This window comes from Telopea speciosissima, chromosome 1 (assembly GCF_018873765.1).
Source record: "Telopea speciosissima isolate NSW1024214 ecotype Mountain lineage chromosome 1, Tspe_v1, whole genome shotgun sequence".
NCBI classification, from domain to species: Eukaryota; Viridiplantae; Streptophyta; class Magnoliopsida; order Proteales; family Proteaceae; genus Telopea; species Telopea speciosissima.
The window spans coordinates 37389635-37531633 of record NC_057916.1 but is presented as its reverse complement, the minus strand read 5'-3'; the positions used below and the strand labels follow the sequence as shown (position 1 = coordinate 37531633).

The 141999-nt window shown below is 40.5% G+C and overlaps 10 protein-coding genes, 1 long non-coding RNA gene and 1 pseudogene across 18 annotated transcripts; 10 read left to right on the top strand and 2 right to left on the bottom strand.

Annotated features, from left to right (window-relative positions):
- Positions 1 to 8218: 8218 nt before the first annotated feature.
- On the top strand, positions 8219 to 16829 carry LOC122640998 (ARM REPEAT PROTEIN INTERACTING WITH ABF2-like). Its single transcript, XM_043834311.1, has 19 exons — positions 8219 to 8502; positions 8684 to 8844; positions 9719 to 9891; positions 10099 to 10219; positions 10312 to 10386; positions 10493 to 10587; positions 10748 to 10823; positions 12755 to 12862; positions 13386 to 13514; positions 13638 to 13706; positions 13852 to 13911; positions 14006 to 14129; positions 14252 to 14391; positions 14730 to 14793; positions 14957 to 15036; positions 15190 to 15254; positions 15337 to 15454; positions 15896 to 16020; positions 16355 to 16829. Exons 1-19 carry the CDS (start codon positions 8244 to 8246, stop codon positions 16446 to 16448), a joined length of 2136 nt encoding a protein of 711 aa, XP_043690246.1. The 5' UTR covers positions 8219 to 8243; the 3' UTR covers positions 16449 to 16829.
- Positions 16830 to 29562: 12733 nt separating this feature from the next.
- On the top strand, positions 29563 to 30391 carry LOC122648978 (annotated as a pseudogene).
- Positions 30392 to 46513: 16122 nt separating this feature from the next.
- Positions 46514 to 49323, top strand: LOC122641957. Of its 2 annotated transcripts, none has more exons than XM_043835322.1 (3): positions 46514 to 46651; positions 47900 to 48011; positions 49106 to 49323. In XM_043835322.1, the coding sequence occupies exons 1-3, from the start codon at positions 46525 to 46527 to the stop codon at positions 49128 to 49130; spliced, it is 264 nt and encodes an 87-aa protein (XP_043691257.1). In that variant the 5' UTR covers positions 46514 to 46524; the 3' UTR covers positions 49131 to 49323. The 2 variants fall into 2 exon arrangements, with proteins under 2 accessions (XP_043691257.1, XP_043691250.1); XM_043835315.1 differs by having other exon boundaries at positions 46520 to 46651; positions 47900 to 48023; positions 49108 to 49323.
- Positions 49324 to 54233: 4910 nt separating this feature from the next.
- LOC122668554 (protein PATRONUS 2-like) lies at positions 54234 to 65152 on the top strand. The gene is made up of 9 exons (XM_043865104.1): positions 54234 to 54351; positions 57098 to 57205; positions 57387 to 57413; positions 57508 to 57591; positions 64427 to 64603; positions 64705 to 64744; positions 64867 to 64899; positions 65014 to 65048; positions 65084 to 65152. Exons 2-8 carry the CDS (start codon positions 57139 to 57141, stop codon positions 65015 to 65017), a joined length of 432 nt encoding a protein of 143 aa, XP_043721039.1. The 5' UTR covers positions 54234 to 54351; positions 57098 to 57138; the 3' UTR covers positions 65018 to 65048; positions 65084 to 65152.
- Positions 65153 to 68965: 3813 nt separating this feature from the next.
- On the bottom strand, positions 68966 to 72237 carry LOC122668547 (50S ribosomal protein L18-like). Its single transcript, XM_043865097.1, has 2 exons — positions 72037 to 72237; positions 68966 to 69452 (listed from the first exon to the last, which is right to left on the bottom strand). Exons 1-2 carry the CDS (start codon positions 72145 to 72147, stop codon positions 69000 to 69002), a joined length of 564 nt encoding a protein of 187 aa, XP_043721032.1. The 5' UTR covers positions 72148 to 72237; the 3' UTR covers positions 68966 to 68999.
- A 696-nt stretch (positions 72238 to 72933) lies between these two features.
- LOC122668562 lies at positions 72934 to 92884 on the top strand. The gene is made up of 3 exons (XR_006333913.1): positions 72934 to 73119; positions 83614 to 83615; positions 92870 to 92884. It is a non-coding gene; the product is annotated as an uncharacterized LOC122668562 (long non-coding RNA).
- LOC122668524 (kinesin-like protein KIN-14S) lies at positions 76641 to 81456 on the top strand. Of its 3 annotated transcripts, none has more exons than XM_043865083.1 (12): positions 76641 to 76747; positions 76868 to 76918; positions 77104 to 77234; positions 77327 to 77426; positions 77534 to 77797; positions 77978 to 78257; positions 78355 to 78391; positions 78434 to 78516; positions 78915 to 79168; positions 79764 to 79927; positions 80027 to 80140; positions 80435 to 81456. In XM_043865083.1, the coding sequence occupies exons 1-12, from the start codon at positions 76741 to 76743 to the stop codon at positions 81218 to 81220; spliced, it is 2271 nt and encodes a 756-aa protein (XP_043721018.1). In that variant the 5' UTR covers positions 76641 to 76740; the 3' UTR covers positions 81221 to 81456. The 3 variants fall into 3 exon arrangements, with proteins under 3 accessions (XP_043721018.1, XP_043721021.1, XP_043721012.1); XM_043865086.1 differs by having other exon boundaries at positions 78355 to 78516; positions 80435 to 80633; positions 80682 to 81456; XM_043865077.1 differs by having other exon boundaries at positions 78355 to 78516.
- On the bottom strand, positions 82731 to 89363 carry LOC122668540 (cyclin-P3-1-like). Its single transcript, XM_043865092.1, has 3 exons — positions 88980 to 89363; positions 87835 to 88247; positions 82731 to 83192 (listed from the first exon to the last, which is right to left on the bottom strand). Exons 2-3 carry the CDS (start codon positions 88233 to 88235, stop codon positions 82928 to 82930), a joined length of 666 nt encoding a protein of 221 aa, XP_043721027.1. The 5' UTR covers positions 88236 to 88247; positions 88980 to 89363; the 3' UTR covers positions 82731 to 82927.
- A 6823-nt stretch (positions 92885 to 99707) lies between the features above and the next one.
- On the top strand, positions 99708 to 101768 carry LOC122662215 (putative UDP-glucuronate:xylan alpha-glucuronosyltransferase 5). Its single transcript, XM_043857796.1, has 2 exons — positions 99708 to 100530; positions 100837 to 101768. Exons 1-2 carry the CDS (start codon positions 99741 to 99743, stop codon positions 101760 to 101762), a joined length of 1716 nt encoding a protein of 571 aa, XP_043713731.1. The 5' UTR covers positions 99708 to 99740; the 3' UTR covers positions 101763 to 101768.
- A 4254-nt stretch (positions 101769 to 106022) lies between these two features.
- LOC122670967 (putative UDP-glucuronate:xylan alpha-glucuronosyltransferase 5) lies at positions 106023 to 110950 on the top strand. Its single transcript, XM_043868028.1, has 2 exons — positions 106023 to 106874; positions 109861 to 110950. Exons 1-2 carry the CDS (start codon positions 106028 to 106030, stop codon positions 110772 to 110774), a joined length of 1761 nt encoding a protein of 586 aa, XP_043723963.1. The 5' UTR covers positions 106023 to 106027; the 3' UTR covers positions 110775 to 110950.
- A 1886-nt stretch (positions 110951 to 112836) lies between these two features.
- Positions 112837 to 117358, top strand: LOC122670975 (RAN GTPase-activating protein 2-like). Of its 5 annotated transcripts, none has more exons than XM_043868048.1 (2): positions 112837 to 112885; positions 115481 to 117173. In XM_043868048.1, the coding sequence occupies exon 2, from the start codon at positions 115487 to 115489 to the stop codon at positions 117113 to 117115; it is 1629 nt and encodes a 542-aa protein (XP_043723983.1). In that variant the 5' UTR covers positions 112837 to 112885; positions 115481 to 115486; the 3' UTR covers positions 117116 to 117173. The 5 variants fall into 5 exon arrangements, with proteins under 5 accessions (XP_043723983.1, XP_043723976.1, XP_043723999.1 ...); XM_043868041.1 differs by having other exon boundaries at positions 112840 to 112889; XM_043868064.1 differs by having other exon boundaries at positions 112862 to 112889; positions 115486 to 117173.
- A 15818-nt stretch (positions 117359 to 133176) lies between these two features.
- Positions 133177 to 134501, top strand: LOC122661497 (probable aspartic proteinase GIP2). The gene has a single exon (XM_043856907.1). The coding sequence runs from the start codon at positions 133177 to 133179 to the stop codon at positions 134485 to 134487; it is 1311 nt and encodes a 436-aa protein (XP_043712842.1). The 3' UTR covers positions 134488 to 134501.
- The last annotated feature ends 7498 nt before the right edge of the window (positions 134502 to 141999 follow it).

Genomic DNA, 141999 nt, shown 5'->3' with positions numbered 1-141999 from the left:
GGATTTAGATTTTTATTGTTTAATTTTAGCCGTAGGATTTAGTAGTCTCAAATATTAGAATTGGGTTTTTGATTTCTTGTAAATGTAAGAGTTTTGTTCGTTGAGAATAGTAAAGAATTAACTAATGAAAGTGTACTCAGTTGAGTATTTTGGAACCTCGAAGTATTCTACCCCGTAACCTTGGAAAGTTACCTTGCATTCTTGAAGAATTGCAATTTTTTCCTATGTCCTTGAAGAATCACGTTAAACCCCTTGATACTGCAAAGAGTTTCATTATAAACTTGAAGAGCTGTAGCTTTCTCCCCTCTACATTTTCTTTCTCTTTTGTGTCATCTTACTCAGTTACATACCTAGTACAGTGTGTGTTTTACTCTCCCAATCCGTAGTTTCCAACAAGGTTGCATTATTTGGTGTCAGAGCTTTGGTGGAGTGCGAGAAATTATGGTTGCGCCTTGGCAGAGAGGTGATTGTACAACTCCCATGGTGCAACTTCGGCGACAACTTGTTAAACTCACTCTTGAGAAAGAGAGATTGCAACTTTGACAACAAGTTGTTGAATTGACTCTGAAGCTTGTACGATTGAGGAACGGTTCACAACGTTCAAGTCCAACTGAGGAACGTCTGATGCTTACTCTTCGTCTTCAAGGAGTCAAAAATTTGTTCGAATGAGGAGTACTCATCGACACAGATCCCCCCAAATGAAATCTGTCAGTATGTGATATGAGCATTAATGGTGTCAAGCTAGGATTGTCATAATCAAATTAAAACGACGACGAGATTGTTGAATGGTTTACCTGCTGATTCTGAGTTGTGTTCTTTGATGTCATCGAATGAAGTTCATACCACGATGAATAATGTTACATAGAAAATCATTGTTTAGGTTGATTTTAGTAAACTTCCAATTTTCAATGAGTACCAAGATGAGTACAGTGACTAACGCGGTAGTTTCGCAAGTCTTGAACCAAATTACTTTTCAAAAGCTCAACAGGATTTCTACCCACTTCACAATGAGGTAGCAATACCAAACTTGGATATATTCTACCACCTTTGCAGATTGAGACTAATATATTCTATTGCTCCAATACATGTAAGTTCACAACTCATGATCCCCTCTTGTTCCAGTGGTTCGACATTGCTAATATGTTGGATGATTCGTATTTGGCATTTATCACTTTCACGTCTCTATTTCAATTTGTTCGAGGTATGAGCATCATCAACAAGCCATATGTGAATGTCTCATTTATTCAAGATGTGAACGCATCAATTGTTATCACCATCAAATCTAAAGTGGTAATACAAATTCTATTATATTCAATTGGAGACACCAACAATGAATTTGCTTAGTTTCATTTGACCCTGATAGACAACGAGCATTATTGATCAGAACAAGAGTTTGAGGATGAACTCTTTTTCAATCTGGAGGGTATGATGCAGGCCGGGTTATCACGATTTAGCAAAAAATAAATAAATGAAAAGTATCTTAGCCAATTTGAGATTTTTTTTGTCAATCTTGGATGAAGCTCACTTTCCTGTTCTGCAATTGGAAAGCCCATAAAAATTTATTCATATCTTTGATCTTTGGAAATAACAATATTTTCACTTTTTTACATTTAGAAGGTAATTTTAATTTTGAACAGCCAAGATGGAATGCTTGCAACAAAGATCATTCCCCATTCTTATTTTTGGGAGGAGTTTGACTTGTTGGAGATCGCAATCAAAGGAGCATCTAACCTAGATGAATTATGGAGTCTCCTTCCTCTTTAATTTTTTTTTTTTAATTTAGTACATATTTTGTGTCAAGAAAATTATCTTAGTAACGGTTACCTTGGTTAGGTTTATTTTCTCTACGAATTCTCAACTGTAGGATTTATGTTTTTATTGTTTAATATTAATCGTAGGATTTAGTAGTCTTAGAAATTAGAATTAAGTTTTTGATTTCTTATAAATGTAAATGCTTGCTCATTGAGAATAGCGAAGTATTGATTAATAAGAGTTTACTCGGTTGAGTATTTTGGAACCTTGAAGTGTTCTACCTCGTAACCCTAAAAAATTACATTCCATCCTTGAAAAGTTATAATTTTCCCGTGTCCTTTAAAAGTCACATTAAGCCCCTTGAAACCACAGAGAGTTTTACTTCAACCTCGAAGAGTTGTAGTTTTCCCTTTACATTTTCTTTCGTTTTTGTGTTTGTGTTACTCAGTTACATATATAGTAGAGTGTATTCTTGATTCTCCTATTCCATAGATTCCAACGAGGTTGCATTAATGCGGAAACTGGTGTTCTTCATGGCAGCAGTCTAATGGAGGATGGAAATGGAGCAACTCTAAAATCTCAACCATTATCTTTAGAAGGAAATGCTCCAATGATATACATGAATCGCCTAATTGAGGGGGGTGGAATTTAGGGTGTAATGACTTCTTTTTCCAAACTTCATTTCTACCGATGCACAATACAAGCTTGGGTGGATATTTACTTCCTATTTTATCGTAGCAATAGCTCTTTTTTAGCATGCAATCTCCTCTGACAGCTTCTTTGCCTCCACAAGTGATAAGGCAAAATGGTTACACGTCCTTACTTCTCTCTCTGTTACCTAATGTTATTATTCCTGGCCAACCCGTTCTCACAACACTATACATAAACTATACTTGAATCTACTTTCTCTCTCCCTACACTTCCTCCATTATCGTCCAACCAAATGAATTCTATCCACCCAATAACTCCAACCCAACCAATAGCGCCTATCCAACCAACCTTACATAACCACAAGTATCCCCATCTTCTAAATCCATAAACAGCCCCATTCCACTAAACCACGTGTAGCCCCATTCCTCTAAACTACGTGCAAACCCTTTCCACAAGTAGCCATATTCCTCTAGACTACATGCAAACCACACCTCATACCTCTCCACTACAATGCCATTCATTTCATGACCAAGCATTGATTAATCCTCCAATGCAACCCTTACCTGATCTTTCACTTTCTACCCTATCATTTACTGCAAATAGAAAGACTTCTTTAAGTAATCAAGAGAGCAATATCAATAGTAAGTCTCCTCAACAATGAAAGGCCAATGAGTCAACTAGTACAAATCCTAAATCTAGGAGCCCAAGGAAGGTGATGAAAAGTTCCAATTCTGATATGATAATGGATACAACACATTTTTTATTTCAGGATCTCGTAGTGGTTGGGATTTCATCCCCATTGGAAGCCATAAAAATCTTGAGTTTGAACTACCAAGGCATGGGGAGTCCCCTGATAGTTCGCATTCTAGGTCATCTCTCCCAGGTTAAGCAACCAGATTTTTTTTTCTTATGGAAACAAAGTGTGGAGAGACAAAGATGAAACAAGTTCAGAAACAATTAAAAATGGCTAGTTTTTTTTCAATTGATGTTATTGGTTCAACGGTGAGTTTGTTGTTACTATGGAAGGAGACAGTTTCGGTGGAGATTTTGTGGGCTAATTCCAAGTTGTTTGATTGTAAGATTTGTGTGGGTTCCTCATCCCCTTTTTTCATGACATGTGTGTATCGAGACCTAATTCAAGCCTTGATACAACAAGTACTGTATGACATGATTATTCAGTCGAGTAATGGACAGTTGAACTAGTTGTACCTAGGATATTTTAATCCATTTTTATCATGTCATAAGAAGGATGGGGAATAGGAATGGAATGAGGGATGTCATTTAGTTTCGAGGGATGGTGGATACTTGCAATCTTATGGTTTCAGGAAGTTAGGGGCCTGAGCATACATGGAGTGATAAGAGATTTGGTGCAACTAAAATATTAAAATAAGACTGGATAAAGCACTTTCAAACCTGAGTTGGAGAACTACATTCAATGAAGCTATTGTATTTATCCAATCAACTGTGGGTTCAGATCACTCTCCAATTATTGTTGATGTTGAAGGCCGAATTGTGAAAGGTCACCATCCCTTTAGGGTTCAAGCTATGTGGTTGCGTCATCAGGATTGCCCTCGTATAGTATTGTCTGCCTGGAAGGTTGGAACACAAGTCAAAATGGTACTCCCCCTATTGAAAGACTTGGAAGAAGTCCTTCCTAGGGAAGAGGAGTTCTTGAACTAGATGTCATGTATCTCTTGGTTGCAGTGTGAGAATCGTAATATAAGATTTTTTTCATGCGAGCATTGTTCAGTGGTGACAACAAAAAGTGTGTTTGTGTGAGTCCCACGAATCATTATGTGAGGGCATGGGATGGAATATGCGCTCTAGATGCCGTGGGGATCTTTTTTCCCCAAAATGAGAGCGGGTTCCTTGAACAAAATTCATATGGATGGTTTCATCAGGAAAAAAAAAAACATTTCCATGGGATATATTTTGAAGATAGTGTTATAGTCAAAATAAGTGTTGCGTATATACTTTAGATCATGAGTGTCAAACGGGATGATTTTGGGTAATTGGGACGGTTCCTTATCGGTTTCGGTCCCAAGAGGGCACAAAATTAGGATTTGATCATGTTTACTAATGGGACAGTCTTGGTTCCGGTTCCTTAATGGTTGTGAATACATAGATGTATTGCGAGGTCCATACAATTTACTTCTCAATATAATTTCTTTCAAATTCATTAAAATTTCATGTACAAAGTCTCAACTAATATGTTCAAAATTCCTAAGTATAGAAAAAAAAAAGGACTTGGAAGATTAACTCAAACTTAAATACATAAATTTTGTTTTAAACTCAATGAGAATATTATTTGTTTGATGCTCTCACATGTGCATTAAATCCGAACATCTATGGCCCGAGTAGATGTTGACAATATAAGATGCTATCTTCCCAACATATTGAGGATACTGACGAACTAATAATAATAGTAGAGCATAGTTAAATAATATAAGAAGAATCACATAAATAAATATGGATCATCATGTAGAACCACCTATTGCATTCAACTCTTTATGCTTCGAATCACTATAATCAATCCCTTAAAAAGGAAAAGAAAATTTGTAGTTTCGGTTCTAGTTGGTTCCTTATTGGGCTTTCGGTTATTGACCTGTTGGGAAACTTTTTCTAGAACCATCCCATCCCATTTACTAATCGATCCTAAAACTAGCTACCAAAACCATCCCCTTTAGTAATGGGACAAGTAGATTATGGGTTTTAGCGAGACGCTTTCCGATCCCAAACCCAAATAGACACACTTACTCTAGATGACTCTTTACCTTTATGGCTTTCTAGGGTTTTAAGGATGAAGTTCTGAGTTTTCAGTAGGTCAAACTTGATGTACCTTTGTCAATATCTCTCTTCTTTTTTCCTCTTAATAAACAATACGGAGACAACTGTTTTCACAAACGGTGAAGAGAATTAAGTGTCACAAGTCTCCCATTGATTGTACAAAAACTTGTACAACCCTTAGAGTCCCATCCAACCACAATAAAAAGGCTGAATAACTAAGTCCAAACAATATCATTGAAATGAATAGTTTTGATTTATTTATAGGGAGAGATCTACATGGTGCTTGCTTATATTGATATCTTACACACCAAGCCAATAGTAGGTAGCAAAGTGATATATTTAATGAGGAGAGAGAGAATAGAAACCCATATATTTGTGTGTGTAGTACCTTTGGATTTGCAGCTTAGGCAGAGGTTGACTCGTGAGGTTGGCAAACCTGCAGACCTCGGCTATTAGTTGACTGTTTGTAACACCACTTTTTTTTTAAATCAGTGACTTGTAACGCAGGTTACAAAACTCTTCATGGCCACGACCACTAGCCTTGTTGCTACAGGAGTTTTGACAACGGTTGTGGCTGTGCTTGCGGCTCCAGTTGCTAGAAAAATGCCATAAGAATTTAACGGAATGGACAGGAAGCAGAGACCTCTCGCTTTAATTCTAACTAACCGATCGATATATTGTAAGGAAAGATAACGGGATTACCTCCAATAAGAGCGAAAGCTTGCCTGATGTCCAATTCCAGCTTCTTATTTCTCCGACGACGATGATGGATGAAAGTATTTCTAGTTTTTTATTTTTCACTTAATGGCTGCTCGCTCTCTAATGGACGGATTATGCCTCATAAAACTAAAACCAAGGACCCACCTCCTATTTGTGCTATCCCATTGAATATCGTACTTAGGACTATTGTCGCGTTGTTCAAGTAAATGGAATTGGCAATCGAAATTGGTCTCCATGGATTTTGATTCAGTCCATAAAAATCAAGTACAAATAAGCCAATTAATTCTAAGGCTATGTTTGTTTCGTAGAATAAAAGGGGCGAGACCCTTTTGTAATGGGTGAGTTAATAGGAAATGGAAGCAAATGAGAGGATGGGAATGGTGGGCACCACATTATTATAAGAATCAATCTTCGTCTTCTTTTCTTCTTCTTCTTCTTCTTCTTAGAGATTTACAGAAACTAAAACTGCTGCAATACGAACGAAACAGAGCATCAGACTCGAGAGGAATACCAGAAGCACAGATGGAATTGCTGATAAGATATGAATCCTTCGAACTGGCCCTTGATCGATTCTAATCTAATAGTTGGGTACTCAATAGCATATAATTAGCCTTTGAAAAATACACATTTTGTCAAGTGGATCCATCTAAGTAATGTAGGTCCCCAACCCTTTTTATATACTAGACAATGTCATGATTTGCACAGGACCACTAGGGGATTGAGATCTCGGTATTGATATCGGTCTTGGTTAGTGTCATTATCATTCTGGATCGACCAGTATTGACCTAGGTCGATCAATTTTATCTTTATTTTGCATTTAAAATCAAGATTTATTACGAGTTTATTCTTGATTTGATACCAATATCGATATCTAGGGGTGCAAGTTTGGCCCTAACAACCCGAGCCCAAACATGGCTTGGGTTGAGATATTGAGGGTGGGTCAGGGTTGGTAATTTTCGGCTTTGAGTCAGGGCCGGGCTGGATCAGGGTTGAGACCTCGAGCTGAGCCCGACCTTGCCTCATCCAGTCCAACCCGACTCTTTCTTGTTCTTTCCTCTTTTTCTTCCCAACTTGGCCAGCCCATGCATCTTCCTTTCTCTACCATGGTTAGGGCCAATCAGTGTCAGCCCATCCCGACCCTAAGGGTGGGTCAGGATTGGATTTTTCTTCGTCCCAGCTTGGTCAACCCATGCATCTTCCTTCCCCCACCATGGGTAGGGCCAATCAAGGTCAGCCCGACCCGACCCTGAGGGCGGGTTAAGGGTTGGATTTTTTTGGCTTTGAGTTCGGGCCAGAGCCTGGGTTGGAGTTTTAAAAGGCCCGGCCCAACCCGACCCTGTTGCAGCCCTGACAATCCCTGATCTAGATCAACTAGGTATCAATATCAGTCTTGACTGATACAATCCGACCGATCCAATACTGATACCTCAATCCATGAACCATACTTAATAGGCTGGTCCAATGGACTGATTTAACCTTGATGTATACATTAGAATCGTTATCCCCTCCAATTCGCTGTCCGCTCCAATTCTGTGGGGTAGGATGGTCATTTTCGCTCCTATGTGAGGAATTAGAGGAGATTGGAGCAGGCAGGAATCGTTATCGTCTATAGTTCTCTGATCGTTGCGGTTCCCTAGTTCCTCTCACAAGAGGGGGTGGGACCCACCCAAGGCACCTGACCAAAAACTCTATCCGGGTGGGGTCCACCATCCTCTTGTGAGAGGCACTAGGGAACCGCATAGGAAAAAAATTCAGCACGCAGCGCCTAGAGGTGACAATTATTTGTATACATTATTTACTTTAAGGGAATGAATGGACGGGAGAGATCTAATTATTTGGTGTAACGATGGAACAAAACGTTGCCTGTTCCGGAGGTGGGATCCACCGTAAAGTGTAATCCTATCGTGTGGTTGCTTTAGGCGCACGATGCCGAAGGGGTGCAAGATGGGCCCCCTTCATACCGTAGGTAGACCAATTTTGCTGTGTACCAACCAACACAACCCTTTCATTTTTCTGATTATTTTATATTCGGCGGGAGTGCACCAAAAAAAGAGGCGGGGAGTTTTAATCCTTAACCGGGAATTATTTGGCCGCTACAATTACCGACAGGCACGTTTGAAATATTTTTTAAAAAAAATTTAAATTATTAAATTCAAAATAATTAGTTAAAAAAAAGTGAAAATTTCACACTTTTTATTTCCCTCTCCCCAAATTACCCATCAGTCTAATCTCTCTCTCCTCTCTGGAATACACAGTTACTCACGCCATCCCTGTTCTCTCCTCCCTCTCTCCCTTCATCTCTTCTCCTCTGTCTCTCTCTTTCTCTCTCTCTAATGGCGATTGAGCAACAGCAGCAGCAGAGGCGCCAGGAACAACGATCCTGCCCAGAGAGGAAAGGTCAGAAACGTAAACTAGAGGAAGAATTCGACGAAGAACGAGAGATCTCGTTCACTTCTCCTGAGGCTCGGAAAGGCTTAGCGTCGGAGGTGAGTGGCCAAGTTCAAATTCTTAACTCCACTTTCACTTGGAAAGAAGCGGATCGAGCCGCTGCCAAGCGCGCCACTCATGTTCTCGCCGAAGTTGCCAAAAATGGTAGATTAACCACTTTCGATCTCGTCTTATCATTCAAAAGTTTGCTTTAATGTCCTTGTAATATTTACTTTGCTTTCTCTGCAACTTGTTATTTTGACAAATTGAACGGTTGTGATGGTCTTTTTGTTTTTTTTGCTGATCTACTTGTTTATTGTTCTCTTTGGTTTTGGATTGTCTGCAGAAGAAGTGGTGAATGTCATCGTGGACGGTGGTGCAGTCCCTGCTTTAGTGAGGCATCTTCAGGCGCCGCCACCTTTGAGAGACGGAGACTGTGGCCAGAAGCCGTTCGAGCATGAGGTCGAGAAAGGGAGTGCTTTTGCTCTTGGACTTCTTGCAGTAAAGGTATTCAATTTTCCATGCTCGCCTTAATATAATTGTTCTCAACTTTTTCTTCTCTTGTCTTTTCGGTTATTATTTTATGGTTTCTGTTGGATCTGCGTACTCCGTTTCTCTAATTTTAAATTTTTATTTTGGGGGGGTGGGCGAGATCCATCGAGTAGACTTTGTTTTGTTTCCGGGAAGAAATTTTTGGGTTAAGTAGTCTACTCTACAAATGTCAACATGTTTGCTGAAAACCAATCGTACTGTCCGGTCACCGAATGTCTTCTCTGAATGCATCTAAGTGTACAAACGACTCCGCAAAATTGTGCTCTCTGTACTTCATAATAAAGTTCAGCGTACACCAGCAGGTGTGTTATTGCTTGCAATAGCACTCGCAGGAAGTGATTTTAGAATTTGAATATACTTGAAACAATTTTTACATAGTTATCAGGGAGAAAGCAAAGTGAGAAGCAATAAGTGGCTACTTACCCTCCTTGTACTAAGTTTCCTGCAATTATGAGTTTCCCCCTGTGTGTGTGTGTTGTGGGGGGGGGGGGGGGGAGAGAAAATCATAAGGCTTTTTCTCCTTGTACTATGCTTTCTTCCGTTCTCTGTAAGATTGATCTTGTTAAAAGTAAAGAGAATTTATTTATCTTTTTTTGACCCATCAGATGGAACCATGTTTCCTCCATGCTGGTATTACCAATGATTAGAAATGACTATTTGATTCTTCCGATATAGTTATTATTTCCTAATTATAATTTCCGTTTTCCCTATATTTGTCTATGACCTCCTGTACTTGTGTCAAGTGAATCAAGTGGTTTCAATAAGTGGAGCAAATGACCATGTATGAAATTCATTTCCAGCTACTGACACTTTATATATGTGTTTACAGCCTGAGCATCAACAACTCATAGTTGATGCTGGTGCTTTGTCTCATCTTGTGGCCCTGTTAAAAAGGCATAGAGATGGGTCTAACTCTCGGGCTGTCAATAGTGTTATTCGGAGAGCGGCTGATGCAATCACTAACCTTGCTCATGAGAATAGCAGCATTAAAACTCGTGTCAGGTCTGCTGTGTTTCATCATTTTTTGTTTTCATATTTTGTATTATATATATATATATATATATATATATATATATATATATATATATATATATATATATATTAATGGACCCAACACTTGAATGGGCATCAGCGTCATATATATATATAATATATCATGTTATGATGTTTGGTATGTATCATGTTATGATGTTTGGAATGGATTTCCAGGATTGAAGGGGGAATTCCTCCCCTTGTTGGGTTGCTTGAAGTCACTGACACAAAGGTGCAGAGAGCAGCTGCAGGGGCCTTGCGAACCCTGGCATTCAAAAATGATGAAAACAAAAACCAGGTTATTTGGTTTCTCCGTGCAACATAAAATTTTTCGAAGGAATATCTGATTTGCAAATACTTTTATTTATTAAATGTTCCATGATTTTGCAGATTGTAGAATGCAATGCACTTCCTACCTTGATTCTAATGCTGCGGTCTGAGGATGCTGCCATACATTATGAGGCGGTATAACTTTTATCCAAAATTTTAAGCATACAGCCTGCATCATTGTTGGACTCAGGCTTTTACAGCACTTTACCTGTAATGAGGTAAATTTTTGTGCTTTTTCCAGGTTGGTGTCATTGGTAATCTGGTACACTCATCCCCCAACATTAAGAAAGAAGTTCTCCTTGCTGGGGCTTTACAGCCTGTCATTGGATTACTCGGGTATTTCTAACTCTGGATTCTTTGTCATTTTTATGTGTTCTTAAATTGGTTTGGCTAGACATGGCCCTACTACTTGTGCCTGTATAGCTGTTATTACCATAAGTTGCTGTGATAAATGATTGCCTTCTTCACTAATTTTTTTTTTAATCTTTGATGGCAGCTCCTGCTGTACAGAGAGCCAAAGGGAGGCAGCTTTATTACTTGGGCAATTTGCTGCTACAGATTCAGATTGCAAGGTGCATAGCCATTATTGTTTCCTTCTTTCCCTGCCTTCTTCCTGAATTAGCTAGGAGGCTTTTACCATTTTAGTATTTCTCTGCTGACAGTCAGTTTATGTGCCCAATCTCTTGCTCTTGGCCTCTTAAATGTTTGTTTATATTAATTTATATCCCTCCACTTTTTCCTTTTACATGGTTGTTTCTATTAAGAGTAAACTACTTGTACACTCCCTGAGGTTTGTCCCGTTTACTTGTACACCCCCTGGGACTGATGGTGTTGGTTAGGTTTAGTTTTACAATGTAAAAGACCAAAATAGCCTTTGTCAATTTTGTAAACAAGCATCTTTTGTTTTTCCCTGCAACTGGTTCTGTAGGCGATGACTGTGTGATAGAGCCCTAAAGCCAGAGAGCAAATGAACCCCAAGGGGCAGCGTAGTTGGCAAGGGACGAGGCCTAAGGAAGCTGAAGGTCCTGAGTTCGACTCCGCCTCCCCCCTTGGGGCCACCTGCCTGAGAGGAAACTCCCTGGTGAACATGGGGGCCCCAGTATCTCCCGGTTTGTGTGTGTTGCGCGGTCATGCATGAGCCCTGGGGGATTTTGTCAGCCAAAAGCCGGATACCTCCTGTGCCAAAAAAAGAAGGCCAGATAGCAAATGAACAGCGCCATTTCCATTACTGTGTGATAACTTTCTCCATCACTTCCACTGTTGCTTGAATCATCAAAGACGTAAGAAGCCTTAAACGAAACAAAAACCAGAGACATCAACGAAGACAGAGCTGTAACCCCCAAAGGCAGTCCAGTAGATCGTGCCACAATGAGGAGCCTAATAGTCAGTCTCTTTACGATGGACTGGTCACCAGGATATTGGAGAGGAGTAGAGCAGAAACGGGGCAAATAAGAAACACTGCAATCGCCATGAAAACTGAAGAATTGTACCGGAGTATTCTAACAGATTCTCTCAAGATCTCCAGTGAATTCATGGAATGCAACTGGTGGCCCGAAGCAAGGCTCCTACGGAGACTAGAATCCGGTGATTCCACCACATTGTTCTGCAGATGTGACTCTTGAGAGCCTCCATTGTTCAAGCAATCCAACTCGATTCCACATCGATCTACAGCAGAAACTTCCATCTCTCTCGACATCTTCAGAATTTCGGCAATTCAAGGAAATCGTACGATCAAATCCATTGCAAGCCCTAATATAAACTCATCCAGCCTTAGAAGAACAATTTCATTTCAAATTATTTTAGTTCAGACATCGATTTCTGGCACACAAGAAGAAAAGAGAGAGAAGCAGGGTTTCCATTCCCAGTTCACCGCACAGAAAAACCACAAAAAACACAATTTTGAAGCTTTTCAGAATGGATTAAGTGTGTCAATGCCCAATTTCCGCGTTTTCCTCCGTAAATTAAGTAAAAATAGAACGCTCGATCTGAATAAAATGCACAGCTCAAGGATATCAAGATCTGATGAAGTGAAAGAAAAACCTGATCTTTTTCTAGAATTCAAAATGCTCAGCACTCGTACAAGCGAGAAATTGAACAATTCTTTCCTGGTTCTTCCCCACGGCAATGGCTACCTTCGACTGAAGAGGCAATGGCTACCTTCGATTGACGTGGCAATGGCTACTGTAGCAGTAGAACAAAAGAGGAAAGAGGAAAGAAGAGTACTCTCAAACACGATTTAGGACAACTAATTCATAAGGGTATTTTGGCCATTTACTAATTTATGGCCTGCTGACATCATCACTTAACATGTTCACCCTAATGGAATGGGTATTCCATCAGTCCCAGGGGGTTTGTAAGTAAGGTTTTAAAAACAAGGGGGTGTACAAGTAAACGGGACAAACCTCAGGGGGTGTACAAGTAGTTTACTCTTCTATTAATTTATATCCTTACACTGGTTCTTCCCCCCAAAAAAAAGTGTTTCTGAATGATCAGGTTCTTGCAGGTCCACATTGTACAGAGAGGTGCTGTCCGACCTTTGATTGACATGCTTCAATCTCCAGATGTACAGCTTAGGGAGATGTCGGCCTTCGCTTTGGGGAGATTGGCCCAGGTTAATGTTTCTTCTTTTCTCAACTTATTTATAATATTTATAATTTTCTAGAAGCCTTCTTGTTAGAAGTGTAATGAACTTTTGCACTGCAATCATTTTTGGGGCTGCTGGCGGTGAGGGTGATGCTACTAGTTCTCTAATGGTCATCAGCTATTTGCATGTTCATACATTCACTCATGTTTTAGCTTATAGATCATCCAATTTCATTGTTTATGATCATTTTTTATGTGCTCCTTCCTTGGGTTAAGCTTTTGGAGCATCTTCTCTTTGTTTTTTTCCTTTTCTGGCAACTGGACTTGAACTCAATCCACTAAGCTTTATCCCAGCTACTTGGGATTTGCTACATGAATCTCGTGTTAATATCCTCTTTGATCTGGTTTTGTCCATGGATCTAAATATGGCCTCACATTGGCCCATTTATATAGTAGTGAATCATACCCCCTGCTTTCAACCAAAAAAAAAAAATAAAAAAAAAATAAAATAAAATCATACCCCCGGCTTTAAAAGAAATTCTCGTTTTCAGGATGCACACAACCAAGCTGGCATCGCTTATAATGGTGGTCTAATGCCACTGTTGAAACTTCTCGACTCCAAAAATGGGTCTCTGCAACACAATGCTGCTTTTGCGCTTTATGGTCTTGCTGACAATGAGGTATAATTCTTTAGATCATGAGCCCACTGAAAATGAAGTTTGGTGTTACTTGGCTTAACCCCCTAAAGTGGATTATTCGTTTAATTATTGATCAGTAAAACTTGTTCCTTTTAATGCTTTCAGGACAATGTATCCGATTTTATCAAGGTAGGAGGTGTTCAAAAGCTGCAAGATGGAGAATTTATTGTCCAGGTACACTCTTGTACCTTTATTGTCAAATAGCTTTTTGAACTCTGGGTGGGTTCCCGAGTGTTTAGGATCTTAGTGCCAATATTGTATGATTTATAATAATTAAAATTGATGATCAATTACTATAGCTTTTCACTTGATACATCAGGCAACTAAAGACTGTGTGGCCAAAACCCTGAAAAGACTAGAGGAGAAGATCCAAGGAAGAGTGAGTTTTCTGCTGTTCTTCACTTACTACTCTCCTATGAATTTTGAGTAATAAACTGGCAACAAAATCCAGTAACTAGTTTTTTCCCTGACAGGTATTGAACCATTTATTATATTTAATGCGCGTAGCAGATAAGATTGTCCAAAGACGAATTGCTTTGGCTCTTGCTCATCTTTGTTTACCTGATGACCAAAGAACAATATTTATTGATAACAATGGTATGACTTCTTTCATTGTGATAACCTTTTAATATTTCCAACATCAGGGCTTCTTTGTTGGATGAGTTCTCCTTAACACATGACTCTATTTAGTTAAAGGCTTTAGCTACATCGTCGTGCAGGATTGGAGTTGCTTTTGGGGCTTCTTGGGTCTACTAGCCTAAGGCAGCAACTAGATGGTTCTGTAGCCTTGTACAAGTTGGCTAACAAAGCCACTGCACTCTCTCCTATGGATGCAGCTCCTCCATCTCCGACACCACAGGCGAGATTCCTGTTCAAAGAATTATATGGCATCATGGGGTCATTCAAAGAACTGAATGAGTTTATTTTATTTATTTGTGTTAAACCATTCTTGATATGTGCTGGCATGGGGTTTTGCCTATGCCTTCCAAATTTGGATACATCATACATGTTTCTGGCCATAATTGTTGAATGCTTTCAAATGCTGTGATATCTATGCAGTACTATTGTCTTGATTATAAACAGAAATCATGACTGGTTCTCTTTTTCTTTAAATAGTTGTTTTTTTTTTCCCCAATCAGAAAATCTTGCTTTTGGTTTGAGTTTTCACTTTGTATGACAAGACGATTCTTGCTGCAGGTCTATCTGGGTGAGCAATATGTAAATAATTTGACGCTATCCGATGTTACCTTTTTAGTTGAAGGTGCTGACTTGTTCTTGGCCTGTATAGGTTCAGCTATTATGTATTCTGCATGCTTTATGTATTCACATTTTATATTGCGAGAATTTTCAGTGTATCACTGTTTTTGTTGGATAAGAGGCAGGTATGGAAGCTAACTTATGATTCCCCCCCGCCCCCTCTCCAGGTAGACGGTTCTATGCTCACAGAATTGCACTTCTTGCTTCTTCTGATGCATTCCGTGCAATGTTTGATGGTGGCTACAGGGTAAGCGGACAGTATTTTGAACTTCACTTTGACATCCTCTCCTATGAAGCTAGCTTTTGTGTGTGCATGTGTCTCAATTTCTCTTCAAATTCCGAACATGACTGCATGTTATGATTCTTTTTCTATTTTAATGTCTCTCACAATGTGTTGCAGGAAAAGGATGCAAGAGACATAGAGATTCCAAATATAAAGTGGGAGGTCTTTGAGTTGATGATGAGGTTAGTCGTTTGTTTTTCTAGTTTTGTTTTACTGAAATGTTTACCTTTTTTCATAATATACTGATATTCTTTGAGGAAGCAGGTTCATATACACAGGGTCGGTAGATGTTACATTAGATATTGCACAGGATCTGCTTAGAGCTGCAGATCAGTATCTTTTAGAGGGACTGAAGCGGCTTTGTGAATATGCCATTGCACAGGTCAGCAAAGAACTTTGATGTTTGTTTGTTTTTCTTCCTTTTTTTTGGAGGGGGGGGGGGGTGTGTTAGGTTCCCTTTGGTGTGATTTCATGAACTAAATTGAAATTAGGGTGCACCATCTGAAATAGCTCTTCAGCTATTTCACAAATTTCACCGAAATTCTTTCAACCTATTTCGTGCTAAGTTGTTTAAAAAGCACGTGTTTGCAACTGGGGCAAACAGGTCATTTACCTCATAAACATTACACACCCACACCCACACACTCCATGGCATTAAAGAACTTCAGATCCTCCTGCTTGGATTCCATAAACTCCACACCAAACTCTTGCTTCTCAGTTTGATTCCACTGTTCAGGACTTGGTGTTCAATACTTTCTGCAATATGCCACTTCACCTCAACTTTATTAATGCTTAATATATTTGCTTTTCTCTTTTGATTCAGGATATATCTTTGGATAATGTTTCAAACATGTATGAACTTTCTGAGGCCTTCCATGCTATCTCATTAAGACACACTTGCATCTTGTTTATTTTGGAGCAGTTTGATAAATTGAGTGCCAGTCCTGGGTATGTGCTCTCTTCCACAGTAAAGAATGATGTTATTGTAGTCCATTTATTATGTTAACCCTGCATTTATAGTCCAATTTAAAAAGCATTTTGTCCCAAATGGAAGGACAATTCTGGAAAACAAAGGGCCTTTAATTGCTTCAAACACTTTTCCTTATCATGGAAAGATGCTTTAAGGACAAGCTTCTAACGTTACTTGTTTTATCTGCTGCCTTGTGTTTCTTGCAAAATATGGGTTCAGTATTTTCCATTTAAATATCCATTGCAATGAAATGACTTCTGCCATAATTGATTTTTTATATTATCTTAATTTCTATTGCCAAATTATGTGCAGGTTTTCTCATCTGATACAGCGGATAATACCAGAGATCCGTGACTACTTCTCTAGAGCTCTTACTAAACCAAACCTACATAGCACTCGGTTATAGATTCTTCCCATTCTTGACCTGTTATTGCCAACTAACCAGAGACGGGTGATAGAGACTGTACAGTGAAGGATAATGTCATTGGTGGTGGTGCTGCTGGTTATGTGGAGATAATTTTTGTGATGCGCCTCGTCTGATATCAAAGTCCTTTGTCCTATTTACTCTCTGTAGAATCACATGTAATCCTTTTCCCCTTCTAGGTAGAAAGGAGGAAAAAAGGGGTATAGCCTGGGTGAGGGGTATCCTGTCCTCTAGTAAGTGCCATTGTTTTGTTAGTGACCATTATCTTTAAAATTTTCATTCATAGGGGGACTAAACATGGTTAGGTTGTCACTCTTGTCACAAAGTACCAATAGATGTGCCAATGCCCAAATTCAGTCCCTGCAATCTGTGTTATGTGATAAATTGAGGTTGTGAATTTATGCTCAATTTCATCTGTGCCATGCTTGGACAATGACGGACGAAACTCCCTGGTTAATTTCAATGGGTAACCAGGGAGGTATTTGCCCCAACTTGAGATCTTGGGGAAGGATGGACTCGCTTGGACAATGGAGTAGAACCAGCTTTCAACTCTCCCTGGTTAATTTCAATGGGTAACCAGGGAGGTATTGGCCCCAACTTGAGAGGATTGTATCTATAACCTCTTTGGTTCTTTTGTAAGTTTCTGTAATAAGAAGTTACTAGAAGCTCACTCTCCTGGTTACCCATTGAATGTAAAAAACTAAGAAATGTGTTCTATAACGGTAACTATCTGTGAGATGCATTGTTGGAGAAGAGGGGAGCCCTTCCATCCAAAGTATCCTGCAGATTTCCTATTTAGGACAGGGTAAAGTGATAATTACTGTAGCGTTGGCATTCTGGTTGGTCCTTGAGCAGTTTCTGTAAATCTAAGTGATTGGGTGATTCGCTCTCCCTCATGGTGCTGAGAGATATCGGCATCCATTGTACTCCTACCATCATTTCTGCACTGCTGCCCTAGTCATCCCATCACCGATTTGTCTTTGTTCCCATTTCGTCACTGTTCTCACCTCCGCCAGTCTTCATTCTTCCATAACCCTCTTCACCGCCACCACCACATCCACTTGTCTTCTCACCTCCACCCTCCACCATTGAGCTTGTCACCCCCTGCTACCCTTGGTTTTCTCTGTAAATAGTGATTATATATTGGCAGCGGAAACAGAAAAGATGGTCACCTATCTCAAGTCCAAAAGTTGCATCTCTAGACATTGCTGTTCAACTTTGGTGATGTTCTTGTTGATCCGATAATGATCATTCTAGAGATATCTGTTTTTTGTACGTGTCGTATTTGAAACAGATGTAAGGTTCTTGAAAAAGATGGAAAATTTAGGCATCTCTCCAAGTTCAGTGCATAACTGCCTCAATTTGAGATTGCATTTGGTTACCGAAGTAGATGCATTATTCACTTTCTTTTGGTGGCATTGTCTGTAGTTAATCATGCATCATATTGGCAATGTGGATTGTAGAACCAGAATTAATCCACCAATTACTATGATGTGTGTTATCTATCTTCAACCGCAGTCTCTCTTCTTAGATACACATGGTCAGCAGATCGTTTATTGAACATCATTTCTGTTGTAATGTGTTGTAGGAGACTTTGAAAGATCCAAGTTTCTTAGGGAGAGATTTGAGGGTACAATAGACTTTTACCCTCATCATGTGTTTACACACAATTTCTATTATTTTATTTAAGGGAACTAAATTTCTCTATTAGGGTGTTGGCAAAAGACCTGTTAGAGCTCATAAATTGATCGTCGGTTGTCTCCATATAATCTTGACTTAAGTACCTTGAGGTATCGACCTATTGATGCTCTTGAAAATATTAACCTTGAGGAGCATCAAATTAAGGCGGTTAGTCTGCTCCCACTCATTCAAGTAAGCTCTCTCAGCTGGCGTATTGAAAGTCGTGAGTACAATGAGCTCATCCTCACGGAGTGCCAGGTCTATAACCTTTTGGGCCTAGACAGTAACTTGTAAGGTTTGCACCTTAAACAATAAGACTATCATACCCAAAACAAGAGGTTACCCGTACCTTTGGGCCTTAAGAATCCCCCTCATCTGGATATACAACTTCCCTTTGTGTCTCAGAGTTAATTTTCATGCATTTGTTGCAATATAGATGATGCCTTAGTTAATTTTCAAAAGTCCTCAGTGACATTGGTAAATCATTCACATCAATGAACCTTGAATTATAAATTCTGTGTCATCAGAGACCTTTATGTGACACATGGGTTCCATATCAAATATATCATAAATAAGCATAATGTAAAGATTCATGACATTTTATACCATCAAGGGGTACCCAAAAGGGCCAAGATTGTGCTACAAGTAGTGCACCGTGACAAAACTAGAGGTCACAGACTGTATGTCGCTGAAGAGCACGTCCAAAAACCCTAATGTAGAGGAAGTATTGGCCTAGTCCCTGGATTCTCTGGATAGACAGAAAGTGACCCGATTTGGCTGAAGATACTAAAACTCCTAGGTCCAACTTTCGGATAAAATGTCTTGTTCAACCAAGGCATCCGCTCGGAAAAACCCTTTGTTTTCTAGGTTGTTCGGGGCTTCAAATTTGGATGCATTAGGTGCATTTTTTTGAATTTCAAATTATACTTTGACCTACTATATTAAGGTTTCTTTAGGGTTTGTAATCTTCATCTCAGAATCTATTGAATTTGAGCGCAATTTTATTATTTATGAATTTAGGCACATTTTTTTGAATTTTGAATTGTACTTTGACTTATCATATAAAGTCTTTTTAGTGTTTGTAATCTTCAGCTCAGATCCATTGAAATTTGCCAGTTTCGCCATTATCTTCTATTTTGTGGATTCAAGGGTCATTTGAGCTAGAACGATATCTATCCCACCCATCTTATTTCTAATGCGTTAAACCCTGGGTTGGCTTCAAGAATCACATAAATCGCATATATATAGCACAAAATATGAAGAAAACAAACATATATAATTCTGTCACCCACAATAGAATCCTACAAAGCTTAATAGGAATGTACTCCCTAGTAGGATAAAAAACTGTCCTCCCACTAAAACAATAGAGGGGGTGGAGACAAAAGAGAACCACTAAAAGAGAACTAGAAACCGGTTCAACATTGAACCAAAACCCCACTGGTTCATAGTTGATCCAAACCAAAGGGACCAAACTAGTTAACATGCAACATTGGGCTTTGGTCTGGTCTACACTTCGACTTACTGGGTAAGACAACGAGTTAACCCAAGAGAGTTAAAATATCGAGTTATCGAGTTAAGTTGTCGGGTCGAATCGTTTTGCGGCTCATGTTATCATGTAAGGCCCGCTCACTTTAGCAGAACCCCCATGCACATTTTAGCTTTAGTGGTGCATGTTACTTAATGGGATCCGATGCACTTAAGCAATTTCTTAAGTTCACATCAGTACATATCCTTGGCTCTCTTTAACATGGATCAATTAACAATTTAGAAAATTACTTGGACACCCTCTGTACTATGGCCATTTTGCTTACGATTACCAATGTTTGAAAGAATTACTTGACACCCCCGAAACTTGACAGTGTTAGTCTTCTGTTAGTGTTTAAATGGAAATATCCATTTTACCCTTATCACCTATTCAATAGAAAATAATGAAATTTGACAGATTTACCCCCTTCTCCTCCTCCTCGTCCTTCCTCATGCAACCCCACCACCCCTAACCCCTATTGATTTCAAACCCTAATAGATTTCAAACCCAAATCGATTTCAGAAAAGACCTGGAAATAATGGCAGGAATCTCACAACATTTAGCCTTGAAAATCCAACACAAACCTCCGCCATGGATCTCAACAGATCTGAACTCGTTCCGCCATGGAAATAATGAGTATTGCGCAGCTAGGCTTGGGGCTTTCTGGCTCTCTACTTCCACCATGGATCTCGACAGATCTGAACTCGTTCTTGTCTTCACTATTTCTGATTATCTTCTTGAAAACATTACGATTTTTCCAGAGTAGTAAGTTAGACAAGAGATTGAGGAGGCGAAAATCCGTCTCGATTTTCTTCTTCTATTTATTTCACCATTCAGGTTTGAATCTTTGAGAACAAAACTCAAAAATTCAAAAGAAAGAACAGAGAATCCAAACCCAGATTTTCCCTTTTTCTTCTTTGATTTTTTTCACCACCTCAAATAGGAACCCAAGACAGAGCATTAACCAAAACTTGGAATCCAAGCTGCTGCTACAAGATTGAAACCCTTTCTTCAATATTTCATCAGACCTCGTTTGTTGCAGTTCTTTAAGAATCCTTGTTCAAGAAGAATTATTCAAGAAGTCCGCTTCCACTTGACATAAACCTTGAAATTTTGCAGGTATATTCTCCTCATAAAGATACTCAACCAAAAATTCAGGCCAATCAGACAACTCTTGCCCCATGCAATTTCACAGCCTTACTTCTTTGCGATTTGGGTATTTTCGGCTTCAATCTATGATTTGTGTGGTTTGTTCTTCTACTCTGCAGCTTCTGGTTATGGCTTGTGTTTGACTCTAAGTTGATTTTCAATATTGCTGCTACCTCTGGCTGGTTATTGTTGCTGTTTATGGTCAGAGATATGGTCATGTCTGTTTACAATCTGTGATTGGGATCTGTCTACTATTTTCTTGGTCTGCCTTGTGGTTTGACCTTATTCTGATCTATTCTTGGTGCTGAACCTACTCTGCTTTGCTATAATGGGTGATTCCAAACCCCCTATAGAGTTTATTAATGTCTGAATTACTGCTATCAAGCTAAATGGTGTATCTAGTTATTTATTTATTGTAGACACAAGCTGTGAAAGTTTATATTAATGCCAAAGGCAAATTGAAGCATTCAACTTCAGCGTCCTTTCCCTCACTCTTACCCGATTCTGCTCTATCTCCCTTGCTTTCTCTCTTTTTCTTTCTCTCTTCCTTTCTTTCCCTTTTTCCTCTCCCTTCATTGTTTTGCTTCCCATTATTTACCGGTTTTTTTTGGTTGCAGAAGGAAGAAGAAGAAGAAGGGGTAGATCTGTCACTTCAGTACCCTTTAAGGGTAGTTTAGGCATTATAAAAAATGTAACTGATGACATCATCACTAAACTAAAGGACTTGACCTACTTGAAAGAAATGGTAAACTGCAGGGGGTGTTCCAGTAATTGTTTCAAACATTGGGGAGAGTAAGTAATTAGGCCATAGTATAGGGGGTGTCCAAGTAATTATCTCTTAACAAATATACATCTTTTCCGATGCATGTTAGCGCATGGAACAAGTTGCACAACCATACAAAACAAAATGTATAAAATAGTTTTACAATAATTCAAAAATTAAAACCGAAATAAGTTGACGTGCTAAGGCACGCATAAAATGCACAACGCAAAATCGTATATTAGCGGTTTAAAATAATGTAATAGCTAAAATTTATCTACAATCTACAACACATCACTTGAATTCCTTTTTTATTTTATTTGCCATTGAAACTAGAAAGTGAACTTCATTTTTTCGATAAATGAAAAGAAAAAATCAGAAAATTTCATAATGGAGTGAGCAGAACATCACGAGGGTGCTTTGATACCACATGTAAACAACGATCATATAATGCCAATGGGAACATAAAAGATGATCACCCACCTCAGGTCCAAAAGTCGCATCTTTAGACACTGCTGTCCAACTTCGGTGATGTTCTAGATGATCCGACAATGGTCATTCAAGAGAGTTATCTTCTAGTCTCTATCAGTCTCCCAAAGTTCACACAATAGATGGTTTCTGTGTGTAATTTTCAATGAGATTAGAACCTCCTATTATTGGTATTACCCATAACCTCCCCTACCATCAAGGGGAGTTATTTTGAAGTTGGATGCCACCAACATTAACCACAATGTAGCAACTCCTAAATGATGCGGCATATTGGGCTACATCAGCCAACATTCTCACCACCACCACTATTCTACTTTCCATCACCTTCCAAACCTCTATTCCTTCGTTGCCACTATTTTTCACCATCTTCATCACCTTGTTACCCACTACCCCCACCACCCTCTTTGCTATTGCCACTGCAGTTCTTCCGTGTCATCTCATTGCTTCATCTTCCCAGCTCACATTTCTTGCCATTCAATCATGTCCCATCACCTCAAACACTCTTGTACACCAATGAGGTGTGGCAAAATCGTATCATACATTGGAAGACAGTGATATCATTTCATAGGTGGAGGAGAGAGATAGACATAGAAGTGCTAATGTATCTTACCCAACGGCTTAAAGAACCTTTCACTAAAGAAATAATACTTATCATATGTCTTTTATTAAGTCTTTTGAGGGCAAGAGATCACTGCATGATCATGTGACCCTTGCACTAGCATGGGGGCCAGTGAGAGTGCATACAAGGGTATCAACATGAATGAAAAATTTTATTTCAGGGGATAAATTTACGTGCTCGTGTCTGGGTGTAGGAGCCACGTGACCAAGCAACATTTTTTTTTTCTTTTGAGGAGGGAGAAAATAGATTTAAAATTTATTGTGCGGGGCGTAGGCTACTCCGCCTTTTCAGATAAACCTCTCCATTTTTTTCTTGGTACTTAATATATATATATATATATATTATTTTGTTTTTGTCACTTGGTAATTTCCTCTCGTTTTTTATCAAAGTTATATTGTACAATAAATGTATCAATTACTAAAAAATAAGCAAAAGGAAAATAAAAAAGTGAACTGCAAAGAGGTAATTTTTAAGAGAAATGTGTAAGATTTCCTCTTAGGTGTTTCTAAAATCAGTTTAGAGGTATTGATTAAGGGTGAAGTGAGCTAGATCTAATACTTATAAGTGATCATTAGTGTACTATTGGATTCTATTAAGTACACCTTAATAGTTTGAAATTCAACTTTATGTATGGACCTAAGACATAATTCCTTTAATGGGTAAGAAAACCCTAATTTTATTGTAGGGTTGGTCCCTATCCTCACTCTGCCCCATTAAGTGTTGAGTATAAGAAACCTAAGGGTGTGATGAGAAGATGGTAGACAAGGCTAGCAATGGAGGTGCTGTGAAGTGAGCCAATAAGAGGGAAGCTACTCTATTTCATCAATGGATTCATGTATAACTTTTGACCCTCATTGTTCCTGTTGATTGCATGCCCATTGATTTCCATGAGATTCGATTTCCACATTAGGTATTTCTATCAATGGTATCAGAGCTATGAATTTGTCTGATTTTGTTCAATTCAGGCTATGAGTAGTATTGGACATATTAAACACACTTTAATGGTAAGAAATTCAGTTTTATGAGTAGACCTAAGACACAATTCCTTTAATGGGTAAGAAAATCTAAATTTTATTGTAAGGTTGGTCTCTACCCTTACTCATATAAATAATTCACTCAGACCCATTAAGTATTGAGCATAAGGAACCTTAGGGTGTGATGAGAAGAGGGTAGACAGAGCCAACAATAGAGGTCCTGTGAAGTGAACCAACAATGCACATTATATTCCATGAGATTCGGTTTCAATTTTCCATTCAATGTCGGTTAATGTTCTTTTCTTATGTTCCTCATTTTCTAAATTGAAGTGAGAATTATGTGAGATAGTGAATGCGGTATTGGATATCATTGCAGAATCGACAATTTACCATGTACCTATCCTATCCTCCTCAGCCTTATCCCAACTAAATGGTGTTGGCTAGATGGATCCTCTTTTGTTAATCGATCATATCTTTTTAAATCCATACTTGTTAACAGTCTTAAGCTATGCATGTCTTTCCTCTCCAGTATCTGTAATGCACCAAGATATTCTAAAAAATTATCTGTTGCATCTTTTGTAGGCTACAAGGAGATTCAAGATTGACAAGTGATTGGAGAACCATTATCGAATTTTCAAAATTGAATTTATTATTGCCATTGTGATTGTTTTGTTTTCAATTGTGAGTTAGCATTGCGGGATGTATTTAAAACCTCAGGGTGATTTTGTGAACTGGGAATTTGGAAGAGAATAAATGGAAACTGTCTTTTGTTTTATGGTGGAGAAGAAAATCAAAATTTTTGATGTAATCTTTAGGTACCACTTGACTTGCTGTTTAACAAAATTCTCATTTTTTTTTCCGTATTCATGTAATAAACTACATTGCATTAGGGGTGTCAATAGCTGGCCTGCACCGGTAAGCCCGACTGAAATTGACTGGTTAAAGCCCAAAACTGGATCAACCAATTACTAAACGTGTTGGATTCATGCATCGATCAATTATTATTTGGTCAGTCCTGGTGCAAGGTAGTCGCTCGACCATGACTGATCGAAACATATGACCGACTGTTAGGCCTGACCAAGACTGACTTGACCTTGTTTGTTTTCTCATATTGCTAGTTTATTATTAAATGTCATGCTCTATGTCGGTGATATTATTTTGGTGGATGAGACAAAAGAAGGGATTAACTCTAAGTTAGAGCTTTGTTTTTTAGGTCAACCTTGGAAACAAGAGGATTTAAGATTAGTAGAATGAAGACGGAGTATATGATGTGTAATTTTAGTCACACTTTGATGGATACTGATATGGTGCGCATTGAGGAAAGAGAGATAGCACAAAGTGACTATTTTAAATATTTGGGGTCAATCATAAATAAAGAAGGTGACATCGAGAATGATGTGTCACAGAGCATTAAAGTAGGATGGATGAAGTGGAGAGGTGCGTCCGGAGTGTAATGAGACCGACACATTCCTTTAAAGGTTAAAGGAAAGTTCTATAGGACTGTTGTAAGACCGGCCATGATGTATGAAATAGAATGCTGGGTAGTTAAGAAGTGTCATATTGATAAGCTCTGTGTAGCAAAGATGAAGATGTTAAGATGGATGTGTGAAAAAACAAGGAAGGATAAAGTTCGGAATGAACGTATAAGAGCGGACTTGGGAGTTTCTCCAATCAACGATAAGCTCCGCGAGAGTCGTTTGAGGTGGTATGGCCATATTCAACGAAGACCTAGGGATGCCCCAATAAGGAGCAATGATATGATTTCGATTGAAAGAGCTAAAAGAGCTAAGGGTAGACCTAAAATGACCATAGGGGAAGTGGTGAGGAAGGACATGAATGACCTACGTCTTGTACCAAGTATGACCTCGGACAGAGCCTATTGGAGAGTAATGATTCATGTTGTAGACCCCATTTAGCTGAGTTTCTCTTGACGTGCTAGGCTATGTCTACTCTTTGTTACTATCTTTTCTTTTTTTAATAACTTTGTTTTCCCTACTTTGTTCTGTTTGGATCCATGTAGCCGACCTCATTAAGTTGGGAAAAGGCTGAGTTTGTTGTTGTTGGTACTTTGAATTACCATAAACCTGGACGACATCTTTGTTCAACAATCACATTACATTGTTCAAACGTTACACAGTAAACAAATCCAAGTTTGCACCAAATCTCTTACTATTTTAGAATATGTTTTGTATATTTGTAGGTTAAGCCAATTCACTCAACAAATCTTTCTCATTCTCAGAGAAACCAACTCCCATTTTTTAAACGGATTGAGCTCGTCTGTGGCCTGGGGTTGAGCGGCCATTATGCTATGCTCAACTCCCAGGCCTTGTAGATTTCATGTCGATCCAATGGTTGGTAGACGAGCTCTTTGGCGGCCTGGCGTTTTTGAATTTTGAATTGAGCTCGTCTATCGACCATTGGATAGGCATGGAATCCACGTGGCAGTCTGGGAGTTGAATGCAACACGGTGGCCACTCAACCCCAAGCCACAGACAAGCTCAATCCCTATTTGAACACATTACATTCAACTCCGAATAAGATTCTTAATATGGAGAAACTAGTCAGACAAAATCATTGCTAAAACCAAAAGTGTGTGAAGAAAGACCAAATATCTCATGTCATTGTATATGAACTCAGTAACCTAATAGACAAAAAAGGTCCTTAAAAAATGATGAAATGAAGCAACAATTGATTAGCCCGTTTATGGGCACTTTGGTATGAGCTAGTCTAGAGACTAATTAACCCGATTAGCATGAGCTTGATCATGGATTGGTAATTGATCGACCGAATATAATTATATCCATGCCTAGCCTATGAGGCCCGATTAGCTAAATATGTTGGTCATGGTCTGGAGTATTAAATTGGTGGGGAGTGATTAGGCCTGACCGAGATCGACCGATTGACACCCCCTACATTATATATCAACCATCCACAGATCCATTATTCTCTCTATTAGAGAAAGAAATCAACCCCCTATTACAGTCTCTATGTAAGTATTATCAATCATGTTGTCGCGATCATGGATTTAAATCACGGTATTAGGATCAACAACCAATACAAATCGTTTAATATGGGCTGTATTGGACGATTTTCTCCACATTTTTGGACCAGTACAGAACTATAGATCGATACACCGCTATCGTATCGGTCAGGTATCCTTATTGAATACCAGCAATACCGATAAGTATTGACCGATACGTACTCCATCATAGTTTGAGGAATCAAAATAAGAATTGGATTGGATGAATCATCTGATTCAATTTTTTTCTTTTAAATTGGTTATGAATTATGTTGGATCTTTATTATTTTTTGTCATTGTTTCCTTCTTTTAATAAAGAGTAAATATCTTGTACACCCCCTGAGTTTTGTTCACCTATCATGTAACCCCTAAGATTTTTAAAATTTTATTTACAGACCCTGAGATTGATGGAATACCCATTCCGTTAGAGTGAACAGGTTAAGTGATGATGTCAATAGCCCATAAATCTATAAATGGCCAAAAGACCCTTATCTCCTAAATCGATCCTTGGGCAGAAACACAGAGAGAAAGAAAGAGTATGTAAAATTTCCTTCATCAATAGAGAAAAGATAGTGGAGGAAGGTGAGTGGGAGAAGGAGAGATAGGGAAACCGATCGAAATTCAGAAATACGAGTCGTTGCTTCGTCCCCTGCATCTGCCTATCTTTAAAGGATTCAAAGCATCGATTTTATCATATCATCGAGAGAGAGAGAGAGAGAGAGAGAGAGAGGGTGGAGGTTGTGAGAGAAAATAGGGGGTGGAGAGAGAGAGTCATGGTAATGGAGGTGGGTCTGTGAGAGAAAATAGGGTTGGGAAATGGAAACCGTGAGAGACAAAGGTCGTGGGTGGGGCCTGTGAGAGAAAATAGGGATGGAGAGAGAGAAAGTCATGGTAATGGGGGTGGGCTTGTGAGAGAAAATCGGGGTCGGAGATGGAAACCGTAAGAGAAAATAGGGGTGAGGAGATGGGGGAGGAGAGAAAGAGAGAGGAGGCGATTCTAAGGCAAAGTCTGTTCTAGAATCTCAATCGACCACCATTAAGACAAGTAACACACATGTGGAAGTAGAGTTCGCCAAATGCGAATGCTGCGGATTAACAGAGGAATGCATCCTCACCATGAGCGATCAATACTCTCTGGGAATTACTAGTTCGCAAAGACATGGGTTCAAAATTTTCTGCTTGGTTCTAAATTAATAGGTCATAGAATTCCCCTCTTAAACTTCGATGGATCTGCTGTCTTTGTGCCGAAGCTGTCGAGGATGAGATTGTTAGATCGGATAGGTTCATCAGCGCCGAAGAAGCCTTGCATCGTTACATGAACTTCTGCAAGAATTTCAGATCTTTCAGTCCTCAGCATTTTTTTAGAAGATAAGGGTATTTCAAGGTTGGAGATGCAATAAGGGTACAAATGTAATTTCTATTTTGACTATTTTATAAAAGATGTACAAAGGGTATTTTGGTCTTTTACATTATTAAACTAACACCTAACTATCACCGTGAGATTTATGGTTCTGTAAGTAAGGTTTTAAAATTCTTGGGAGCTACATGATAGGTGAACAAACCTCAGGGGATGTACAAGATGTTTACTGTTTAAAAAATAAAACAGCAGAACATCAACGAAACTTACCTCTTATAGTCAAACTTAAAAAAAATATAAAAATAGATTTCAAAAAATATTTGCTTCTTCTCCCTTATTCCATTTTTTAGGGTTTCAAAAGATTCAGATCAACCTGGAATCGAAGTCAGAGGAACGATGTTGTCCTTGTTTTTGTACTCTTCAACCTTGTATTAACTCAAACCCGGTCCAGTGGTCTGGTCCATTGGGTGTAACTACAACGATTCCAATCGGCCAACCCGCCAACTAGGTTCCACTTCCACCCCTTCCCTCCTCAACATTTATACGAGTCGTCAGTCCTTTCTATATCCATTCTCCACATGAGCCAACTCTCTCTCTCTCTCCTCTTAGGTGCTTCGTCTTCTATGCAAGGAAGGCCATTCGTCGACCACTACTAGGGAAGGGTGTCAGTTTAGAATTGAAATCGAAAATCGAAACCAAAACCAGCTGTTTAAAATCGAACTTTAATAAATCGGTTTGGTTTTGGTTTCCAAAGCTGAAATCTTTTTTAAATTTGGTTCGGTTTGGTTTGGTTTGGTTTTAGGCCTAAAATCGTTAAGCCGAATCGAATTACTTATTTTCATAATGCATAAGGAACCGTATAAAAGTATATTATTTTGTAATCAAATTTGAATGATAAATTCTTTTTCATTTTAATGTTTTGGAAAAGTTTGGTGAATTATGATCCTAACAAATAAGGGTTTTTTATTGGTGAAGATATAAAAAAGTTGGCCCAAACTAAAATAGGACTTAAACCGAATATGAAACCAAATTAAACCCAATAAGAAGTTGAATACAAAATCTAATAAAAACCAAAACTGAATCGACTATGTTTTAATTTGAAAAAATTACATTGTCACCCCCTGAGGTCTGTACTAAATACAGTGCGACACCCTGAGTTTAAGGTAATTGTTACACTCAGCCCCACTCCGTTAGAGCATTCCCGTTAGTTGCTGACGTGTTGGCCATTAATGCTTTAAAATGGCAAATATAACCTTAATGGGGTGTGAGTTTACCATTTTGCCCATAGGGCAGCCCAAACTTCACACCCCCTTCCCCTGCTACTCGAATCCAACGTGGGTTTAAGGTTCATCTGCCTCAGGCCATCTTCAAGCCCATCACCGACGACTTGCCTCAGGTTCTTGCTGTGACGATCTGCTGAATTGTTCATCGGTCTACTACTACTACCAAGTCTACAACTTCCAGTACTAGAATCCCAAATTATAAGGCGACCAGTCTCAATTAATCTCTTCTTTGTAAACCTCCATGGAATCAAATGCTCATCCATTACAAAACCCAAAAATCAATTTCGTGAAATCATCGAAAGAGAGATATTTCCTGAATCATCTCGAAGCCTACCTCGCCAAGAGAGATGGCGTCGACAAGCTGCTCAAGATCTTCTGATTCGCATCCAAGATCATCCTCGTTTCCTTGGTGCTCCCCGAAAGCCTCCCTCTAAACCGTGGTCTCAAGAGCTTCGAATCGAGTGTCGGCGTTACCCGTAAAGCCTTTCGATTAGGTAAATTCGTTCAGGATTTGAACGCTCTGAGGAACTTGAATTTGGATTCTAATGAAGAGTTAATCCTTTCCGTCCTCGCTTACGGGGGTGAGACTCTGTATTACTTCATCGAGCAGTTCAATTGGTTGGCCAAAGTGGATCTGATCGACAGTAAGCACTCGTCGAGGCTATAGAAAATTAGCGCTTGGGCGGAGTTCATTAGGTATTTCGGTAGTATTACTTTGAAAAATAGGGATTTGAAGAAGATTGATGAGGAAGAAGGTCGACTAAAATATAGGATCGAGATTGCAGCATTGAGAGGTGAAGGGTACAGCAAGGAAGCGGCGGAGATGCAAAAACTGGAACTCAAGAGATTGATGAAGAAGCTCTTGATTGTTCAAGATTTCGCGGATGGATTGATGGCATTCTTAGATATGCGGCACAGAAAGGGGTTTCTTTCGAGTCCACTTCTGTTAGCTTTTGCAGGGCTTCTTTCAGCTTTCATTAGTACTCACAAGAATTGGTTGTTGTGTTAAACTGGTTGGCCATTCGCTGCTTCAAGCACGACTGCACTGGAAATACCTAATTCGTTGTTTTCATTTTTCTTATTTTTGAATCAACATATAATCTCTTAGTGAGAAGGAAGAGGAATTTTCAGAATTTATAGAAGCGAAGCGTTTGAGCTTTGAGATAAAGAGAGGGAGCTCTTCAACTGTTTGCGTAGAAGAAGAAATCGAGAACTGTAAATTGGATTCTCTTGCCTTTGAGTCTCTTTTTTCTTATGAATAAAAAGCCTCAATTGGATACAGGTTTTCTTATTGGTTCACTGAGCTCTTGAATGTGACATATTATTATCTATGGAACAATGGAATTCGATTGAAGCAATTATAAAAAAAAAAATTCGATTGAAGCTCTATATTATCGTAGTTAGTATTCCTTTTAATACTTCTTCACCTTCTACTCGATCTTTGTTTCTTCCTCTGTGCTAGCCTTCATCCTCTGTGATGCTTTGATTGTAAGGAGTGGGATGAAGGTTGCAGTGGTGGTGGGGCAATGGTTGAAGAAGAAGAAAGAAGAGGAAGAAATAGTGGTGGGTCCCATTTTTGTTAAAAGAATAAAAAATTAGAATAAGATTATTTTAATTGAAGGGTAAAATTGTCATTTTAGTTTTATACTTATCATGGTCCAATGCTGGGTGTATATTTTGAAAACACAGGGGGTCGCACTGTATTTAGTATAAACCTCAGGGAGTGGCAATGTAATTTTTCCTTTTAGTTTTAAAAATGTATTTCTATTCTCGATTCGGTTCGATTTTGATTTCTACATTTTATTTCATAAACCGAACCGATTGGCACCAGTACCAGTTTCTCTCTCTAGTCTTTGTTTAACGAAGCAAAAACCCAAAAACCCAAAAACCTCGATTCAGTTGCCCTTCCTTCATCTTACGTTAAAAACCCCAAAACTAACCCTTTCTTAGATTCCCGATCTGCCGGTCCCTTCCTCTTCTCCGTCTCCGATTTTGATTGCAGAGGCCCAAAGTTGAAGAGGAATCAACTCCAGCATTGCAGCGACCCCAGTCGAGGAATCGACTTCGATAGCCTTGCAGTGGTCCCTTCATCTGCTCCGTTTCTCCGGTAATTGGTGGGTCCCTTCTCAATCCCTGATTTCTTAGTCTATTTGGCTGCCGAATATGTCATTGATCATTGCGATTCCATCATCTTCCTCCCCCCGTTTTAATCCAAAACCATTGCTCACTGAATCCTCCTAGTATTTGAAGAACCATCCACGAGATAACAAGAGCAGCTGTCTCGCTAGAGTTTGTCTCCTTCAAGCCACTTCCTTGTGTCCATTTCCCTTTCTCATCATTTGTCCTCTTTAATTTGCTCCAGAAACCACAACCGGCCTTGTAGGAACTTCTTGGTGTTAAAATCAGACAAGCTTCCCTGAATGTTGGGGATTTGTTTTTTCTAAGGTGAAGGCATAATTTGTTTCACTTCGAATATGCTTTTAAAATTCAGTGTTTTGATTTTCTGTGTGAGTATGAAATCAAATGGATAAGTTCCAAGTTCATTGTCTACAATATCGTATCAAATGGTTGTTCTTTAAAATTCAGTGTTTTGATTTCCCACTCACTGAAGTTGTTCCCCCATCATGTTTAATTTCTTTGACAGGCCCAAGCACAACCTCTCTCTCTCTCTCTCTCTCTCTCTGCTAAACCTTTTTTTTTTTTCTGTTTTTCTTCTCAGGCATCTGGGGTAGTTCAGGTATAGAGGGCTCTCCACTAACACGCGGCTACGTGATTCGGTTCATGTCAGTGACTCTCTTTCTTGTTCTCTGAAATCTATCTATGTTGCTATTTTGTTTCCCCCCTCCCCCCCTTCTCAAAACAAACGTGTCTGGAATTATCGTTGTACTCTGAAAATGTTCTATGTTTCTATTCAGTTGTGAGGCTTCCTTTGATAAAATAATTGTTTACATGCTGTTATTTTATTGATTAGGTGGTGTACATGTCTGTTACATAGTGAATTTATGCCCGTATTTTGGCTTATAGAATGGCCGTATGAAACATGTATTGTATCATTGCCGTACATGTTTTATTGTGCCAGATTTTTGAAGATTATTATTGCCGTCTGATCCGTTTAATTGCCCTACGTATCCGTACCCGTTTTATTGCCGTTCCCAAACTTACTAACTATGGTAGTAAAACCATGTATTATACGCGTGCAATACACGGATCTAAACGTTTAATTGAAAAAATCGGTTTTTCCCGTATAAAACGTCAGCTACGGATTTATACGCGCATTTTATGACTTGAAGTATTATAGGCGTTTAAAACGCATATAATATGTTTTATACGCGTTTAAAATGTGTATAATATGTTTTATATGCGTTTAAAACGCTTATAATACGTTAAACGCGTATAATATATTTTATACATTTATTTTAAAAAAAAGGGTAAATTACACGTCATCCCCTGATTTTCAAACGAAACTGAAAATACTCATCCGTCTCCCTCTACAGTAACGGTGTTAGTCTGCTGTTAATTATTGGTGTGAAAGGACTATTTTACCCTTGTACTAAAACATTAGAATTAAATTTACAATATTACCCTTCCTTCATCTTCAACCTAAAATACCCCACCCCGTTGCCGCTGCTGCTTCGCCCTAGCCCTTTGGTCCATTCGTATCACGCCCATGCTCTCTAGATCTCTCTCTGTCGTCTTCTTCCTCGCAATCCAAACCTGGTTTTTTAATGGAGTGAACAATAAGGATCAATGGACCGCAAATGGATGTGTTACTGTAATTCTATGGTCAAGGGATCAATGAAGATGTTTCTGCAAGGATAATCAGACTTTTGGAATTTTTAGCACAAATTCTCAGATTCCCCCGCTAAAAATATCCCTCCGATTTCAAAGAAATTAATCATCCAAACCCTTTCAAAACCCATCTCGTCCATCTTCATTAATTTTTATTCTTTGGTAGCCCTCAATTCTCAGTTCAATCTGTGAACTCTAGATTGAATTCTGGGAACTTGTTTTCAGCCATTAAAATTGATGGTAACAGGGTAAAGGACAATATAACAGAGAACACAAGAAGTAATAATGAAAGTCGAGAACTCCGGGTACTGCGCCAAGATCTTTGTGAGGTTGTGCGCGTCAAATTTTCTGTTTGTTTCTCTCCGATTTTATGTCTGAGTTTTTAGGGTTTTCAGGGCGAAAAATCCAGAAGAAGAGTGGCATAAAGAGAGAGATCTGAAAGGGAGATTACTTCACATGTCCTTCCCTGAGTAGTTTAGCTTAAGATCTTTACAGTAGAACATTGTTCTCTTGTATGCCTTTGTTTTGTATGTTTCTTTCTTCCTTCTCCTGTTCTGCTCCCCATGATATCAATATTATTTTCTATCATCACTATTACAATTGATGGGATATTCTGAAGTTTGGTTTTGTTTTGTGATTTTCAAAAATGCCTAATAATCCTCAAATCTGAACTTTCTTCTCTTCGGTGAACATCTGCTTGAGATTGAGTTGCAGGTGTGAGGAAGAGGATGAATTTGGGGTTTTTAGTTACAAGGGTAAAATCGTAAATCTATTTAACTGGCTGACATCATCACTTAACAGCATAAAACTAACGGTAGGGACTAATTTTTCATATTGGGGTCTAATACAGGGGGTGATTTGAGTTTCGTTTGAAAACCAGGGGTGACGTGTAATTTACCAAAAAAAAAACTAAAACTAAAAGTCTATCGAATTGTTATCGTCTACGGGGAACCGCATACGATAAAAATTCAAGTCTAAAACCCCTTCCCGAACGACCAAGTCAGTGAACCAAAAGAAAAAAAAAAATCCCCAAACCTCTCGTTCCTCTCTCATAGTCGGGAAAACCAAACCCTAGCCCCCTTATTCTCTGTCGCCATTCGCGGTGATTTCAAACGAGCGAGTCGGCGTCGGCGACTGAGGTTATCTGCGATTGCAGCGACCTACGAACTCAAAATAATGGAATATCCCCCTGTGATAGTCGGTTCCTCTTCTCAATATCTTTTCCCATCGATTGCAGAAGCTCCATAGGCGGTTGCAGCGGCAGATTCACCTTCACCATCTTCGTTTGTCCAGCTAGAATATTTCTTCTCTGTATGTTTCGGATGCATCTATCTCTCTTTTCAATCAATTTTGAAATGCCACGTGTTATACCCGCACCCTAGGAGTATAATTAATTATTAATTCTTCCCCGTGACGTGTAGTTATCACTGCCACGTATGCCGGTGAGTTGTTCTCACGGTGGTCAAACCAGCTATATTGACATAGTACGAGGTTGCCATGGAAACTAGTCGGGACCATGGTTGCCCCTGACGTGTCGGGGTAAGTAGTTGACCAAATTTTATTGTGTGCTTCTTGCCCTCTCAAAGCCCTCGAAGTGTGGTCCAAAGGCCACGACCTCTTATGGTGGGAACCACCTTCCTACTCGCATCGGAGGCAGAGTTATTGGCTGCCTCCGACCACGCATCCAATGCGCTAATAAGGACCCTTGTGGGTGAGACCACTGTGGCTAAGGTACTATTGGCGCCCGCCATGTTTGACCCTACCCCGAATAGACCTAGGAGTACACTATCGGCCTTATCCAAACAGGCCATTAATAGTGGTTTTCTATAAGAGAGAGGGGTAAGACTATTCCTTAGTCTTTCTTTTTTCTTTCTCTTTCCTAACCTAATCGTGAAAGGAGAGGAGAGCTTTGAAGAGAGGAGGCGGCAAGGAGGAGAAGGAGGAGAAGGAAGGGAAGAAGAAGAAGGAAACGGCTGCTGGGTTTGGAGCTTTAAAGAGGGCACCTCGTGTATACCTCAAACCAGGTAAGCCAAGTGCCCTTTTCCCCCATTTTTCTCTCTTCCCCTTGCTCGTTTGAGCTTGGGTGGTTCGTTGGTTGCAGCCCAAGATGGGGATTTCTTTTGGAAACCCAAAGGGTTAGCTCGAGCCATGTGTAGTTTCCCCTGTAGGATGCTATCCCATTTTCATTACAATCCTATAAAGACCTCTATTTTGACCTCTTGCTGAATCTATTTGATTCTAAAGCTTCAACCACCAAAGAAAACCCCAAATCTGGATTTTTGAGCTTTTGATCCTTTAAACCCCCTTAAATCTTTGAATGTTGGGTGTTTAAGACCCAAATAGACTCCAGACACCCCTCCCTAGTCCTCGAGGCTTAGAGAACCAAATGGGACAACCACAGGCTTTAAAGACCTTGAAATCACACTTGGGTTGCATCGGAGGCGAGACTGCGTGAGTCCGATGTTTGCCTCCCGATGTGTCCCGAGCTGCAGGGAAGGTCGGAGGCGAGGTCGGGGCGGGCTGCAGTCCGCGTTGCCTCCGATGCAGTTTTTAAGGCTTATAACTTATGTAAATGGTGGGGTTTCTCTGTGAGGCCTCCCTACACTCTCTCGCTCTTATTCACTTCCATAGGGTGCCCGACATATGTGCGATGGGGTGATTTTAAGCGGGAATCGTTGCGCTTATACAAATCCCATTTGAAGTAATTGGTGAGTGGGTTTGGGTATTGTTTTGAGCTTGTTTACTATTGCTTATTCAATGCATTTATGAATTATATTGTGACATTATCATTTAAGCGTGATTGCATATTTGCATTTATTCTTATTCGATGATGATGATTTGGATGATATGGATTTGTGTTGGGTTACGGTCTTGGAAATCTGCGCCGGAACCCCAGTACGTGGAATTGTATATTGCATCTCATTCTTGTGCTGTATGCGCCGTGTTGTCTTGGTACCGGGTGTTAGATGGAATGGGGCGTTGACCGCCGGATGTACCTCTCGACCACGATAGGATTAAATGTAGTATATACGTGGTTAGGCTCGATTCCTATGCTACGACCACTTACCAGCGGGGTTTAGGTGTTGGGTAGCGCAGGCGCTTTCTTTTGTGGAGAGTTAGAGAGGCCGAGGCCAGGGGTAGTAATGGTTATCGGGTGCGCCTCTGCGGGTGGTGATGACTACGACCGGCGCGGGCTCCATAGTAATAATTGAGGTTGCATTGTGGTGAGAATGGAAGGATCCACGATGTCTTCCCGGAGATTATTGCGATGCGCGTATACCCGTTGACTTAGCATTATGTGTTAGGTGGTAAATGGCTCGAGTTCCACTGTCTCGACCACTTACAGCGGGTTTAGGTGTTGGGTAGCGGGCTTTGCTTTGTGGAGAGTTAGAGAGGCCGGGCCAGGGTAGTAATGGTTATCGGGGGTGCGCCTGCGGGTGGTGGCGACTACGACCGGCGCGGGCTCCATAGTAATAATTGAGGTTGCATTGTGGTGAGAATGGAAGGATCCACAATGTCTTCCCGAGTTATTGCGATGGCATATACCCGTTGACTTAGCATTGTGTGTTAGGTGGTAAATGAATTAATAATAGCATGCACGCATGGACTATTTGTGATTGTGTGATTGTGCGTCCCCTTTTCTCTCTCTTGCTACTCGGTGGAGCTAACCCCGTGTACACATTCTTTTTAGATTTGGATGCGAGATGATTCTTTGTGGAGCTAGAGACGGTGACTAAGGATCGTGGCGATGGTTGCCCGTGATGATTGTGCCTACGGCTATCTTGTTACTTGGGATCGTTCCGTTTTATTATTTTTGAGCATTGTGTTTTGTCTGAAAACTTTTATGTTTTACCTTTTTGGTAGCTACTTGATGGTCATAGGAATTTTGTAACTATGTTACTTATTATCATTAATGAACATCTTATAGTTATTTCTTTTACGCTTAGTAAACTCGACCTATCTCGGAATGTAATATTCCTTTGTCTTTCGCACTCTAATATTATTGTATTGTAATATTGGTTTATGGTATGAGTTGGCAGCGCATCGAGATCTGGCGGTGAGGTGGGATGACGCGTGTCGCCCCAATCATACCACGATATTGTATTCTATCCCTTGTCGGGATAGGGGTGTGGTGCGCCTGCAGGTGGTGATGACTACGACCGTAGCGCGGCTCCGTAGTAATAATTGAGGTTGCGTTGTGGTGAGAATGGAAGGATCACAATGTCTTCCCGAGTTATTGCGATGGCATATACCCATTGACTTAGCATTGTGTGTTAGGTGGTAAATGAATTAATAATAGCATGCATATGGACTATTTGTGATTGTGTGATTGTGCATCCCCTTTTCTCTCTCACTAGCTCATGGAGCTAACCCCGTGTACACATTCTTTTTAGATTTGGATGCGGATGATTCTTGTGGAGCTAGAGACAGTGACTAAGGATCGTGGCGATGGTTGCCACGTGATGATTGTGCTACGGGCTATCTTTTACTTGGGATCGTTCCGTTTTATTATTTTTGAGCATTGTGTTTTGTACAAACTTTTATGTTTTACCTTTTTGGTAGCTACTTGATGGTCATAGGAATTTTGTAACTATGTTACTTATTATCATTAACTGATGAACATCTTATAGTTATTTCCTTTACGCTTAGTAAACTCGACCTATCTCGGAATGTAATATTCCTTTGTCTTTCGCTCTAATATTATTGTATTGTAATATTGGTTTATGAGCGAGTTGGCGGCTGCATCGAGATCCGGCGGTGAGGTGGGATGACGCGTGTCGCCCATCATACCACTGATATTGTATTCTATCCTTGTCGGGATAGGGGTGTGACAACATGGTATCGGAAGCGATGATGCTGCGCCGACCGCTTGATCTTGCGGACTCTTGATTTACTCTCCACAATTAGGTTCTAAACTAAAAATCTTGAAGAACATAAATGATTGTGTGCGGACATAGGAGAAGGCGATTGTGGTGAAACAAGGACTTAGATGATAATAGGTAACATGGAACTTAGGACTTGAACCTTAGTCATTAAGCTACAACTATGTAATTGCTTGGTTGAGTCTTAAGTAGGTCTAGATGGAAAGTTATATGCTATAATTCATAAACAATAATGAATCAATTATAATCACCCACAATTATCAACAATGAATTAAGCAAGAAAGAATTAATCAAATACATCGAGATACATATAAGATTAATTACAAATATCCAATTGTTCTAAATCTTCTTGGGAGGCAATCTTATTCTTCCTATTTCAACATTCATGATTTCATCTGTTCCAACAAAAACATATGATTCCATCCCGCTCAATCAAGAGATACCAATCTAAACACCATAATTGTTCCGTTCTCTGTTTGGACATAACTGTGCCTTTCCCAACTCGGAATACGAAGACCCCATTTGTTCCAATTCGAAACATTTGATTACGGTTATCTCGATTAAATATACAAGTCTACCCTTTCTAAAAGTTCCCAGTTGTTCATCCTAAGACAAGAACTAGAAGAACCGATCCAGGATAACTTCAATTTGTTGAGAGAAAGTTGGGATAGTCATTTGCACCACCACCACCATCGTGACCAAGAAAGGTGTTGATGTCATCTACCCTCTCTCGATACCCTCTGGCGCCGAGTGCAGTCGAAGAGTTGCTTCGTGACCTCATCAAGCATCCACCACTCGCGAGTTCGATGCTTTGATGGTCGTCGAATGTCAATACCTCCCCCGATGAAGGTATAGGGATTCCTTCAGGTGAACAATAGGTCTTTGCTCCTCCAATGGACATGTTGATAACGCCGACCAAGCGTGCTACATGAAGGCTATAGAACCCCCTTGACATATGAAACAACCCGATAGTTTTGTGTGCCGGGTTCTCGGTGTTGGTTTGCATAGAAATGGCGAATGAGTTTAGTAGTATGGTTCGGGAAGATTGAGAATGTTGGTCCACCCATGCCTCGAATCTACGCCCCACCTTGTAAGCTTGAGATCATCCAACACTACATCCCGCCCTTCCATTATATTTACGAAGCGGAAGTAGTCTCCGTAAAGCTCTTGGTCCTCTATCTTTTGGAACCATAGTGGATTTAGGGCGGTTGGTGCAATTTGTTCAACGCACGTTGTGTTCTTGGAGCCATTGATTGTTTTAACTGCAACCAAAAGCCAAGTAGATAGCAAAGTAATACCTTGAATGTTAAGGCCTAAGTAGATGATCAATGTAAGGTTATGGGGTTTAAAACCTAGCCTTTGATTCTTTTTTTCAAGGCAATTAAATTACAGCAGGATTATTAGGCTAGAAATTTCTGATTTTTTTATCAAATTGTGATCTAAGAAGTTGGGGAAAAGGGAATGCATGGCGTATGTGAATGCAATCATACATGATAGAGGTTAATGGCCATATTATGCCTAGAAAGTAATATTTTATACAAAACAGTGGGTTCGAAGCAAGAAATAGGTTTATTCATCATGGAGCATGCCTGGACTTGAAAAGAAAATTTTTAGATTTTGTGGTTGGAAGTTTGAATCTTAGGAAACAAGTAAATATGGTTTGTGACAACTCGAGAGAATGTAAGCTAAGCCCTATCTAGTAAGACCGAATCAAATATGGCAAAAGAGAAGAGGAAAGATTTTAAGGATTTTATCAACAATCATGTATACGAGAAAATATGTTTGAAGATAAAGACAATGTGATAATTTTCTATGAGATTTTATGACATGTAAAAGAATTAGATTTGAACTTGGAGAGTTTTCCCGAATATTGTGAATTGATAACTTTACCACAATCAAAACCGAACATAATCCTAGTAAAATTCAACTAGACTTGACAAACATAGCAACAGATCTCTAAAATGCTTGCAAAGACTTGAAAATTTATAAAAGATGCGATAATCAAACAAAGATCCAACAACTTAGTGTCATCGATCAAATAGGACTTGATTTACACCTAAAGACCCTAGTTTCGCTGATCGGTTTGGTATGAATTTGGTGTACGGCATGGGATTATGAAGCAAAATCAAGACATGATCACAACTTGAGATGATTCATCCCAAATCCAAGAAAGAGAAAGTAGGAATGGGAAGAAAGCCATATCTTGAACAAGCTGAGAGTTGAACCTTGAGGCTTAGGATTACAAGAAAACCACCTAAGGGGAGCTTGAACGGAAGTCCTGTAGAGATTTTTCTCCCTGCGGTTATGTCCTTTTCTTTGGAGCCAAAAATGAGTTTTAAAACTCGTGGCTCTGTTTTGTTAAAATTCTACGAACAAAGCGAGCGAACGGATCCACTTTCGTGAATCCGCTCTGCACAAAACTCGAAATTATCATTTTAAAACCATGCGGATCAACGAACAGATCCACACTCATGCATCCATTCGTAGATCCGTTTGACGTCAACTCTCTCTGCTTTGAGACTTCGAGACCGGACGAATGAATGGATTTGCATTCTACATCCGCCCGTTAATCCGCTCTACCTATTTTCACGGAGGAGCCACGAACGCACCCGGAGAGCGGCGTCGCTGTGTGAGTCCACCCGATTTTCTTTTAAGATTTTGAGCCTATTTTGGAGACCTTTTGACACCTATATGTGATGATCTTGTGCCATACCCTGGATCGGACACCCTGTTGTGTGACCCATTTGTGGGGACCACATGAGTCTAGTTAATACCTAAAAATTGAAAGAGGTTAGGACTTGTACCCATGGGCCAGCTAATAAGAACTAGCGAGGCATTGGTAATCGCTGTGACTCCTCTCTTACCTAAAAGGAGAAGAGTTACCCTTGAGGATGAAGATCCTTAGACCACTTATGAATGTAAGGATTCAAACCTTATGGATAGGGAAACCTAAATCTATGCGGGTAGAGACCCTTAAGGGGGTGCGTAGAATCTAAACCTGTGGGTAGGTACTAGGAAAGGAAAGTAATAGAGCTGGTTTGGGCTATTTATTTGAGTAAGCCATGAAGGTCACGTGTATTTGGAAGTCACTCATAACACCTCAAGCTAGTGATGACTCTATTTGGACTTTACTTGGTCCATCCAAACCTTGTTTAGACTCATAGAGAAAGTCCTACACCGTGATTCGACTTTCCAAAGAAAGGACTTAGCGAACCGTACCCGAGAACTTCTTGTTACGGTGGATTGACCTAGATGACGAGATATGTCCATAGGAATTTGAATGTAATTATTGAATCTATGCCTACATATGGTGTGATATATATATATAGTTATCCCTTAGAACCTTGGACTTGTGTGACTAGAGTGATTCTCTGGTACTATAAGTATGACTTACCTCGACCTTCTTTGTGAAACTAGTTGGAGCCACGACCTTGTTGACCAAACCTTAGGGTAATGAATAATGAATTTAATGACCGAGTAGGTTAATTTATTGAGACCTCAGAAGAGTTGACTTGGACCAAAACTATTAAAGGGTTATTGGTTCTCGAAAGAGGACTGATGTGGACTCTTCCTTGTGGGATAACCGTGTAGTAGGTTTAAAGGTTGTGAAAGTTAAACGAAGGATGTAACAAGACCTTCTCCAACGACGATATGAATGGGGTAATGGATCACCAAATGCGTTCCTCCGTCTTGGGAGTGAACAATAGGAGATTCCATCAATATTCCAAATCATTCTAAAGTTGGGTTAGGTAATGAGACAACCAGATGTGAAAGCCTTCGAATGTAAACCCTATGTTGGGTCATGGACGAGGTTAAATCCTGTAACCCAAGAATGACCAGAATCACTGAAGGCTGAGAGTGGTATCACCCGATCGGGAAGATCTAGGGAACCTTTGTTCCTTGAGACTTAACTTAGTAGTTGGAACCCCGTTTTCCTAGGGTTATTGTGAACCACACCCGTGGTAATGTGACCACTGTAAGAAAAAGAGAGTTGTGGAACCTGACTTGCTGTGACATGTAGGCACTGCCTCATCTTGACCCGACCTTTGACTTAGTTTAAGATGTGGGTGACTTGGGATGTTGTTATCCAACAACCCTTATCACTGAGACCCTAGCGCCTCAAATTTCGGGGACGAAATTTCTTGTAAGGTGGGGAGAATGTTATACCCGCACCTTAGGAGTATAATTAATTATTAATTCTTCCCCAGTGACGTGTAGTTATCACTGCCACGTATGCCGGTGAGTTGTTCTCACGGTGGTCAAACCCAAGCTATATTGACCGTAGTAAGAGGTTGCTATGGAAACTAGTCGGGACCATGGAGGTTGCCCCTTGACGTGTCGGGGTAAGTAGTTGACCAAATTTTATTGTGTGCTTACGCCCTCTCAAAGCCCTCGAAGTGTGGTCCAAAGGCCCTGACCTCTTATGGTGGGAACCACCTTCCTACTCGCATCGGAGGCGAGGTTATTGGTGCCTCCGACCCTGCATCCAATGCTCTAATAAGGACCTTGTGGGTGAGACCTGTGGCTAAGGTACTATTGGCGCTCTGCCATGTTTGACCCTACCCAAATAGACCCTAGGGTTACGCATGAGGCCTTATCCAAACAGGCCATTAATAGTGGTTTTCTATAAGAGAGAGGGGTAAGACTATTCCTTAGTCTTTCTTTTTTTCTTTCTCTTTCCTAACCTAATCGTGAAAGGAGAGGAGAGCTAAGAGAGGAGGCGCGAGGAGGAGAAGGAGGAGAAGGAAGGGAAGAAGAAGAAGGAAAGCGAGGCTGCTGGGTTTGGAGCTTTAAAGAGGGCACCTCGTGTATACCTCAAACCAGGTAAGCCAGTGCCCTTTTCCCCCATTTTTCTCTCTTCCCCCTTGCTCGTTTGAGCTTGGGTGGTTCGTTGGTTGCAGCCCCAAGATGGGGATTTCTTTTTGGAAACCCAAAGGGTTAGCTCGAGCCTGTGTAGTTTCCCCAGGGATGCTATCCCATTTTCATTACAATCCTATAAAGACCTCTATTTTGACCTCTTCTTGAATCTATTTGATTCTAAAGCTTCAACCACCAAAGAAAACCCCAAATCTGGATTTTGAGCTTTTGATCCTTTAAACCCCCTTAAATCTTTGAATGTTGGGTGTTTAAGACCCAATAGACTCCAAGACACCCCTCCCTAGTCCCTTGAGGCTTAGAGAACCAAATGGGACAACCCAGGCTTTTAAAGACCTTGAAATCACACTTGGGTTGCATCGGAGGCAAGACTGCGTGAGTCCGATGTTTGCCTCCGATGTGTCCCGAGCCGCAGGGAAGGTCGGAGAGGCAAGGTCGGAGGCGAGCCTGCGAGTCCGACGTTGCCTCCGATGTAGTTTTTAAGGCTTATAACTTATGTAAATGGTGGGGTTTCTCTAGAGGCCTCCCTACACTCTCTCACACTCTTATTCACTTCCATAGGTGCCAACATATGTGCAATGGGGTGATTTTAAGCGGGAATCGTTGCGCTTATACAAATCCCATTTGAAGTAATTGGTGAGTGGGTTTGGGACTTGTTTGAGCTTGTTTACTATTGCTTATTCATGCATTTATGAATTATATTGTGACATTATCATTTAAGCATGATTGCATATTTGCATTTATTCTTATTCGATGATGATGATTTGGATGATATGGATTTGTGTTGGGTTACGGTGCGGGAAATCTTGGCACCGAACCCCCAATTACGTGGAATTGTATATTGCATCTCATTCTTGCTCAGTATGCGCCGTGTTGTCTTGGTACCGGTGTTAGATGGAATGGGGCGTTGACACACCGGATGTACCTCTCAACACGATAGGATTCATGTAGTATATCTCGTGGTTAGGCTCGGTTCCTATGCTACGACCCTTACCAACAGGGGTTTAGGTGTTGGGTAGCGAGGCACTGCTGCTGTGGAGAGTTAGAGAGGCCAGGCCAGGGGTAGTAATGGTTATCGGGGTCTGCCCTGCGGGTGGTGATGACTACGACCGTGGCGGGCTCCATAGTAATAATTGAGGTTGCATTGTGGTGAGAATGGAAGGATCCACAATGTCTTCCCGAGTTATTGCGATAGCATATACCCATTGACTTAGCATTATGTGTTAGGTGGTAAATGGCTCGATTCCCTATGCTACGACCCTTACCAACGGGGTTTAGGTGTTGGGTGCGCAGCACTCGCTGTGGAGAGTTAGAGAGGCCGGGCCAGGGGGTAGTAATGGTTATCGGGGAGTGCGCCTGCGGGTGGTGACGACTACGACCGGCGCGGCTCCATAGTAATAATTGAGGTTGCATTGTGGTGAGAATGGAAGGATCCACAATGTCTTCCCGAGTTATTGCGTAGCATATACCCATTGACTTAGCATTGTGTGTTAGGTGGTAAATGAATTAATAATAGCATGCACCATGGACTATTTGTGATTGTGTGATTGTGCATCCCCTTTTCTCTCTCACTAGCTCGGTGGAGCTAACCCCGTGTACACATTCTTTTTAGATTTGGATGCGATGATTCTTGTGGAGCTAGAGACAGTGACTAAGGATCATGGCGATGGTTGCCCATGATGATTGTGCCTACGGGCTATTTTTGTTACTTGGGATCGTTCCGTTTTATTATTTTTGAGCATTGTGTTTTGTACAAACTTTTTATGTTTTACCTTTTTGGTAGCTACTTGATGGTCATAGGAATTTTGTAACTATGTTACTTATTATCATTAGCCAATGAACATCTTATAGTTATTTCTTTTACGCTTCCGTAAACTCTGACCTATCTCGGAATGTAATATTCCTTTGTCTTTCGCACTCTAATATTATTGTATTGTAATATTGGTTTATGACTGTGAGTTGGCCACTGCATCGAGATCCTGGCGGTGAGGTGGGATGACGCGTGTCACCCCAATCATACCCTGATATTGTATTCTATCCCTTGTCGGGATAGGGGTGTGACACCACGGCTCATGACGGTTCCACTTTCCAATGGCCTGATTCTGGAACTCTATTTTGGGTTAATGCATCCACTAATCAATGGTCCATTTAGTGATTTGTATTTGTAATCTTTCTTCTTTTCACCTTTTTTATTCTTCCTAGTTTAACGATTTGATGTGGAAATGTTAACTAATCAGTGGTTCATGATAGAACTCTATTTTGAAATGTTTTTAACCATTAGTGTAGTGGCCATTGTGGGAATCCCATTGAAAGCCATTGTAGATTTATAATTACGAAGATCCATCCACACTTAAGGCTGTTGTCCATCTCTTTATGGCACTTCATTTCTAATATTGTTTGAATTACTAGGAACAAAAAAACCTACTTGTGTGCTCCAAAATAACTACGATGGATTCTGATTTCTATTTTGAGGACATCCTCTATAAGTGAATTATGAATCCATGGGTCCATCCGATGACACAGATCTAATTTGGATGTCTGTATTAGATAGACCACTGCCAATTTTCTTTTATGAGTTTCTTTCTTATATCCTCCCGTGCTCTAATATTCTCTGAAGTTTTCTGTATGTATATGTTTTTGTTTGTCAAAATAGTTGAAAGACTGAAGCTGTTTTGGGTTATTCGTTCTTTCAATTCAGCTATTACTTTTGGACTTTAACAGGGATATGAGCAATATTCATTTAGATTGATGCTGTTTTGGGTTATTTGTTCTTTAATTTCAGCTTTAACTTTGGACTTTAACAGGGTAATGTGGTAGTCTATATAATTCCTTTCAATCATCCCTTTTGATTGGCCATTTTAAGCTCTACAATGAAGATTGTAATGAATCTAGGCTTGTTAACCAATCAAACTATATATTTAGGCACATCAGTAAATGTTATTATTGTGTTTATTAGGTGTACATGCCTGTTTTATAGTGTATATATGCCCATATTTTTGCTCTCGGATTTTTACGGAGCAACCGTATTAAACACTATTATTGCCGTATAGTCCATTTGACTGCTGTACATATCCGTTCCCGTATTATTGCCGTTCCCAAACTTACTAACTATGCTCTGTACTGCCCAAAGAGCTATGCAGTAGACCCATGTTTGAATCATTACAGGCTACAGCAACTGTATAGTAAATACATTGAAGAATGTGTGATTTTATTCACCGAAAGAACTCATGAAATAGCAGCATTTAGGTAACTGCTTTGACATCTGAGATGTAGTTTGATCTTACTGAACCAATGACTTAAAAAGTCCCATAAAAATTGAAACAAGTGGAGTTCGTTATCCAAATCATTAGTGTAATGTAGTCTTTTTATCTTCTATGAGATTATTAAGCATAATAGGATTGCCTTACAGGGAGTTTGTACTTCAAAGGAAAAGTAGGCCTTTTCTTAGCCTTCAGTGGGGGAATAAAGAATCCACTTCATATAGGCTTTTCAAATATCTGAGTTGCTAGGTTTGAAGGAATTTTTTTTAAACAAATCTGAAGAAACATTTATCCTATAGAATGTGCACTTTATTTTCCGCCGGCATTTCCAGTGCTTTTTTCCTTTCTCATTGTCTCAAACCTGCAGGTGACTGGCCATTTGCCTCTCAATCTTGAATGAATCACCTTTTCGGTCCCTCGTATAAGAAAAAGATGAAGTTTCTGGACTGGTACTTGAAGATAGCAGTTGGGTCCGCCTTGATCGGAGCTTCGATGGAGTTCTTCATGATTCAAACTGGTTTCTGTGTGAGAACCATCCTTTCGTTCTCCTTTAAATCTCCAGTTTATTACTGTCTTTTTTTTCCTGTAAAATGTCTTTGCAATTGAAAATTCATGATATAGAGGCTTAAACTGTGGGTCGTTCAACAAGAATTCGATCTGGATCTATAAGAATATATTGAAATGAATGAACCCTATATCCCTTTTCCTCTTCTGAGGAGTTCCTTGTGAACAGGTCAAGTGTACGCTAACAAGTACAAGTGGAACTATTTCAAGTTCAAGATTTTATTTTGTCAGGTTTAAATTTCTTTTAAATGTTTTTACTTTTTCTGTTCTTCCTTTTATGTTAAACAGTCTGGCATTCTTGTTGATCTTGTTCTATTTCGTAATTAATGCAGTTGCTTGTACCATTTGTATCCCTTGCCTGTTTGTTGAAATGCCTCAACTGATATAGTAAGAGCATGTGTTGTTTCCAGCATCTGTATATTGTTCAATATTCATTTGTAATGTGAAGGCCTTCTACAAATTAGCCAGATGGTCGATTAACCCGAAGTTACAGAAAATTGGAAGGTTCATCAAGATTTTGACTTTTCAAACTATTGTGGCTCCAATTCAGTTTTTCCGTACTTTATAATTAGCTTGCAGGAAGATCCAATGTTCTAACTATTGTCTCAGGCATGGGATTGTATGAGTATTAGTTATAAATATTTAGAGGGAAAAAGATAACGTGGCACCAATAAATCTGAATCCAGTATGAAAAAACGTGGGAAGCTTCCGTGGTTGGCTTTCATTTGAGGTGAGGCTATTTAAGCCACTGGAAGTCTTTACAAGTCTCACAATCACAGGAATATCCATCCAATTGCTGAGTGTCTAGCTAACTTTGGATTGATATAGATGTCATCAGCCAAGTGGGGATCTTCTGTATCATTACACTTATAACTTCACTGTCTTCCATATGGGTTCTGTTACTTCATCTCTTTAGAAACAGTGATGTTATACTTTATATGATTCATCATGTGTATCAATAACCAGTTATCATCTCCTTCAAATAATATCCCGTCTGGAATTTTCGCTTGTCGGGAGTAATTTCAACTCTCATAAATACCAATCATAGTTGTGGGCAAGCGTATTTATACTATTTCATTTCATCAAATCAGTTGCGTGCTTTATTGTGCTACAACAGAAATGCAAATTGTGGCTATAACTTGGATTTTGTTGTCCGTCTTTGAAGTTTTAATTTTAATACTTGATAGATGTTTGCTGTATTCCTCAGACGACACTGTAACTGTTCTAGAGTCTGAGAAGCGAGCTTGGGAGAATTCGCCCGAAGCTGAAGCAATCAAAAAGGCTCTCAATCCTTGGAGGGAGAATGATAAGGAGACAAGGAAGAATTCCTAGCATTCTGTTTTACTTCCACTTGATTCACGGAACGGTACATTTGAGACCTACCCATTTGTTATATGATGAAGTGATTTGACTAATTTAACCTTAAATATAGATAGTAACGGATATAAAAGTTGGCAGAAAATTCACCCTTTACACAGTTCAGTTATTGTAGTTTAGTTATGCATCAGGAGCACCTAATTGTTAAACTGGTTGATCATAATTGTTTTTGAACTTGGTGCCTTTTAACAAACGACATTGAAATTTTACCTGATTCCTCCCACTTTAAGCTGAACCAAAGCCAATGTGTTTTGGATCATTGTCCCTTTGAAAATCATCTCTTTTGATGAGATCAACACTGAAATTTTTTATCTATTGTGTCTCTGAACCAGGGAAGCCCAATACTGGACCTCAACAATCGTTTAAAATATACTAGGATCATCTCTTAACAAGCTTTATTCATATAAATAAGGGAATTTTTTAAAGATGGTACAAGTGACCTGAAGGGGGAAAAGGGCCTCCCTATACTTACAAGCCGCCCCCCCCACCAACCACCACAATTCAGAGCTAGATTTATACTTCAAAAGCTGTACCAGTTGGTATGAAATCAGTTATAGACATGTCAATAATGTCTTTTTACTTGGAAGCTATAAAAACAACGAACTCCTCAGCCTTATGGGCCACTGGGTACCATCAAAAGCCTGGTGATTCCTTTCCAGCCAGAATATTAGCAAGAATCAGCTGGTTTACGGTCCTGACTATGTGCAAAAAAACAGAATGAATATTTCAATTTCTCATTCAATGTTAGTTAATGTTCTTTTCTTATGTTCCTCATTTTTTAAATTGAAGTGGGAGTTATGTTAGATAGTGAATGCAGTATTAAATATCATAGTAGAATCGACAATGTACGATGTTTCTATCCAATCCTTCTCAGCCTTATCCCAACTAAATGATGTTGGGTACATGGATCTTCTTTTGCCAATCAACTCTTTGCAAATTCATACTTGTTAGCAGTCCTAAGCTATGCATGTCTTTCTTCTCCAGTAATCTGCAATGCACCATGATATTCTAAAAATTTATTTGTTGCATCTTTTGTAGGTTATAAGGAGATTCAAGATTGACAAGTGATTGGAGAACCATTGTCGAATTTTCAAAATTGGATTTGCTCATGCCGTTATGATTGTTTTGTTTTCAATTGTGAGTTGACATTGTAGTAAAACCTCAAGGAGATTTGTGAACTGGGAATTTTGAAGAGAATAAATTGAAAATGTCTTGTTTTTTTGGTGGATAAGAAAATCAAAACTTTTGATGTAATCTATAGGTACTACTTGATTTACTTAACAGAGTTCTCACTTTTTTATGTTGTTTTTATTATTTTGTTCAGTATGCAAATATTGTGGATCAAAATCACACAATTGTATTTATAATCACACTGTAAAGTTTCATTTATATTTTATCAATTTGCAAGAGGAATGATTCTGAACCAAATATTGGTTTATGATTGGGCTGTTGGTTTCTATGGCCTTGGCGATGGATCTTCAACTTAATTTGTCGTGATCGAAACTGAAAATTTCATAGGGGTTGAGCCCCTTATGACATAATTAATTAATACCATACTCTAATTTTTCCGTGTTCAGGTAAATATGCTACATTGCATTAGGGGTGTCAATAGGTGGCCTGTATCGATAAGCTTGACCGAAATTGGATTGACGACTTACGAAACGTGTTGGATTCATGCATCGATTGATTATTATCTGGTCAGTCCAGTGCAAGGTAGTCGCCCGACCAGGACTGACCGAAACATGTGACCTCTCTTATAATTCCTCCTCCACCCAGTCCGGGGTTTCCTTTACACGTCCCATCCACATTAAGCTTTACAACATTGAAAGGGGAACACCAAAAAACAGCAATACGAGGTTTGAACCGAACAGGAGTAGGGGAAATATTAAAGATTCGAAGGACAAGTTTTTCTTTAGATGAAGGGTTTTTTTTGAAAGAGCCATAGTAAGGGATCCCCTTCACCCAATTTTTAATCGCCTCCACAATGAAATTAGCTGAGCGAGTTCTCCCCCCATGCCTCTTGTTATTTCTCTCTTTCCATAATTCCCATATGATGAGAGAGGGAATCAATCCGGTAATCACCCCACATAAACCCTTTCCCTTAGTATGTTCATGCCAGAATAAAATACGACTTCTTATGTCCTGTGAAGTAATGATCTCCACATCAAATACTCTTGAAAAATAAGTCCACACCTTTGAAGCCGTTTTACCATCCACCATGCAATGAGAAACCGATTCACAAGTGGGTTTGGCGCAATAGGAACATTTTGAAGCCAAGGGGATTCCCAGAGCTTTCACCGCATCATCAGTACGGATGCCAACATACATAAGCTGCTGGGAGAAAAATCCAATCTTAGGGGGAAGAGAGTGATTCCAAAACTATTTTGCAAAAGGTTTGGTCACTGAAATTGGTTTAATTTCATTCCACACCGATTTGGTAGAGAATTTACCGTCACTGGCCGGAGTCCACACTAACTTGTCCTCCTTGTTTGTTAGATAGAAATTGGATTCTAAAATATTAACTTTGATTGCCTGAGGGTCAATTTGCATAAAAACCTCTTGATTCCATGAGCCATCCGTATGCAACACATCTTTTACTCGAGTTTCCAAGTCAAGGTTAAAAGCCCCGTCAACATGATCCATAAGAGGGCCCCAACCTGACCAATTATCCAGCCAAAATTTAATCTCACCCTCTCCAATGAGCCATCGGGAATTAGACAACAAAAAATCTTTGTGCATTCAAGCGCTTCTCCAAGAGATCGAGTCAATAGTTCTTAAACCGGCCAAAACAATGATTATTTTTAAAAAACTTTGCTTTTGAAAAAGGAGCACCAAAGAGAATTCTTTGTCATGATGCGCCACGAACCCTTGAGTCTCAAGGCCTTGTTGATGTCTTCTAAACGGCGGATACCAAGACCTCCTTCAGCCACAGTTTGCGTGATCTTGTTCCGACCCATCCAATGATGTTGCTTATTCCATTCCGATTGGCCCCACAGAAAATCTGAACATATGCCATAAATTTTCTAATCACTGTTTTAGGGGATTCAGGATAGAAATAATATGAATTGGCATCGAAGCCAAAACATGTTTCAATAAGGTGATTCTCCCACCAGCAGAAAAAATAATACAACAATTAATGGTGCCCTCCCTCGATCACAAATAAATTATCCGGCCTGGTAATTGAAGGATATATGTATATGCATCATTGTAATATTAATATCCAATCCTTATTTCCGTGTCACCCAGAATAGATTTGTGCATGTGGACTTTGCAAGATCACGGTTTTGGCAAAGTAGAAGAAGATTGTGCGCAATGAATGGTGCATCTGACGCTCTGTAGCAGATCGACAAACATTAAATTTTTTTTTTTTTGGTTGAAGACAAACATTAATTGGACACAGCTAACACCAGTCCTAATGTAGTAGGTGATGTATTGTTTGGTCTGAAGAATAATTTAAGAGTGAAACTTGGGATACAAGATACATAAAATATAGAATCCTCTTTTTTTTTTTTTTTTTTTTTTGTCTTTTTTTTTATGAAAAGAAAGAAAAGATTATATTACTAAGAAGATGGCAAATTAGTACATAACTCATACATACAATGTAGTTTCTGTCTAGCAGTTAGATTAGACTTAAATTTTAACTAGGTTAATATCTTATCATTTGTTATACTTCGGAAGATGATATTTTTAAACATGTCTAAAATTTGCAAAAAATAAGTTAGAAGTTCATAGGGCCAAGGAGATCGGGATGGCGTTGGAAGAAGTTCAGGCAAAGAGTTGGAAGAACACCAAACTTCTTTCAGCTTCACACCTCTCTTGGTGGCAAAATCGAACCCGATAATTATCTCAATCAGCTCTGATTCTGAAACATGATGGTTCTTAATGAACTTGCATTGACCAAAATGAATTTGTCATCTAACAAAATGCCAATGGCCCATCTAGAAGAATTTAGGTCTCTGGAATCAATCCCTGGGCATAACAAAACAGGAAATTCTAAAGTAGTAGGTAAGTCAGGCATGGAAGATATAAGTAAATCCTCCTCATTAGAGTTATTTACAGGAATGGATGAAATGGGGTTTGGGGAGATATGAAGATCCTGCAACCAAATTGAAACCTTTCTTAGAAGCATTAAAGGATTAGGCTTAAGAAGAGTCTTAAAATAACAATTGTTTCTAGTTTCCCAAATATAGTAACAAGTTATAATAAACACAGAAAAAAAACCAGTTGAGAGAAAGTTTATCAAGCCTGCGGGTGAAGAATGTGGATATGCAGAAAAGTTTCATAGAAAGATGGGTAATAAACTCGGTTCTCAGCCCCAGAGGACTAACTACCTAGATATGTTTAACCCAATCACAGGAGAAGAAGATATGCCAGAGGGTCTCATTACAAGTGCCACAGAGAGCACAAGTGGAATCGGGCCTAAACCCATTGCAAAAACAATATCCTTAACTGGAATCCCTGTATTTAATACACGCTAAAAAAACATTTTAAACTTAGGATGCAAATTAAAGGTCCGCTTGATAACATTTCTACTGTTTCTATGCTGAGAAACAGAAGAAATAGTTTCGTTTCTGTGTTGAGAAACAGTTTTTGTAGCGCTTGGTAAACCTGTTCTGGAAACATTTCTAGAATACAATTGGAACACCAATGTTGTTTGATAAAATCTGTTTTCATAAACCTGTTCTTATACTGTTACCAATAATTACAGAATTGCCTACTACTATTTAAATCACAGTCATATTTTTTACATTGTAATCAATATTTCTAAAATTTAATAATGCATTTGTCTTTAAGAATGTACTTTAGCTAATAAAAATTAATATCGAAATTAAAAGTGGTTGGAGTATGGTTTGAGCTATATGTTATTTGATAACCTATCTATAAACAGATGGTTAATCAAGAGGAAACTAGTGAATATCAATAACAAGAACTAACACCGTTTCCTACTTTTCTAGTGGATAACACATAATCTCTAAATTCTAATAATGTATACAGACACAGGGGTGATCCTTAGTTGCACCTACTACAAAAGCAATCAAATCAATTTGCTATAAGACCTCAAAAAAAAGTCTGAGAGTTGTCATTCTAAAATTACCTTAATTGACTATGCTTTGAACGGTTGAATAAAAAGGATCTTAGTGGATTTGAACCACTATCCCTTGGAACATGCTTATGTTCCAAGTGCTCTACCAACTTGAGATAAAGACCCATCAAGTAGAGTTTGGAACTTACAAGTAAACCTAAAACATTGACACAACCCTTGCTTAAAAGAGAAATACTCAATGGATTTTCTAAATTTCAATTAAGCTTCAAAGTATTATGAGCTTATAAAAAACCACCGGTACTGTGTTGGGTCCAGGGTCCAGTATAGAATCAACTACCACACAATATGGGCTCAAGAGTTGGTCCTTTTACAATGTAAATCCAATATTACTCAGCCCACTTAGATTACATTTACACCCGACATCATAAACCTTAGAATAGTATGAAATAGAAAATCTCTCACATATGCACTAACTATTGAAGGGCATGGATCCAACTTAACCAAAGATACCAACTCTTAACTTATATCTAGACTAAACTTAATTGAAGTAGGCTAAGAATTTGGATTGTCTACGGCCTGCTTGATCGTAGCAGCCATAGCAAACGCCCTAATGAGGCGCGGTGCAATGACCGCCTTACCCTACCCAAGCGCCTTGCCCCCTGCTCGGGCAGGGCGATCATTGCACCGCGTCTCATTAGTGAGCTGCTATGGCTGTTACGGGCAGCAGGCCGTAGACGATCCTGATCCATAGGTTAATGGCAATTGGACCAAAGGATATTTACCTTATACGGCTGTAGTCATAGTTGGAGCGTTAAAAGTTAAAACCCACCCTACCAGGAGGTCTTGGGTTCGATCGAACATCTTGGTTCTTTGTGGACGGATCTGTATCCATAGGATATCTATGGATGGTTAGCTAAATTTGCTAATTAGGGTTTTTATTTATTTTTTATTTTTTTATAATTGGCTAATTAGGGTTAATATGACCATAAGTCTTCAGTAAGAGAGATCAGCCCGACCCGTCAGGACCGGCCACGATGACCGAGGCAAGTTTATAACCGTTTGAGACATGACCGTTCTAAAGTATCAGTTTTAGTAAAGTTTTTTAAAATTTGAATCTCTCTCTCTCTCTCGCTCGCGCTCTCTCTACTCTCTCCTTGGAAAATTGATCGATCAATCGGAAGTTCGTAACTGAAGTTTAGTTAGAATCTGATCTTCTGAAATCTGAAGCATCCTGGTAAGGCCCTTTTCTCCCTTTTCAGTTTGGTTTCGAGTTTTGATTCTAGGTATTAGGGTTTTACTTGAAACTCTACCCTTTCTTGTTGGTGCGTTTTAGTCTCCTTATTGAATCTATTTTGATTCTTTGGTTGGATGTTCACAATTCATTGATTGATTTGGTTTCACTCTTATACCTCTGTCAAAGTCTTGGGTTTTTAGTTAAGGATTTTGTTCTTTCTCTGAGCGTTGATGGACCTGTTCACGTCGATTTTTTAAAATTAATTCTTTAATCTATGCATATATTAACTATAGTAGACCTTTTTTTTTCTCCTCCGAATTTATTTTTAGATATTCATGCTGCTTGGTGGTTTCTCTGCAATCTTTGTATGTTTAAATTTGCATGCACACTTTTTTTCCCCTATAATTTCAAACTATAATCAATGAATTGTTTAGCCGCCTCTTCATTAATTTGAATGGTATTTATTTTTGAAAATTTTATTTTTAAGGTGCGTGGAGTCTATTAGAAGATTGTTACTCAAGTCTGTGGTAATATTGTAATTTCAGACATTTAAATAATGGTCGTTAGTAGAAGCTGATTATGAGGCTAATAGATTTTCAGGGTTTAAGGACAGAAAATTTGAGTTTGTTGGCTGTTAGGTAAAAAACGATCATTGGGGTTTGCTGGTTTCTCTCTCTCTCTCTCTCTCTCTCTCTCTCTCTCCTTTCTAACTTTCTTCTACAGTCAATTGTTCTGTCTCTTGCCTGAAATCTCCTACTTCAGGTTAGTATCTATCTTCTAATCTCTCTTCTTCTTTCCGTAGGAGAGATACCATGTTTTTTCTAGTCAATTCTTGTTATGAATGTGGAATTAGGGGATATGATTAGCTTAGTTGATTAGATTAATTAGGTTGTTTGTTGATTAGTTAGGTTGTTGTTACAAAGGGTTGGTTGTATTACCCCTATAAAAGGGATTTCCTTGTAATTCATTGAGCATGAAAAGAATGAAGAAATTAGTTTAGTTTGTCTCTCTCAGTTCCCTCTTCTTAGGAGTCCCTCACTGACTCGAATTAGTGAGATTTTCTCTGTTAGGGTTCTTGAATCCCTTTAGAGAGACAAACAGAGAAAATCTCACTAATTCGAGTCAGTGAGGGACTCCTAAGAAGAGGGAACTGAGAGAGACAAACTAAACTAATTTCTTCATTCTTTTCATGCTCAATGAATACAAGGAAATCCCTTTTATAGGGGTAATACAACCCTTTGTCACAAGAACCTAACTAATCAACAAACAACCTAACTAATCTAATCAACTAATCTAATCATATTGCCTAATTCCACATTCATAACAATTCTCCTCATAGTTTTCTAGCAAAGAAAACCCAATTTTCTTATTAACTGGATATATATCAACTTCCCTAGAACACTTGACCAGAGTATCCTGCAATTCTGTTTTATATCATAACTTCTAGCAGTTTTCTTTTAAAACCCTAATATCTGCCTTGGTTTGATTATAATGGATTTCTTGTAGTTAACCTATTCTGTCTTCCTAGATTTCCCATATATTTCTTTCTTTTACTCTTATCTGAATTCAGTTTTCATATTATTTTAAATTTTTAGTAGGATCTCCTATTAGTATCTATCAATTTTTTAATTGAAAGTTAATATTTCTTTAAGTTTCATATTTGATCGCTATATAGTTCTTGTAGATTCCGGCAAGGTTCGCCTTACATTTCTAAACTAGGGTCTTAGCTTGCTCTTTTCTACATTAAATTCTTTGTGTTTAAGCTAATTAAAATTTGTGAGTTGTACAAGAGTTAGGTTTAACAGCATATATCACATCACAGTTTTGAAAACTGAACTGGACACCTGACTGAAAAAGGCCCGGTTCCGGTTTTGGGGTGTTTTCTAATGATTTTGCCCCAGTCAAACCACAGTTCAGTGAAAAAACCTGAAAAAAATATCCAAGGAATAAAGAAACAGAAAAAAAGTGAAGCATGAAATAATGTCTTCACTCCTTGGCGTGTGCTTTAACATAGGCTTGTTCATGAAGCATGGGTTCGAACTTGCTTGCACACAACATGAATTAAACTTGCTTGCAGCTTGCACACAACAAGAATTAACTTTTTAGAGAGATAGCCGGTGGGCCCCGGCCAAACTGGGTGGTTTGCAAAAATCCAGACTGTTTCCAAAAAGTGGCCTTGTTGACATTGGTTTTCTGTTAAGGCGGTTCTCTAGCAAGACCGAACCGAAAATTCAACACTATGTATCACACACCATGAAAATAGATAGTCACAAATAATGACAGTATCTCATACAGAATTTGCCTTCAAGAAGCGCTTAATTAGAATCTAGAAGTAAGACTGAATGGAATTATATGAAGGGTAAAAAAAGAATTTTGGTGTAGAAATATTTGAATTGGAGGAGGGAACTGCATTTCATATTCAAGTACATATTACAGTGTAGCTTTTGGAATACCTCTACAACTTTTTCTTTTACTTTCTTTTTTTTTTTTTTTTTTTTGGGGGGGTGGGGTGGGTGTGTGGAGTTGGCTTTTGCAGTATTCGGGCTTTTAATGTAGTTGTTCATTGGTTGATTATTTATTTATACATCCTCAAGTTTTTATCTATCATCACCTAAAACAGAAACCAATCTCAAACTTCTCCAGTGAAGGAAACTACAGTCTTTTGCTGCATTTGCATCCTTGTGTTGAATTTTTCTTTTCTTTTTGGGTAGTTATAGACTTGTGTTGATGATACTCTGCACTTCTGCAGGACATATTGAAATTTGTTGGTCCACAATAAAAGAAAGCAGCAATGGCAAACATTCTAGCACAAGGGCAGCTGATCCTTCAAGATGAGAATTTGGGTATCCTGCATAAAGGTGCTGAACATGTTTTTCTTCTTTTATAAACAGGATGGAAAACCATCAGAACTGTTAATATTATGTTACAAGTTGAAAATTCCATTTTATTAGGCTTCTGCGAATGGAGAGGCGAAAAGTTTTAAAGAACCCAAGAAGAAAGGAGCAGGGGGACTTGGCCATTGGAAACCACTCCTTCAAGATGAGAATTTGGGTATCCTGCATAAAGGTGCTAAACATGTTTTTTCTTCTTTTATAAACAGGATGGAAAACCATCAGAACTGTTAATATTATGTTACAAGTTGAAAATTCCATTTTATTAGGGGCTTCTGTGAATGGAAAGGCGAAGAATTTTAAAGAACCCAAGAAGAAAGGAGCACAGGGACTTGGCCATCGGAAAGCACTCAATGATATGATGCAGATCCAAGTTCACGCAAGAAGAAGAAGAGCAGCCTTTGAGCAGCCTTTGATTTTCGTTGGAGCCTTTACTTGTTTGTTCTTTTATGCTAGGGTTAAAACAGTCTTTTATTGCTTAGTTCTTCCCTCCACGATTTTAGAGGGATAGGTTGCTTTATTTGTTTGTTTTATTTGTTTAAACTTGTACTCCCATTTAGAGTACAAGTATGCTGATTGTAATTAGGAATCAGATTAGGAATCACCACTCCTAATCTGACTAGGATTGCTTCTAGGATTTAGGACTGGAACTCCCAGTTCAAGTCTCATTATTTGTAAGGCCTTTCCCCCCCTTTCATTATAAATAAGATAAATCGTGGGCAGGCTCCCCCACTTATTATTGCATTAAAAACTCGTGTTTCAGAATCCGAGATTGCCGCCATCGAGCCTGCCTCTGCTCCATCTGCGAGCCTGCATCCTTGTGGACTCAAGGTGGTTAAAGGGTGGGTTCTCCTACGACTCCTTGCACTGTGAAGGTCAGGAGGTCTTCTTCAATCTTCAAGCTGTTGCTGCTCCTGCACATTAACCCTGCAACTTATCCATTCAGCCCTCAACCCCATTAAACCTGCAACTCCTACTTCAACTAGGACTCCATTATAATTCTAGCCATCACCTTCAAACCCTATTTTCAGCCCACCTTCCCTACATCATTCCCCATACTCGGCCTCAGCCCTAGCCTATAATTCGCACTCTAACCCCTTCATCTCTTCACTCCATTAAACCCTAAAGCCTGTGACCCGATTCTGCCCAAAATTGCAGAAACTCAAAACTTCTCCAAACCCTAATATCGTTATACCATTAAGATCTCTGAAACCTGCCTTTTAAACCCCTATAAACCCCATTGTCATTACTTAGCCCTAACCCTAGATTTTGCCCTAATAACCCTAATTTGCCCATTCGGCCAACCCTTAGACAGAACCTGGTCCTAAGTGGAAGTTATTTCACCTAGGCTACATCAAATTGGTATCAAAGCCATGGCTGAACATGGCAGCCCTGCTATGGATCCCACACGACCACCCCAACTGATTCCCTTCTTTGCAATCATGGCTATCTTTGCGAAAGATCTCAACGAGACAACAAGTTCTTGGTGATCGAATGACAACCATGGAACAAAAGCAAGTCTACCTATTATAAACAACCCTCTATACGTAGAGGAAGATCGGCTACAAGTCCATTCTGAAGTTCATGGCACTCTGGGAATGAATGAGCACTACAGAGATCATTCCAGACGTCACAGGGACCACAGAGATCAGTCTAGACATGACCGAGGCTACAGGGATCGAAGAAGATATGACAGGGATGACTACAGAGAAGATAGGGACAGAACTACTGAAGCACCTCGAAGACCTAATTTTGAGGAATATTTGAGATCCTACTTCACTGGAGATGAAGCCCAAAACAGAAGATTTGATACACAGAAGGTCAAGCTAGAATTGAAAGAGTATGATGGGACTGGTGATCCACAGAAATTCTACGACTGGCTTGCTGCCCTAGATGACTACTTCCCTAGATGACTACTTTGATTGGTATGATTTGCCTGAAGATCGAAAGATGAGACTGGCACGCACTAAATTAATTGGTGTTGCTAGAGACTGGTGGCGCAAGACAGAGAGGGATATGGAACGTGAAGGTAAAACACCTACCAACTGGGAGGATATGAAGTATGATTTGAAAGAGAAGTATTTACCAAGACACTATACAGCTCAGATGCAAGACCAATTCAACTCCCTTCGTCAAGGGAATATGACTGTATCCGAGTACATGCAGAAATTTGATTCTCTCTCATCTCGCACCGACACAATAGAAAGTGCTACTCAAACGTTGTCCTGAGTCCGATTGGGATTGAGATCTGACATCCTCAGAGCTATTGGCGTTGTGGATGTTCTGGACGTCAAGGATTGCTTTGAGAAGGCATTGAAGGCAGAAGATCTATTGAACACTACTAGAAGGTTTGGTTCTACTGCTGTCGACACCAGAAAATCTTTTCCAGCATCCAAACCAACTAATGGTTACAATAGAGGTAATAACACCACTGCTGGTTCTACACGGACAACCCCTTACACTCGGCAACTCTTCACGTGTGGACAAGGGTAAAGCCCCAATGACTACCAAGTGAGTCCAACACTTGTTATCGCTGCAATGAGAAGGGACACTATGCTAAGGACTGCCCACAACGACAACGGCAGATTCATGTAGCTGAAAAGGAGGAAGAAAGCCCTGATGAATTTGATGAACAGGGTATTTATGCATGACCCCCCAAAGATGGTGATGATGGGACTGCTTATTTTGACGACTTGGGTGATGAATTTGAAGATACCCGAGGTGTACACGTAGTAGCACGTATATTGAGTGCTGAATCCAAAGGTGAAGATTGGCGACGTAGTTGCATCTTCTATACCCGCTTGCGAGCAGGTGAGCGCACTGCCCAGATAATTGTTGATAGTGGTAGTTGCGTTAATGTTGTGTCTGAAGATCTTGTGGAGAAGGCGAATCTGAAATTTGAGAAGCACCCGATGCCCTACAAAGTCTCCTTATTGAATGGGAATAAGCTTGATGTGAACAAGCGATGCTATGTTCCCTTACAAGCCCAAAAATATTCAGAGGAAATTTGGTGTGATATCATTCCGATGAGAATGACTGATGTCCTACTAGGGAGACCGTGGCTTTATGACAATGATGTTGCTCTCCTAGGAAGAAAAAACCTCTGTGTGTTTCAACATAAAGGAGAAGAGATCAAGTGGTACCCACTTAATTTGCCTGCAGAAATACGGAAACGTCGTGTCATGCGCACTAATCAAAAGGGGACAGAATCTGAAAATAAATTGCTAGCTGTTCCACAAGGGAATTTGAACAAATCAGCCATGATACGGGACTGGTTCTTGCCTTGGTGACTCAAGAGGTTGCTGCCCCAACCGAACAGAAGTTTGCACAACCCATCAAGGATCTATTGCAGGACTTTTCAGATGTAGTACCCGAAGAACTGCCCAATGAGTTGCCACCACTCAGAGATATTCAACATGCCATCGATTTGGTACCTGGTGCTATGTTACCAAATCTGCCCGCCCTCTGAGATGAGCCCCTCGGAGCATGAAGAGCTTAATAAACAAGTTGGAGAGCTTCTCAAGAAGGGATTTATTGAAGAAAGCATAAGCCCTTGTGCTTTGTTCCAGCCTTTGTTGACACCGAAGAAGGATGGTTCATGGCGTATGTGTGTGGACAGCCGAGCTATCAACAAGATCACCATCAAGTATAGGTTCCCAATTCCTAGGCTTGATGACATGCTAGACATGCTGTCCGGTTCTAAGATCTTCTCCAAGATTGACCTCCGCAGTGGATACCATCAGATCCGCATACGGCTTGGAGACGAATGGAAGACAGCCTTCAAGACCAAAGATGGATTATTCGAGTGGAAGGTCATGCCCTTTGGCCTGACGAATGCACCTAGCACCTTCATGAGAGTCATGACCCAGGTACTTCGTCCCTTCATCGGTAAATTTCTTGTTTATTTTGATGATATTTTGGTGTACAGTAAAGACCCAGATGAGCACATAGACCACCTGAAACAAGTTCTCAGAGTACTCCGGCAAGAGAAGTTGTTTATCAATTTAAAGAAATGTTCCTTCATGCTGTCCAAGGTTGTTTTCCTTGGTTTTATAATTTCTTCAAAGGGTGTTGAAGCTGATCCGAAAAAGGTCCGAAGCGTTGTTGAATGGCCTACTCCGAAGACATTTACTGAAGTGCGAAGCTTCCATGGTTTGGCTTCTTTTTATAGGCGATTCATTCGCAATTTCAGTGCCATCATGGCACCCATAACCGAATGCACCAAACAGAATAAGGGTCCGTTCGCATGGACAGCAGCCGCTCAAAAGGCCTTCGAAGTGATTAAGAAGAAGATGACTGAATCTCCGGTGCTACGCCTGCCCAACTTTGACCATATTTTCGAAGTTGCTACTGATGCTTCCCATGTTGGTCTAGGCGGGGTTCTTATGCAGAATGGGCACCCTATTGCATTCTACAGTGAGAAACTCAATGATGCCAAGACTCGGTACTCTACTTATGATATAGAGCTTTATCTTTGTTGTTCAGGTCTTGCGGCATTGGAGACACTACCTTATTGGCAAAGAGTTCATCCCGTACTCGATCATGAGGCACTCAAGCACCTCCACTCACAAAAGTCCATTAGCACCAGGCATGCTAAATGGGTTGCATATTCTGAGGATTTCAACTTTGCCCTCAAATACAAGTCGAGAAAGGAAAATACGTTGGCTGATGCACTTGAGTAGAAAAGTCGACCTTGAACACTTTCTCAGCCCATGCACTTAGCATCGAGCAGATCAGAGACGAGTATGCTAGTGACAAGGACCTTCAAGTCCTATATGCTGATTTGAAGTAGGGTGGACAGCACCCTAAGTACTCCTTGCATGATGGTTACTTGTTCTTCGGAACCCGGCTGTGCATTCCCGATTCGTCCTCACGACACCACATTATCAGGGAGTTACATGGAGGAGGTTTAGGAGGACACTTCGGGAAAGATAAAACCATCTTACAGGTAACTGATCGGTACTATTGGCCTCACTTGGCCAAGGATGTAGAAACATGTAATCAAGCGATCTGAGTTTGCCGCTAGCTAAAGGTACCAAGCAAAGCACAGGCCTCTACTCACCACTGCCGATTCCTCACCAACCATGGGTTGACCTCAGTATGGATTTCATACTTGGTCTACCCCCTACTAAAGAGAGATTTGACTCCATCATGGTGGTGGTTGACAGATTCACCAAGATGGCACACTTCATTCCTTGTCGAAGAACACTTGATGCTTCCCACATTGCCAAGCTATTCTTCAAGGAGATTGTTCGCATCCATGGGTTACCCAGTACCATTGTATCTGATCGTGATGTGAAGTTTATGAGTTATTTCGGAAGACTCTATTGCTTGAAGACAAACACCAAGCTTTTGTTCTCATCGCATTCCATCCCCAGGGTGTGACGACAGAGGTAGTCAACGAGCCTTGGTAATTTGCGGTGTTTGGTCCGAGATTATGAGAAGACATGGCCCTCTATCCTTGACATTGGTGAGTTTGCATACAACAGCTCCGTGAACAGGACCACCGGTCGTACTCCCTTCGAGATTCTTCTTGGGATACAACCCCGTCGCCCGATTGATCTCATTCCCTTACCCCTCAAGCTCGGGTAAGTATTGAAGTGATGAGTTCATTCGTCATATCACCAAGTGCATGCAAATGTTCGGCGCAAGATTGCACTCGATTATGATCACTACAAGTCCACGCCGACAAGCATCGCCGGTTCGTTGAGTTCAAGCCAGGCGACATGGTCATGGTACGGGTGAATCCAGAGAGACACCAACCGGTGTCAGCGATAAGCTCCATCCACGAAGATGGGTCCGGTATAAGGTGCTAAAACGTATTGGACCTAATGCTTATGTTCTAGAGTTACCGATGATATGGGCATAAGCAATGTTTTCAACGTGGCTGATCTATATTTGTACACGGGGCATCATTCCAATGATGGCAATTCAGAGCACATGTTGCGGCTGCCCCAACTGAAGCCACCTCCAGAAGATGTGATTGAAGAAGTTCTGGATGATATGCACAAGACGACTCGTCAAGGCGCCGGTTATCACTCTTTCCTTGTTAAGTGGAAAGGTCGACCACGCCAGGACAGCACTTGGATACATGCTGATGATTTCAGGAGGCTCGATCCGGAGTTGTATGATCGCTACATGGCATTCACCCATTCATCGGAGATGAATGTTTCTAAGCCGGGGAGAGCTGATGCAAATCCAAGTTCACGCAAGAAGAAGAAGAGCAGCCTTTGAGCAGCTTTTGATTTTCGTTGGAGCCTTTACTTGTTTGTTCTTTTATGCTAGGGTTAAAACAGTCTTTTATTGCTTAGTTCTTCCCTCCATGATTTTAGAGGGATAGGTTGCTTTATTTGTTTGTTTTATTTGTTTAAACTTGTACTCCCATTTAGAGTACAAGTATCTTGATTGTAATTAGGAATCGATTAGGAATCACCACTCCTAATCGACTAGGATTGCTTATAGGATTTAGGACTGGAACTCCCGGTTCAAGTCTCATTATTTGTAAGGCCTTTTGCCCCCTTTCATTATAAATAAGATAAATCGTGGGCGGGCTCCCCACTTATTATTGCATTAAAAAGCGTGTTTGAGATCCGAGATTGCTGCCATCGAGCGCTGCCTCTGCTCCATCTGCGAGCTTGCATCCTTGTGGACTCAAGGTGGTTAAAGGGTGGGTTCTCCTACGACTCCTTGCCTTTGTGAAGGTCGGGAGGTCTTCTTCAATCTTCAAGTTTGTTGCTGCTCCCGCACATTAACCCGCAACTTATCCATTCAGCCCTCAACCCCATTAAACCTGCAACTCCTACTTCAACTAGGACTCCATTATAATTCCAGATCTAGCCATCACCTTCAAACCCTATTCTCAGCCCACCTTCCCTACATCATTCCCCACACTCGACCTCAGCCCTAACCTATAATTCCCAGTCTAACCCCTTCATCTCTTTACTCCATTAAACCCTAAAGCCTGTGACCCGATTCTGCCCAAAATTGCAGAAACTCAAAACTTCTCCAAACCCTAATATCTTTATACCATTAAGATCTCTGAAACCTGCCTTTTAAAACCCTATAAACCCCATTGTCATTACTTAGCCCTAACCCTAGATTTTGCCCTAATAACCCTAATCTGCCCATTCGGCCAACCCTTAGACAGAACCTGGTCCTAAGTGGAAGTTATTTCACCTAGGCTACATCATGATATTTCCAACTCATCTCGGCTTCGGCAGGAGGCCTCATCAAAGAAGAATAATAATTTGGAGGAGTTCAATATTGATGACCAAATGTGGTTGCATGATCACAGTAAGTGCGTAGAGTTGCAAACAGCAGCTATGGATCGCTATCTCTATATGGAGAGAGTTTTTTCAGATCTTGGTACTAATTCTACTTCTCAATTCTCTACATGGTAATGTCTTTTTTACACATATGTTTGACCATTTAAGATTGTCTTCCCCAGTATCCGAGGTGTACGGAAGATTATCTCCGGTTACATCTCCAAAGTCCAAAACATCAAAGGTTTGTGATGCAATGTCTATTGAGAATGTTTAGGTCTTCTGCTTTTGTTGTTGTTGCTTTCTGATATTCTTTACAAATGTGGATTGTAAACATAATAATACTACTTTGGTTGTATGTTGCAGGCTGGTTTTGGTAGTCCTCCCAGGTCTCTGGAGTTGAGCCCTCTGTCCGAGCCTTCATTATGGTTGAGCCCGCCCAGTTCTCTAATTAGGTGGCCTCCTTCCCCAGTATTCGAGTTGTACAGTTTTGATTAACTGCCATAGCTGGAGTTGATACAGTCATCCGAACTGCCAAATCCAACATGGTCGAACAGGGACTAACTGTGCCAAATCCAGCTAGGTTGAACAGGGATTACTCTCATTCCCTAATGCAATTTGAGCCACTTGGGTTTATCTTGTTATCAAGGTATAAGTTTTTTTTTTTTTTTTTTTGGGTGGTGAAATGTACCAAATAGTTATTCTTTTTGTTTACTCCTAAGTGTAAATCTGAAGCTAATTCCCTGCAAGAGGGGATACCCTAATTACATTGTAGAATCTAAACAGAAAGGAAATCATGTGCTAATTCAGTCATAGAAGCAAAGTATGTGGTTGTATGACTTCACCAACCCCCATGAAATTGTTTTGCCTGGGTTGGGGATTTGAACTCCTGGCCCATCATGGAAATATTAGCTTGGGTTGGGGGATGTTCCAAGTAAAATTTCCTCTCCTAAAGCATGTGGGATGTGTATATGATATTTTATATAACACACCATTATGCCGCCATATTATTCAAATTAGGGGTACACGGAACCCTATCTTCGAGCCATAGTACTATATCTCGCAATATATTGGTATCTCGGGCCTACCGAAATATCTGAAATTTAGCGAAATTTTGTTGAAATATTGCATTTTTTCTGCAATATTTTGGGAGTCCATCTCGGTGGGTATTTGGTCATATCTAGACCTGATATTTCATGGACATCCTTATTTAAGCTAAATAAACACATTTAAACCTTCATACTGCAAAAAAAATGAACTCAAAGTGGTGTTTTGGGTTTGCATCCTTGATTGACTGTATACGGTCAGACCCTATTGTATAAAATAGTTAAATACATATTGTTTAAGTAATAAAAGACATAATAAGAAATTTTAACAAAGTAATGAAACAAAAATAAAGTCAAGTGTAGCCTTTAGTTTAAAGTTTAAACTCATAGAGTCATAACTCATAAGCACATAAGTCATAACTCATAAACTTCATAATAGTCAATAGTTCAATACTCAATACACAAAGTATTTCTACGAAATTTACCGAAATGTACCGAAATATACTCGCCGAAATTTGAACTTTTTTCATTTCGGAAGCCCAACTTGTCTCGGCCCTACCGAAATTATCGAAATTTTGCGATATATCGTGAAATTTTGTACCATGCTTCGAGCACAATTTTGACTATTTTATTGGCAAAGTCATCAATGGATCTTCATTTAATTGAATAGTATTCAGAAAGACTTTTCCAACTATATACGGATCATAAAAATCTGACAATCGGATCTCCAAATATCATCACCCTCGAAAGTTTACCCAAAAAGATGATAATGCGTTAAAATATGCCGGTGCAGCGTGCTAAAATGTGTTGGTGATCTTTGCAAGGAATTGCTAGCTAACTTAGTTTTGGGCGCTGGTGAGTTTGACCCGGGAATCATTGACGAATGACGCATTAATGTGTGAGTTGGCTTTATAATGTGCTAGCGAAATAACATTGAGAAGAAACTCTGAGGTCCAAAAAAAGAGAAAAGGAGGAATACCCCAGAATTGTTGGGAGAATGTCGGAAGAGTGGGAAAAGATGAAAATACCCTTGGGTTCGAAATTTTGCCAGAAGATCTAAGGAATCGCGGGAACTCTGTAGAATTGAGAGTCTAGGAGCCCTCTCTAACCAAAAGAGGTAATTTCCTCTCCCATCCTTCATTTCATTTAAATTATTAGTTAATATTTCATCATTAAGCCATCATTAATGTCAATTTTATTGCAAATGTGTTATATATGTATATTGCATTATGCCGTAATAATGTTGAATTTTCTGTAATATTCTAGAACTTAGCATAATTATGATCTTTAAAATAAATAAAACCCAATTTTTAGGCTTTTATAATGTTTTTTTTTTATTTTTTAACCCGAATATTATCTGGGACCCAGGCTGGCCCCTAAAATTTTATTAATGATCAATTCAACTATGAAGAAAAGAATACAAAGGGGGGGGGGACTTTCCCGCCTTACCCCAACCCGAAAAGACATACCATTCTCACACACGAGAGAGGGGAGCTTACCACCCTACACAAACCCAAAAGAAAAAAACAGCATTATTTTCGCACAACCGAGAAACCAGCCGCCTCCTCCCGAATAATCTGCTTAAGATCCGGAGGAAGATTCATAGATGAATTAAATAGCGTGTTGGACACCGAAGCACAAGCATAATTTGCTAACTAGTCAACTGCTCTGTTACCTTCTCTAAAGGAGAAGGAAATCATCGGGCGAAGATCTTGAACAAGAGCAAAATTTCGTGGAACTAGTACCACCCCTTCCAAACATTGCACTTCTTCTTGGAAATACAGTGCACCGCCAAGGCTGAATCCAAATTGATGTGGAATTCCGAAAATCCCATTTCAGCGCAAAGCTTTAGACCATTCCTTAAGGCTCTAAATTCCGCGATGGAATTAGTACAATCACCATAAAAGTTTGCAAAGACTGCCAAGACATGATCATTAAACTGTTAGGCCTGACCAAGACCGACGTGACCTTGTTTGTTTTCTCATATTGCTAGTTTATTATTTAAATGTCATGACTGTTAATTATCCAAAGAAAGACCAAATGTCTCATGTCATTGTGTATGACCTCAGTAACCTAATAGACAAAAAAGGTCCTTCAAAAATGAAGAAATGAAGCAACAATTGATTAGCCCGTTTATGGGTACTTTGGTATGAGCCAGTCTAGAGACCAATTAATCCGATTAGCATGAGCCTGATCATGGATCGGAAATCGATCGATCGAATATAATCATAACCATGCCTAGCCTATGAGGCCCGATTAGGTAAACATGTTGGTCATGGTCTGGGGGTATTAAATTGGTGGGGCAGTCCCCTATATTGCATATCAACCATCCACAGATCCACTAGTCTCAACCAGAGAAAGAAATCAATCCCCTATTACAATCTCTATGTAAATGTAATCAATCATGTTGTCACGATCAAGGATTTAAATCACGTTATTAGGATCAGCAACCGATACAAATCGGCTAATATGGGCCGTATCAGACGATTTTCTCTTCATATCGGTCAAGTATCTGTATCAAGTACCGGCGATACCGATAAGTATCTATCGATACATACTCCCTCATAGTTTGAGGAATCGAAATCAGAATTGGATTGGATGAATCATCTGATTTGATTTTTTCTTTTAAATTGGTGATGACTCATGACTGATGAATTATGTTGGATCTTTATTTTTTGTCATTGTTTTCCTCTTTTAATAAAATAAATCAGGAGAACATCAATAACGAAATTCAAAAAAAAAAAAAAGGTTTTTGCCAAATGCACCATTCGGAATGCCCATTTGTACAAATGCACCTCTAAAACTTTACTATTTCTAAATGCACCCCAACTTTCCAAACATTGTAACACTTTAGTCCAACTCAAATTGCCAAGGTGGATCCTTGGATTCGTGATCCACATGAGAAGGGTTGAGCTAGGCATAAGGGCGCAATTTCTGTCAAATGATGGATCTGTGAGGTTTACATCTCGTAATTTGGGTCTTCAATATAAATTACTGGGAATTTGTTTCGGATAAAAATAAAGAAGGAAGGCTCTCTCTCTCTCTCTCTCTCTCTCTCCCTCTCTCCCCTGATGCACTGGTTGAGATGATATTTGGGGAAATCGAACAAACAAAAACACAGTAGGATGAAATGAGTATTTTAAAGCATGTGTTCCCTGCCCTGTTCTATCCTGTGATATCTGAGTTTGTGGATCATCCAGCAAAAGGGAGGAGAAAAACACATTTACCCATTTAAAGAAAAACAATGTCATTTGATATGGTAAAGGCTAGTTATAAAGAAGGTGCACCCTTTCTTGAAAATGGCCTATGAGATTTTTTTGTATGGGTTATCTCTGAGATGGTCCAAAATCCAAATCTATCCCAGGAACACCCTCCCCAACTCTCCCCCCCCCCCCCCCCCCCGCGCCCGCTCTTCCTTACAAAAAAAACAAAAACCATTTTCTTTTCTAAAAGTCAATCAAGAAAGACTTTAATATCAATTCCATTGTCTATGAGAGACTGAACCACTGCTCTGATCTTCCCTTCAAACTTGTCCCTTTCCCTTGGAGTATAAGAGGCAGTGTAGACATCAGCCTCTCTTGCCCTATCAGCTAAGATTCGGCCAACAGCCAAACATGCAGGTATGTCCGATCGGGACTGGAGAACAGCCTTGATGTCTTTAGAGTTTGTGCCAGCAACTGCTACCTGCTTACTCGTCACCCTGTGTGTAAGCGATGCTGAAACAAAGCGCTTGGAGATGAAAACATCAAGTGTAAAGGGTTCCATGTATGCTACGGTCCGTTGCTTGAAAGATATGTGTTTGTGTGGATTCTTTGTCTTCTTTTCCTTTTTGTATGTGTACGGGCGGCTGTTATCATCATCGAGGAAATCTTCCACTCCAAAGAAGCTTCTTGGTGCAGAATTAGCCTGTGAAAGGACCACAAAGAAAAGGAATAACTCAACACGTAATATTATCATCTAGTCAGCTGGTTCCTTTTAGAGATGATTTTGCATGTCTGTGTACATGTATTAAGTTGTGTGCCAGAGAAAAGGTTGCCCAGGACATCCTTATAGTGAAATATAGTCCATCAAGAGGATTGCATATGGTGCACATGTAGGGTCCTGAAACTCATTAAGAGTAATGTAGTAATAAATTGGTAGGAGACCAACTGGGAGCAAATCAACCAGGATCTGTTATGAACAGGTGAATCAACTAGGTCAAAATAGGGTTTTTGGTGAAATTAGGGTTAGGGTTATGTCAAATTAAGGTAGGGGAGTGTATTAGTGAAGGTCCTGAGATGTTTTGATGGACGGAAGTGTGTAAATTTGAATGGGCAGCAACTTAGGTTTAGGGTTTCGGGTTTTGGAAAAGAGGGGGGGATCTAGGGTTTAGCATGGGAATTTGGGGCTAGGGTTTGGATCGATTATTCCTAGTGTAGGGAATGAAATTCGATTCAGGTATGGTGTGTTTCTGATGGTTGGATTGGTCTGTGTAGAATTTGGGTGTTGGGATGATCTCCAGAAGTAGGTGGGATGTTGTGGCTTGAATGGGGTAATGGGAAAACAGCTTGGTTTGAGTATTCCAATTACGTAGGATAATACTCGATCCAATTATGTGAAGGTGTTGTTAGTTGAATGGTTTGCCAAGAATTTTGGGAGATGCGATGGTTTCAAGAGATGGGTGGGAAAATTAGGGTTTTGGGGTGGTTTGGAGGATTAGGAAAAGAATGGGTATTGATGGGATGGATCAAACTTATTGTCATTGCAGAGAAATCTTGGCAGCAGCTTGTTTGGTTGATGTTATTGAATAAAGATTGAATCTTGAACTTAAAGGAGGTCTTCAAAGAATTGAAAGAAAGCTTCAGAGAACCACCTGAGCTTCACACCGCAAGGTGTCGATTGGATCAAACACTCGGGCTTCCCACTTCAAGGGGTCAATTGGATCAAACACTGATCCCACCAGCCTTGATCAAACTAACACGAGACAAAAATCTTCAATGGAGAAGAAGAGCAGCAAAAGCTTTTCATTAATATCAAAATTCGTGTCCAATGCTTGCCCGCCTTACAATCTTATATAAAAGACTCAAAAATCGACTCCTACAATAAAAAAGAAAGGCCTAACCCAATCCTTAACATACTAGGTAACTTCAACTCACTAGGAAACTGAAATAGACTCAAAACAGAGTCCTAATCCAACCCCACTAAACATTTAAAAGAAAACTACTAAAATCACTTAAATTGAACCATTGGTTGAACCGGTTCAATTTATGAACAAAAACACGAAAATGAAACCATGTATCGAACTAAAACAACTAATCCCGTATGCAACCTAATTATCCATATTTTAAGCCCATAAAAGTGGCCTATTACATAGAAAATCCATGGGACCAAAGGCCCAACAAATATATAACCTAACCCTAGCCTTATTCCCATCAAAATAAGCCTCTTTTGTTGATGTATCTGCATCAACGAGGTAAGGCTCCCCCTGTCCCCCCCACCCCCCAAAAAAAAAAAAAAAAAAGTTTATGATTTGAATGAAGCTTTTTTGCTCTGTAACATGGGAAACTCAGACTGGCGTGAAGCTATACAGACAGAGGGATTCTGATCTGGTTTGGGGTGGGATACATGAGTTTTATCTTCCTTCTTCATACTCTGTTTTGTGAGATAAAGGTACTATTAGATCATTCCATTGATTGCCTTCTCAGATCACAGTTTTAATCTCTGTTTTATTTCAGTTTATCTTTACAGATCTGAAGTTACACATTGAGTATATTATTTAGTTGTTTTAAACCCCATTGGAACCCTATTATATACCTGCAGCTCCCCTGTTTTGTATTGGTATTACAGCCAAGTTCCATTGCAACCGCAGGCTAGTCTGAGTATCAGATGGGGCCAATATTTTAGGGGTTTCAAGAGACCCCTAGGAGCAGAACTTGACCCTGGTTTGGGTCCATTCTGAGGTCTACTTGTTTTGCTACTTAAAAATCTCCATACTTCTGAGTTTTCTCTAATTCAGCTTTAAGGTTCTCAAAATTAAATCCAATCCAGCCGTTCATTGTTCTGATATTTTGGGAATTGGATTAGAACTGAAATAGGGATTTGGTCCAAGTTTCAAATTGTTTTGTTGGTTTGATTCGAATTAATTTGCGTTTCCCTATTTCCTGGATCTCAGATTCATAAATCACTGTTTTTCAAATTACTTTAAATCTAGCCGTTGGATCAATTCCATCTTTTGAAGGGATCCGATTCCCTATATCTGTGTTTGATTCCTTGAGTTTAAACTTCATCTGAGAAGGTTGGGATTTTTAGGGTTGTTTATCTGAGTTGGGTTAGCTTGGGATCTTGTTTGGGAGGTTAATCTTTCAACCCCCAATCAAGTTACATCTACCACAAAACATAACCTTTGTAATGTTCTTTATTATCCAAAATTTATGTTCTCAATCTTTTAGCCTAACAAATCCAAATGCAGAAGGCAGTTGGGGTATTATAAATAAATGTTATATGTATATACCTGTCCACTGTGGATGCTGCGCCTCCACAGATATAAAACTGGAACAACTTTCTCCTTGTTGGATAGAGAAGCCCTTTTGATACACAAATTTTCCAATACTTGCCTAAACATTTCTTGCACCTACACCTTCAACGAAACAGTGGTTCAACAGGCAAACGGCCAGTAACCTGCAGGTTTGAAACAATGAGAAAGGAAAAAAGCACTGAAATGCCAGCGGAAATAAAGTGCACATTCTATAGGTTAAATGTTTCTTCAGATTTGTTGAAAACAAAAACAGATTACAAAAAAAAAATTCCTTCAAACTAGGCAACTCAAATATTTGACAAGCCTATATTAAGTGGATTTTTCATTCCCCCACTGAAGGCTAAAAAACAACCTACTTTTCCTTTGAAATACAGACTCCCTGTAAGGCAACCCTATTATGCTTAATAACCTCATAGGAGATAAAAAAACTACATTACACTGATGATTTGGTAGGGCTGTCAAAAAAGCCCGGCCGACCCTAACCCGCCCTGAGCCCGGACCCGAACCGACCCTGTATTTTCAGCCCGAAGGGCGGGTTAGGGTTTATTAATACCCTGACCCTGGCAGGGTCGGGTCGGGATCGGGTTTAGGCCTCGGGCTCAGCCCGGCCCGGACCGACCCGACCCTGTATTAATAATTATACTTATTTATAATATAGGTGGGGTTTTGGGGATCTATTTTGGAGCGTAGGATTGAATTGGATGCATTTAAGTTGTTGGTTAGAAATGAAAAACCCTAAAATTTCTTAACTCCTCATCTATTGTTCTTGATTTCTCCTTTGGAGGAGAAGGTCATCGGAACCTAGCCTCATCGTTCTTCCTTTCAATGGGAGTTGCGAGTCTACAACATAGACACATAGAGGGAGAGATCAGTTTTAGGGTTTGTCTTTGAGGAAGAGAACGTGAAGAGGAGAAGAGCTCTACTTCGTTAGATCTTCAAAAGCTTGGAAAATTGTTTAAGTTTGTAAATCTGAGATGGAGAGAGATTTCTTGGGTTTGAATGCAAAGGAATCGTCGCCGGCGGTGAAGGAGGAGAGCAAGGAGGGATCGAAAGATTCTGGTATTCTATTATTTTCCAATTTCCACTTTAATTTGAGAAATTTTGTTTCTCTGAAGTTAAATTCCCTTTTTTTTCTTTATTTGATAGTTAAGAACCTCACTCCGCTCCCTTCTATTCTTCTTCCACACAGGGAATCAGCCATTTTTTGAAACCAGTTTTTGGTGGTGTCTCGTTGGAGAGTCTCCTCTCCTTCTCTGTTTGTTTCTGCAGTTCATCGTCCTCCATCGTTCACGGATTATTGGCTCTTTGTTCTCAGTTCTGGAGGATCGATTTGAGCTTGCTAGGCTCTTAAATTTTGGGTTTATGTTGAGGATTCATCTTTGTGATTGTCTAGATCTAAGATTCAATATAATTCCATTGCAGAGGATTTTTTCTTTGAGTTCTAAACTGATGGGCAAGGTAAAACCCTTCAATGTATCTTTTGATTTGGGTAATTTGTGGTTCTTTGGTCTGATTCTATTATTCTTTGGCTTGAATTCATGGCACATAGCTTCAATGGTTGACTCTTATTTTCTAATTAGATAAGATTCATGGTTCTTTTTTAAAAAAAAAATTGACACTGTTCACTGATTATATAGCAAAAACTATTTACAAAAAAAATAAAATAAAGTCAAGGTCAGGTTAGGGACAGGGTCAATCAGGGCCAACCTGACCCTGCCCGACCCTATCAGGGTCGGGTCGGGCCAGGCCGGGTTAGGGAAAACCCTGGCAGGGTCGGGTCAGGGTTGAGGGTTTCTTGGCCCTGCCAGGGTTGGGTCAGGGTCAGGGTTTAGGCAGGCCCGGCCCAACCCGACCCATTGACAGCCCTATGATTTGGATAACGAACTCCACTTGTTTAAAGTTTTATGGGACTGTTTAAGTCATTGGTTCAGTAAGGTCAAACTACATCAACTCAGATGTCAAAGCAGTTACTTAAATGCTGCTATTTCATCAGTTCTTTCAGTGAATAAAATCTCCCATTCTTCAATGCATTTACTATACAGTTGCTGTAGCCTGTAATGATTCAAACATGGGTCTACTGCATAGCTCTTTGGGCAGTCCGGATCATAGTTAGCAAGTTGGGGAACAGCAATGAAACAGATACGGATACGTACGGCAATTAAAAGGATCAGACGGCAATAATACTCTTCAAAAATCTGGCGCAATAAAACATGTACGGCAATGATATGGTACATGTTTCACACGGCCATTCTATAGCCAAAATACAGGCATAAATTCACTATGTAACAAACATGCACACCACCTAATCAACAAAATAATAGCATGTAAAAAATGATTTTATCAAAGGAAGCCTTACAACTGAACAGAAACATAGAAAATTTTCAGAGTTCAACGATAATTCCATACACGTTTGTTTTGAGAAGGGGGGGGGGGACAATAGAAAAAATACGAAATAGAAACATAAATAAATTTCAGAGAACAAGAAAGAGTGTCACTGACATGAACTGAATCACGTAGCCTCGTGTGAGTGGAGAGCCCTCTGTAATCTGCAACTACCCCAGCTGCCTGAGAAGAAAAACAAAATAAAAAGGTTTAGCAGAACACGAATGCTTCTTTTCGACTAGAATTCTAGGGGGGAGAGAGAGGCGAAAGGTTGTGCTTGGGTCCGCTAAAGAAATTAAACATGATGGGGGAACAAATTCAGAGTGGGAAATCAAAACACTGAATTTTAAAGAACAACCATTTGTTACGATATTGTAGACAATGCACTTGGAACTTATCCATTTGATTTCCTCAGAAAAAACAAATCCTCAACATTCAGAAAAGCTTGTCTGATTTGAACACCAAGAAGGTTCCTTCTACAAGGCCGGTTGTGGTTTCTGGAGCAAATAAAAGATTACAAATGATGAGAAAGGGAAATGGTCACAAGGAAGTTGCTTGAAGGAGACAGAAACTCTAGCGAGGCAGCTCCTCTGGTTATCTCGTGGATGGTTTTTGAAATACTAGGAGGATTAACTGAGCAATGGTTTTGAATTAAAACGGGGGGAAGAAGATGATGGAATCGCAATGATCAATGACATATTCGGATGCCAAATAGACTAAGATATCAGGATTGATAAGAGACTCGCCTAGTAACCTGAGAAACGGAGCAGATGAAGGGACCACTACAAGGCTATCGGAGTCGATTCCTCGACTGGGGTCGCTGCAAGGCTGGAGTTGATTCCTCTTCAACTTTGGGCCTCTGCAATCACAATCGGAGACGGAGAAGAGGAAGGGACCGGCAGATTGAGAATCTGAGAAAGGGTTAGTTTTGGGGTTTCTAACGTAAGGGGAAGAAGGGGAAAATGAATAGGGGTTTTTGTTTCGTTAAAACAAAAACTGGAGAGAGGTGGTGGCAGTCGGTTCGGTCTTGGTTATTTGGTTTGATTTTTTTGGTTCGGTTTAAGAAACAAAATATAGAAACTAAAATCGAACTGAACCAAGAATATGAATACACTTTCAAAACCGAATCAATTCAGTTTTGTATTCAGCTTTTTAGTGGGTTCTAATTTGGTTTCATATTTGGTTTAGATCATATTTTAAATGTTTGGGTCCACTTTTTTACATATTCACCAATAAAAACCCTTAGTTGTTAGGAGAATAGTCCACCAAACTTTCCCCAAACAGTAAAATGGAAAAGAATTTATCATTCAAATTTGATTAAAAAATATATAATTTTATACGGTTCTTTATTCTGTTTGAAAATAGGTAATTCAGTTCGGCTTACTAGTTTTAGGCATGAAATCAAAATCGAACCGAACCTATAAAATATTTTAACTTTGGAAACCAAAACCAAACCGATTTACTTCGGTTCGATTTTAAACGGCTCGATTTTCGATTTCAATTCTAAATTGACACCATTACTTTACTTGGTAGTGGTCGCCAAATGGCCTTCCTTGCATTGAAGACGAAGCGCCAAAGAGGAGAGAGAGAGAGAGAGAGAGAGAGAGAAGGTTGGCTCGTGTGGAAAATGGTTATAGAAAGGACTGATGACTCGTATCAATGTTGAGGAGGGAAGGGGTGGAAGTAGAGAACCTTGTTGGCGCGTTGGCCAGTTGGAATCGTAGTAGTTACACCCAATGGACCAGACCACTAGACCGGATTTGAGCTAAATCCTAATCCAACCCTAGGGGCCTTAACCTAAACCCAAGCCCAACTCAACCGTGCTAAGGCCTAAGATACCCTCAACCCAATCCAACCCTGCCAGGGTTTTCCCTATCTCGACTCGCCCTAATTGACCCTGATTGGGTTGGCCAGGGTCGGGTTGGCCCTGATTGACCCTGTCTTGAGTCTTGACCCTTTTGCTGAATGATCCACAAACTTAGAGGCGCATTAGATCAGTGTGTGTGTGAAACGATCACAGGATAGACCAGGGCAAGGAACACATGCTTTGAAATATTCATTATATATCCAACTGTGTTTTCGTTTGTACGCAACGTTCCGGGGCGTTTAGTAGTGTTAGTACTTTGTACTAGCCGTTAAACGACTCAAAACACTATATGACTGTTAAGCGAAAAGGGCTCCAAAGAAAATCCCTCTCTCTCGCTCGCTCTGTGATTCCACTCCAGTTCGGGCAAGAGCTTAGTATTTGATTTTGTCTCAGCGAAGAGTTCTGATTTGCAGTTGGAAATAATCAATGCCATGGAAGGTATAGGCATACCCAAAATCCATCGTTTTGTTATTTCTTCTGTGATTTTCTTTAATTGTTCTCTGTTGAATAGAATGATTCGAGACTGATGGATATATATATATTTTTTTCCCTTTTCAGATCAAACCCAAGAAACTGTTGCTCAGATATGCGGTGTTGTTTCAGTTCATGGTATGAACCTCCACCTGTCAAATCGCTTTTCTAGTTTTTCTTATGTTCTTGATGGAGGTGTTGTTATCAGGGGCTTATGGGTTTTATCCTTTCATTCTGTCCTGTCTGTCTCTCTTTATTTTTCTTCATTCTTTCTGCTTCTGAGATCAACTGGCTGACCTAAAGTTATTTGAGTGACGTTTCAGAACAAACCCAAGAATTGAACAATTTAGGGAATGACGATAATGTTTCAAATAAAGTTTGTGAAATCTCATCAGATCAGGAACGGAACCTTTCCTTTTTGCAGAGGATTGGTGCTTTGAGCACCAAAATTCAGGTAATTTGTGCAGCGATACCTTACCTTCAGTACGAGGAGGAACTTTAAAACAATAACCGCGGATTGGGTTTTCTTTTTAATTTCTCTTCCAGAATTTGAAAGAGGAGCACGTGGTTCTATCTGATGAAGTAAGCGGCATTGCGGCAGAATCCTTTCCTGGCTCCAATGTTTTGGAAGCTCTTCAGTCTTTCTGTATGATTTCTTCACTTGATTCATAGTTGTTCTTCCGTTCTGTTCTCTGCAGCTGCAACTTACTGTTGGATAATGGATTAACCTATCACTTTTACTGGACTACCAAGATACTGAACATGAAACTCTGAAGAAGAAATACCTTGAGGAGTGTTCTCAGCGGAAGCGGCTCTACAATGAAGTAATTGAGCTTAAAGGAAACATAAGAGTCTTCTGTAGATGCAGACCTCTAAATCAAGATGAGATTGCAAGTGGCTTGTCCTCTGTGCTAGATTTTGATCCGTCTCAAGATTCTGAGCTTCGGATTATTTTCTCTGATTCGTCCAGAAAACAATTCAAGTTTGACCATGTCTTTGGTCCTCTTGACAACCAAGGTAACCTTAGGTTTCCATTTTTATTAAGTAAATTTAGTTTACCTGGGAAAGAAATCTCAAAGCAGTGAAGTTGCTGTCCATTTGTTCCATCTATAAAAGTCCAACTTCATAATAATAGTGGAGAACTGTGTATTGATCTTTGTACTTTTTTGTTTAATCCTGGTTTTGATAAATGTGCAGAGGCCGTTTTTGCACAGACTTCACCTGTGGTGACTTCAGTTCTGGACGGTTTTAATGTCTGCATTTTTGCTTATGGGCAGACTGGAACTGGGAAGACATTTACTATGGAAGGAACACCTAAAAACAGGGGAGTTAATTATAGGACGTTGGAGGAATTGTTCAGGATTTCGGAGCAGAGAAGCAGTACCATGAGATATGAACTGTTTGTGAGCATGCTAGAAATTTACAATGACATGATAAGGGATCTTCTTGCAGAGAATTCCAACCAACCTCTGAAGAAGTAAGTACTGTACAGCCATAAAAAATGAGTTGTATCTATTACAATTTAAAATAGAAGGAGACTAATGTTTTTTGGGCTTCTTGCAAACATTGTGAAGGTTGGAGATAAAACAAGCAGCAGAGGGAACACAGGAAGTCCCTGGGATTTTTGAAGCTCGTGTGTATGGCACAGATGAGGTGTGGGAGCTTTTAAAGACTGGAAGTCAAATCAGATCTGTTGGATCAACTAATGCTAATGAGCTCAGCAGCCGCTCCCACTGGTATTTTTTAAGTCTCCTTTCATATGTATATATAGTCTCCCCCCACCCCTACCCAAATTTAAAAAAAAAAAAAAAAAGGTTTAGGGGACTGCAATTTCTAAAATCTGTTTCTTTTAGCAGCTTTTGGTTAATTCCAATTCTTTTAGTTTTGAAACCCTGACATCATGTTTTTAACATTCTCTACAAAATACAGAATTTGTTATTTTTGGCTAAAGCTTCTTTTAGCATTCCAAATCCTAAATCAACTTTAATCTGCACTGCTGAATTTTAGTTACTATGTCTAAATAATTGCTCATTAAGTTACATTTAGTAGAATGAAGTCAAAGACAGATATACTGAAGGTGTAAATGACCAATAATATGCCATTCAATGTACTAATTTTCATCTTTTGGATGAAGCTTATTCCGAGTAACTGTTAAGGGAGAGAATTTGATAAATGGGCAAAGGACCAAAAGCCACCTCTGGTTAGTTGACTTGGCTGGAAGTGAACGAATTGGGAGGACTGAAGTTGAGGGTGAAAGGTTGAAGGAGTCTCAGTTTATTAACAAGTCCCTCTCGGCACTTGGCGATGTTATCTCTGCTCTGGCAAACAAGACAGCTCACATACCATATAGGAACTCAAAGCTCACTCATTTGCTGCAGAGCTCTCTGGGTGAGCTTCTTTTCTTCTTCTCGTTGGAATTATATTTCAAACTCTGTAATATGCTGCTTATATCTTTCTGGGATAGGGAGTTCATGGAAAAATCATCCCCAATTCAGGGAGGGCTAAGTCCATCAACAATTCCCAAAGTATTTCATTCTTGATGATATCCAGGTCCACGAAATCTGTAATGGCTAAAATAGCCAAATCAGGGGCCTTGATGGATCCAATGTATGGTGGACTGTCCTATTGTTTGAGGCAATTGATATAACTGAAATGGTTTCAGATGTGCAGCATCTTGTTTCATTTTCTTTTCAGATTTTACCTCTCCCCCCCCCCCCTCTCTCTCCAAATCCTTTTATTGAAGGATCCCATCCTTACTATTCACAAGCCTTGGTCTTTAATTCATAAATGACAAGGGCTAGGGCTAAAGCATCCATTTTCACATATCTTCATGTTTTGTGATTACAATGGCAAATCCTTTTCTACAAAGCCTACTTATGAACTGTATATTTATAGGATTTATTTGTTTAGTTGCATGAGATTTCAAATTATCATATGCTCATTTCTTTTCGCTGTGTGAGACTAATCAGAATCTAATATACAGGAGGAGACTGCAAGACCCTTATGTTTGTTCAGATAAGCCCAAGTGCTGCTGACTTGGGAGAGACCCTATGCTCTGTGAACTTTGCTAGCCGAGTCCGGGGAATTGAGCATGGCGCTGCCCATAAACAAGCAGACCCTACTGAACTTTTCAAGTACAAACAGATGGTAATGATTTGTTCTATTACTACAATGACAAGAAAAACCTAAATTCAATCTTCCCTCACCTAGTACAACTCACTCATATTTGTTAATTGCTTACTACAGGCTGAGAAGCTGAGACAGGATGAGAAGGAAAGAAAAAAATTACAGGATAGCTTGCAGTCATTGCAGTTGAGGTTTGCAGCCAGGGAACAACTCTGCAGAAGCCTTCAGGAAAAGGTAATTGTAACTTTAAGGACACTTCCAATAAGGGCAAAAGATCCGCACACTGTCCATGTGTGAATTCTTTCACACGCCCTCTTGCAAAAAGTGAGGGCCCCACGCCCTCTCTCTCCTCCAAAACCCTCTATTTATGATTCATTATGGGGGACTCTCCATACGCCCGAATTAGTCCAGGGCGTCGTGAGAAACCCTTTCCCTTTCAATAATTTCAGTCTTTTTTTTTTTTTGTGGGGGGAGGGGTCATTTTCAGTAAGCTTCGTTCATGTACACAATTATTTCAAATTATAACAGGTTCGAGATCTTGAGAGGCAACTGGCAGAAGAGAGGAAAGTTAGACTGCAGCATGAAAATAGAACTTCTTTTTCATCTGCTAAATCATCAGCATTGATGTATCTTCAACTAGGCCAGAGTAGCACAAGAGAGAGAATGCCACCACTGGCTCCATCAAAGACGAGAGTGCCACTGAGAGGAATCACCAACCATTGGCCTCAATCTCCCGCTCAACCGAGGAAAATTAACATTGCCAACCATTGGCCTGAGTCTCCAGCTCCACCCAGGAAAAATAACATTGCGAACCTTTGGCCTCAGTCTCCAGCTCCGCCTAGGAAAAGTAATATTGCCATATCGAACTCAGCTTCAGTGGAGGACAAGGACTCGAAGACAATGAATACCACAAAGACTCTAATGAGACCAAGACGGATCTCAATTGCTGCTGTTCGAGCTCTTCCTTCAGCAACCGCCCAATTTCATCAGCCTAAAAGACGGGTGTCTATTGCAACAACTCACCCTGCTTCAATGATGACACCAGCCACCACTTCCAAGATGGGCCGATTTGCATTTTCAAGGGATCCACAGAAGAATCAGAGGGTCTCCAGGATTTTCTCGCCATTGCCACAACTTAGAACTGTTTCTGTAGAGGCAACACCAGTTGGCACCAGGAGCAAATTCTTGGATAGCCCAACAATGCAGGTTGGCTCTAGGATTCCAAAGCATCCTACAGTGGTAGCTTTACAAAGGAGACACTTTGTGTGGAGCCCACTCAAGCAGAGAGGCCTGAAGAATGATAGGAAGTACTGATTTTTGGAGAATTGAGCTTCTGGTGAATTTTCATCAATTCATCACCTCAAAGGCAGCCAATGTCATCTTATGATTGTTTATTGTAATATCTTACCCATACAAGTTTTTAGATATGATGCAAATCGTATATAGTATGTACATAATATAGTGACAAATATGTAATGTCATACGATGTAATTTGTGTAATCAGTTCTGATTATTTCATTAGAGTCTTGAAATTGGATGATCTTTAATATTTCGTGTATGTATTAATGCACAGCAATCAAAAGAGAAGAAATTGAAACATTTTTCATGTTATTGAAGGACTCTTTTTCAAAGGGAGGGGGGGGGGGGGGATGCCTGCCTTAAACGTTTATGTTTTGTGTCATCAGTGGTAGAGAAATATATACGTTTTCCATTGGATGATGAGGAGGAATGCACCAGGGTTTTCTATATACACCCCATCCCTAGCAATTGCAACAGGATTGAACAGCTCCTGATTGTCTCTGGAAGCTTTAAAAGTTGGCCAGGAAGTCAGTAGAGGAAACTCAAAAGTTTCAAATCCTCAGAGAGTATACAGACTAGAGAGGTCTTCCCTTGTACATGCCATACACGTACAATACAGGAGTTTGTATCTGAATTTAATACTTAATGGAGGGTAATTCAAGAGGTAAAATCTCAAAAGATTGGAGAGGGTTAAAGATTAATTAGAGATGGATGGGACATGCTCGACTTCCAAGGTCCTTTGCATATTGAAAATTTCTTGAAGAAGGATCTAGAGTATAGATTTTTTCTCTTGGTTAGATGAGTTATTCTTACCCACTGCCTTAAAACTGAAGCACAGATAATGCAATCACTGGCAAATGAACAATGGTTACATTTTTTTCCCTATATTTCCATCACTTCCGAAGCAGATAGTAGTGCACTAGTGCTATCCATTAGAGTTCTTAGGAGGAACTTTTGTGACCAGTACTAATCAAATCGTGCTATCTGGGCATGAAGTGTTTTGGTCATAGGCCATCCATTTTCAGAATCACCGAATGAGGAGTCTGAGTCGTACATAATCTGTGTTTACTTGTTGGTATAGTTGATGCAATTTGGATGCTTCGATCAACTTCCTGCTTGATTACAACTGGGTTGTGTTTTGTCTTCATTATCTTGCTTGATGACAATTAGTTGTGTTTCTCTCATCTTGCAATCCGTTGATTTGAAAGTGATAACAAAACAAAAAAGCAAAGTTTTAACTTGTAGGTGTGGTAGGTTGGAAATTCCATGTCAAATAGAAATCCATGAGGAATCAATCCTCCATATGTCTATTATGGTAGCATAACACACCACCACACCTCCAAATCGATGTCCACAACGGTTTTACTCGAGGGTAGGGACGACCTCACGTCCACCGTGCGATATGAAAACAAACACTCCCCCAGACTTCTAGAGTACACCTATTTCACAGTAATACTATACCAACTCTCCTCGTAATTTTCTTTGAGGTTCAGGGAAGGGAGTAAAGGATGCTAAAGCACCAATAGAAGCAAGCAGTAAGCACTCAATCTTACACAATAAGCATCCAATACATGTGGCTAGAAGAAGCAACAATCACTTGATCTTCCACAAGAAGCATCTGTTATATGCGGCTATCATACAACATATTAAACATCCCTATCTCTTACTGTGAATGACAATTTTCTGCGAAGCTGAGAGGTTGTGGTATTACATGATTATAGCTCAACAACTGTATCTTGCTAAAGTGGCTGCATGTTTAGGTTCATCTTTGTTTGGCCAACTTTCTTTCAACCCACATATTTGTATCGGTCTCTCAATCTGGTAAACCCCGCCACCTTCTTTCTCCAACTGCAGACAATACCAATCAAAAGTCCCTACAGTTACATGAAGTCTGAAATCGAGACTGAACAAGAACTTCATCTCCAACTTATTCATCTCTGCAATGTTTACTCCTCCCACTTTTGCATAATAGGCATTGTTGTAGAAGCTGCACAATTCATCAATGATATATTCCGTTAGACAGGTATAATCAGGTTAGTGTCAACTAGAAAAAATGATCTATAAATGAACAAACAACACACAGTAGCAAAATGAAGCCTTTAATTTAATCAGTTATATTTGAGACTTTTTTCTTATTAGTGTATTTCCGAACTTTCAAGCTTCTGGATCAGAGTTTCTTTTAGATGTCAAGAAAACCAGTAAATGCAGTACAGATGAGTTTAGGAGAATCCACATCCTCAATAAAATTGAAATTAGATCCAATCTAGCTTGCTAAGATATACGTATGTCAAGAAGATAGTTCTTGAATATTGTGTCATGGACTTTCAACAAACAAGAAACTGAAATACTTGAGTTAAAAATTCCTTTCAACCTTTAATCTAATATAAAACTCCATGAAATCACTAGAGCTGTCATAGGTATTGGCCTTCCATGTCATAAACTTCGGAGGTGGGGAAGCTGGACTCAAATATGAAACCTGAATAAACACACTGCAAGCTGCTCCATAAAAGGTCATGAAGTGCCAACATTATGACTGTAAATAAAAGGATCTACCTCACCTTACACAGTTCTGGAATACAAATAAAATGGTGCGAATGACCACCTAAAATAACTAAGTGTACATAAAGGAAAGGCTAGCAAAAGCACCAAAATGATACCTGTATAGTGAGCGGATGTTATGTGCCTAATGGGGCCCACTCTAGTGTATGAGTGCTAGATTGGGCCAGCCTACTATGGGATAGGTTAAAGGGCTTGATTTAACGCGTTCCATCAGCTCTGGAGCTTTTGGCGTATCAGTCAAGCACCAAACAGCGGAAGGTTTACTTATCTAATGGGAAGAACAGGTACATACATCCAAACCCTATACACAATTACCAGGCCACTGTTACCAACTTTATCCACCATGACATTTGATTTTCCTAGGAAACCATTGCCATGTATATTTCGGCAGGGAAATAAATACTGTGGCCACTTGAACAGATGAGCAAGGTGCAATCAACAAGAATCAGCATATGTGAACTAAAGAACCACTGAAGGTGATTCTTCCTTCAGAGCCAAGGCATAGATGTCCTTTGACAGTGCATGGACACCATGAGCTCCAACTATCACAGGATCACCTTGGCTCGTACATACTGACAAGGTGAGTAGATGATGCTTTCCAAATATCTTGTTACACAGTGCAGTTTTAGGCTACCTTGAATTGGAGGGTCCAAAATCTAACCACCACCATCTCCCCCCCCCCCCCCCAAAACCCCACAAAAAAAAAAAAAATTAGAGGGTTGAAAGCTGAATGTGTAGAGGAAAAAGGGGTGTGTCCATCCCAAGGCTTCCTTCAAATCAACTCAATGGAGATCAAGTTGATGATGCCCAGTAGATAATCGAAAGAATCATTGAAGCTTTGTGAACACTTTCCTTCAATATGTCCAAATAACCACCCAAATAGGCACTTAACATGAATTCCGCTCTCACTGGAAGGTACAATAAAGTATATTATCTCATAAGGTCCAAAATGGCCCCTGGTACCATCCAACTTGCTCCGAAAAGATCAAATCAATGTGAGCAGAATGTAGACACCAGATGGCAATGATAAAACACAAAATTTAGAAATCTGCAGAAGGATTTAAAATGAAAAAAATGGGGTAAGAGGTTTTTACTTCTTGTCTATATGGCCCTCCAAGTCTTCACCTTTCCACAAGAAACATTCCAACAAAAGAAGGCCTTACCCCAAATGTTCCCCAAGGAAATTGGTTTGCAATTTGTAATCTCTACGTAATGCGTTAACACTGTATTTGGTTGCAGGGAAACTAGGGGAAAAAATAAAATAAAAAAGCAAGGGAAAGAACCCAAGATTTTTATGCCACTAACAATAGAAAGTCAGAGAAAAATACATAGGAAGTAGTTATTATTATTATTGTTACTACCATCATTATAACATTATTTTCATTTAATTTATGTTATTTTAATTGATAAAATAACAAAAAATTTACTTAAATGGTTCAATATTATAAGGGGAAAATTTCCAAAACCACAGCCCTGTTACGAGAGGCTTCTTAACAAAGTACGAAGTCCAACCTTTTGGAGCCATGTGGAGGGCTTACTCGGTCAAAGTGACTATTGAATCAGCAGGACCACCTTGGACCAGCCAGGTCTCAAGTTTTGATTCCTTCTTTATCATACGGCTGGGCATGCTAGGATTTTGCCCTCGTATTTTCAAGGGTCAAAATTGAAGCTACTCTGGAGCTGACAAAGTTGAATTATCAACCAAATTCCAAACTTCCAGATCATTATCCCTTACAATATCTATAATCCTATTGTTATAAAGTATAACGTTACTTCGTCTTGCAAATTGCAATAGCAACAGGACAACTCTTCTACACATTTATGAAGTATTAATCTCAACTAACTCATAAATTCTGCTCTAGTAGGTATAGGGAGAACTACTGCACATTCCAGAAATGCAGTTCCAAAGAATAAAGTTCAGGACCTCGGCCCTCAGGTTTCCGAAATCAAGTAGTGAAGTCAATGAACTTGCATTTATGATAAATGTGGTGCATAAACATGGAGGAGAACATGGGTTGAAATCCAGAAGTTTAAGTTTTGATGTGCTGCTTGGCAGAAGTAACTTTCATGCAATTGAGGTACCTTCCATGACAGTTAGTTTATATGATAAACCAGTCACGTGAGATGACTACAGATAAGAAAGAGACTTACAACTGTGGACCTAAAGCTCGTCATTCTCAATGATGCTCCACCTATAGCACAAATATGGTCCAGTACTATGTCAAAAAGGCACTATTGATTCATGAAGATATTGAATTACTGCCCACAATCTTATTGGGACAAACTAATCATCTCTTCTCAAATTCATTATACTTGAAAACCATATAACAATTTAGGAGCGTCTATCTTGTTCAGACACGAACTTATCTTCCCTTCTCACACTCTTATGTCTCTTCAGATGAATATTAAGAAAGTATACATTCATTGACATGTGGAATCTACAGCAAACATATCAGTTTCCAGTTCAATATGTCTGAGATCTCAGCAATAATTACCATTCACCAATTTTGTATGTCTACACTACACATAATTGATCATAACAAGTTAAAAAACTGCCAACTCTTCAATCGGGCATAGGCCTTAAATCAAACTGAATTTAAATTTCATGGTGCCAAATTGTGACAGTAACCTTAACCACAACCTTATTCCTTTGGGCTGTCCAACACTCCAACCTTTAGCTATATATTAAGTTTATACTCTAGTCCTGTTAACAGGAGAGAATTAGAGCTCAATGCTTGGATGTGTAAATAAACATCCAAGCCCCTTTATTTATAATAAAAGAAGGGACAGCGAAAATACATAATTACCCCCATATAGCTGACTCTATTTAATTAGAATCGGTTATAGTGGAAAATACACAAGAAAGAATAAAATACCCCCACGGTTCACTTATTAAAATATTTTAACAGATCCATTAGCATACTTATTGGGCATCTTGTGATCCAGGACCTCCTGAATAAGAACTTGGATGGATGAGTCATTGACCAAGAGTTATGATGATATTCAGAACTCAGAAGGCCTATAATGATGCAATTCAAAAGAACAAATAGGCCAGCAGCAAACTAGGCCATCAAACTGGACCAAGAATGGACTAATATGTTTAATTTTAAGTGTCCAATGGGTTATATGGGTCATGAGCTTAATATGTTGGGTTTATTATTGTAATGAGCCAATTCTATAAGCCCAAATATTAGGGATTTAAGTCCTATACAGGAATAAGTAGTTAGTTTCTATTTTGTTAAGGTTCTAGAATAGTTTCTATTTTGAAGAAGACTAAAGGAGTTTTCCTACATACATAGTGGTTTTCTATTTTGTTTATTTCCATGAACTTGTAAATAAAGAGTAAAGGATCATACCCACAACCAATGATTTGAACAATTTGTTAAGCTTAAGATTGCTGATTTCTGTGAGATTCATAACTCCCTTGCTATGAGATGCAGTGAAGCCCTTGGTGAGATGCCAAGTTGGATTGGTGAAATGCTCGTCAGGTTCTAGGTTGTAAGCCTAGATCATATCCTTCTTCTAGCTTCTATCTTCTCTTCTTCTCTCAAGGTCAGTTTTCTGTTTTCACTTTCATGGCTTAGTTGCTATTTCCTTCTACTTTCTATTCCCATACTCTCATCTTACTTTGTTACTTAGTTTCTATTTTAATTCCCTCTTTCTATTTTGTTTACATTTTCTATTTTTATTTTTTCACTTTAGTTACTGTTTTCTGCTGTTTCTAACCTTAAGTTTCTAAAATTTAGACACTTTCTATTTTCATAACTCCTAGATATCTTCCAATCTAACTGTAGGATTCACTTCTAATTTTGGCAACCCATTCTTCACACCTAATAGGCCTTGCTATCAGATTTACAACCAGATCTGATCAATCTTTATCAGGTTGCTGATATTTTGCTCTTTTGGAGGGTTATCGAGAGACCTGATGTTCTAGATCTTTGTAGGCTAGTGGTTCCCAGCTTTGGGTAATTAGATAGCCATTATCATCTATGTACCCCATGTTTGGCATGATTATTCAAATATATGATACCAGAATATAAAGAAATCTGGCTACAGGCACTAATACTTACGCATCATCAATAAATTTTGCTGCTACCATCACACTTGTAATTACGAGGCGGTGAACATTGAGGGAAGTGAGATGAATATCCGTCCGTTGCATGAATCTCTCGATGTAGATGTAAGCAACAACAAAGCAAGAAGGGCTGCAACTTGAGTACTTGAAGATTCGATCGACATACTGCCGAATGCTCAGGCTGGGTGCTCTTAAACCATGAAATATTGTAACTGAATCTTTCTTTTGCGTAGTTTCCAATAACTTTTCATTCTTCTGAACAGATCTCTCCAGAAGCGAAGAAAGGAGTGACAACACACGAGGCTGGTTCCTGGGAACTTTAGCCGATTCGATAATACCCAAAGAAGAATAAACTTCTGAGCCTCTAGCCTCAAAATCAGGTGCAATGGTTCCCATATTCAAGTTGAACTGTCATAATACAAAGTAACAGAATGTTTAGAATCAACAAATATCTAATTTATCATCAGTGGAGGGAGAGGAGAGAGAACACACAGATAAATTCAACAAACCTAATAATGTAGAATGGATCGAGATAAAATAACTCCAGGTTTGAGTATTTGACCTTGACAGTGGCCACCTGTGTGGTAGTAACCGTAGCAATAGCGAAAGCTATCAGCACAAAAACCATTATATTGTTCCATTCAACCCTTGATTGGTTCAATAATTCTGTTTCCATATATTTTGATTTCTTGCTTTACTTAATAAGAATATAAATGAGATTTCAATCTTCTACCAAGAAATCGCTCTGATCCATGAAACCAAACAAAGGAGAGTAAAAAAAATCTCCAATTCTAGCACTTAAACAGATATTTACAAGTCGCCAAGGACAGTTAAGACCCCATATGTCATCAAATCTAATAAGCCCCGAAATTCTAGAAAACAAGCGCTAAGAATGGAAAAACATGCCGACCCAGATGAAGGAAAACTTTCCCCAAAAGTAAAATGCAGCAAACAAAATCCAATCATGGATACAATTCAATTAGAATCGAAGTATCACTTAGAACTAAGAAATTAGGAATACAAGGAGATGCAGTTAACATCAAATTCAGCATTTCCATTCCACAGTGAAGGCAGAAAGGATAGATTAAATGGAAATAAAATATATAAAATATAAAAGGGAATACAAGACTAAGTACTTACAGCTTCTTGAGAGATCTATTCAATATCTCTATTTCTTCCTACATAAGCGTCAGGCTTGAAGTAGATACTCTGAAGAGAGACTCATGGAGGGTTGCCATTCTCTTTAACTCTGAACCCAGCCACTGCTTTTTTGTTCTGTTGTGGGGAAAGAGATAGGAGAAAGAGAAATCAATGGCTGCTTTAGTAAACCCACAAATACACGTTTCTGTAACTCTCTCTCTCTAGCTTTATTCCTGTCTTCCTTTCTGCTAGAGGCTATACCTTTACCTTTAAAAGAGTTCGAGTTGTTGTAGATGAATCTGCCATGCCTTTTGCTAATTTCTAAATTCCAAATATTTACGGAGGCCTTCTTCGTTTTGCTTCACTGTTCACATGGAGGAATCTCTCTCTCGTGTCGGTGGAAGAAACTGAAATTTTTTTTCCAGATTTCCTGAGCAGGTGGATTATGGTGTGCGCTTATGAAGAAGGATCTACCAATATACAAACGTAATAGAGCATCTTTAGGGGTAATTCTGTAAATAAATTACTCTACACCACCGTCAACCACCCAAACAAAGAAAGCTAGATCCACGCCGCGAGCGAGCTGGGTTTCCACTTCCCATCACGAAAACCTTCACTTATAATTTTTTTATTATTTTTTTATTGCAAGTAGTTACGTTTAGATATTAATGATAGCAGGATAAGTGAACTTGTTAACCTCACTTGTGACAGCCAGCGTGTGGTGTCTCCAGTTGTTAAGCAATCATTGGAAAGTCAGAATCCAATTTTTTTTATTTTATATTCTTCTAGATTATTTTTTTGGTAAGGATCTAGATTATTTTTTAGGTAAAGATCTAGGTTAATTTTTTATAAAAAATTTTCTTTCTAGATTACTTTTTTTTAAAAAAAACATTACTTTGCTTATGTTTGATCTAGATCCTTACCAAAAAATAATTTAGAAGAATAGAAAAAGAAATTCTAGATTGAACATAAGGAGAAATGTTCTTGTGGGGGGAGGGGGATGAAAGGCGGTAAACTATCTTATCGATGCCGTTGTGTGCGTTTTCATTGGCCTCCACACGTGCACCGGGCCATGTTCCCCATAGAGAACTCTTACCCTAAACATAAATTACAATAGTCCGTATTTTGGACCCTTAGACTCTCCTCAAGGCCCAGCGTAATCACGGAACTTTCGATAGATAATCCTGGCTAGGGGTGTCAAATGGTCGTTTTTTATTACTTAAACCCAAAGGAGGCAAGATAGTTGAAGAAGATCTATGAGGGCTGAACTCTGAAAAAGAAAAGAACTAAAAGAAGCATCATCAGCAGTTTTAAAGTAAAAAACTAAACTTACTATTCCACATAATAATGGGCCTTTGTGGATTGCTGTTGTGAAGTGGTACAAAATGTCTGGTGCACCAAACTGGTTGATAAGGACTTGTTTGGTGGGGGAAAATTAAGTCAGAAATATAAAATGTTTTTATTTATTGTTTTTTTCTCTTTTATTTTATTATAATTATAAGGGTTTTTGAGCTTGTTTTACATGAAGTGCAAAGTGGAATCAGCAATGTAGAAGGTCTAGTGTCACACCAGACATTTCTGACCATATATCCATTCAACACTTAATACAAAGCTTAGTTTCAATCCAAATATTAGGAGAGAATGGAGATTACATGGGGTGAGACAGGGACAGGATTTCCGTCATTAGGGGGTGGGTCGGTCATTTCGTCAATTCCATGTGTCTAATCGCATCCTATGCCGGCCCCCAAATGCAGAGAACATTATCCCCATATATTAGAAAACTTAAGATACCCACATTAAGTGGGTGAGCACACAAAGCACTAATTGCAAAAAGGAAATAAGTGCTTTCCTTGTCCATCCACTCCGAACCATGAGTAATGTGTGAATCCCTTGCATGATTCCTCCTTGAGGAAGTCATGTTCCACTGAGTCACTTGAGAAAACCAACATGGTAATATCTCTTATCCATTGTATTGGTTGCCCCTTAAGGTTCAAGCCTTGTTCACTCCTTTTGTATGATATGTTTTTTAGGGGGATTTTAATCCTTTTTAGGAAATCAGATAACTATATTAAAGTTAAAAAGTAATACAAAGTCAAAACATGAGGCTTATATTCACAAGAGATTGGTACAATTTGAACCAATCAAAGTTAGCCCTTTATGTATCAAGAAACTCCATAGATTGGAAACCACTATGGTGAAAGGACAGAGTTTCTCTTCACCCATGTTGAAGAGAGAACTTCTTAATTCATGGTATATATCTACCCCCTTTTTTTTTTTGTGGTAAAAAGATAATCCATTAAAAGAGAACGGCTTACAGCATGCTCGTTGTTCCGGCAGGAACATCAAAGCAAGGATCGGAGCTAGGTCAAATAATCCTATCCGTAATGGATAGGTGTATTGTAGACTTTCATAAATTGAGATGCGAGCTAACAATTATATTTACTATTCCAAGAGTCCAATTATAGCATTGAATCACCTTGGATGAGGAGATTCTCTCTTCACCCTGAGTGGCAAAAAGCTTTCTCCTTGTTGTAGTTAACCCTTAATGCTAATATGAGTATGACCGAATACCAATGTTTCTAGGTAGGCAAGTCTAGGGAGGGTTATATAGCTGAGCTTTGGCTCTTCCATGTGGAAGGTTAGATGGGGCTGCAATTTTGTGAATAGGTGGATTTTAAGGTCTTTTGTTCATATATTAAGTTCATTCGAACTGGAAATTAGAGTTTTTTTTATTTATCAGAAACTAAATTTTATTTAGGGAGAAAGTTTTCTGTCCGGAGGTGTGGCCTACACTAGCACTCCCATGTGTCTATCTCTCTCCTCCTTAAAACAAGGGGACAGAACTGTCTTTTCTGAGAAAAGCCCTATTTACAATAAAAGAAAGAGGGTTAGGCCACCAAGTTCTAGACAAATTAATTCTTGAAGCATCCGAGGCAAGGAAATGAGCCTCTCTGTTTAAAGATCTAGGAATGAAACTAAACAAAATTTGGGTTAAAACATAAAGAAAGTCAAAGACTATCATTTGAAATTAGAGTTGATCAATTGGTAAAATGAATTATTAAAAAAACTAAGGACTTCACTTTCGATTGCCTCTATTTATACTTTTTTTTTTCCACAAAAAAAAAATTTATACTTTTTTTTGGATTTTTTGGAGATGAAGTATTTATATATTTTTTAGGATTTTTATCCTCCCAAGTGGAGTGCACCATACTTGAGAATCCAACCCTCTATTTATACTTTTATTTACACCAATGAAAGGGTACTTGCACCTCTACCAAAAAAAAAGAGAGGCAAAAGATTCATTTTTCAATAACAAAATGTAAAAGGCATCTCTAAAATTCATACCAAGTTGCACCACATAGAAGGGTGGTGTGTCAAATCACACTATTGGACATCTAGAAATGATATGGATTTACTCAAAGTCAAATTATGTACAAATTCAAATTCAATCATATACCTTCTCATGTATTTGATTTTCTTTTTTAATATTTTTCAGTTGCCCATGTATTGGCATATACCCTTTTGTAGTCCTAGAAATTTCATTGTTGTTAACTTTTTGACCCTAAAATTTGACATGTGTGCAAGGGACTCTAGAATCTATTTGGTCACAAAATTTTAGTACAGTTCAATTGGCCATGTAGGAGATATTTGTGCAATCAAGGTACACACCCCATAGATTATGTATTCTAGAGAAACAATTACCAAGTATTAACGTGATAATTAAATACAAAATGTTCTACCAAAAAAAAATTAAATACAGAATGTCAAATTTAATAGAAAAAAAACTTATATATGGGCAAGAGATCGTTATTTGGTCGTGTAACGATTACACCAACGCGGGAGCAGATAAAAACGCATGCAAGTGCATTTGACTTAATGAGATTTTTTAGTTCACTAGGGGTTCAACAATAATTTTGTGTGGTCCTGTGTCTGGGCGCAGGAACCACACAACCAATTAGAATAATTGACTAAGTGGCTATTGAGAACAAATTTTAGGGGAAAATGTCGCTCTCGCAAGAGAGAGAGAGAGAATCGTTATCCTCTCCTGTTACAGCACGATGCTGTAACGCATCGTGCGGCACTGCAGAGGCCATGTGGCACAACGGGCCCCACATGGTGTGCATGGCCTCTGCAGCTATCGCATGATGCGTTACAGCACCATGCTGTTACAAGAGATGATAAAAATTCGAGAGAGTGACTGGTAGATTGTTTTGTAACCACCACTCAGTTAATGCTTCTTCATTTCGGTTGGGCTCAAGTTTCAACCCCACTTGTTATGGTATAATGATAGATATAGGGTGTCAAAAGCTGGCCCACACGGATTTTTATCGACCGCGGTGCACTGTCCAATGCACCACACTTGAGAACTTAACCATTAACCCAACACTCGAGAAGATAAAAAGACATCACTGCCCATTATTTAACGATTGGATTCTCAAGAGTGATGCACTGGGTCGGGGCGATAAAAATCAGACCCACACCGATAGTTAAAAGTTGTTTCACTATTTTTTTCTGTTACGTACGTGAGCATATTCCTAACTAACTTAGGTAAGTTCTTAATCCATTTTTTGTTGTTAAAACGTTGTTTCAATATTTTTCTGTTACATGCTTTATAAATGAGCAAACTACTCTCCATGATTGTACTACTTTCTCTATCCCTATTTAACTTTGATTTTTCTTCTTTCATATCTTCTAAATCTCTTCTTCAATTTCTCCCTAAGCAAACTCAAATGCAAAAGAAAAAGAAAAAGAAAAAGAATTGAAGAGCCTTGTAATCTTTTTTTCATTGCGATCTTCTATTTCAATGTTAAACATCAACAATCTGTTTTCAAAACCCTTGCAATCCATTCATTCGTATGAAAGATTAAACGTCAGCAGCTATGAGGATCTTTCCAAGAACAACTTATCACCAAATCTTAATCAAAATACCACTCCAAAGATGAACGTGTTAATACAGTCTATTACATGGAAACACAAAATTAGAAGTGATAATTAACTTGGAACTTGTACATAAATAAATACCAAGTCGGTTTTCCTCAAACATGAGTTTAATTAAGAAACAATAGTACATCGTGGATAGGCCTAGGAGTGTCAACTGGTCGGGCCTAATTGATTTCGGTCTGGGTTAATAGGTTTCTACCAATTTAAGGCCTTGTATCATTTAGGTAATTGAGCCTTGTAGGCCACAACATGGACACATTTCTATTCGATTGGTTTTGCCTGTTTCCGGTGCCTAATTGGGTTAATCGGGATTTTTAAACAAGCTAACTGATTAATTGTGCTATAAACGGGTTGGTGATCTATCGATCATAGTACATGGAAACATAGAATTGGCCGATCCAAAATAAGGATGCGGCCGTTAGTGATATAGATATGATACCAGGATATGATACCGATGCATATCACTGATTAAAATTTTAACTATTTGGTCAATTTTATCATATAGAAGTTGATTTAGGAATTATATAGAAAAATTTTGGACACCTTGGTCAAACCTGTGAAAATTAGTTCAAATGATACAATTACGACAAATTTTGATCAACTTTAGTGATTTTGGTGAAACTCAGGATGTTAAGGATTTTTAGGGTTTAGAGTCTTATGGTTAAACTTTTGATAATTTGCTCAATTTTGTCAAACTAAAGTTAATTTAGGCAATATTTAGGAAGTTTTGGACACCTTGGTCAAACTTGTGAAAATTAATTCAAATGATATAATTTTGACAAACTTTAGTACCCTTATCCATTTTATCGGTTGCCCCTTAAGATTCATGCATTGTTCACTCTTAGCTTTTGTATGATATTTTTTTAGGGGGAGTTAATCCTTTATAGGAAATCAGATGACTATATTAAAGTTAAAAGGTAATACAAAGTCAAAACATGAGGCTTATATTCACAAGAGATTGGTACAATTTGAACCAATCAAAGTTAGCCCTCTATGTATCAAGAAACTCCATAGATTGGAAACCACTATGATGAAAGGACAGAGGTTCTCTTCACCCGTGTTGAAGAGAGAATTTCTTAATTCATGGTATATATCTACCCCCTTTTTTTTTTGGTAGAAAGATAATCCATTAAAAGAGAACAGATTACAACATGCTCGTTGTTCCGGTAGGAACATCAAAGCAAGGATTGGAGCTAGGTCAAATAATTCTATCCGTAATGGATAGGTGTATTGTAGACTTTCATAAATTGAGGTGCGAGCTAACAATTATATTTACTATTCCAAGAGTCCAATTATAGCATCGAATCACCTTGGATGAGGAGATTCTCTCTTCATACTGGCTGGCAAAAAGCTTTCTCCTTGTTGTAGTTAACCCTTAATGCTAATATGAGTATGACCGACTACCCATGTTTCTAGGTAGGCAAGTCTAGGGAGGGTTATATAGGTGAGCTTTGGCTCTTCCATGTGGAAGGTTAGATGGGGCTGCAATTTTGTGAATAGGTGGATTTAAGGTCCTTTGTTCACATATTAAGTTCATCCGAATTGAAAATTAGAGGTTTTTTTTTTTTTTTTGACAAGAAACTAAATTTATTTATTAACGAAAGTTAGCAAACGAGAATCTCTTGCTGAGATAAGCCCTATTTACAATAAAAGAAAGAGGGTTAGACCACCAAGTTCTAGGCAAATTAATCATTGAAGCACCTGAGGCAAAGAAATGAGCCTCTCTGTTCAAAGATCTAGGAATGAAACTAAACAACATTTGGGTTAAAACATAAAGAAAGTCGAAGAATATCATTTGAAATTAGAGTTGACCAAGTGGTAAAATAAATTATTAAAAAAACTAAGGACTATACTTTTGGTTGCCTCGATTTATAACTTTTTTTTTTTTTTTTGGAGATAGAGTATTTATATATTTTCTAGGATTTTTATCCTCTCAAGTGCAGTGCACCACGGATCTTTATCCTCTCAATTTGCCCGCTCCTCAATTTCCACAATTCCATCTAATAGGGAGGTCAAAAATGACCACCTTACCCCCTGCCCGAACACACTGCCCGGGTAGGGTCCACCTCCCGCTATTAGAGGAATTGAGGAAATTGATGGGTAGGCAAATTGAGGTGATAATTTTCCGTGCACTACACTTGAGAATCCAACCCTCTATCTATACTTTTCTTAACACCAATGAAAGGGTACTTACACCTCAGCAAAAAAAAAAAAAAAAAAGGCAAAAGATTCTTTTTTCGATAACAAAATGAAAAAGGCATCTCTAGAATACATACGAAATTGCACCGCATAGAAGGGTGGTGTGTCAAATTACACTATTGGACATCTAGAAATGATGTGGATTTGCTCAAAGTCAAATTATGTACAAACTCAAATTCAATCACATACCTTCTCATGTATTTGATATATTTTCTAGTAGTTTTCAATTGCTCATGTATTGGCATGTACCCTTCTGTAGTCCTAGAAATTTCAATGTTGTTAACTTTTTTACCCTAAAATTTGACATGTGTGCAAGGGACTCTGGGATCTATTTGGTCACAAAATTATAGTACCATTCAACTTGCCATGTAGGAGATATTTGTCCAGTCAAGGTACGCACCCCATAGATTATGTATTCTAGAGAAACAAATACCAAGTAATAATTAACGTGATAATTAAATACAGAATGTTCTACCAAAAGAAAATTAAATACAGAATATCAAATTTAATAGAAGGAAAAACTTATATATGGGCAAGAGATCATTGTACTACTTTATTATCCCTATTTAACTTTGATTTCTCTTCTTTCATATCTTCCAAATCTCCTCTTCAATTTCTCCCTAAGCTAACTCAAATGCAAAAGAAAAAGATAAAGAATTGAAGAGCCTTGTAATCTTTCTTTCATTGTGATCTTCAATTTCAATGTTAAACATCAACAATCTTTTTGTCAAAACCCGTGCAATCCATTCATTCGTATGGAAGATTAAACGTCAGCAGCTGTGAGGATCTTTCCAAGAACAACTTATCACCAAACCTTAATCAAATACCACTCTAAAGATGAACGTGTTAATACAGTTTATTACATGGAAACACAAAATTAGAAGTGATAAATTGGAACTTGTACATAAATAAATACCAAGTCTGTTTCCTCCAATATGAGTTTAATTAAGAAACAATAGTACATCGTGGATAGGCCTAGGAGTGTCAACTGGTCGGGCCTAATCGATTTCGGTCTTGGGTTAATAGGTCCCTACCAATTTAAGGCCTTGTATCATTTAGGTAATTGAGCCTTGTAGGCCACAGCATGGACACATTTCTATTCGATCGGTTTTGCCTGTTTCCAGTCCCTAATTGGGCTAATCGGGATTTTTAAACAAGCTAACTAATTAATTGTGCTATAAATGGGTAGGTTATCTATTGATCATAGTACATGGAAACATAGAATTGGCCGATCTAAAATAAGGATGTGGCCGTTATTGATATAGTTATGATACCAAGATATGATACCGATGCATATCACTGATTAAAATTTTAACTATTTGGTTAATTTTATCAAATAGAAGTTGATTTAGGAATTATGTAGAAAAATTTTGGACACCTTGGTCAAACCTGTGATAATTAGTTCAAATGATACAATTACGACAAATTTTGATAAACTTTAGTGATTTTTGGTGAAACTCAGGATGTTAAAGATTTAGGGTGTAGGGTTTTATGGTTTAAGGTTTAGGGTTTAGGGTTCAGGGTCTTATAGTTAAACTTTTGATAATTTGGTCAATTTTGTCAAACTAAAGTTAATTTAGGTTATATTTAGAAAGTTTTGGATACTTTGATCAAACTTGAGAAAATTAATTCAAATGATATAATTTTGACAAACTTTAGTACCCCTACTTAAACATGGGATATTAAGGGTTTAGGGATTTAAGGTTAAAGGTTATAATGGAAGACATTTTATAAAAAAAAAATAAAGATAATTTTTGACAAACAAACTTCATCCTTGTGATATGTTGGACAAGATAAAAATCAAGATATTTTCGAGAAATCTTGTCAAACCTGAGCTTTTGTTGAAGATAGAATTTAGGAGGGCTGAGGTTTGGTGGAAGCATGCGATTAGTTGCTTGAAGGGTAAAATCAAGGTTGATAGCTGGCCGGCCCTATTTGAGTCACCAAGTTGCTACCTTAGAAGCTCAATTTACGAACCTAGGGTTTTGTATTGCAATGTTAATCAATTTTGATCAAAATGAATAATATTCAGGCATAATTAGGTACAGTTTAGACATCTTGATCATACTCGTGAAAATTAAGTCAAATAATAGAGATTTTGATGAAATTAGGATTATTTTGTCATTTTTGTCAATATTGACCTATATTGTTAAAAATGGGGTACTATGGTCATTTATGGCATAATAGTGATATTTATATTATGAATATGGAAATTTGTTCAAATCCTAGACATTTGGTAATCTTTGTTAAACATGCATTTTTTAGATCAACCTTGCGATATGTTGGCCAATTTTGATCAACTTGGCATACCTAGTTTAAACATGAAATGTTATGGTCATTTAAGACATAATAGTAAATTTCTATTCTGAATAGGGATAATTAGATCAATTATGACATTCATTTTTTTGTTCAACCTTGCGAGATATACTGACCACGTGGCAAGTTCATAACATTCAATAATTACAAAATGTCATCCTTGACCAATATTCATTGTTCTCGTACACTTTTATGCATCTATTTTGTTTTTATAGTGTTACATACATGACAATTTTCATCTGCACTCATTTCATTAGAATTCAGAAAATTAAACATAAGAAAATTCAATAAGTCTTGATGAATTCGAACCACCATCTATTGGGGAATCCCCAAATGCTTTACCAGTTTGAGCTAATGACTCTCATACAAGAAAGCAAATGATAGAAATTACAAGGCTACACTAGAATCATCAACTAGGCTATTAAAGATTAGGGAAAAAGTTCTCTGTCCGGGAGTGTGGCCTATGCCAGCACTCCCATGAGTCTATCTCTCTCCTCCCCATGTGAAAAGACACCTCTGCCCTCTTGTTTCAAGGAGGAGAGAGATAGACACATGGGAGTGCTGGCGTAGGCCACACTCCTGTACAGAAAACTGCTTCCCTAAAGATTAATACAATCAGGCAAGCTCCAGTTCAAGTTGAGACTCGTGAATCTATAAGATGTTGCTGAATGGGTTCTCTTTTCTCCTCCATCTGCATAAGAAGATAGTCAAGCATAAAAATATACACACGTAAAAAGTGAAGGGGAGAAAAAGAGACTGCTGCATGGTAAAATAACCATCCTGCCCCCATGAAAGACGGACATGTCCACCGTGTCGATGCTTCTGCATGTGCTCCCATTGGCCCCTGCAAATACCCAAAGGCCACACTTCCCCATAATATATAGATATGCAGTATGATTTGGGATTTGCACATAGACTTGTTGGTGGGCCACACGAGGGGTATGACCTTTTGAGGTTCAATTTATATTCGTTACTGTTGTTGTTCATGCTCACCAAATTAGGGAACAAAATATTAAATGGTTCATTTTGCATGCATTCCTTCCTCTTGTGTTGATCAGTTAGATTATAGATAAGAGAGGCCATTAAGGTATAAAATAGAATTATCCAACTTCATGTTGCACTTGAATGTTCTCTATCCAAGTCCAAAATTAATCTCTCTATTTTTCTTTCATTCCCTATGACCTTAAAAGATTCATAAAGTCCATGAACAAGCTCTTATCAACCCCAAGTCAACACTACTGCACAAGTAATAATCCCTTCCATTTACAGACTTGAAGCTTTTACAGTAAGAAGTGGGAAGCTGAAATGGCTTCCAAGTCCAAGGGTTCAGGTCCCAGGTTCAAGCTCTTTGCCATCTCTCTTCTCTCTGTGTCTCTCTCCCTTCTTATTCTAACCTCAACTTTCCAGCCAAAAACTCACCACATTGTGGTTCATCACCTGCAAAATCGATTGCCTGGGGAAATGTCCAACTGGGCAATGGATATACCGATGGAGCTGCCAAAGAAACTGTCCCCTCCATGTGATTTCATTGGTAAAGTGTTCAAAAGGGATGCCAAGATAGGTCTAGTGAACATAGAGGAAGGAGGAGAAGAAGAAGAAGAATGGGCAGCATTGGGAAGGACAAGTGTGGTACAGTTCGATCAAGTGCAAGAAGAGATACAGTGGAAGGACTTGTTCCCTGAATGGATAGATGAAGAGGAGAAATGGAGGCAACCCAATTGTCCTGAGATTCCAATGCTGAAGTTCAAAGACTACGAAGAATTTGATGTTGTGGTGGCCAAAATCCCCTGTGGAGATGTAGTTCAGAAACAGGGCCAAGGGTTAAGGGATGTTTTCAGGTTACAAGTCAATTTAGTGGTTGCTAATTTGGTAGTAAGGAGTGGTAGGAGATACTATGATGACGGCGATGATGATCGGACGGTGTACGTCGTGTTCATTGGGTCTTGTGGACCCATGTGGGAGATCTTCAGGTGTGATGATCTCTTGATACATGAAGGTAACTCTTGGATTTACAGACCTGATTTGAGGAGACTATTACAAAAGGTGCATATGCCTGTTGGATCCTGCAAACTTGCTCTACCTCATATGATACAAGGTGAGTTTATTCCTCTCAATCTTTTCTTCATTTCCTCATGTCTATAACCATGGATCCTTTCAACTCCCCAGATAGATTATTTCTTGTTGAAGAGGTAGAATCTGTAAAATTAAGTTTATCAAGTTAGGTTTAGCAATTACCAAGACTCTACTGGTCTTATTGTGAGGTAGGTGAGCTGCAACAAATTAAATGAGCCCTTGCCCCTAGGCCTCTTTAATGGGCTTTGTGTTTCTCTAAAATCCCTCCACTAAAATTCAAAACTTTCAAATTAGGATTCTAATAAAAGATGTTGTGGTTGAGATGCAGGTGAAGGAAGAGTTAATTATGATTTCTCAAAACTGTATAACCCAATAGAACAACCAAGAGAAGCTTATGTAACAATCCTGCATTCATCAGAAGCTTATGTATGTGGTGCCATAGCTTTAGCCCAAAGCATAATCCAAACTGGTTCTTCCAAAGATCTTGTCCTGCTAGCCGATCAATCCATAAGCAAGAAAACCCGGCAAGCTCTTCGGACATCTGGCTGGAAAATCAAAAACATCAAGCGAATTCGAAACCCACTTGGCCGTAAAAATGCATACAACGAGTGGAACTACAGTAAGATTCGGTTGTGGCAATTAGTCGAATATGATAAGGTCATATTCATAGACTCCGATTCGATTGTTTTAAAGAACATAGATAAATTTTTTGGTTCACCAGAGTTATCAGCTGTGGGAAACGATAAGTTTCTATTCAACAGTGGGATTATGTTGATCGAGCCATCAATGTGTGTGTTCAAGTTATTGATGAAGAAGAGACATAAATTGGTTTCTTATAATGGAGGAGATCAAGGTTTTCTTAATGAAGCTTTCACATGGTGGCACCGTTGGCCTGCAAGATTGAATTATTTGAAAGTGTTTAATGGGTCGAGGGAGAAAGATGAAACAGAGCATGATCAGGTGCTGGCGGAGAATGTGTATGGAATCCATTATTTGGGGTTGAAACCATGGATGTGTTATAGAGACTATGATTGTAACTGGGATAGGTTGGATTTTCAACGTTTTGGTAGTGACTCGATTCATAGTAGGTGGTGGGAAGTCTATGATGCAATGCCTAAGAGGTTGCAGAAGTATTGTGGTCTTACAGAGCGCATGGATGTTAGGATCAACAAGTGGAGAAGTAGAGCACGGTTTGCTAATTTGTCAGATGGACACTGGGAGATCCAAGTGAAAGACCCCAGACAGCGCCTTTGATATGTCCTTATTTGCCTTTTTTTTTACGAAAGGCAGGCCTAGCTAGAATCATGGTTTTAGAGTTTTATACGGTATCGAAACAGGTATCGATTCACTTGAAAACCGATATGTTATCAGATTAATATCGGTATGGATCGGCTGTATCGGATAAATATATCCATCCCATTCTCCTTTAATAATAAGAAGTGAAATTGAGCAATAGCTTTTCAAATCAACCTTCTCCTGACTGAGATAAGCAAGTTTGAATGGTTACCATTTTCAACTAAGAACCCTTTGTCTTTGATGCATAGGTGTTTTTGTTTTTGGCCCATCAGTTAAAAAACGGGATCGGAATTGACAAATGTTAATGTTGGATTTTTAAATGATTTTAAAATATTGGATTCAAAATATTGTTATTTTTTTATAAAAATGTTTATTAGAGAGTTTTATCGTTTTCGAATTGATATTTAGATGATGAATTGGTGTACCTATTGGAACATGTTTGAATGGTCAACAAACAAGTCTTACGAGAAAAAAACATATATTGTGGGCATATCCTTTGAGGACATCCCTTGGAGGTGCTTTTGTTTTCTCCTAAATAAAGAGAAGAGTCTTAACCATTTCTCTAATAATTTTGAGACAATTTCTTTTTGTTTTTCCTCTTAGTTTTATTTCTCTGTTGTTTATATCCAATTGAGTGCAACTCTCTGTGCCTTTAGTAGCCTAGTATTTGAAGTGCATCATTACTAGATAGCTTCGTTTGAAGTGTTGTTTTATCTTGGAGGCTGATTCGTGAAGACCCGATTGCACCATAGGAGGGCGTCTACAATCGTACAGAGAGAGACTTTTGTGACGACTCAACCCCACCATTTCTTTTAACTTCTTCATGTTTTTCAGACTTATAACGTGTTATATGGTGTCTGAGATTACCGTCATCAACCTTGGTTTGTCTATATATAAGTAATCTAACTCCTTAGTTATATGGTTCTTGATATGTATGATTTGGATGCTTATTTACAATAATTAATCTGGTTTGCCTATCCATTTCAAAAATCTAGAATAAGTGAAACTTTGGGTTGATTCTGACTAATTTCCTACCAATCTTGAGTCTTGACCGATTTCAATCTGATCTAGATCAGAATTAGTCAAGACTAATCTGGATCCCAATTCCAAGTTTTAAAACTTGCAGATCAGAAGAGAATAAAGATAAAGTGAGAGAGAACATGCACTCATGCATCCATGTTCCAACCACTCTCTCATAGTTATATCGCATGCTTGTAACTTTATCACACCTAGAAAAGATTGCTTTTATATCATCCTCCAGACCAAGATAATGAAATAGGTACCAAGAGGATCAAGAAGATCTATGCCCCAAACCTAAATCTAAAGCTTCCCTTGTTCCCCTCTTCTCTCCCAGGGTGACCCATGTGTTAATTTATTAATTTCCTATCTTTTAATAATTAAATATTATTGGTAGAGACGTGTGCGAAGCTCCAATTTCTTCTTATTTTCAACCTTGGAACATTAAGACATTAAATCAGGGGTGTTTGGATCATTTCATAGTCCCCCACCACGGAAAGGAAATGATCAAATCCCCTGTTTTGGCTGGACTGGATCCTCCAGCTCCCAAAATTATGTCTTAATCTTAAGGATCAGCTAGCACTTGGTCGAGTCTCCATTTGAAGTTAAAGGCTTTGATTTGTTGTTGTTGTTTTTTATTTATTTATTTCTTTTGGGGGGGGTGGGGTGTATGGGCTTTGATGTGTTAACAAACTGAAAAATTAAGTGACAGCCTTGGAATCTGTTGTACTTGAGTTTGAAAACATCACCTTGTAGCTTATAGTTTGTTATTTTTTAAGAAAGCAAAAAAAATAAATTTTAGTCTCACATTGTTCACAATAAGTTTGAGAATGAGCTCGATCATAAGTATCACTTGAAGCAAAAAGGGATAGCATGGAATGAAGCTGATTTTGAATGCTCTCTCCATTAAAAAGTCTTCCAGCCCACACCAAATGAAATCTGCCGTTAAAAATCGATTCACCTCCAATAAGAAGGCTTTCGTGGGTGAATATTTACTCGTTTAATATCTGTTTCATTCGCAGGGCCAGTCCACGACCTCTCAGAATAAATGAATTGGTTCCTAGTTTGTTTTGCCATCCCACCCATTGAATCATTAAGATTTGTTTTCAATAGAATCTTTTGGAGTCACAGGTTTCCCAATTGAAATTAAAGCTTACTAAATCTTGCAATTATATGTCTTTATTGAGTTCGGTGAAATGACCTATTATGGATCTTTTTGTTAAGTTGTGTAAAAAAAAGAGAGGAAAAATGGTACATTTAACATTGCAGGAAGTAAATTCATGAGGTATTAATTTTCTTATCAACATTTGTTTCAAGTCATAGTTGGAAAACTAGGTTTTCTAACTGGACTTGTCTTTTAGAAAACTTGGTGACTTGGTCAGTCAAACCTAGTCAAGGTGAGTCACGTTTTTCTTATTTTTAAATACAAAAAATATGTATAAATTTTTAAAAATAAAAAAAATATAGGAGAAATATGAAATCATCCGAAAAATATAGGAAAAAAAGTATCGATGAACCTGTTCTTCTTCATTGAAAAATTTGGTAGAAATTTCTTGAAGCTTCTGTTGTATAGACTCCATACTGGTCCATTTTGTACATCATTTAATTTAGGAATAAATATTTGATAATCATATGCAAAGACTCATGATTGTTAGCCATTGACGAGTTGTAAAAGGACTTAGGGTTTCATTTTCTTTCAATGAACTATCGAGCAGGAGGACTCAAGAGTTTTTACCATTTTACTGAAGTGGAATAGTTTAATAACGAAAATGACCAAACTCGTTGATTTTGTTGTGACTCAGATGAAAAAACCTAGTTTCATTTGACTCTGATGATTTTCAATCGATTCTTGTCTTTCCTTTTTTATCCCGGCTACTAGTTGATTTTGTTCTGACTCAGATGAAAAACACCTAGTTTCATTTAACTTTGATGATTTTCGCTCTATTCTTGTTTTTTTTATTTACCTCGGCCTAGTTTGCATGACTCTTGACCAGGATTTTGAAAATTTTGACTCGATTCAGATGACACCCCCTAGTCATAACCCGGTTTTCTAACAATGGTTTCAACAAGTTATTTCAACTTAAATCAAATTTGAACCGAATTACTAAGGTCGTGTACAAATAGAATGAAAACCAAATAAAATCAAATTGATTTGATTCGGTTATGATATTATGAAAATTATTCGGTCTCAGTTTATACATATTTTATCTTAAATCAAACCGAAATCGAAAAAAAGAAGAGAGGATGTCATAAATGAGACGAAACCAGTTGAATCAATTGCATTCAATTGGGCTACAATGGAACTTATTGGATCAAACCCTTATTGGATCAATATTGCCGTATTGATTTTGGTTTTCCTTAGTCGTCGTTCTCGGCAGCTCTCACTTTGGTGTATATTTTTTTGTGACTCGAACCCATGATGTGGTATCCGATTCTGATATCAAATGTTAGGTACTTGATCAATACACCAAAATCTCCAAATTAGATGGAATGCGTTAAATCAAGTCTTTTAATCTATCTCATACTAGGCTGGCCCAATCTACCCCCATACACTAAAGTGGACCGTATTAAGCACATAACATTTTATATGTGGAAAATTGAGACCACAGACCGATGATAGATCAATAATGGACCGAGATAGCGGTCCATTAAAAGAAATTGATAACGGGCCAAAACTAACTGGACGGATCAATACCTATCGGTTTTGGATTGGACTTTTGCAAACTGAGCTCCTTATCAGTCCGAAATTGAACTGAACCAATATATGAAGAAAACAAAAACTATCGAAATCAAACCAAACTGACCATTTTGACACCCTTACTGTTTTATGCGAAAAACCCGTAAAATAAAGTAGGGGAAGAAGCCAATTTGGTTCGGTTTATTCTATTACAAAATCTACGATTAGAAAAACTTTGGGTTGATTCAAACCGATTCTTCATTGATTTTGATTGAATCGAAATCGAATCGACCGGGACTGAACCGGATTCCAATCCCTGATTTTTAAACTCTGATCTGGTTCCCTTTCCTTAAATCATTAAGTCCCCATTGTTAAGCGTGGAGTTAGTAGGGTGGGAATTAATAATTAGAGGGACATCATGCACCATGTTCCAACCACTTTCTCTTAGTCAATATCACATGCTTTCGAGTTTATTAAACCTAAAAAAGTTTGCTTTTATGTGTCCTCCTTCAGAGGAGAAGATAATGAAATGGGTACCAAGAGGATCAAGAAGACCTATGTCCCTAACCTAACTCTAAAGCTTCTCTTCTTCCTCCTTCTCTCCCTCTCTCTCTCCCTTCTACTCCTTAGACTCTTCTCCTCAGTTCTCTTGTTAAACACTCCTCAAGATCACATCAAGTGTCTTCAACTACAAGATGATCATCCAAAGATCCTCCTCATCTCGCCGCCAATCGTCAATTACAACCCAAATCAATCCCCACCATCACCGCCGCCGCCGCCGCCGCCGCCGCCGCCACAGCTAATGCTACTCGTTCATGAAGTACTACTCAAAGAGAAAGCAGAGAAAACCAAGATTGGATTGATTAACTTTAGTGAAAGAGAAAGAGAAGCATGGGATCAACTGGGTGAGACGAGTTTAATAAGTTTTGATCGAGTGAAAGAGGAGGTAAGATGGGAAGACTTGTTCCCTGAATGGATCAATGAAGAGAGATGGCCATTACCAAGATGCCCGGAAATCCCGATGCCGGCGTTCGAAAAGTACGGTGAATTAGACATGGTGGTGTCCAAGGTTCCCTGTGGAAGCATAGAGGAGATCAAGAAAGGGGTAAGGGATGTGGTAAGGCTGCAAGTGAATCTAGTGGTTGCTAATTTGGTCGTGAGGAATGGTCGGAGGAGAGACGAGGGTGGTGGTGACCGGCCGGTGTACGTCGTGTTTATCGGATCTTGTGAGCCTATGTGGGAGATATTCAGGTGTGATGATCTGTTGAGACATGAAGGAGACTTATGGATTTACAAACCAGAGTTGAAGAAATTGAAAGAGAAGGTGGAAATGCCTGTGGGGACTTGTCGACTTGCTATACCTTACGTCAAACAAGGTTCCTACTACTTCCCTCTTTTTATATTTTTATTATTTGATTCTGAGAATAATTAATTAATTGTTTACTAGTGCCTAGCCAATTTGGATCCTTTGCTGCCGCTGCCCGTGTGGTCAGCATGCAGCCTCACAGGCAGGGTGTGAACCCCACGGCCACGTTTGTTTAGAGGGGACTTAGGTGGGGTGGGAGAATTGATGTGCGAAAATGCTGATGTAGCAATTTAAAATCCCACCACAATCTTGTTTGGTTCATTTGGATCACTTTCAAAAGCTTTGAAAACAACATAATTGTTTTATCTGTTAATGTGACATTTCAAAATCCCACCCCTAAACCATTCAAAGTTCTATTAAATTTTAATTGGTGGGACTTTACCGTAACATTTTTATCCCAACAAAATCCCACTAACATGTGGGTCTCATTTTCCCAATAATTCCACTCCACCTTCCCTTCTAAACAAACACACCCATGTGAATCTCATTCGAGTAGGTTGCTTGGATAGTAGATAGGGTGGTCATTTCATCCTGCCCGTGTGAGGCTGCATACCGACCGTCGGTAGACACCAACAAAAAAATTTGTCGGTAGAGACGTGTCCTAAGGTCCGATTTCTTATTTCCAACTTTTGAACATTAAGACATGAAAGTCAAGTCAGGACTCTGGATAAATCTACTTGGTCAAACCCCAGCTCAATCAGGGATTTAAAATTCGCATCGGCTGATTCAACTCGGGCCGATTCTGCATGAATACTAGGGTTACAGTGTTTTAAGATAATTCCTATTGATTTTAGACCGATTCCGATTTGAAAATGATATGGATCTCGATTCCGAGTTTTTAAACACCTAGCCCAATCCTACAATGACGTACTGTCTCATTTGAAGATGAGAAGTTCAAATGTTTTTTTGATGTTAAGGAGTCATTAAAGTATTAAAAACTGGTTTATTTCTCCAATAACTGAAGTTGGTGATTATCAATGCAAGGGAACACATTCCCAAGCTTAAAACAAAAAACTCATTAATTACTTTGTTTCAAAACATGGAAAAAAACAATTTTTTTTGGTAATATGGAAAAAAAGAATTTGTATATAGGAAGCCCACTTTAAATTAAGGGAAAAAGATCTCTACTTGGTGGTGTTTTCTATGCTCTCTCACAGGGCACCGTGATATGGCATCTCTGCCCCCTGGGTAGATAGTCAAACAATTTTTTTTTGGTAGAAAAAGGGCTATTCATTCATGCACGCCCAACGCCAGAAAAACACGAAACATAAACTGGATAGATAGCATTACAAGCACAAGGAACCCATACACAGTACCCGAGACCAAGGAGTGGAAATCGATCCGATCACACATGCTATTGACCGGGTCATCCAGACTAAGGGATGAGTAACAACCACTTCCCTAGGTAATTTGCTATTAACATATCTTACATAATAAAGCGCATGCATTAACGTGTCATATAAATAGACCCCATCTTTTATGACGCATGCCAGACAAAACACTGGAATCTTGGTTACCCATGGCAGACAAACAGCTGACACAGAGGTAGGAAGCCAGTAAGGGTCATAGGTAACATGCGGCAGGTTTGTGGTGGGCCTTCCAGTGGTTCCAAGGCAAAAATCTTCACCTTCGTCAGCGACGGGGACGACAACTGCGATGGCAACAACAACGCCGTAGTCGGTAGAACGTGCAGCATCACAAACAAAATGGAAAAAAATCGAACCGTCCTTGGTTGGGAATCCCTCAGTTTTGCCCACGAAAAAGAGCACACACATCATGATTTTCTGACGATGGTAAAAAACCATAACAGAGACAGAACAGGGGAAAACAGGGGGCATCGGTTTCATGGGAGGGGGATGCGAGTGGGTGGGGCGGTGGGAGGAGGCAGCATGGATGGGGTGGAGGGAATAGCGTGCTACAGGGGAGGGGGAGGCTACAGGGGAGGGGGAGAGGGAGGGTGGGAACATCCAAAGCCTAGATTTGGATGGATTTGAGAAGAGGCGAGTAAAGTCAGCATAACAAGTGAACAACCAACACATATGCAAGCCCTCAAGCCCACACGTGCACCACCACCACCACCACTGCCACAACAAAGACATTTGAAAAGGTTAGAGAAACTCAAATCTTCTTATTGAAGAGAGATCTGGATTCTTCGATATCTTGTCTCTTGGAGCAATCAAGAACACGGGTCCAAGCCCCAGTGGAGGAGAACACATGCAGACCAACGTACAAACTCCTAGTTTTGAGATGAGGCGAGTGAAGCGGGAGGTCGATTGGCCGAGACCTGAGGCAGGGGAGAGAAGGCAAAGAAAGGGAAGGGGAAAAGAAAGAAAGAAAAAAGGGAAGAGGGCAAGCCACTGGGACGGAGGGGAACACGCCACTGTGGTGGAGAAGAATCACGCCATAGGGGCAGAAGGGCTACATTTTGAAACAGAGATCATATGTAGAGAAGAGAGTTGCAGAGCTTCTTACGGTGCTCAGAAAGGGTTCTCTAGGGTTCTCTCAAGCGTCCATTGGCCCAGACACTTGTGTAGAGACCATGCTACCAAGTAGAGATCGCTTACCCATTAAATTAATTAGGTGGAGATTCTCAATTGGTAAATGAAGGCATCCATAGGTCCCACATTTTTTCGAAGTGGGATGCATGTGTGAGTGTGGCCCCTCATTTTGGGTGACCAAATATAAATGCATTATATTTAGTAGACATGATGACTCTGATACTATATTGAATTTTCCAGCCCAAAAGTTTAAGTTATTAACTGAAAATGCCCAATTGGAAACGATCAAGGTCCTAGAGATTTCCAATGTGGGACTATTCTCAATAATATAGGTGTGTGTTTCTTCTGGGGTTGGAACACATAGTTGAGATATCTGAATTTTCCATGTTAAGATTATTTTAGACTGCACTTGTAAAAGGCAAATATAGGTATTTATGGAGAAAAAATTTATCTTTTTTTCTTTTAAGTTTTCTTATTCTGTTCATTTTTGAAATGCAGGTGATGGAAGAATAAGGTATGAGTTCTCTAAACTTAGGAATCTCATAGATCAACCAAGAGAAGCCTATGGAACAATTCTCCATTCTTCAGAGGCATATGTCTGTGGTGCCATAGCACTAGCCCAAAGCATAATTTTAACCAAATCCACCAAAGATCTAGTCCTACTTGCAGACAAATCCATAACCAAGAAAAGCAAGCAAGCCCTCACAGCTGCGGGATGGAAGATCAAGCTCATCGAACGAATTCAAAACCCATATGCAGAGAAAGATGCTTACAATGAATGGAACTATAGTAAGCTAAGAATGTGGCAACTTACAGAGTATGATAAGGTCATCTTCATAGATTCTGATCTTATTGTACTCAAGAACATGGATAATTTCTTTGCGAATTCACAATTATCCGCCATTGGCAATGACAACATACTATTCAACTCTGGTGTAATGTTGATAGAACCCTCACAATGTATGTTTGAGATGCTAATGAAGAAGAGACATACCATGGTTTCTTATAATGGAGGAGACCAAGGCTTCCTTAATGAAGCCTTTACATGGTGGCATCGTTGGCCTAAGACATTGAATTACCTAAAGATTTTCGATCAGGGAAATGAGACCGAACGCGAAATCCCTAAATCTGTATTTGCCATTCACTATTTAGGTTTGAAGCCATGGATGTGTTATAGAGACTATGATTGCAATTGGGATGTCTTGGATCACCATGTTTATGGTAGTGACTTAGCTCACAAGAGGTGGTGGCAAGTCTATGATGCCATACCCAAGAGATTGCGAGGATTTTGTGGTCTCTCTAGATTCATGGATTCAAGTCTAAGGGTGCAAAGAGCTTGGGCAAAGAATGCCAAGTTGCCTGATGGACATTGGAAGATCAAGGTAAGGGATCCGCGGCAACACCACCGATGATCTTATGATAAACTTGTCTTGTTAATTCTAGTTTCTTGAGATGGGTATGGTGGTGAACTTGTATACCACAATATGAAGATTTAATTTTGTTGTTGCAAAGTTGTTTATTGACTAACAAAAGAGAATGGCTTTAAAGAAAGGAGGAGGGGGAAGTCTGTTCACTACTTGGGGTGTCAAGCCTTTGGATGTCCAAGAGGTTGCAATGGTTCCAAGAGAATGGATTCAAGGTTAAATCAGTTGAGGGGGGATGGCAAAGAGTTCAGGTTTGAGTGATGGACATTGTAGATCAGGGTAAGGATTGTAAACAACATTTAATTTTGTATTCGTATTTTACTAAAGGTGATATTCAAGTTTTGTTACGATTCGTATCTATTGTAAAGATCTATAGTGTACACGAATTTGATTAATAAGATTATGACTTCATCCTTGGGTTTTGAGGTGATTTCAAATTCAAGTTGGGAAGACAAGCTACAATCTATGGAATTGGAAGTCTTTGTTGTGCTCTGGGTGGTGGAGCCAGTGACAACAAATGCTAACTAACACAAGCTTTCCTTGGAAGCAAAGGGAGATTTAAGGGTACTTAGAGTGAACCTTTACTTTAACAAGGGAAAAAGGAGCATCTCTAGGAGCGTGGACCTTGACACACACAGGATGAGGCAAAATGACCACCCCACTCCTTGAAATACAAAAAACCTGACCCTCTTGATGCTTCTGTGTGTGTGCCCCCATTGGCCCCGTATTAGCACAGGGGCCACGCTCCTAGATAAGGAACCTTACACCTACCTTTAGATTATGAAAAAAGCATTTGGCAAGCATACAATTGCATCTCTTTTGAAAACAAGAGATAAAATGTAAAAAAAAAAAAATAGAAGATTGTTGGGTTGCCTGGATCGTGTGTCCAAAAACATGAGTGTGTAAAATTATCACCTTGCCCCCGTGAAATGAAAAATCAATCCATGTTGGTGCTTCTTGTGTGCGCTCTTATTGGCCCTGGCATTGGCGTAGGGGCCATATGATGCGATCGGACAACGATCTAATCTCTTGCCCAACAAAAAAATCCATTTATTTTAGGTGCTATAAGAAAAAAAAAAAAATTAATGGTAAAATTGGAGAGCCTACAAAGCGAACTGAAGACCCTGGGGTCTATCAATTAGATTTCAATCATCTAATTGCCAAATTTGTTAACTTAGATCTCAATCATATGGAGTTCATGGGCATTCTTTCCTCCTTGGGTCTTTCTATCTCAAATATAAAAAATTAGACCCACCTGATTGAACTTCTTATTGATTTGTATTGGTTTTGATTTTAGAAACTTGCTAAGAAACCAAAATTGACCGGATACACCGATATGATTGCACTGACCAAATTCGGAAAAAAAAAAAATTCTTTAGATTTAATATTTTTTTGTTTATTTTTTACTTTATATATATGTAAATCCAAGATACCAATAATAGACCATTAAAAACAAACCAACGACAGATCAAAATCAATCAGACCGGCATCTATTGGCTTAGGGTTTGGTTTTTATAAACCGAACACCTTGTCAGTCTGGTTTCAATATTACCTAATATATGTAAAAAATAAAAAATAAAAAATCAACCAAAACCCAACCAAACCAACCATTTGACAACTCCTCCTCAAATCTCCAGCTAGCTAAAGCATCCAAGCCAATTCCTGGTTCATGATAAGTCATGACCCAACCGGGTTCAATTAGGAAGTGAGTAATCAAACTGAAAGGGTGGACCAATTCGTACGAATCACTAACGAGAACAAATCCTCCGGTTCATCAACTGAACCCAACAAAAAGCGATTAGGAACAAAAGAAACTTACAAAAAGGTCAGCAAATCGATGATCCATCAGCGTCAAATCAATCAATTGCCATATTTGTCCTTTTATTGGGGGTGTCAGTTGTGGGTCCCACATTCCAATTCCCAATTCCTTCTCAAAATACAAATTTCCAATCTGAAATCTACATTTGGCTCCATTATTTTCAGTTGAAATCTTCTTTTCCCTCCCTCCACCTGCTTCGTTCTCTCTCTCTCTCTCTCTCTCAATTTACTAATTATCAGCGAGCGGGACGAGGCGAGCATCACCAAAGTAGCAGAAGCGAGGAGGTATCTTTCTCTGCTATTCTTTGCTTTCGTTCCCTACATTTCTAGGTAATCCATCTTTTCCCCTCTTTTTTCTGCTAATCACATTTCTAGGGTTTTTTTTTCCTTTTCATTTCGCACCAACGGTTATCTCAATCATCTTCCCTTCCTCGGCTGCTCATTATCTTTCTAATAATCTCTTCGAATTTCCTGTAGTTTCGTTGCTTTCTCTCTTCCTTATATTTCCATTTTGAGTTTTACAATGTGCTTCAACGGTGGAACTTTTAGATTGATTCATTGTTGAAATGTTTCTTTTATTTTTTTTTTTGTTGAGCCATGTCATTCAATTAACTTTCTAGGTGTACGTGTGCGAGGACTAATAGTTACTGTAAGTCCTCTTGTATACACTGTTTGCGTTTGGGTTTGCAGTTTGTTCATATATATATATATATATAGAAAGATTCAGCTATTATTCAACTTAGTATGTGGGGGGGGGGGGGGGGGAAGGGACTAGTTCCTGTGCTGTCAATGTTCAATATCAGATCCAAACTCTTCTCTCTCTCCTATTTTATTGCTGTATCACGTGTTATTCTTCCCAAGCTGACACATTCAGGTTTCTGTTGGATTCATAAGGTGTCTGTTGTGGAAGTTCTTTCATAATGGAAAAGATGGGATTCATAAGGAGTCTGTCTTGAAATAAATTTCATGCTTAATCGTTTCTTCAGGATTTAGTAGGGATGCTCACTGTTTGTATGAGGTAAATTGTGTTTCCCATGTTTCCCACCCTACAGATTCTAAAGTTACAAATATAGAGAAAATGAAAAGTAATAGCCAAATAGTAAGTCTTTGTTTGCCAATCAGGGATTTTAAATTATGCTTCTTAAGATGTGTTCAAATTTCTAATATTTGTCATAGAGATCTAATGCTTAAAGTTGCAGATTCATACAGACATGCTAATTGGGGTTTCTAGTTACCATAAAAGCCTCATTATGTGTTATTACATGAGATTTTCCATAAGTTTTGTCATAATGTCTAGGTTTTTGTAGGTTAAGCATTGCCCAGGAAATTAACAGACCAATTTTGGCCTATTTCTTTTAGCGTTGACCCTAGCATATTGTATATTTGAAAATGATAACAAAAAGAAAAAATGCATATGCCCTCCCAAGACTCATGCAGAGGTCATCTGTTGTGCTGTCTGTCTTTCCAGCAAAGTTCCTCTGATATTGAGTGGAAATTGGGGATACAAAAAAATTCTGCAGCATTTTTGGTGGTGGATTTTTGTTTTTTGGAAAAAGAAAAAACCGGTCATATTCATGAAAATCTTGGCTAGTTCATGCTGTTCACTTCATTGAAGTGTGGAGAGTTTATATCTTTGGGTTGTTCTGGTGTAGGTGAAGAAACCGGTCATATGACTGCAATCAACTATGAAGGCTTGTTGAGCTACTTGTTTTTCTTGGATTTCATGGAAACTTGTTCATATTCCCTTTGTTGGACACCTGCTAATGAGGTGGTTGCATGGTGGTTTTGTGGTGGGCAGCGTTGAGCTGGGGTGGTGGTTTTAATGTTAAGCTTGCTTCTGCTATTTGTCCCTAATTTTGCTGATTCCCCTGTTTTAGTTGCATGCATTCTGTTTCATTTTGAATACTGTTTAAAGAAGAGAGGTGACAAGGGGTGATTTTGGGGGAAAGGAAGTGGTTTAACTGCAGTTGTGGGAGCCTCTGTAATATGCCATTATGCCTAAATGTATATGAGTCTTCTTTTGCTCCCCCTCCTTTTCTTTGCTTTCATTTGTTTTTCCCCCCTTTTTTTTCTCTCCCCCTTATTATGAGAAAGTGTATCAATGTGTCATTGTCATCAACACTAATTACTGAAAAAGTTTCTAAATTAGCAGTTTCCTGGATAGTCTGTCTTGTCTAATCTTTTTTTTTTTTGGTGATTAGTCTTGTCTAATCTTAATTCAGTGTACAATTGAAAGAGTACATGTGTCTTCAGTTTTTACTTGTTCCTCTGGTGCAATAATCATTGCTTGAGGTTTCTTTGTTTTGGAGGTATGATCATAACAATTAACACTTTTTTAAGAGTTGTGATCCTTCAGTAGATCTCTGTTAACGATCCATTGAGTTGTACTGTAGCCTCCATTTATAATCTTTTCATATGGATTAGTCACGGAAAAGGGATGAAAATTTCATTGTGTGGGGCATGGGAGGAAGGGGCCCTCAGATTATTTTATCTTTTAACTTTTTTTTTTTTTTGGGTGAATAATCTTTTAACTTACCTAACTCTGTTGCTATTTTTAAGATTTTTTTTTATTAATCATTAATTAAGTTATCAGAAAATAGGGGATATAAACCAAGGTACAATTATGGTTTTAGGTTGGAAGATAAGGGCTTTTAAACATCTATTATTATTATTACTAGCATTTAATTTATTGGTGGTCATTGTCATCATCTTCACTGCATAGCCTGTGAGCAACCATGGTCCCTCCAAAGGGAATTATTGACATGGAATTGTTCGCCTATGACCTTTGTATTATCTCTGAAATATTGCCCACCACTGTATCCTTGTTTTTTAATTTCCTTGTAAGCTTGTAAAATAGTTTAAGGACATGGTTGCAGGACAATATGGAGACTTTTCAACAACGCCCTTTTTCAATTAAACTGTGGCCCCCCAGCCAGAGTACAAGGCTTATGCTTGTGGAAAGAATGACCAAGAATCTTTCCACTCCATCCATTTTCTCCAGAAAGCATGGTCTCTTAAGCAAAGAAGAAGCTGAGGAGAATGCCAGACAAATAGAAGAAGTGGCTTTTGCTACTGCAAATCAACATCATGAGAAGGAGCCAGATGGTGATGGAAGTTCTGCAGTGCAACTTTATGCCAAGGAATCTAGCAAGCTTATGGTGGAGGTTCTTAAAAAAGGCCCACAAACTAAAAATGACGAGGGACTCACAGTATCTGACAAAGTTTTGCCGTCTCATGAAACTTTTTTCGACATCTCTGGAGGCCGTCGAGCCTTTATTGATGAACAGGAGGCAGAGGAGCTTCTCAGTCCTTTAAAAGAGCAGGGGAATTCATACACAAAGATTTGTTTCAGCAATAGAAGCTTTGGCATTGGTGCAGCACACATTGTGGAGCCCATCTTGGTATCTCTCAAAGATCAATTAACAGAAGTAGATCTATCAGATTTTATTGCAGGAAGACCGGAGGCGGAAGCTCTTGAAGTGATGAATGTCTTTTCATCAGCCTTGGAAGGCTGTGTTTTGAAATCTCTCAACCTCTCGAATAATGCCCTAGGTGAGAAGGGTGTCAGGGCATTTGCTGCGCTCTTGAAATCTCAGAATAGCTTGGAGCAGCTATATTTGATGAATGATGGAATCTCCGAGGAAGCTGCACGTGCAGTATGTGAGTTAATTCCTTCCACAGAGAAGCTTAAGGTCCTTCACTTTCACAATAACATGACAGGAGATGAGGGCGCTATTGCTATTTCTGAGGTTGTGAGGCAATCCCCTTCATTGGAGGATTTCAGATGCTCCTCTACAAGGGTGGGTTCTGAAGGAGGTTTTGCCCTGGCAGAGGCACTTGGAACATGTGCTCATTTGGAGAAGCTTGACCTACGTGACAACATGTTTGGTCTGGATGCTGGAGTTGCTCTGAGCAAAGCTTTTTCAGGGCATGCAGGTCTTAAAGCGGTTTACTTAAGCTACCTGAACCTGGAAGATGAAGGAGCTACAGCTCTTGTCAATGCTCTCAAAGAATCCGCTACATCATTGGAAATTTTGGACATGGCAGGAAATGACATTACTGCTAAAGCTGCTCCTGCCATAGCTGCCTGTGTCACAGTAAAGCAGTTCCTTACCAAACTCAACTTAGCTGAGAATGAACTGAAGGATGAGGGTGCTATTATAATTGCCAAGGCATTGGAAGACGGTCATAACCAGCTAGAAGAAGTTGATCTCAGCACTACGTTAATAAGGAGGGTTGGTGCCAGGCTTTTGGCACACACGGTGGTGCATAAGCCTAAGTTCAAGTTGCTGAACATCAATGGAAATTTTATTTCTGATGAAGGTATTGACGAGTTAAAGGAGATCTTTAAGAAATCCCCTGAAGTGCTTGGGCCCTTGGATGAAAACGACCCTGAAGGTGAAGAGGATGCGGGGGAAGAGGATGAAGATGAATCCAAAGAGGAAGGTGATGAAGATGGGGATGAATTGGAATCAAAGCTTAAGCATCTTGAAGTGAAGCAAGAGGAGTAGGAGGGTAGAGATGTCAGGTATGCTTTTTTGGTTTTTACTTCATTCTCAACCTGTGGAAGTCTAAAATCTTATGTTTCTTTTATTGGCAGAATTTTCGCTGACCAGCTTGTGGGTCCTACTGACTCATAGCAAGACTCTGGTAACTTAGGTAGAAGTTTTCCATTTCTTGTATTTGTAGTATTTGTAGCATAGCTTTGATTATGGGACTGGCCATTTTTATTCAGAGCTGGTTTTAGCTGTTAATGCTTTTAACAGTACTTTGATTATATGAAGCTCATTGAATGAATTCAAAGTCCATCTGCAGAGAAAGATGCTTACAATGAATTGAACTACAGTAAGCTTAGAATGTGGCAATTCATAGAGTATAATAAGGTCATCTTCATAGATTCTGATCTTATTGTACTAAAGAACATGGATAATTTCTTCGCGAATTCACAATTATCCACTGTTGGCAATGACAATATACTCTTCAACTCTGGTGTAATGCTGATAGAACCCTCACAATGTATGTTTGAGATGCTAATGAAGAAGACATATTCCTTGACTTATAATGGAGGAGACCAAGGCTTCCTTAATGAAGCCTTTACATGGTGGCATTGTTGGCCTAAGACATTGAATTACCTACAGATTTTCGACCAGGCAAATGAGACTGAACACGAAATCCCAAAATCTGTATATGCCATTCAATATTTAGGTTTGAAGCCATGGATGTGTAATAGAGACTATGACTGCAATTGGGATGTCTTGGATCACCATGTTTATGCTTTTGACTTAGCTCACAAGAGGTGGTGACAAGTCTATGATGCCATGCCCAAGAGATTGCGTGGATTTTGTGGTCTCTCTATGTTCGTGGATTCAAGTCCAAGGATGCAAAGAGCTTGGGCAAAGAATGCAAGTTTAAGTGATGGACATTGTAGATCAGTGTCAAGGATTCTAAACAACATTTAATTTTTTCGTCGAGATTATATTCAAGCCTTTCTACAGCCTTGTACACAACTTTGATGAATAAGATCATGGCTTTAGCCTTTGGTTCTGTGGTGCTTCGGTTGAATCCCTCCTGTGGTGATTTCAAATTCAAGTTGGGAAGACAAGCTACAATCTATGGAATTGGAAGTCCTTTTTGTGCTCTGGGTGGTGCAGCCAGTGACAATAAATGCTAACTAACGGATATAAGGTTTGCTTGGAAGCAAAGGGTGATTTAAGGGTAAGAGAACCTTTATTTATTTATTTATTTGATTCAGAAGAGAACCTTTATTTTAAACAAGGGTAAAAGGAGCCTCTCCAAGAGTGAGTGCGTGACCCCTGCACCTAGACATAGGATGGGGTGAAACTAAACTGAAACTGTTTACCAAAACCGAGCTGTGAGACTGTAGTTAAACGGTTGGTTTTTGTTTAAAAAATGAAGCCATTTAAATTGATTAAAACTGATTAATTTTTTTAATTTATATATTAAATAAAAAAATACACTCCTGAATCTTTGAATTCCCTTGACCACCACATTGATGAAATTGTTTATGATTTTTTAAAAAAATCATTAAAAATTAAAAAATTTACATGAGTTGATTTATTTTAAATAATTGTTTATGTCTTATTCTATAGAACAGTTTATATTAATAAATGCTTTTTTGTTTTTTGTTTTATTATATGAAACCATTTAATAAATGGTTCAGTTCTGGTTTCTATCTTGACCTTGTCAACTGAATTGAATTGTACTGTTTAACTAAAATTGCACCGTTTAACACCCATAGCTAAGAGGTAGATCCAACCGCAAGCTTTGGTTTGAAATCTTTAATTTCTGGTGTTGGAGGTGAAAAATATTTTAAACCGAAAATTCTTGTTGGACATGCCTCCTAGAAGCTGGCTTCTAAAAGCTCATAAGCTGCCCAAACATGCACTTAGAGGAGGTTATTCAACACAGCAGCAATCTGCCACTTTGCACACTCGTTAGTAGGTTTGCTTAGCCTTTCCCAACAATACAATAGGGGGTTCTAATGCTCTATCATAGAAGATCCCTTCAATTTGATGTTGTCACATTATCAACAATAATAATTGCAACCTTATCAGAATTTAATGGGGTCCGTTACATGAATCTTTGCAAAACAAAATAGGGAAAAAAAAATTTAACTTAAGAATGAAAAATATATATTTTTTTGTAGAAAGTAAGGCTATTCATTCATGTGCGTCCCAACACCAAACAAAGGAAAGCACAAAACATAAAAATGATAGATAACATGATATCCGCGATTTCATCAAAAAAAAAAAAAAAAATGATACGTGAGATATGGATAAACAGTATCCAAAACCAAGGAGTGGAAATAGACCGATTGGCAATCGAAAGTAATAAAATATCTAAAATATATCTCTCGTGTTCGTCTATCATTTTACATTACCTTATTGGATTTTGTTATCTTATTTTTATAAGTTTATAAGTTAAGATAATGTGATTTTTTAAAGATTTTCTATTGGTTTATATACATTGTCTTATAGAATGTTATAACATGGAATCACATATTTATGAAAATAAATACAAGAGAAAATCAAAGACTAAGAAGAGTAGAAAAAAGGGAGTCGTTGAACTCTCAAGTCTTAACCCTAGCCCTCATCATAAAAACGGTAAAGATGTCAACGGATAGTGAAAATTTGTATTCGATCCATGTTCATATCCATTTAGGAGAATCGTATTCAAAAAATCACTATCCGAAAATTATCCGAATCCGTCCGAAAATCGATAGGATATTATCCGAATCCGTTCGAATATAATCGGATACGAATATGATAATGTTATTATCCGACCGGAATTCGATCCGTTTACATCCCTACCTGATTACACATGTCATTGACTGGGTCATCTAGGCTAGGGGTAGGTTCACAAACACTTCCCTAGAGAACATGTTGTAAATACAGCTAATTTTAGGTGCATGCACAAACGTGCCAATAAAAGGGTCGCCATACGTGTCGAAAATAAAGACTCCCCACTGCCCACGCGTACCGACATACAATCACAATCTTCTTTCAAACAGACATGCCAGATAGACAAGGTTCTGATGGATCAGCGAGTGGAACTTCGATTGATGGCAAGAAAACCACTAGAATTGTTTCCACAATCTACTTTCAAACAGATCAGCAAGGATCTACTAGATCGATGAGTGGAGCGACATCCAGCGATAGGAGGTGGTTGGAGAAGCTTGAACGGCCGTTGGATCATCCGAGCCGGCGATTACCACGGTGCCAACTGCAACAGAGTCGGCATCACATGCAAGTACACAAATAGAGAGAAAACAAAATCCCTCCGCTCGGTGTTCTCCACGTAGAACACAACGGCTACAACTAGAAATTGGATCTGACCAAAGGAGGTCATCTGCCGGCAAAGGCAAAACACCCCATCAATCCTAATCGGTGGGAACTTCAGGGGAGGGGAAGGGGTGGGGACATGTCTAATGGTAGCGGCGGTGGAGGGGGTGAGGGAGGGCGGTGGCAGTATTGGTGGGAGCATGGCCGAGAGGGTTTGGAGATGGGCGGTAAGGGTATGGAAGCAGGGGGAGGGGGAGTAAGATGGACTGGGGTTGCATCTATGGTCGTTCCTCCATCTGGGAACCACTATTTTGAGCTCTCCTTTCGGAAACCTCAGCTTGCGACTTTGAGAATCCACTGAATGGCAATGGCGACCACCCATCTGGGACAAACAGAGTTCAGCAGAAGTTGGGGCCATTAATACCTGCTGCATCAAGCGATTCAAGCACCGAAGTCGTACAGTGAGGGTCGATATCTTGGCCCTCGCATAGATCCGGCAAGGACACCCCTTCTCCTTTAACAAGATTGAAATAGAGATAAAAAATGATGGGGCATCTGTTGAAACACGATGGGGTGTAGAGCGTGGAGGCGAAGTGCAGCTCTTGTGAGGCATCGACATCACAATCCCAGACGCTGACGGGAGTGCAGAAACTGCCTGGCGCTTGATGTCTTAGTAATTGCCAGGGAGTCCACGGCCTGGCACTTGAAATCTCAGGATTTGCAAGTGGTGCCGGTGCTAGAGGTGCTGATGCACTTGAGTCTCCATCGTCCATCCCTAACCTCATCGTATAGACGATGACCATAGAGGATGAAGATCGTCGTCCATCATCGACATCGTCGTCGTCCTCGGTGTCTTCATCATTGGTGGTTTAGATGGTCATGGCGGTAGAGCTGAAGAGAAAAAGGAGAAAAAGAAAAACATGCACTAAGGTGGACTGAATAACATGCAGGGAGGCGGACAAGTAACACGCACAGTGGCCGACAAGGTACTATTGCTTACAGTGGCATAAGAGAGGAAAACTGGAAAAGGGTTGTTGCGTGTGGAAATCTCCGATGCTTGGTTCGCCCACGGATGAGCCTGTAAAGACCAAGTGATGAGCACAAGAGAGCCGGTGTGGCTCCGGCCTAGGACTCTCCGATGCTAAAGTTAGATCACCAATGCAACACAGAATCGCTGCGTAGTGAAAAGCAAGATAAGGAGTGGTGCTCCATACCTGGGTATTTATAGAGTGAGAATGAGATGAGGCGGTTGGGAGAGTCCTAGTATGGTAGGAGTCCTTCTTTTGGAAGGCTCTCTCGCATAGAGCGGAGTGGAGAGCTATTTTCGGGGTTGGGCTCTTATTAAGGTAAAAGTCCATGTAGAGTGTGACTTCGTATCGCGCTGGGATCGTGACTCAATTCTTATCCCGTGATTCTCGAGATGCACTAATGTGGCCCCGGGATCCCCGGTGGGGTGCTATGGTAGCTTCCGTGTAGGAGGGCTCGGCCTGGGAGGTCGGCCTAGTCGGTCGGCCTTGGCAGTCACCTCGGCCTGGGAGGTCGGCCCGAGAGGTTGGTCTCGGCAGTCAGCTCGGCCAAGAGTTTACGGCTGACCTGTGTGAGCTCGGCCTCGGCCTCAGCCACCGGCTAACTTGTGCGAGTCCGGCTTTGTTAGGTGACTTATCGGAGATCGGGTCGGCCCGATCTCCAGCTCGGCTCAATTCGGTTCTCGGACTGAGGTCAGATCGGCCACGTGGCAGCCTCTGATTGGTGGGGTGTTTTATGCCTCATCAAAGGCCCCCCCACTCATCAGGGGTCGGCTCGGCACTAATGAGTGAAGTTTCCAGGTCTGCTTGTCTGGAAGATTTTTGCAGCCGAGCTGAGCTTATTTTTGTCATGGATTTGACGTTGCACGGTCTGACGGTTGGGCGTCAGTGCCACGTCAGCAGAGTCATTATGGCAGGCTCGGGAATTCGAAACGTCCTTTGATCTAGGCTGTTGAATTATGCTGAGCTCTGCTCGGCCGTTGGATCAGTTCAACCCAAGAGTTATAAATAGGCGACTCCTAACTATTCATTCTTCACTGCTCCAAGTTATTGACTTCTAGGCAAGCTCGGATTCTTCAGCTCGGTAGCGCTCGGTGCTTTCTGGTTCGTGATCAGCTCGGCCTTTGCTTCGTTCGCGCTCAGCTCATTCTTAGCTCTTTTTCAACCAGTAAGTCTTCTCCGCCCAGTATGTCAGTTGGTAGTAGTCCCATGGGCAGAGGGCGCGAGTCCTAGCCGAGAGCTCCCCGCTCGCTCTCCCACCATAGACTTGTTGGGCTCAACTTCGGATGAGCCTGATGTAGTGGAGCCTCGTCAGGCCGAGGTGGCCGAGCCTCCGTTGCTCCTGGAGTTCGACCACGCGGCCCGACCAATCGCCACAGACCGAGCCGAGAACTCTGGGTCGTCCTCATCTGATGAGGAGTCAAGTGAGGGAGATTCGTCCGAAGTGGGGGTTGGCTCGGTCAGCTCGTCCGCTGACACCCCTGAGCTCGAAGAAGGGAGTGTCGGCACCGTTCCATGCACGATCACGGATGCCGACCTCGACTATCTGAGGATGACCTATGCCATCCCCGAGGACATTCAGCTCCGAGCTCCTAACCCCGGGGAGATGGCCTGCTTCATCAGGCCCGATGAGGTGGCTTTGTACGAGACGCCTTTCAAGTACGTGTTCAGGCTCCCCGTCCTTGGCTTGGTGGACCAGATCTTGGACCACTTCCACCTGTCCCCTGGTCAGCTGGTGCTGAACTCTTGGCTGGCGTGGTGCAAGCGTGGCGCTTTTCTCTCAGCTCTTTTTCTTGAAGAAGTATCCAGAGAAGGGGTGGTACTATTTCAGCCGCCGATCTGGGAAGAGTGCGGCCCTGGGCAGCCACAAATTTCTGGTCTGCATGCCGACCTTCAATAAGTATTGGAAGCCTCATTTTTTCTTCACTTCCATTCCAAACAGCCCTCTCCGAACCGAGTGGAAGGAGATGAACTTGAACTACGTCAATAGGGTACTGCCCCTAACCGAGAATGAGCTGACCTCGCTTGACTTAATCCCCCAGCGTCCGCCCTTTGACGTCCTTCGGCTTCAGGACGAGGGGTTTCTTCAAAGGTGGCACATGACCCCTTGTAGGAGCCCGAGCCGAGCCCGTTTCTGTTCCCGAGCTGACCTCTTTATTTAGTCTTCATTTCTTTTTTAATTTGTTTTTGATGTTTGGTTTCTCTTGCAGTGGTCGGCCATATTCCCCCTATGGATACAGCTCGGCTAAGGGCCGAGACCCTTGCGGACCGAAGGAAGAAAAATGCTGAGAAGAAGTCCCAGGGCGAGTCCTCCAAGGCCCCCAAGGGCAAGGCCGTGTTGCCGAGCCCGCCAGACGCTGTGGCCGGCCTTGAGGCCGAAAAGAGTACGGGCCCAGTGGGGTCTTCGAGGAAAGGGAAGGGCCGAAAAGGCGAGAGGAGCCCGCCGAAAAGATGCCAAACGTCAGAAGCTCTCGGTCAATCTGACGAGTGGTGGCCTTCCACCCGTGGCTTCTCCCCCCAACATTTCCCTATATGTCTTGGGGAGGGCCTCGGCCAGCAACGTTCCGGTGAGGCCGACCTGGCGTCTCTTCCCAGGGGACTCGACATTGACGTCAGTTGCGCATGCCAAGGAATGGCTGGATGCAGGTCGGCTCCCGGCCGACAGGGAGAAACTCGAGCCGCTGTCTGACCCCAAGCTCCTCTCTACCCTGTTTCAGGATTTCAACATGGTAAGTTTATGCTCGGCTCTTATGATTAGATCTGACCTGTGTAATCTGTCCTGAGTTTTGTTCTTATGCTTTTTTGTAGGGCTTCGCCAAGGCAGTGGAGACTATGCTTCGCTTTGAGTGGCTCTTGACCGAGAACCACTCCTTGGGCGTCCAGTGCAAGAAAGCCTACCAGGATGCCCAGGATGCCGTTCAGAGGTGTCGGGAGACCCAAGAGAAGCTTACTGCGGCCGAGGTCGAAGTGGAGAGCTCTAATGTCGAGGTGATCAGGCAGAAAGAGAAGGTCCGGGCTCTGCAGGCTTAGCTCGCCGAGGCGAGGGAGAAGGCCAAGGAAGACCTGGCCCTGGCTCGGGATGAGGCGATCAACGACTATCTCCAATCGAAGGAGTACGCTGATGTATGCCATGAGATCAAGAAGCCTCCCTCTGCCGAAGGTTTTGAGGCAGGCCGGGCTGATCTCTTGGCCGAGGTCAAGGCGGTCTATCCCGATCTCAATCTCTCTCGTTTTGACGACGACGCGACCACTTTTGCCGGGGAGTTGGGATATGAGGAGGGAGCCGAGGTCACCCAGGCTCTGCCCCTTAAGGAACCTACGCAGGCCGACCTCTTCCCTCTTGACGCTGAACCCCAAGACCCCCTTGCTGAGCCTACAGTCGTGGATGTCGTCGAGGTCGCCTCCAAGTCCACCGCCGAGGAGATTGAGATGTAAAAATTTGTTGTTTTTTTTTTTTTTTGGGGCCGAACTGCCCTCATTGTAACCATGCCGAGCAGTCGGCCTGTACTAAATAAAAAATCTATTTTTGCCAGAATTTGTCCAAGTGTTTTAGCTCGGCATTCTTAGCCTTCTTTTCCTTCTGTATGTTGTTCCATTTGAGGTTGTGGCCGAACTGACGACCCATTCCGCCAGCCGAGCTTAGGGACTTGTCTGTTTTTTACCCATGCTTCACGTGGTCGTCGATTCGGCCATGCCATTCCCGAGGTCAAGGTGATTTTCGCTTTGGTTAGTTACTTTGCCATTCCCATCGGTCCGATCGGACCGGCTATCATATAAGCGGACGCATGGCCGAGCAGCCTTCCTGGCCTAGTGTAATGTCTTAGCTTAGTTTCAAACTTTGTTAGGCTCGGCCAAGGGGGGAGTTTGCTCTTGAGAGGTCGGCTAGGTCTATGAGGGCCGGTCTTATGACTTGGTTGCCGACCTATGAGGGCCGATCTTCGAGGTCGGCCAGGTCTATGAGGACCGGTCTTACGACTTGGTTGTCGACCTATGAGGGCCGGTCTTTGAGGTCGGCCAGGTCTATGGGGATCGGTCTTACGACTTGGTTGCCGACCTATGAGGGCCGATCTTCGAGGTCGGCCAGGTCTATGAGGACCGGTCTTAAGACTTGGTTACCGACCTATGAGGGCCGGTCTTTGAGGTCGGCCAGGTCTATGAGGACCGATCTTACGACCTGGTTGTCGACCTATGAGGGCTGATCTTTGAGGTCGGCCAGGTCTATGAGGACCAGTCTTACGACTTGGTTGTCGACCTATAAGGGCGGGTCTTTGAGGTCTACCAGGTCTATAAGGACCGATCTTACGACTTAGTTGCCGACCTATGAGGGTCGGTCTTCGAGGTCGGCCTGGTCTATGAGGACCGGTCTTACGACTTTGATTTAGGAGCTTGCAAATACGTTAAGTGGTGGAGAAAGACTTTATTTAATTGAATCAAACGTCGGGGCTGAAGCCGAATACAAGCATGCTCAGTTATTGAAAAAATTTCTTCAAATTTTCTGAGTTCCAAGGTCTCTGTACCTTCTTGCCCCCCGGAGTCTGCAAGCGATACGTCCTGGGGTGAATTTGCTTGGAGACTATGTACGGGCTTTCCCAGTTTGGTGCTAACTTTCCTTGCTACCTTGGCTGGGATGCGCTAAGCTTTCTGAGGACAAGGTCCCCTTGACGAAAGTGTCGCTCTTTTACTCTTGAGTCATAGTACTTTGCCGTCCTCTGTTGGTATGCCGTGTTCCGGAGTAGGGCATTTTCTCAAACTTCGTCGAGGAAGTCAAGGTTGGCTCTCAGCCCATCTTCATAGGTCTTCTCATCGAAGTTGAGTACTCGGTACGACGATGCCATAATTTTGATCGGGGCCAGGGCTTCGGTCCCATAAGCGAGGCGAAAAGGACTCTCCCCGGTTGGTGTTCTTACTGTCGTCCTATATGCCCATAGGACACTTGGGAGCTCTTCCACCCATCTTCCTTTGGCCTCATCTAACCTTCTCTTAATGCCGGCGAGTAATGTTCGATTGGACACTTCTACTTGTCCATTTGCTTGTGGATGAGCTACTGAGACAGGTCAAAAGTCGATGTAGAAGTGTTCGCAGAACTCTCGGAAGGCCGAGTTGTTGAATTGTGTCATTATCTATGATGAGCACTTTCGGTAGTCCGAACCGGTAGATGACCTTATCTCGGAAGAATTTCTCCATGTTCTTCTCGGTGATGGTTGCATGGGGCTCGGCCTCGACCCATTTAGTGAAGTAATCGATCGCCACTACCACGTACTTCCTGTTTTTCGTTGCTGGGGTGAAATCTCCGAGAATATCCATTCCCCACATAACGAAAGGGATTGGGCTCAGCATTGAGGTCAGCTTTGTTGCTGGTCGGCTCGGGATTGGTGCAAACAGCTGGCACTTCTCGCATGTCTTCACATACCTCATGGCCTCTTCTTGCATTCTTGGCCAATAGAATCCTTGTCGAAGTATCTTGTATGCAAGAGCTCGGCCACCCATGTGACTCCCGCATATTCCCTCATGCACCTCGGCCAAGGCATACTCAGCTCCCTTTGGTCCAAGGCATCAGAGAAGAGGGGCCGAGATTGCTCTTTTGTAGAGCACTCCGTCGATCATGGTGTACTTGGCAGCTCGGATCTTGACCTTCCTTGCTTCGTCTCGATTCTCCTAGAGTAGGTCATTCTCCAAGTAGTTGACAATGGGGTCCAACCAGGTCGGCCCATCCTCTTCAATGTGCTTTACGCTTTCTTCTTGTAAGGAGGGCTTCTCCAAGATTTCTATGTACACTGATCGGCTCAGATATTGGAGGTCGGCCTCGGCCAACTTTGACAAGGAATCAGCCGCGACATTCTCTTTTCTCGGTATTCGAGTCATCTCAAAGTGCTCAAGTTCAAAAATTAGATCTCGTGCTCGGCTCAGGTAAGCTATCATTCTTTCGTCTTTCGCCTCATAGTCTCCATTGACCTGGTTGACCACGAGTTGGGAGTCTCCTCGCACCTTCAACCGCTTTACACCCATTGCTTTACTGACTCGAAGTCCGGCTAGGAGGGCTTCATACTCGGCCTCATTGTTCGAGGCGGGAAACTTGAACCTCAAGGCATATTGGATCAGAAACCCTTCGGGGCTCACCAGGATCAGGCCGGCCCCACTTCCTCCGGAGTTACTTGAGCCATCGACATTCATGGTCCAAGTCGGGTTGGCCGTAGCCCCGACCTCTTCTACTGTCTTTTCTTCCCCGACTTCAAGGTCGGGCCCTGTGCATTCGGCGATGAAGTCGGCAAGGGCTTGTCCTTTTATCGTCGTCCTTGGACGATAGCTTATATCGTATTCACTCAGCTCAACCGCCCAGGTGATCAGTCGTCCCGAAACGTTGGGTTTGTGCAATATCTTCTTGAGTGGCTGGTCGGTCAGTACCGCGATCGGATGAGCTTGGAAGTACGGCCTTAGTTTCCTTGCGGCCGTAACAAGAGCGAATGCTACTTTCTCGAACCCGGAGTATCTTGTCTCGGCGTCGACAAGAATGTGGCTGATGTAGTATATGGGTCTTTGAGTTCGACTTTCTTCCCTAATCAACACCGCGCTGACCGCTACAGGGGTAGCGGCTAAGTAAACTTGAAGCTCCTCTTTTGGCTTGGGTCGGCTGAGAAGAGGCGGGTTCTCCAAATATTTCTTCAGCTCTTCAAAAGCTTCCTGGCATTCGTCCAACCTGATGAAGTCCTTCGGGTTCCGGATATTCTTAAGGGCCTTAAAGAACGGTAGGCACTTGTCGCCCGATCTCGACATGAATCGTGCCAACGCCGCTACCCTTCCGTTTAGCCTCTGTACTTCTCGGATCGTCCTTGGAGGGCTCATCTCTTGGATGGCCCTGATTTTTTCCGGATTGGCTTCGATGCCTCTGACAGATACCATGAAGCCGAGCAACTTTCCCGAGGTCACGCCGAATGCACACTTGGCGGGGTTCAGCTTCATTTGATTCTTGCTCAATACGCCAAAGGCTTCTTCCAGGTCGGCCAAGTGGTGTTCGATTTTTAAGCTCTTCACTAACATTTCGTCCACGTAGACTTCCATGTTTCTTCCGATCTGCTCGCGGAACATATAGTTCACGAGCCGCTGGTACGTCGCTTCGGCATTTTTCAATTCGAACGGCATGACCTTGGAGCAAAAGTTTTCTTGGTCAGTTCGGAATGCCGTGTATGGCTCGTCCTCCTCATGCATCATGATTTGGTTGTAGTCGGAATATGCGTCCATGAAACTCAGCATCTCGTGACCTGCCATGGCGTCGATCAAGAGGCCGATCCGAGGTAGCGGGTACTCATCTTTTGGACAAGCCTTGTTGAAGTCGGTGTAGTCGACACACATTCTCCACTTCCCGTTCGGCTTTGGGACCATGACGACGTTAGCCAACCAGGTTGAGAATTTTTCTTCTCGGATGAACCCTGATCGACGGAGCTTCTCCACCTCTTCTTTGATCGCGATTTGTCGATCAAGTGCGTAGTTCCTTCTCTTCTGCCGAATTGGTTTTCAACCTGGATCTACGTGGAGCCGGTGTTTCGCTATATGCCTGGGTATGCCCATCATGTAGGCAGCCGACCAGGCAAAGACATCGACGTTCGCCCTTAAGAAAATTCCGAGCTGATTCCTCTGATCTTCATTCAGCAATGATCCGAGCTGGACCACCTTTGCTGGGTCCTCATCGCTGAGGGGGAACGGGGTTAGGTCTTCCACAGGTCGTCCTCTCCTCTCGATGAGCTCATCCCGCTGATCTTCGGGGAGGTGTTTGACGCACATTGCCATTCCTCGGACATTACCTTTGTTTTGCTTGACAAAAGTAGCATAGCACTCCCGTGCCTTCTTCTGGTTGCCTCGGACTTCGTCGATTCTGTTCTCGATGGGGAACTTCATCTTCATGTGCATCGGGGAGATGATGGGTTGGAGAGCGGTCAGTGAAGGGCGGCCTAGTATGGCGTTGAAAGCCACTACCGATCGGACTACCATGAATTTGACCTGGATTGTCGCTTGGCATGGAGCTTGCCCGATCGTGACCAGCAGGTCGATTGAACCCTTAATGGTCACGGTAGCTCCCGAGAACCCATGAAGTGAGGTGCCCTCCGGCTTGAGCGCTTCGTCGCCGAAGCCAAATTACCGATACGCATCTAGCGACATAAGGTCCATTGATGCGCCGGTATCGACCAATACTCGATGGACGGGTCTCTTTGCAATTTCTACCTGTACCACTAAAGCATCGTCATGAGGCAAACTTATACCTTCGAGGTCGGCTTCAGAAAAGAAAATCGTCGCTGCTGGCTTGAGCTTCTTGGTGGGCATCTCGGCGACTCCGACAAACCGTGCATTTGCCTTGGCTTTTCGAGTAGTCTCTTGTCTGGGCCCTCCGAGGATGGTGTATATGGGAGCTCCCTTGTCACTGCTCGGCCCGGACCCATCCTCTTTCTTCTCAGCTCGGGCTTTATCTTCATCTCGCTCGAGTCGCCTATTTTCGGGCCTTGGCACGGTTCTTCTTTGATCGCGCTCTTCAGGTCACCGACCCCCATGCTCTTCACGACCTCCCTTGACATATCGCTTCAAGTGGCCCGCTTTTATCAGCTCTTCGTTTTCTCTTTTCAGTTGATAACAATCCTCGGTGTCGTGGCCGGTGTCCTTGTGGAATTGACAATATTTGTTAGGATTCCGAGATGACCCCGCTTGCATAGGTCGGGGGTCGGCGGATGTACCCACCATCTTGTATTTGCATCAAAATCTCCTTGCGCGAGGTATTCAGTGGGGTGTAATCGGGCCTCCGAGCTCGACCCGATCTCTCGGCTTGGTGATCCGTCCTGGGCCGTTTGTCTTCCTTGCAGTCATCGGTTGTCGGCCTTTTCTTATCGGCTCGGCCTTCGTTTCCCTTTCGGGCCTGGAGGACCTCGGCCATATTTACAAATTCATTACACCTCTTCAAGAGCTCGGCCAGGTTTTTGGTCGGCTTTAGGGCCAAGTCCTTGATGAGGTCCATGTCGGCGAGCCCGTTGCTCATAGTCGTATAGGCCGTGGCCTCATCCAAATCCTTGATGTCTAATGATTCCTTGTTGAAGCGGGAGACGAAAGCTCGGATCGACTCATTGGGCCTTTGCTTCACGCTGAGGAGGTTGACCGTTGTCTTCTTGTGTTTCATACTACTCTGGAAGCGCGTGAGGAAGGCTCGACAGAGTTGACCGAAGCTTGTTATGGAGTTCGGCGGCAACCAGGAGAACCATGAGGTCTTCGCGCCCTTGAGGGATGCAGGGAAGGCTTGACAAGAAACGATCTCGGTTCCCCCGTACATGGTCATCATCGCATTAAAGTAGTTGATGTGATCCGTCGGGTCGGTCATCCCGTCATATCGGTCGAACGGGGGAGGTTTGAACCCAGTCGGTAGCGGCGCAGTCATGATCTCAGGAGGATACGGGTGACACTCGACCAACGAATAGGTGTCTGGGGTCGCTTGTTTCTTCAACCCCTCCACTTGCTCCGCCAAGTCTGGTAGCCGCCTCTCCAGCTCGGTTTCAGGTGCTTGGCCAACCGGCTCATCCACCCGGTACAAATTTTTTTGCTCGCTCGGCCTAGGTCGACCATTTGGCTCCTCAGCCCGAGATCGGTAGGCTCAGTCGTCCCATTGTGGTCGGCCGTTCTGGTCAGCTCGGTCTGCACCATCCTTCCTTGTTCTTGTTTCCTCCTGGAAGTTCGACCCACAGGGGCTCCCTTGTTGTTCTTCTCGGGGAGGCGAGTTTTGACGCCAGGGGGTATGACGAGATCCTTCTCCTCGTCTCGCAGCGCGTCTTTCATTCGGCTCGTTCCCTTGTTCTCGGACTCTCCTCGGCTGTCCGTCCTCTCCGAGTCGTCCAGAAAATACCGACCTCCTCGCTACCGAGCCTGCTGGTTCGATTTCCTGCCCTGTTCCCTGGCTTCGGCGATGCTCTTGCTCATCCCGTCGAGCGCCTCTGCTAAGGCGCGGAGGAGGAGTCTCTGACAAGACGGGTATGAGGAGGCAACTCGGCTAGGCTCGGCCCTACGCCGGCCACCATTTTGCTGTAAGTTTCTCTCTGCGCGGACCGGGGCTGGAGGGGGCGCGACCAGTGGTTGGCCCATCAGCCCCCCTCGGGCCATCTGGTTCATGAAGGTACGCAGCATCTCATTGGTGTGGAGCATCTGCAACTGCAAGTCCATAACTTGTCGATTATTTGCCCGGGCTTTGGGGTCCAAACTCTCCGATAAGGGCGGCGGCGTTGGTATGCCCAGCCCACCCAAAGTTTGGCTCGGCCTGTACCCGGTCAGCCGCGGCTGTGGCTAGCACACCTCCCCCATTCCCACCCTCCGGTGGGGGAATGGGACTGATCATGGTGCCCGTGATGGGCTGCGCACCCCCTGCCCGAGGGGGACTTCTGTTTATCCCCTGCCACGAGGCTTCGGGGGGCGGTGATCGCCTCGTCTGCCCAACGGGTTGTGGCTCGTCAGTACGGGAAGTCGAGCCATACTGCCCTGATCTCGTGTGCACCATTATTGTTGCTCTTGAAGTTGGTAGAAATGAAGATGGCCTGCTGATGTCGTACCCACAGACGGCGCCAAATCTGTTGCGTGTGAAAATCTTCGATGCTTGGTTCGCCCACGGATGAGCCTGCAAAGACCAAGTGATGAGCACAAGAGAGCCGGTGTGGCTCCGGCCTAGGACTCTCCGATGCTAAAGTTGGATCACCAGTGCAACAGCGTAACTGCGTAGTGAAAAGCAAGATGAGGAGTGGTGTTCCATACCTGGGTATTTATAGAGTAAGGATGAGATGAAGCGGTTGGGAGAGTCCTAGTATGGTAGGAGTCCTTCTTTTGGAAGGCTCTCTCGCGTAGAGCAGAGTGGAGAGCTATTTTCGGGGTCGGGCTCTTATTAAGGTAAGAGTCCATGTAGAGTGTGACTTCATATCGCGCTAGGATCGTGACTCGATTCTTATCCCGTGATTCTCGAGATGCACTGACGTGGCCCCGCGATCCCCGGTGGGGCGCTATGGTAGCTTCTGTGTAGGAGGGCTCGGCCTGGGAGGTCGGCCTAGTCGATCGGCCTTGGCAGTTACCTCAGCTTGGGAGGTCGGCCCTAGAGGTTGGTCTCTGCAGTCAGCTCGGCCAAGAGTTTACGGCTGACCTATGTGAGCTCGGCCTCAGCCATCGGCTAACTTGTGCGAGTCCGGCTTTGTTAGGTGACTTATCAGAGATCGGGTCGGCCCGATCTTCAGCTCGGCTCAATTCGGTTCTCGGACTAAGGTCAGATTGGCCACGTGGCAGCCTCTGATTGGTGGAGTGTTTTATGCCTCATCAAGGGTGAAGAAACCTTACTTGGAATGAAAAATATTGAAATCAAAAGAAGATGAGAAATACCAAATGAGAAAAGAAAGCAGCCACAATATCAACCCGAATGAGTATGCCAGTTATGAGTCAAGAAACACACGTGTTGAAAGCTGATGGTCAAAAGTCAATCATGTACTCCCCACCCCTAGCACAGCTGGGATTATAGAACGTGAGCTCAACTCTTATTGAATGAGATAAAACCAACATAGTTGCCATTGTTGATGTATTTGTCGGTGAGTCGCCGCCGTATCCCAATGCAAAGAACCGCGGCGTAGCGTTACATTACAATCCCAAATAAAATTTTTGAAAACGACTCACCAAACTATAAATAGAAGGTCTGGCCTTCCTCCAACTACAAACCATTTACCAATCACATTAAGTGATTAACCAGCAACCATGGCTGTTTTCTCTCTCCGATTCATGCTTTTCTCTTCTCTGCTTCTTAATTTTCTGCTCAACCTCGCTTCTCTATCCGATGCAAAACAGAGCTTCCGCCCCAAGGCCCTCGTCCTTCCCATCTCCAAAGATGCTTCCACACTACAATACCTCACCACTATCAATCAGAGGACTCCACGCGTGTCCCTCAATGTCGTCCTCGATTTGGGAGGTCAGTCTCTATGGGTTGATTGCGAGCAAGGCTACAACTCATCCTCCTATCGCCCCGCCCGTTGCCACTCTTCCCGGTGTTCCCTCGCTAAGTCCAACTCCTGCAGCGGTACCAACACATGCGGTGTCATCGTAGACAACACCGTCACTGGCACTGCCACCACCGGAGATCTCGGTGATGACGTGGTTTCCATCCAATCCCCCGATGGATCCAACCCTGGTCGTGTCGTCACCGTATCTCACTTCCTCTTCGCCTGCGCTCCTACCTTCATCTTAAAGGGCCTAGCCAGCACCGCCAAGGGAATGGCCGGACTCGGTCGCACCCGCATCTCATTGCCATCTCAGTTCTCTGCAGCTTTTAGCTTCCACAAGAAATTCGCAATCTGCCTCTCCTCTTCCACCTCCGCCTCATACAACGGTGTCTTATTCTTCGGTGCTGGACCTTACAAATTCCTCCCCAACGTCGATGTCTCCACAAATAATCTCGTATACACCAAGCTCTACATCAACCCCGTCAGCACCGCATCGGCTTACACATCTGGTGATGCTTCTTCGGAGTACTTCATCGGAGTCAAGTCCATCAAAGTCCAAGACAAGGCCGTCTCGTTGAACACGTCCTTGCTTTCCATCCAAAGTAGCACAGGCTACGGTGGGACCAAGATTAGTACCGTCGACCCATACACGGTGATGGAGACATCCATTTACAAGGCCGTAACCAAAGCTTTCATCAAGGCGGCTGCGTCCAGGAATATTACCAGGGTAGGGGCTGTGTCACCTTTTGGGGTGTGCTTCGACCTCAAGACCGTCCATGGAACCCGACTAGGAGCTTCGGTGCCGACGATCGATTTGGTGATGGAGAGCGAGAGTGTGAAATGGAGTATATACGGAGCAAACTCGATGGTGCAGGTGAACAACGAAGTGATCTGTCTTGGGTTCCTGGACGGAGGTTCAAACCCAAGGACATCTATAGTGATAGGTGGGTATCAGCTGGAGGATAACCTGCTACAGTTCGATCTGGCCAATTCCAAGCTTGGGTTTAGTTATTCTTTACTCGGCTATCAAACCACTTGTTCCAATTTCAACTTCACTTCCACTGCTTAATTAATTGAACTACTAATTTGAGAAAATGGATTTAGATATCCATAAGATTAATTTAAACAAAGTTGAATAAACGGCCAATGATATTGGGGCCTTGCGTATATATGTTGTATTGAAATTGATGTAGCCAATAAAATTCTGTCATTTCTCACTTGGGAGTACTAATCAATAACAGGGTCTTATAAAGAAGAAAGTTATTTCCTAATCTTTTCAGCCTTTCAAGCCATGAAGTTAATCTCTAAAGAAGAAAAGACATTCTAGTACAGGCAACCAAACTGCAAAATCATCCAAAACTAAACTCGTAGTCTGGTTGATTGATCTGTGTTTGTTTGGAAAAACAAATCAAACTTGCTACCTAAACTTTGTAAATTAACTTTAGACAGGAAGTGTCTACCCAAAAAAACTTAAGACAGGTAATGCCATGTTTCTTAAATTGTGAATAAATTTTTTTTAAGGAGCAGTGTTGTTGGAAGGAATCTACACACTACCACCAATTAATATTCTGAAAAAAGTATAAAACAATAACAACAACAAACTCAGTCTTATCCTAATTTAATGGGATCAATTACATGGATCCAAACAAAACAAGATAAGGATGACAAAAGAGGTAAAAAAAAATAAGGAGAAAAGTTTCATGCAAAATTGTGTATAAGAGGAATCTTTTACACTGATTTTTAGTAATTATCAGATTCAAAGCTTTTAATCTGAATTGTCTAAGGATAAAGTATGGTAGTTAGTCCTCTTATATCGTTACATTTTCAATTACGTGTAAAAGACTTGTCAATAATGATTAAAAAAAACTTTTACCCAAAAAAAAAATAAAAATACAATTTCCATTTTTATTAGTTCTCTGCAACCCGCAAGCACCAACTGCTGTGCATTACACTGCAACCCAACCCCAATACCCACGCAACCCATACTCAGCTATTTTAGGAGAAGAGTTTAACCAGCATGGGGGAGGTATCCATGGAACTAAGTACTCAGCTGTAATTTGGCTGAACACTATATTTTGCGGCACGAGCCAAAGACCCAAGCTTCACTGATATATTCAAGCCATCAACTATCCTTCAATAAATCTTGTTTAGCACTTATGCAGCTTAAAGGTCCATTTTTATGGCAGAATATATTTTAAGAGATCCATTGTGCATCACCGCCAGTCCATTGCCAGCAGCCGCTGCAACCCCTGTTCAACGATGATGGGGAATCTGAATACAGTGATACTGTGATGGAGAAGGCAGGGGCAAAAAAAAGAAGAATAAGAAAACCAAATTCTTCCAAGATAGCTATTTCCACTCCAATTTTCTCTACTTCCAGATCAAGATTGTGTGAACTGTAAAGAGATCTTCGTATCAATTGTGACGGAATATTGACCTTCGGTGAGGATTTAGTCCGTGACGAGAGAGGCTTTATCAATTCTGTAGTGGATTTACCAAATTATGTATTAATTAAAGAGTTGGAAGCATTATTAATTTATACCATTGAAATGGAAAAGTAACCGGCGGTGAGGAGTTAGACAGTCGGTGAAGAGGGAGGCTTCATCAACAGGCTCCATCGCTGCAACCCCACACTCTCCTTGCAACCTCCATCGTCAAAACCCAACAACCATCGTCACTGTGTCACCCTGCTAACCACCATTAACACCACCAAGCACTTTCCCCTACCGTCAGCATCTGAAACTCCACTGTGTGCAAATCCCTCTCTAAACCCCTGTTGCCGAAAGCCCCTCTCGAAACCCGTCCTGAAACCCATATTGCCGAAGCCCCTCACACCCTCCGTTGCAAACCCTTCCGCTCGAGGAACCCATCTCGATTGAGAGTTGAGATTGAAATGAAGAAACCGTGTTTTGCGGAAGAGAGGAAGAGAGAAAAGCATTTTTTTTTTCCAAGAGAAAAAGGAGTTGCATACTTGCATAGAACGAAAAAAATGGAAGTTGTTTCGTTTTTTTCTCAAAAAAAAAAAAAAAAGTCTCGTTTTTCTAAATCATTATTGATAAATACAAAAGACAGTTTTTTACATTTTTTGAAAATGTAACCGTATAAGAAGAGGAGTTAACCATATTTTATCCTTGGACGGTTCAGATTAAAACCCTTGAATCTAATGGTTACTAAAAATCAGTGTAAAAGATTCCTTTCATACACGATCGTGCATGAAAACACAACCCAAAAAATAATAAAAATGAGATGAGAAATGAAAAATGAAAGCTGAAAAATGAAAAATGAAAGATGAGGTGAAAGTAAGAGGAAAACAGCACAGCAAGTCAGGAGAAGTGGGGTCTATTATATGGATCCTTGCCCTCTGATAGGTTTTATTTGAGGTCATACTTGGAACAATACCTAGACTATGCATGTCCTTCCTCACAACTTCTCCTATGGTCATTTCAGATCTACCCCTAGTTCTTTTAGCTCTAATGGGGAACATATCACTCCTTACTAGGGTGTCTGTAGACACTAAAATTTTGCCATTACCTTTGACGATGATGACGATGGGACACGGACGTTGGATATCACACCCTTTCCCTTTCCTAAGACCAGAAAGACAGGGCCCATGGGCCCAGACACACTCTGAACACCAAAAATATCCCATGTAGGCTCAAAAGGTGAGAAAAAGGGGACCACACTGTCCACGACGTCGTGGACAGTGCCCCATGGCCCTGTGGAGGCCTCCCACGACAATAGGGTACGGAATCACGTCGCAGTGGAGGGCTACAACGTCAACAGGCTGATGTCATCCACGGCGCCGTGGATAAATCCTCCACGGTGCCGTGGAGGACCTATCCAGGTCAGAGGGTGTGGGGCACCCCCCTATAAATAGGAGGGTCCCCCTCCCCTCATTTGAAGGAATTTTGGGGTAGGGAGACCCTCGTAGTCCGATTGTAACCCCTTTCTGCCCCGATTCCCACTCTTTCGAGCACCTATTGAGGCGAAATTCTAAAGGGCGGGTAGATCCGTTGATTACCCGTTCAGGAAAAGAGCGATCCCATTCCCTTGCGAATCATTATCCAGTCAGTGTACGGATAACAAAAGATTCCCTTCACCACCGTTATTCTGTCTATTTACAGATAACAAGAGATCTCTAAAAGAGTTGTTATCCTGTTCGAAGAAATCGGCGTTGGTCCATTTGTCCATCTCCCCCTGAGCCAAGGGATCGTCAAGATCTGAGGTATACCCATATAGAGGTATAATTGCTGCATTTCCATTGTCACAATGTAGTCTCTCGTATTTTTACCATTTTAATGTATATATTGTAAATATAGAAATAATGTACATTATATAGTCTCATTGTCATAAAAAGAGAGAATATTCGTCATTCTAGCATCTATAACAAAAAGACTGGTTTTCACCGGACAAGATGGGTGCCTAACACCTTCCCATGCTTGTAATCTAACCCCTTACCCGAATCTCTGACTAGACCATGCGCAATCTTGTAGCCCATTTCCGTTCGTAACGGATAGGGCTACACCAATTAGGTTCTAGGCCCTAATCCTAGGTGGCGACTCCTTGTTATTTTTAATATTTTATAAGGCATGACCCCAACCCCATGATGATGTGTCAAAATGATACCCCCATAATTACAGACTAATAGTCTATCGCCAATAAGGCTGAGGAAACCCTGTCACCAGGGACCGAGGTACTTACAGTGGCGACTCTGCTGGGGAGATAAGTAGATAAACATCCATTGGAGGTCAAGCTTTCTAAAGTAGATGCTACCAATAAATGCAAGAGTACTCTCTCCAATTTTGCATGAAAACTTGTGTGGCTAACTTTTCTGTGCACTAACTACATCATGCATAGTGCTCAAAGTGATATCAAACGATGAGGGTACTCCATGTCATACCTTTATCCTCAGGGAGGTGAGGTACGTCATACTAAGTACTCTGAGATCGGACGATAGCCGCTTCCTGTATCACTTTCGTGCACACACACACAACATGAGAACACATTAACCAAGTGGTTAGTCATTGGGCCCCATGAGTAGTCATGGGTAATTCGTGGCAAAACCACAACCTTTGATATTTACTGTACGAGTTTAGAATCACCAGCGAGGGTAACCACTAGTGTGCTGTGGGGTGCTTTAGCCACTCAAAAAAGGCACTAGCACGGTTACTCTGAGATTGTGTGATCTACTCTCCAGGTATATTAAAAGGACCACGTACCAATGACTCGCGTAAGTGACAGGTATATCGATTCTGTCAAGGATGACCTGTTTCTATCTTATTAGCCTACCTATTGCATGTATCATGTAGGAAAATAGACCATATATGATTAGGATATGACACAAACTAGCCCTTGTTAGCTTTAAGAATGTCCGAGTTTAAGGTCACCTAGTGATTAATCTGACGTCAATATGAAAGGCCACTTGAAATAGGGAATTCCATAGTCCCACGATAGCCCCTCGGAGAAAGATGGGAGTCCACTCCCATATGATGGAACCCTACATGTCCCTCGAAAATGGGGCACCTCGTATTGATTTAAGATACAATCATCAGAAACCTGAAACTAGACTTCGTCTTTGTTTGTTTATGACTCCTTTTAAGAAATGATTGGGCGACGATGGCATTCGAAGTATGGTTGGAAAGAACTTCTACAGTACCGGAAGTTCCGATGATAACTTCGACTACTTGAACCAAAATAAAATACAATAAAAATTAATAAAAAAAATCTAAAAAAAATATCTAAAAAAAAGAAATATCCCCAAAAAAAAAAACTTGTTGTAAATTGATTGATACGTGAGCTTTTAGTATCTAAACTAGGGTTTCTCTTTCTTGTAGAGGCACAATTCCATACTCGAAAAGGTCATTTCCTCCCATCTAGATCCGACACGATAGAAGGCTGATCCGGGCCGGTCCATCATTCTTCTCAAGCTCCCCATCTTCTTCCGATTCCTCCAGTTCATCGGCTGAGATATCACTTGAGAACAACATGGATCCAATCGATGATCACCTATTTGAAAGTCACGTGGAGCACCGAGTAGAGAGGCTGCAAACAGACATGGCCAAAATGCGATAACTCATGGCACAATTGGTGTAATCAGTCCATGAAATTTCCAAGGGAGGATCCACATCTGGACCTACAGAACAAGAGGTAAGAAGGGCTACCTCTGCAACCCCCAAAACTCCGATTACCATACTGGTAGAGGAAGGAAATGACAGTTGATCTTCGGATCCCCCTGAAATTGAAAGGGAAAAGATAATGAGAGAGAAAGTTGAAGAACTTGAGGTGGTAGTCAAAGACAAAGTTAAGGAAAAGATGAAGAAGAATTAGTGTTCTTCCCTGAGGGAAAAAATCCCTGAAGATTTCAAATGGAAGCTGGATAAGTTCGACGGTTCCGGAGACCCTAGATAGAGCTCATCTCAAGATCTTCTCCACCATCGCTAGGTCTTGGGGACTTTTTGAAAATCAGATGGGGTAGGCCTTTCTGTATTCCTTGGCTGGATCCGCATTGAGATGGTTGACTCAATTGGATCATACCCAGACCTAATCCTAGGCATCTGTAGTAAAGGTATTCACAAAATAGTATTCGTATAATACTGAGATGGACATCACCAGGAGGGAACTCGAGACTTTAAGACAAGAGTCAAATGAAGAATTTTTGAATTTCATCATGAGATTCAGAGAGGAGGCCGCAAAAATGTGGAACTTCCCTACAGAAGAAGAACAAGTAGAGATTTTGCTAGAAAACCTATACGATGAGTATCACGAAAAGATATACTACTAGCATATCAAGACGTTTGATGCACTCATGACCATTGGGAAGAAGATTGAAGACAAGATCTTCAAAGAGAAGCAAGCACAAGGTGTAACCTGAGAGACTGCGGGAACTTATTCTGGAAGGAAAAATGTAAGGGTAAAAGGAGGAAATGCAATAGGAACAGGCCGCCAGATGCAGAAGTACAAGTAGTGGCCACAGGGACCACACCTCTCGTGATCCAAGCTGAGCCAGAACCTCTTAAAGAGCCTTCAAATTCGGAGGAAAGACGCCGACACTGTTGTTCATCAAACTCAAAAAGGAAGGGATGATCGACTCGGTTCCCCCTAAGCATGTGGATCTCAATAATCTGCGTATGTGGTACAAGTCTAATCTCTACTATCACTATCATAACCAGAAGGGACATCACACAGATAGATGCATACTCCTCAAGCATGCGATTCAGGACTTGATCGACGATGGCAAAATTGAACTTCAAGGTAAGCAACAACCAAATGTGACTGCAAACCCTTTGCCAGTTCACAGGGTGAATATGTTGCAGGGGGATTCCAAACAAGGGGATCCTATTCTGTTGATAAAACCAATTAGAAGGAAGAAGAAATTGATGGATGCACGCGTCTATAGGGCGAGCTTGGCAAAAAGACATAAAGGGAAGAAAAAAAGTTCGGTTCAGGAGGAAGTCTCTCAAGAAGTGAATCGTCCGAATTCCCCTTTTTATCACCCTAGGTTAGTAGGTGCTACATGGGTGGAATACCCAACACCATCATGGAAAGCGCCGCAGCCTCTCCTAAGAGGGACTTATTCTTTGGAATCCTCTTCGGGATCAGTAAATATGTTCCGAGAAGAAGGACCAACCCTGGACCCTACAACATTGATATGGCCTTCCCCGTGGTATTTAGGGAAGGATTAGTAGGCCCGCCAAAAAAGAGCTGAGAAAATGCAAGTTTGTGTCCATTTTGCTAGGACAAACTGTGATGGGAATGTCCGAACGGGCGGACAGTTATGTGACCGTGGCGGGGGAATAACATCTAATAATCGGCTTCAGAAGTTGGATTTCCTAGAGCATGACATGGAAGGCCTCAATCTAGGGGCCTCAATCTAGGGGCACCCTTGTGTAAGTATGGTTTCTCGGCATTTGAAATTTGCCACCAGATACAAGAGCAAGAAACTCCTGGAAAGGAAGATGTGGATGACTTCACGCATGTGACACCTAAGCTTCTCAAAGCCGTGTCAGCATTGGCCATAGGACGATTTCTGTCAGAAGAAATCTCTCATATCCACATAGGGGGAGACACCGACGATAGTGAGGATGAAGCTGAAAACATGGAAATCTATGAAGAATGGATGGAGTATGCTGAAGAGGAAAGATGCCTTGAATTAGCCGAAGAAGGATTCCCCACAATGGGGTGGGTAAACAATATTGGGAACGATAATGGTGATGATCCAACTAGTCTCATCCAACCAATTTTATTGAGTGATGATGATGAAAGTAGAGATGATGAGGAGATATCCTCCCCTGAAGCCTCCAGAGAAGAGTGGACTGTGTTTAGAGAAGATTTTGATTGGTGGAGCATGAGTATTTTCTATTAGGCATCAGACATACTGGATATCACCACTAATACCCAAGAAGTCCTTTATAAGGCCACTTCCCTATTCCCGAATTTGGTGTGCAGTAGTTTTGCAGCACGATGTGAGAGGCTAGTAATGCCAAATGAAAATGACATACTTGCTCAGACTCTCCATGAATTAAAGAATATGGCTTGGTTGACCAACGCCCTGGCACACGATCTATTCGGAGCATGTCCTGAA

Excerpts from the sequence above, each read along its gene's own strand:
- LOC122662215 (XM_043857796.1), top strand. The coding sequence starts at position 99,741 with ATGGCTTCCAAGTCCAAGGGTTCAGGTCCCAGGTTCAAGCTCTTTGCC. Across the intron at positions 100,531-100,836 it reads TCTACCTCATATGATACAAG|GTGAAGGAAGAGTTAATTAT; the intron begins GTGAGTTTATTC and ends GTTGAGATGCAG.
- LOC122668524 (XM_043865077.1), top strand. Across the intron at positions 77,427-77,533 it reads GGAAGCTCTTCAGTCTTTCT|ATACTGAACATGAAACTCTG; the intron begins GTATGATTTCTT and ends TGGACTACCAAG. Across the intron at positions 78,258-78,354 it reads TCCAACCAACCTCTGAAGAA|GTTGGAGATAAAACAAGCAG; the intron begins GTAAGTACTGTA and ends AACATTGTGAAG.
- LOC122641957 (XM_043835322.1), top strand. The coding sequence starts at position 46,525 with ATGAATCACCTTTTCGGTCCCTCGTATAAGAAAAAGATGAAGTTTCTG. Across the intron at positions 46,652-47,899 it reads CATGATTCAAACTGGTTTCT|ACGACACTGTAACTGTTCTA; the intron begins GTGTGAGAACCA and ends TGTATTCCTCAG. Across the intron at positions 48,012-49,105 it reads GAGAATGATAAGGAGACAAG|AGGTTATAAGGAGATTCAAG; the intron begins GAAGAATTCCTA and ends TGCATCTTTTGT.
- LOC122640998 (XM_043834311.1), top strand. The coding sequence starts at position 8,244 with ATGGCGATTGAGCAACAGCAGCAGCAGAGGCGCCAGGAACAACGATCC. Across the intron at positions 8,845-9,718 it reads TTGGACTTCTTGCAGTAAAG|CCTGAGCATCAACAACTCAT; the intron begins GTATTCAATTTT and ends ATGTGTTTACAG. Across the intron at positions 13,515-13,637 it reads ATGGTCTTGCTGACAATGAG|GACAATGTATCCGATTTTAT; the intron begins GTATAATTCTTT and ends TAATGCTTTCAG.
- LOC122668554 (XM_043865104.1), top strand. The coding sequence starts at position 57,139 with ATGGCAAACATTCTAGCACAAGGGCAGCTGATCCTTCAAGATGAGAAT. Across the intron at positions 57,206-57,386 it reads TTTGGGTATCCTGCATAAAG|ATGAGAATTTGGGTATCCTG; the intron begins GTGCTGAACATG and ends CACTCCTTCAAG. Across the intron at positions 57,414-57,507 it reads TTTGGGTATCCTGCATAAAG|GGGCTTCTGTGAATGGAAAG; the intron begins GTGCTAAACATG and ends CCATTTTATTAG.
- LOC122661497 (XM_043856907.1), top strand. The coding sequence starts at position 133,177 with ATGGCTGTTTTCTCTCTCCGATTCATGCTTTTCTCTTCTCTGCTTCTT.
- LOC122670975 (XM_043868073.1), top strand. The coding sequence starts at position 115,487 with ATGGAGACTTTTCAACAACGCCCTTTTTCAATTAAACTGTGGCCCCCC.
- LOC122668540 (XM_043865092.1), bottom strand. The coding sequence starts at position 88,235 with ATGGGAACCATTGCACCTGATTTTGAGGCTAGAGGCTCAGAAGTTTAT. Across the intron at positions 83,193-87,834 it reads GCAAAATTTATTGATGATGC|CTTCTACAACAATGCCTATT; the intron begins GTAAGTATTAGT and ends TGAATTGTGCAG.
- LOC122670967 (XM_043868028.1), top strand. The coding sequence starts at position 106,028 with ATGGGTACCAAGAGGATCAAGAAGACCTATGTCCCTAACCTAACTCTA. Across the intron at positions 106,875-109,860 it reads TATACCTTACGTCAAACAAG|GTGATGGAAGAATAAGGTAT; the intron begins GTTCCTACTACT and ends TTTGAAATGCAG.
- LOC122668547 (XM_043865097.1), bottom strand. The coding sequence starts at position 72,147 with ATGTTTAGGCAAGTATTGGAAAATTTGTGTATCAAAAGGGCTTCTCTA. Across the intron at positions 69,453-72,036 it reads GCAGCATCCACAGTGGACAG|GCTAATTCTGCACCAAGAAG; the intron begins GTATATACATAT and ends GTCCTTTCACAG.